This window comes from Cibotium barometz, chromosome 65 (assembly GCF_041138505.1).
Source record: "Cibotium barometz isolate CiBa-2024 chromosome 65, ASM4113850v1, whole genome shotgun sequence".
Lineage (NCBI taxonomy): Eukaryota > Viridiplantae > Streptophyta > Polypodiopsida > Cyatheales > Cibotiaceae > Cibotium > Cibotium barometz.
Window position 1 is genome coordinate 17,625,476 of NC_141110.1, and position 135,474 is coordinate 17,760,949.

The window sequence follows — 135,474 nt, forward strand, 5'->3', positions numbered from 1 at the left end:
CAAATTTATCAGCACAATTTTCCCAGAAATTACACTAAATTGAGAGTAACCAATTTGTACGGGATGGTTGGAGTATCAAACCAACTCCGATTTGAAATCTGAAGTTATAGGGATCTGTATCAAATACCTAATGGTTAATTTGAACCCTCAATTGCACCAAAGTACAGTGATTAGCACTGATTAATCACTGATTAGCAAATTAATGCTCTGGTTTGTGTGCAAAAAACAGAGTATGCGGGGAGCTCAGATCTAGTGCCTTCCACTTCAAATGAGCTCAAATGCTTTCAAAGGCATCAATAGCAATGAGTCTAGTAGAGGATTAAGCCAAGAAACACAAGATTTGACCAAATAATGAAAGCTTAATCTCTGTTTTACCAAAGTCACCTGCAGATTTGATGAAGAGCTTGGATCTCTCTGTAGACTTGATGAAATTGATTTCTATCTTCACCAGCTTGTAGAGCATGCTTGATTACCCCTTGGGCTAGGAGGAATTGAAGCAATTTGATTGGAGCAAGTAGCAATGTCCAATTCACTCAGAAAAATAGGCGCCAGCGATTTTCGTGATTTCTCCTTCGTTTCTACGCGGTTTGATGCACCGTCTTGCTGAGCATGAAGCTAAGAGTGTTAGCTAGCTTGTGTTAAAATCTCAAGACCTAATGTGATGTGTGCTAAGTGCTAGAGACCCTCCACTGGCTGGGGGTGAAGGGGAAGAGTGAAAGCTTACTAAAAAATTGATTTTTTGCTAATTATTTCACTAATCCTAATTAATTCACTAATGGGCTCACAAATCTGGTTGATTCTAGGCATGGCTCTGATACCATGTTGAAATTTGAGCAAAATGATGAGCTATGGTGGATCAAACACTAGAATCAACATAATTAACAAAGTGATTAGCAAATGATTAAGATGTAATTAGTGAATAATTAGCACATAGATTAATGTAGGCATGGATACTCAAAAACCAGCAAATTCTCATTAGGGCTATGCCTCAATTTATAGAGTTTACATCAAGCATCAAATCCCATTGATTTCTCCATGATTCACTCCCAGAATATCTCCACCTTTTGCCTGATTCTCTCCACCTCTTCTCTTTTCCCTGATTATCTCCCAGAATAACTCCACACTCCTAAATTCCCTCATGCTACCCATTATTCTCTCCCAGTAGATTCTCCTAACCTTTTCACAGGTTCTTTCACAATTACATCTCCTCTTTTACAGCCTCTATCCAAGAGCTTGTTCCCACACACACCCTATTCACTTGTATTTTCAACAGGACTATCAGAAGGAGAGAGAAGAAAAAGAAACAATAAGGACTTGCTGCCACTACAAGTGACACTACATAGGAAGTAAATTTTTTACATGATGGCTATGCACTCGTAGTAACATGCAATGATATGCCTACCTCTTATCTGTCCTTATCAGATGCGAACTGGTACTTTGATTCCGGTGCCACTAAGCACATTACTTCATATGTAAGCAATGTAAGCATTTTCTATCTTGAGAGATGCTCCATCAGGTGGAACAATTTTGTGTGCTAACAATGAATCCTATGCCATTAAAGACATTGGCAATGTGGAATTGACTTTATGATCTAGGGATCCTTATACTGTTGCTGACACCTTGTATGTAGCTAGAATCTACAAGAATCTCATTTTTGTCTCATCACTTGTTGCCAAAGCTGGCTTGAAGATTCGATTTTTTGATCATTGCTATTCCATTCATGACAAAATTGATTCAGATGTGCTTCTCTTGTCCGGTGCATTGCGCAATGGCCTATATAAGCTTGACACGTATGAAAGGAGTACTGATCCTCATGCAATACTGATCTAGATGTGCTTCTCTTGTTTGGTACATTGCTCAATGGCCTATATAGGCTTGATTATAGGCCTGACGTTTATGAAAGGAGTATTGATCCTCATGCAGCTACCTTGGATGTTTCCATGCCACAGATTCAACGTGACACTGAGCTTTGGCATGCTCGATTTGGTCACTTAAATTTCCCATCTCTTCTACGGTTACATCATCAAGCTATGGTTCATGAGCTGCCACTTATGTAGCTCCCCCACCACAAGAATGTATGCGAGGGATGTATATTGAGAAAAATGCATCATTAGTTCTTTCCAAAAGATGGCACTATCTGTACTACTCGCCCATTGTAGCAGCCAGTGCTGCGCGGTGATCTCTGTGGTCCTATATGGGCTCCCTCTTTTGGTGGATATCTCTATTTCATGACTTTTATTGATGAATTCACATGCTTATGTTGGGTGTATGATCTAAAAGTCAAGTCAGATGCCTTCTCAACTTTCCATCAGTTTCTTCCTTGTTGAAAATGCTTGCAAACAATCATAAGCTGTTGACATTGCATACTAACATGGGGGGGATATTTGTCAAATGAGTTTTCTACTTTCATGCTGTCCCATGGCATTTCTCGTCATAATGTACTACTCCTTATACAACAGAATGGTGTAGCTAAACATTAAAATCTGACACTCGTGAAATTGCCAGATGTATGCTCAAAAGGCAAGGATCTGCCCTCTAAATTTCGGCTTGAAGCGCTCATATGTGCTAATTATATACTGAACCGTTGTCCAATTAACGTTTTAAAATCTATGATAGCTTACTTTATGAAGCTTGGAATGGCAGAATTCCAAACACTACACTCATATGTGCATTTTTAGTTGTTTGGCCTATGTGCATGTACTAGCAGAGCAGAGACATAAGCTTGAAGCAAAAGCTTTGAAATGTATCTTTGTGGAGTATAGCAGTGAGATCAAAGGATATCGGATGTATGTTCCATCTAATCGAAAGCTGATTGTATCTAGAGATGTCGTCTTTGATGAATATGCATCTCAACCCATGCTCTCATGTTGGCTACATCCATCCAATATTTATGCTCCTAATGTATTTGATACAAATTTGCCTCTGTTTGGTATTGGTGCTGACTCCTCTCGTTTTCGTCTTGCCACATGCTACTACAGTCCATCAGCAGATTCAATAGTGTTGAGATATCGAGCTCATCTAGTGAGGCGGTGGACACTGATGACCCGCCTGGGGGATAGGCCCCACACACCACTGGCATGGTTGGTGAGATCATGGGTGATATGCAGCCAGTGGGATGACAGGCTATGTGACAGCCATTCTAGAGAGACTGGCATAGTTATAGCGCCAGCTCATTTAGTTGGGTTCACACTATAGAGAACCCTAGTATGTATTTGGTTTACCTTTTCATATGTGTGTACCCTTATCTTTGTATATGGTGTGTTGAGTGTTGAGTGAAGAAGAAGAAGATTTTCAGCCTCTCACCTTGTGTGTTCTCTATTAGGATTTTGTGAGTGTGTGTGTGCTTGCAAGAGCTCAAGCTCTCTTCTCCCTTGCATCTTTTCATGGTATCACAGCCTGGTTCATGCTAAGGGCTGAGCTGCAAGAGCAAGAGAAGCACAGGAAGTGGTACGAGGGTAAGAGCTTCAACTACTCTTCCCTATTTGTGTTGGCGAGCGACTACACCCTGTCGGGAGCTCTGAAGGAGGCACTGGCAAATGATCTCTGATTGAGGAGCTTTCCTCGCGGGAGTAAAGCTATAGGGCAATTATATTGTCCTATCGGATAAAATTTTTTAGGTCGAAAATGCATTTCAGGCGTGTCTCAACCTCCGTTTTTTAGAAAGCAAGCGATTTCGAGCACTGCGGGTTAGTCATCGATTCTCTGCATAACTCTGTTTTAAGAACTGTAGGAAGATAGATTGGCTGTGCAGACACTGTGTGTGCTGCAAGGAGTTCAATAGTTGCCATTGGGTGTATGTATGCACATTGAGGTTGTTGATACTTTTTTATCTTAGTATTATGGATATTTGATATAAATATTACACGGTAGGAGTTGTTTTGTTAGTGATAAAGTAGTTCAAGATAATTTTGGTAACTATATGTCATCTTAAAAACTCTTAGCAAATGAAACTATCACATCACATGAGTTCAAGAAAGGAATTGATGATTGACACTCTTAATTAGTTTTGAGAAGTAAATGGTGATAGTAACCTTTCTTTTCCTCTAAAGTGGGTCATCAATGTCCGCCGTAGCACTAGTTGAGCTCTCAACATCATTATGGGTATCTTTAGGGGTGACTTAGTACTAATGGATCCAGCTGATATTTTTTTCTGTCCCTTATATCCAATCATGCTTAACATCCATAGTTGGTGTCGAGTGTTACAACAATCAAACATCTTAGATAACAGTGTCTACAAACTTGACCTATTTATACCATATGATATACCCACCACACCAGCCGACTACGAGGTGGTTACACGTAGTTACCAGTCATGGGTGGAGCAGTTTGTGCAGGACAAACCAGAGTGCTATTTCTGGTAAATTTGTGTGTCTGGCAAGATGTCAAATGATGGCATAACCCAAATTATTGCTGAGAAGCTTGATAAGAACAACTTCCATGCTTAGAGGTTCAGGCTGAAAAATTTCCTGATGGGAAAGGGTTACTCCTAGGACTATATAGAAGGTGAGCATGAAGAGGCACCAGAGATAGTGGAGATCAATTCGACTGCTGCAGGTGTGAAAGAGTTCAAGGATTGGAACTAAGGAGCCAAAAAAGTTATATATTGGCTCTCTATCAATATACAGGACACCATGATTGGACACATACAGGATGCCAAGTCCCCCAAGGAGGCATGGGACACCTTGGTAAAATTCTATGAAACAAATACCAAGGCACGCAAGATACAGTTGAAGAATGAACTTCATACTATGGAGAAAAAGAGTATGTCTGAATGACTATACATTGAAGATAAAGGGTATTGTGGAATCCCTTACATCTATTTGTGTTTCAATAGATGATGATGACAAGGTGGAATACGTGGTCTCGAGCCACAATACAAGGCATTCAAGATGTCTATTCAGACTCGGGAAAACATTCTCAATTTTACAGATTTGGTCTCTATGTTGATAATAGAAGAGAAGAGCTTGGGTGAAGACGTTACAACAGTCTTCACAAAACAAAAATAGTTCTGAGGAACAGGCCTTCTACACAAGTTCAGGAAGAGGACGAGGTAGAGGAGGCCGTGGTGGACGTGGTGCAGTCAAGGAGGTGGCAGAACAGGTAATCAGAATTATTGCCAATAGTAGCAACAACAATAGTCCCAGAATTCACAACAACAACAACAACAACAACATGCAGGTGGAAGAGGCCAATTCAGAGGCAGGGGGAGTCAAAGAGGTTGTGGAAATTGGCAAAGGCAGTATAATGATACACGTGGATGCTTTTATTGTGGTAAGCCTGGACATGTGTAGGCAGATTGTTATAAGAAGCAGGCTGACATGCAAAATGGAAAATTGCAGCAAAACAACTATGCATCCTCGAGCAGAAACAATGAGGATAATAAAAGGTTGTTTGTTATGCAACATGTCGTTAATGCCATGTCTGAAAATGTAGAAGCAGCACATAAAGATGATGTATGGTACATTGATTCAAGTGCTTCGAACCACATAAGTCATGGGGAATGGTTCAAGGAGATGAAAAACCTTGAAAGACCAGGTTTTATGGAAACAGGGGATGACACTGCTCATCCAATTGCCTATGTTGGAGATGTGCCATTGTTTATGCAGGATGGCAAAGTGAAGTACCTTGCAGATGTACTTCATGTTCCGAACATAACAAAGAATCTGGTTTCAATTGGCCAGATGATTGAGCAGGGTTTGCAGGTTCGGTTTAACCCTGATGGTTGTTATGTTGAAGACTTTAAAGACAAGTGCAGGTTGGTTGCAAAAGGCAACAGAGTGGGCAGAATGTTTACGTTGAATGTAAACATGCCTAAAGTGAGTGCTGCAATTTTTGCAAATGGTTCAGGAATTGTTGTAGACAGAGACATTTGGCATAAAAGAATTAGACATGTGAATGTGCAGAGAATGAAGTCTATGCAGACTAAAGGAATTGTGACAGGGCTGCCAAAGTTTAAAGTTGAAGGTATGTAGAGAATATGTGAAGCATGCCAATTTGGAAAGCAAACAAAGCATGTATTTCCACATAACAGAACTGTGAGCAGAAATGCACTAGATGTTGTGCATTCAGATGTATGAGGTCCTACGAAGACCATGTCTATGGGAGGCTACAGGTATTATGTGACATTTATTGATGACCACACAAGGAACATGTGGGTATACTTCATGGAGGAGAAGAGTGAGGTGTTCACTCACTTTCAGAATTTCAGAGTTATGGTTGAAAAGCAAACAGGGAAATATGTAAAGTGCCTAAGGTCAGATGGAGGGGGAGAGTACTCCAATGAGTTCTCTAAATTTTTGAAGAAAAATGGTATTCGGAGACAGTTTACATGCAAATACACTCGGTAGCAAAAAGGAGTTGCTGAGCGAAAAAACAAGCACATTGCTGAGATTGCGCGAGCATTGATGGAAGAGAAGAATATGCCGCATAGCTATTGGGCTGAGACTGTTTCTACAGCAGTTTACATCATGAACAAAACTCCAACTGTAGCCATACATGATGTAACTCCTCCAGAGGAGAGGTTTACTGGCAGAAAACTTGATTTGTCTCATCTAAAAGTTTTTGTTTTTGGATGCATTGCATATGTGCATGTGCCAGATGAGCTGAGAACTAAGCTGGATCCAAAAGCTGAAAAATGTGTGTTTATTGGATATTCTCTTGAGAAAAAGGGATATATGTGTTATAACCCTACTACACGTGAGTTGAGGGTAAGCAGGGATGTTGTTTTTGATGAGCAGCTAGTATGCTACTGAAAAAGAAGTTGTTGGGGCTGATGTGAGTGTAAATGTGGTTGCACAGAATGCAAGTCAAAGCAATCACAATCTTTGAGTGGACCATGAGAGTCCTCATCTAGTGGTTCAGTTGTTGATAGACCATGGAGTGGCAGGCTGCATCATAATACCAGTCCTGCAAATGTGATTAGTACATCAAATAAAGGCAAAGAGAAAGTGGTTGAGCCCCTTAGTATGCCTGACATTTTTGCAGGGTATTCTCATGTTGATGGAGAGTCTAGTGGCTCAGAGATGAGCCTTGATGAGGAGCTTGGGATACCAGCTATGAGAACACCTGGTGTAAAGAAGGCTATGGAAGCTATGAATGCAAAGCTGCGAAGATCTAGGAGAGTGAAGGATCCTGTGTAGAGGTTTACCTCGTATGATGGTGGTTATGTCGCACATCACTATGCATACATGGCAAAGGTTGTGTAGGTTAAGGCACTCAGCACTATGCATTGTTTTACAACAATGAGTCTTCTTTATGCTTATCTACCTACACTGACAGGATGTTCTGACACAAGAGTGTCAACTAGTGGATATTTTTTCCTCCTTTGGTAGCTCATGCATCTCATAGCTCAGCAAAGAAGCAACCGACAGTAGCCACGTCCAGCTATGAAGCTGAATACAAGAGGGCAACATTCACATCTACTATGGAGTGTGTCTAGCTCCATCATTTTTTGGCTGATCTTGGTATCGGACAGCAATCTACTACCACCCTTTACACTGATAAACATAGCACATTAGTAGTTGCATGAAATCTAGTTTTCCATGCATGGACATAGCACATTGAGGTGCATTATCACTATGTCAGGGAACATCTCCATGCTAGAGAGATAGCTTGACCTATGTGCCAATACAAGCCAATGTGTCTTACCTAGACACATGCACGTGCCCATGTGCTATCATGTAAAGCAAGCCTCAATGGTCATAATAACAAATGATACCTCGCACATCCCTTGACAATTAAATTTCTCTTGTTGCTCCACCATTCTCTATCTCTTCTCCCTGGAGTTCCCCGAATCCTATGTCATGCATCATAAATACTCAAAGGGCTCCAAATAATCATATGAACCTTGGCCTCTCTTGAACATGATCAAGTCCAAGAGCAATCAAATAGTTCCCTCAATTTTCACATAGAGAGCGGTCTGATGATGATGATGAAATCCACATTCTCCATGAATATGGACGTATGCAAGCATCGAAGGAAGATGGAAAGTAAGAGTGAGTTACCATGAAGATTTACTATATTGTATATTCTGGTAATACACATCGATGCTTTGGGATGCCTTGCTATACTAGTGACAATTCAAGTGACATTCATCAACACTGTAAGTCGCTTGGACTATCTCAAACTGACGTTTAGCTATTTTTCTATACAATTAACATAGCTTGAAGAATGTCACATCACCCCCCCACACAACAAGAGAAGGGAAGCATAGCCACACAGGATAGCCATGTGAAAAGGAGAGAGAGAGAGAGAGAGAGAGAGAGAGAGAGAGAGAGAGAGAGTAGTGAGAGAGGACCTAGCAGAGCTGGCTCTGTGCAGGATGTGCAGTTCCAATGCACGGCTATGTGCATGGCTATAGCCTCGCCACCCAGCTATGTGCATGGCTATACACAAGTCTATAGCTATGCCCATAGCCCCATACTGTGAAAAAAAATCTAAAATTCCACATAGCATTCAAGAGAGCTCACAATATCCCCTGGGAGGTTTTTTTGTAATACAATATCACCAAAAAAAAAGCATAAAATGTAATACAATCAAACATGGACTTTATCAAGATTGGCAAATTAAGAAATTGATTAATGTATTAGGGTGATCTTGGCTCAATATCGGCCACATCTTCCATCAAATCCATGCATGCTAATTGGTCTATCTTAAGATCTATATGTCTTCAACATCCCTATCTTGAAAAATACTCTTTGAACAAAGAGCGACTTGTATGACATACCACCATTGCTTGCCACCCACCTCTTTGTAACTTCACTATTGAGAATACAAAATGTATTCACCTTCTTCAACATTGATGGTCCATTCTCCTTGCTCTTCCTTTACTTTATGGTACATGGGACTTCATGCACTCATCATCCTCATTACTTCACAATCATGGAATTATTATAGGATCTACTCAAGAGAGATACTCTGAAATGTAGACACATGCTTCTTGCACTAATCAGCCCTCTGCCATGCTTCCTTTTGGCCTAGCTCTTTGCCTAACAAAATCCTTCAAGGCCTTTATGAAACGCTCAAGGAAGAACATCCATCAAGCCTGCACAACACCACACACTGACACTTTATCTATCAAGTGTACCATTAGATATAGTTGACTAGTGAGGATAGTTCTTGGGAATTTTTCATCTATCAAGTGTACCATTAGATATAGTTGACTAGTGAGGATAGTTCTTGGGAATTTTTCATCAATCATGCATACTACCTCGACTACCAGCTAGTGGATGGATAGGTCTCGTTGGAACTTATGTACCTAAGATGAATTTGAGTTAATTTAATTAGCAAAACTAATCTTACAATAGCACAATAATAAAATATAGCCATGTTAGAATTTTACTTTTTTATACCTCACCACTTGCTCCCATTTTGTACATGGCCTCGCAAACTTTTTGATCTCCACACCCACTACTGCATATGGAAAGAATAAACTATGTAGCATAAAACATTGCAATCAATTTTAGGAATAACAATGCAAGACCATTATGAAGCTTATACAAGAAAAATTAAACATACTTGTAACATCTTTTGCCAATCATGTGATTTTAGACCATACAATTGAGTTACTCCTTTCTTCTTTGATTTTTTGAATGTCCCCTTTAAAGAATGCATGACATCCGAAGGGGTACAAAAGGAGGCAACTTGATCCTTCACTCTTTACTCCTCCTTCTTTGTGAAGATCCAAGGTGCTTTAGTTAAAATTTCATTCCCATTCTCTTGAACTATTGGCCAAGTCATGGGGAGGCATTCAATTAATCTCAAGTCCTCCCGAACCACTAAAGAATCTCTCTTGCCAATTATGTAGTCCCAAATATTTGATGCTACATTTTTAATGATGTGCATTGGATCTAGAAGATGATTGATTCTTAGCTTGAGGAGAAAGAAGGTTGAGTACCTTATCATTCCCGGTGGTGGTGTATGGAACGATCCTCTCCATAATACTTCCCAATCACCTACTCTTAGAGGATGGGGGGGGACTCCTTTTGTAGATTATGGAACAAACTCAAATGGAAAAAATTGATGAGGGTCTTCATACACAACCTTCTTGAGATGCTTCGGCCATGATGTAATAAGAGATGGTCCACAAACTAGACAAGCATTGTGACCGGATGTTGTGAGTCCTAATTATACACAATGCACAAATTTTTTTTTATAGATTGAGATAACTCATATTTGATAATTCAAATCATAGGAAGGTGATTGAGCGTAGAAAACATACTTGAGCACTCTCCATATCCTGAAAAGTCATACATTGTCCACATTAAAATTGCCTTCACGGTCAAGACACATCATTATGCACTTGGAAGCGATGCCATAGTGTCTCAAGCTCCTCAATCAAAGGTTTAAGGTACACATCCATATTCTTAATCTTATGCTTTTTGGGCACGCACGAGAAGAGCTAGCATCACAACATGACCCTTCTTTATTGACTTCGAAGGAGGGAGATTGTAGTTCACTACTACTAGTGGCCATGTGCTCCATGATGTTGATTTGAGACCAAATGGATTGAATCCATCCATACCTAATACAAGTTGTTAAGTGACATGGCTCTTCCTTGAATTCTTACCACTCCTCTTCTATGTGTTGCCATGCCAGTGAATCCACAAGGACCCTCATTTGTGCCATCGGGGTGGTGGGAGCGATTATGTGCATCCCATGTCATTAGTTTGGTAATAGACTTGCATCGAAACATGTGTTGAATGTGAGGTATGATAGGAAAATGCCTCAACACCTTTTGTGAGGAATCAGTGTAGTATCTTGTAAATCACTTCGGTAATGAGACTCACCACATTTTGGACATTGAGTTGTATCTTTGTGAGCACCCCTAAATAGCACGCAATCATTGACACATGCATGTATATGCTCGTAATCCATGCCAAGTGTCGTACTCTTCTAGCATACACCCTTATGTTTGGTATCTTGTTATTGTTAGGAGGAAGTATCTTTTTCATGAGCCTACATACACACAAGGGAACATGTATGAATTTTAAATATTATTTATAAAGGGTATAAAAATTTATGAAAAACTAATAACCATAAATGTTAGGGACTCATCAAAAGAGGCTTGTAACACTAGCATTGCTTCAACCATACACGGTTTGCAAATTTAATAACTCTAAGGTCACACAAAGGGTAGATTATACACACCCCTTGTATAGTGGAGTGCTTGTGTGGCTTGTCGCAAATCGATCTTCATCAAGTGTGGTTTTGGGCTCAAAGAAGTCATCAATCATCTCTTATGTTTGGTATCTTGTTATTGTTAGGAGGAAGTATCTTTTTCATGAGCCTACATACACACAAGGGAACATGTATGAATTTTAAATATTATTTATAAAGGGTATAAAAATTTATGAAAAACTAATAACCATAAATGTTAGGGACTCATCAAAAGAGGCTTGTAACACTAGCATTGCTTCAACCATACACGGTTTGCAAATTTAATAACTCTAAGGTCACACAAAGGGTAGATTATACACACCCCTCATATAGTGGAGTGCTTGTGTGGCTTGTCGCAAATTGATCTTCATCAAGTGTGGTTTTGGGCTCAAAGAAGTCATCAATCATCTCTTCCATGCCCAAATATTCATTGACTTCATGTGAGATTGATGGAGGTATTTCTTCCTCATGTCGAGCATATGAGCTCACCCAACTTCTAGCATGGAGGTCTCTAAAGCCTCTACATAATCGTTCGCTCGTCATCATAGAGTGACGAGGCATGGACTCTGTTATTCTACGATGTGTCTCCTTCTTGTTTTTGTCCTAAAAAACACAAACTACCTTATGAATACATAAATCATGTGTGTGAGAACATGCGATAGAATATATATACTCTAAAAAATATGTGTCATGCATTGTTAGTGTAATAACAGCATGACCTCCTCAAGGTCCCGTGGTACAAATTTGTGTTGGGCATGTATTCTCGTACATAGTGCAACAAGTTTCTTACTGGTTGGTATTTCTAGTTGCATCGATCTCCCCCAATTTCTTGACAATCTAACCTGGACATACCATGACGAGACGACATTGTATTTTTATCACGCACGGGTTCAATGCCCGTTGTTCACCCATCAATCAAATCTTTAGAATTTTTTTAAAAACATTGATTTATTTTCCATCAATGAAAATAATATTTATACAATAATATTCAATCAATTTCAATAACAATTAGTATTTGTGACAATCCTAACATATGAATGAGAACTCACAAATACTCAATTTGTTATCAACTTTTAAAAAGAAGAAGAGGGGGTTCGCAGGGTAGACAAATTAATTCCCGTGGACATTTATTCACTAGACAAATTAATTCTCGTGGACATTTATTTACCAGGTTGCCCACCCAAGCCTGAAGCTATTATTGATGCTATGAAACTTAGCAAGAAAATGGCTCGGGAAAACATCATAACTTGGATTGGTAGATCCAGTAGCAAACAGAGGGAGATTTGTTGGCTCGTTATTTGGTACGAATTGGCGAAATGAAAGAGTCCATCAGAATTATTCAACAAGCACTGAAACTGATTCCAGGAGGTCCATATGAGAATTTGGAAGGTCGATGCTTCAGTGAATCAGGTTGAAAGTGAAAGGCGCCAGCTCAACTGGCAGAATTCCTTTTAAAACCAATTAACTTGACCGAAGAATCCGGACATCGTATATCTTTGAATCGAACATAATCTTGCACATACTTTATTATGGTTTGCCACATAAACACACGATTACTCCCTTGCATCTCTCACATGGACATGGAATCTTTTGACATAACCATTCATGCCGACTTCTCATGGGTGGCATGTCATCCTTATAAGAAGAAGGCGACACAACGATGGTCATGATGAGAAAAACAGGTAGAGGGAGAGGAGACACACACACAAGAGCAAACCCTAATGTATTAATCAAATCCTAACCATAGAGGGAAGCCATGTCCCTTCTCACACAATGCATAAAGCCATAATCCATAAGCTACAACACACTACATGTGTTGTGTCCACACACAGCTAACCCTAGCTAATGTCCACACACTATGACCAGCTGGACGCGGTCATTTATGTCTCACACATGTTACTACTTAACATGCCACCAGCACATAGTGCAACTGGCACAAGCTGACATCGAGCTTGAATCTCAATAGCCCCTCTCAAGCTCATGATGTACTGCCATAGATGAAGATGTAGATGAGCTTGGGTTATCAAAGCTCTCATCACTCCCCCTCAAGCTCATCCCATGTACTCCCAGCATAGTACAAAAGTACTCAAACTTCTCCCTGTTAAGTGGCTTTGTAAAGATGTCGGCCACCACCTGCTCTTCAATCTTCACATACTGTAAATCCACTGTACCATCCACCAACACTTTCTTTCTGGCAAAATGATAGCGGACCTCTATATGTTTGGTCCACACATGAAAGACTGGATTCTTGGCCAACTGTATGCTGCTCATGTTGTCACAATGAATGACAACCTTGCCAAATGGGGCTGCACCCCTATATTCAGCCTTTGTAGTACTAGATAAAGCAACAGTAGGTTGCTTTTTACTGCTCCAACTCACCACTGCACTTCCAAATAAAAATGCATAACCACTAGTAGACCTCCTATCATATGAGCTACCTGCCCAATCTGCGTCTGTATAGCCGTGTACATCCAAGCCTTTACCATGCTCATAAAGAAGACCATAATGTGCAGTGGTCTTTACATAGTGCATAATGTGTCTCACTGCATCCAAATGAGGTTTTATGGGGCTTTGCATAAATTGTCTTACTAGCCCCACAGCATATCCGCTGATCGTGTGATAGTCATGTAAATAAGATTGCCAACCATCTTTCTATACATAGATGGATCATCCAACTCTTCACCAAAATCAGCCCGCAGCTTCACATTCTGCTCCAAAGGTGTACTCATTGGCTTACACCCTGTCATCCCATATTTTGCCAACAAATCTAATGCATATTGGCATTGCTCTAACCATGTCCCTGCATGGTCTTTGATCACTTCAATCCCAAGAAAATATCTCAATTCACCCAAGTCTTTCATATCAAACTGCCCACTCAATGCCTTCTTGACATGCATAACATCTGTAGCATGATCTCTTGTGATGACAATCAAGTCATCCACATAGATGACAAGCAAGACAATCCCATGATCTATTTTCTTCACATAGAGTGAAGAATCTGCTGAAGAAACCTGAAATCCAAGGGAGATAAGATATCAGCTTATCTTATCACTCCAAGCACGAGGTGCTTGTGTAGTAAGATGCCTCCCTACAGCTTTTGAGGTGTGTAGGTGTGTAAGAACCTCCCCTTCTTATCTTATAATTATTTCCCTCTCTGAAATAAAAGAAATATCCTGTTTTACCCTGTTTTGGCCTGGAGAGAGAAAAGGTCTAGAGAGAGGTAATTCAAAATTGAGATATTTTTGGATATAAAAATCCTCCTAGTGTCTAAAATGATTTCCCCTAAAACAAAATTTCAAAAAGAACTTTCCAATGTGCAATTGGAATTAATTAAAAATAGGTATAAAGAACCTTAGCCTAAGGGTCTAGATTTTCAAAAAAAATTAGATTATGGTCTAATTAAGGTTTTTATGGACCAATAAGATTAATCCAAATAATGCAGGGAGGAGATAAATTGAAGAATAAAAGAAAACCCCCCAAAAAATGAGTAAATGCTCACATAAGATGAAGAGTGAACTAAGGACCAAAGAAAAGAGTTAAAAAATTTTGAATTTTGACACCTGAGTGTGGGGATCTCCCCTCATGAAGTAGGTGCCTTTTTTCTCATCATTACCCCCAATTTTAAATCAATAAAGTGAGATATTTCATCTCTCCTCTCTTCTATTTCAAAACTAGATCCAAAAAGTAAGCTGAATTGACCCAAAATTGGTCAAAAATTGACCAAACTGATCTGGAAAATTCTAGAATCAGTTTGCTTGGTTAGAGGCTCACTTTTTCCTATAAATAGAAGCCTCCCTCTTTGTAAAATCTTAATGGTGTTTATGCACTCTTACTCTACTCCTCTCCTAAGCCATCTACAATGAATTTCTTAATAATTCAATTGTTTTTGGCCTAATCCTCTCCAAAGTGATTTGGTGGCCACTCTTGCTTCAAACAAGAGTAGAACCCTCAATCCCTCAAGCCGAAGGAGAGCTTACAAGCTCTATGTAAGTTAATTTTCTTACTTACTTAATTTTAAATCCATGGTTTTCTTGATTTTCATGTTTTACAGTTGATTGAATTAAATTCAAATGCTATGCCTTTGAGGAAAAGGCCACCCCTTCTCTTTTTTACATTCCAGCCTTTCTTAATCCTAGAAAGATTAACTAAAGGAATTATTTTTATTTCAAAAGTGTTATTCTCATTAAATTTGATTTTTATGCATAGAAAGATGCATAAAGGATTTATTTTTATTTCAAAAGTGTTATTCTCATTAAAATTGATTTTTATGCATAGAAAGATGCATAAAGGAATATTTTTATCTATTTTGGTTGATCTTGCTGATCTTCACAACGGAGATTCCATTTTGATTTTTTTAAGTGAATATATTGCCGGGTATTATGAGCTAGAACTATCGAAAAGGTCCCTTAGTGGACATGCGGTGAGCGTTTTGGTTACCAATGATGCCATAGGTACACTGATGAAGGAAAAATTAAAAATTAGGATTCAACCGGATATTTTGGAGGATTATGATTAGTGATGCTATAGTTTCATTAAATGATTGTTTTAAAGATAGCTGAATCTGTGAAAAAGGCGATTTCATATTGGGTGTGTAAGTGGTGTGACTAGTTTTAAGTTTGCATGAATATCTGGCTAGGGGGACTGGGAACTCTTTTCCCTGGTACTCGGGACAAAACCTAACCAAATTCTTTAATGGATCCCATCACTACAATGGTTGGGCGGTTGGCTAACCCACGGGACTGGATGGGGTTAGGCTGGACTGATGTATCCCTAAAAAGAGACTCAATTCTGTTATAGTACGATAGATGAAGTAAATCCCATATAAAAATTGTTCTATGGAAAAGAATCAACGACTGTGCCTCTTAATGAGGAAAAAAGCGTTGGTCTCTATGATCCATGTGCAAGTCTTTTCCTTGATCTGACTATGGGACTTACGGGTTCGGTCAGATCAGTTCAGTTAATTAAGGCTCTTGACTACGTTAGAGTAAATTTATCCTGGAGGAATTGCCCGTGCTTTCCGAGAGCGAGGGAAGTTTTTTCGGGATTGGATTTGGAAGAACCTAGGGATTAGTCTCTTGTCCGGATATTCATGGGCGAGGCCCCGGGTGAAGGACCCTGCCCCGCACAAGAAGTGCTACTTCCGTTGCTAGCACCCCAAGATTCGTTGCGCGGTGGGGACAGGGATCTTTCAGCTTGCTTCAAACCATATAATGCTTTCTTTAATCTGCATACATGAGTGGGGTACCTCGGCGGGTGAACATATCCTTCTGGCTATGCCATATAAACTTCCTCTTGTAAATCACCATTTAGAAATGCATTTTTCACATCCATTTGATGCATTTTCCAACCATTTGCTACAGCCATAGCAATGACTGCTCTCACTGTTCCCATCTTTGCAACTGGACTAAATGTTTCATCATAGTCCAAGCCTTGGGTTTGTGTATAACCCTTAGCTACCAACCGCACTTTATGGCGCTCAATGGAACCATCTGATTTGCATTTCACCTTATAAACCCATTTGCAACCAATGACATTTTTGCCTTCTGGTAAGGCAACCAAATCCCAAGTTTCATTATGGACCAATGCGTCTATCTCAACGTCCATTGCCTTCTCCCATACATGCTTCCCAATAGCTTTTGTATAGCATGTAGGTTCCACATGCTTCACCAAAGAGGTCATATATGCGTAATGCATAGCAAAGTCACAATATGTCAAACTGTCAACTGGATACCTGACCCTTTGGGATCTCCGCAATGCATGTGGATCACTCTGAACACCTGTCACTCTAGCATGTGGAGACACATATCTATCCTGCCTTGCACCTGGTGCATAAAACTAGTATGCCAAGTTCCTCATCCAAAATTTCTGAACTTGACGACTCATAACCTATAATGCCAATTCCTTCAACCTTCTTTTTCCCTTTATCCACCACAGCACTACTCCCAGTGCTCACACTTTCATGTCTCAAGCGTCCTGACCATGGATATACTACTCTCAGACTCTGCTGGTCCAGACATAAAAATAGAACTTGTTTGTGGCAAGTTCACATGCACATCAGCATCAACGGAATCAATGACACCCTCATCCTTTTCCTTGTACCAACTAGCAAGTTCATCAAACACCACATCTCGTGAGATACTTGCCTACTAGTATGTGGATTGTAATATTTATATGCCTTACGATCCTATGCATACCCAACAAATATGCACTTTTCTACCTTAGGATCCAACTTCTTCCTTCTCTCATCTAGCACATGCACATAAGATATGCTACCAAACACTTTGAGGTGTCCAATGTCTGGGCCTAAAACCTGTAAGACGCATCTTTGGCGTACTTCCATGTATAGCAGCTGTGGGTATCTTATTAAGTACATACACCACTGTGGCACACGCTTCTGCCCATTAATAGTGTGGCATGCTCTTTTCATTGAGCATTGCCCTAGCCACATCACCAATGACTCTATTTTTCCTCTTAGCAACACCATTTTGCTGAGGTGTGTACCTGCAAGTTAGCTGCCTTCTTATGCCATGCTTTCTCAAGAAATTCTCAAAAGCATGTGAGGTGTATTCACCACCTCCATCTGTCCTCAAACATTTTATCCAAGAGCCATATTGCTTCTCTGCAAAAGCTTTGAAGTCCATAAACTTTCCCAACACTTCACTTTTCTCTCTGAGAAAGTAAATCCAAGTCATTTTGCTGAAATCATCAATGAATGTCACATAATACAAGCTACCTTTAATGGATGGGTTTTGAGCAGGACCCCATACATCACTATGAACTATCTCAAGTGGCCTGCTACTCATGTTGCCTTCTTTAGGAAATGGCAACCTTGCTTGCTTTCCAAACTGGCAAGCATCACAGACATGCATATTCCCATCATACTTGAATCTAGGTAGTCCACCAACAATGCCTCTTGCTTGCATGTTCTTTAACCTTTGTATGTTCACATGTCCAATCCTTTTATGCCACATGTCAATGTCTTGTACCACATTTTGGCTTTTAGAGAACATGGCCGATTTCAACTCAGGAGTCCCAGCATCCAACTTAAATAACTTGCCTTCTTTCTTGCCTTTGGCAACAATGACTCTACATCCATTTTTTAAATCCTCAACGAAGCATCCATGCTCGTTGAAACAAACTTGTAAACCTTGTTCAACCATTTAAACTTTTTGTAATCAAAGGCACATACAAGACATCTACCATAGACTTTGTTTCACCATTGTGCATCACTTCCATCTGCCATAGACTTTGTTTCACCATTGTGCATCACTTCCATCTGCCATAGACTTTGTTTCACCATTGTGCATCACCAATGGTACACTTCTACTAACATGAGTGATAGCATGCTGGGAATCATCACCTGTCTCCACATAGCCTTTCACATCCATTGGCTTCATATGTTCAAACCATTCGTCACGACAAGTCATATGGTTTGATGCTCCAGAGTCCATATACCAAGTGTCATCACTATCACCATTTGTCATCATAGATCCCACAACATGTTTCATGGCAAACAAGTGATTTGCACTGCCATCATGTGCAAAATTTTCACCATTTGCATAATTTCCACCATGTTGTGCAAAATGTCGACCATGTTGTGCTCTACCCCCTCTCAAATCATTTTGTTTACAGTAGCAATCACGTGCCATATGACCAAATTTCCCACAGTAATGGCATTCCACATTTTGCACAGATGTTTGTTGGCCTTGCCAATGTCCTCTTCCACGAGAATTACCTTTGCCTCTCTGAGGTGTATATCCACGACCACCTCTAGCACCATATGTAGGCTGAAAATTCTGTTGTGGTGACCTATCCTGCCATCCACAACCATTACCACCGACGACCTCGTGATGCAAATCTCCCCCTGCCTCTAAATCCCCTTTATGAATAGAAAGCCTAATTCCTGCCATTATCATCATGGCTAGTAGATGCATCATGAAAAGAGTCACTAAGTTTGATTTCCTCAACAAGCAAGAGTGAAACCAACTCATCAAAATCTAGTAAACCTGTACTCCGAACAGAGATAGATGTATCAAAAGACTTGTACTCCTTGCTAAGATCACGCAAGGCAATGTCTACCAAATCATCATCAGGCATGGGCGCATTGATAGTTGCCAATGCATCTGCATACTTCTTTATCTCTTGTACATAATCATGAATACTCCTTCCTTTCCGTTTCACATCATGAATCTGTTGTCTCAACTGACACTTACGAGCACTAGTATCTGCATCAAACAGCTTTACCAACGTATCCCATGTATCCTTGGGATTCTCAGCATCATGTATATGTATGAGTATAGCATCTGAGATACATATAGACAAGTAATGCAAAACTTTGTATGCTCTCTCTGACCACTGTTTATGTGCTACAACTTGTTGTTGTGTAGGTTGTCGGGGTAAATCCACGGCTCTGGCTCCACACCTGTAACAAGGTTCCAAAAACCTTTTCCTTTCAAAAAGCTTTTAATCATGTACTTCCATGTATGGAAGTTCTTTCTATCCAACTTCTCACCCACAATCTGTACTGGGTTATCTAACATATTTGCTCAATACAAATGCACCTTTTGTACATGTTCAATTTTGTAAATGAGCCTTCCTCAGCTCAACCACACTCTAATAAGTGTTCCAGATACTCCAAAGTACTCAATGAACTTCACTGTTGATGTAGAAAATCACTATGATTGCATTCAAATTGAACTAGCATACACAGTCCAAAGTATCCTATTTTGGCACGCTTTCCAAGGATTCAAATTGCAATGTAGTGGTTCAATCAAGTGTGGATAACTTGCATTGACACCTAAACAAGCTCAATGTTGCATATTAACACCAACCAAGGTGCGTACATACCAAAAATATCAAATCCACTTCTCTGTTTTGAGAAAAACCAATAAAAACCAATAGTAAAAGTGCTCTAATTTCTTCAATTCTTAGTAATTAACCAATTAATGACAGCCTGTTTAATCAGCTCATAATTAGCTCCAAAATGCATAATTGCTCCAAAAACCCACATAGCAACCTTCTCATCTATGTGTATCACAAAATTGCTAAGGAAATTTTGATGCTAATCAATCACCAAGCTTGAATTTGTCCTCCACTTTGCAAGACTTCCAACAAACTGCTCTGTTTCTAGCCTTCAGGCTATGCCGCCTGTTGTAGGAGAGAATTGGCTAGTTTGTTGTGGCTATTGAAGGCATATGTAGGTTCCTAACACTCCTAGGCATGCACACAATCCACCAATGTGTTGATTTTTACAAAAGACCGGCTTCAATTGCATCAAAAATGGACCGCTCTTCTCTGTTTTTGCGAGGGCTTCAAAACATTAATTTTTCAATCACTCAAATGTATCAAACTTTCTCCAAATTCATTGTAGGGCTTGCACATGAGTTTTCAACACATTCCCATTTGCCAGATATATAATTCTTTGTCAGATTTGTAACCATTTTCCTCATACATTCACCACACTCAAGCTTCAATAGAGAGCTTGCAAAATAGAAATTTTTTCTTTGCTTTGGGCAACTCAAATCTGATGTTGTTTGTGTTTTTGCACCTGCAATCCGCTCAAAGATGTTTAGTAGTCCTTACCCGGTAGGCCAAGCTCTCAGATTTGATGAAAAAAATCGGTGTGCTCCAAGCTTCACAGCTCCATTGCTTCTTCTCCCTCTTCTCTCACTCACTCATCATCATAAACCCTAATAGAGAGCACCAGTCTCTGATACCATGATGAAAAATAGGTAGAGGGAGAGGAGACACACACACAAGAGCAAACCCTAATGTATTAATCAAACCCTAACCATAGAGGGAAGCCATGTCCCTTCTCACACAATGCATAAAGCCATAATCCATAAGCTACAACACACTACATGTGTTGTGTCCACACACAGCTAACCCTAGCTAATGTCCACACACTATGATCAGCTAGACGCGGTCATTTATGTCTCACACATGTTACTACATAACATGCCAGCACATAGTGCAACTGGCACAAGCTGACATCGAGCTTGAATCTCAACAGGTCTTCTATGCATTGTGGGTGCCTACAAACCAACATTTAGAATGCAAATGTGCATCAACAATCGATTCCTTAAGCAAAACATTACTCTCTGGAATCTACAAAAACAGGGGGCCTTTTTCCCCCAATACACAGCTATAAGCACGACTGTACTTGCGTGACATGGCTATACCCACACTTATAGCCATGCACTCTGAAAAAAAATTGGATATCCCCTTTTTGCCCCACGTAGTGTGTTGTGTTCACCATCAAGCATCTACTCATTGGAGCTCGAATCTTGGCGTGCCAAACCCCAGCCATGGCATGCCCTTGTACCTTGCCCTAATCTCCCTCTTGCCCTTGCTATCAAGTTCTTCTCAAGCCATTTTCCTCACAAGCCCTCCCCTCTTCTCCCTCATGTCCCTTCATAAGAAAACCTTGTTCTCCCTTCACACGCAAGAAAGTGTCTCTCCCAAAAGTATCACAAGCATTAAGGTAATCTCAAGCTCTTGTCTTTAAAAAAAAAAACTTAATTAATTAATAACATGTTTTGTATAGGGCTTACAAATCTCTTACCTCTTCTCCCTCTTCACCCTCTCCTCCCTCTTCTCCCTTCATAAACAAGCTCTCTTCTCCCTTCACAAGCAAGAAAACCATCTTTTCATAAGCGTCACAAGCAAGCTTAAGGTAATCTCAAGCAAAATAAAATGAATACATGTTTATTTAGGATTTGAGAAATACCTCGATGTGCTTGCTCTCTCTCTTTTCCTTATGTTTCCCTCTTCTCTTTCTCTTGTATGCATGCCTTAAATAGTTCACTTCAATTATTAAATAAAAGATTTACTAATCTTTTTATTTTGTGGTTCGGTTAAGGTAAGTGACCCACATCTATGCAAAGAGGCTCTTAAGCTTCACCAAAATCCCTCAACCACCCACAAGCTTCTAGAAAGCATAAGAGGTAAGCCCTTGACTTGAATCTTTGCTATTTTTGCAGCTTCGAGTGTGCCAAAATTATTCTTTACTTGCTTTTTTTCCCTATGCATAAGCTCTATGGATTAAGCCTATGCAGAGAGCTTATGCATGAGCTTAATGCACAAGTCTATAAGGTTCCTCCTCAGTCCCAAAAAGATGTATAAGTTCTCCTCTCAGTCCCCTGTAATCATCCCTTCTTTCAAAATGCAAGAAAACATTGTTTTCCTTTGTTTTTAGTCTAGAGAGAGAAAATATTCTAGAGAGAGGTAATATAGTTTTGAGATATTTTTGGATATAAAGTTATCCCTTTTATTTAAGATGAATTCCCTTGAAACAGAAGTTCAAAAAGAGTTTTCCAATGTGCATTAGAAATTAATTGATTATGTGTATTGGACATCGTAGCCTAGGGGTACATAATGCAATGAAGGAGCTGGAGTGTTAATGGGAGAAGAAGCAGCACTAGAAAAATTTCTTGAAGCCATGTCCTCTAACAAGAAACCTTCTCTGAAGAAAGAGGGTTGTAAAGAAACAACAAATAGCCTCCTCTCAAGCTGTGCACAGCAAGAGGAGAGAAAGAAGAAGGGAAGCGAGGGTGGGAAAAGAAAAATAGAGAAAGAAAATCTCTTAGGAACCCTGTCCTCAGTGCCTAGAAGAGAGCTTCAGACTCCAACAGTGAAAATGCAGCAATTCAACAATATAGGTGCAGGAAATGCAGCACAATGATGAAGCCTCTACTCTAATAAAAAAAATGCAACAGTTTCTTACCTGTAGATCAGTGTTTGGCTCTGACACCATGAAAGAAAGAGCATCACAGGTTGTAGGCCCAAAAGCACAAACTATAGAAGGTTAGAAACAGTTGATTATTGCCAAAAAAAAATGAGCACGAGGGAAGCCCATAGGTGTTTACAAGCATAAGAGACTGTTGCTATAGCCAATGACCTCCCAACAAATCTGCAAGAATGAGATGAAAAGTGAGGGGAAGGGTGAGAACCCTTATATATCGCTCATGAGAGGTAGTCGGATAGTTGTAAAACAGGCCGACAGCTGTCTAGTACCATAAAATTCTATAAAATGCCTTTAAAAATTGGTAGAAAATGCCTAAATAATATCTACTAAATATGCCAATGAAGGGTCTCATAAAATGACCAGTACAAGCATGAAAAAAGGTGATGTAGACCCTATGGAGATGATATATTCCAACAAACACTTGGTACTCCATTGATGAAACAAAGTAAACCATCTTCTTGGAGACCCGTGAAACATCCTTTGCATTGCTCTTACGACCAGATGAACCCTTACTTGAAAGTGAGATCATGGAGTCTGAACCCATCCTTCCAAAGTCAAAACAGTTGAAAGCTTCACACGTTGACGCTTTTGAATCAAAGACTCGAGAACCTGAACCATTCCAATGGATTCCTAGAATAGAAATTGGCTTTGAAATGAGCTTGGGGATCCAAACCATCCAATCTCAAATCTATCCTTGTAAGCAAAACAATCTCATGACATATGAGCTATGGCGTTGTATAGGTAAGCCACGCTTGCCCATGAATGGATTCCATGGACTGGTACTCAAGGCATGCCATGTCTAGGATCTTTTGAATGCATCGTTTATGTGGAGTCTAACCCCTTGAAAATGTAAGATTTGTGTGCTAAACTATATGCTCAAAGTAGAATTTTTCTTAGGAAGGGATTGGGCTACCTTGGTGCAAGCTATACCGAACTTCATTAGCCGGACATATGCCATGAAGATTTCCAACAAATAAGTGGTGATGCCATTCTATGACAAGAATGAAATAGCACTGGACACTCTGTAGTATGACCTTGTCCGAAAGCGGTAGTTAACCTCTACATCAGAAACCACTCTTGCTGAAGAACCACCCTCTCCATCAAAGATCCTTTTTTTGTGATAAACTCTCTAAAATGGTACCAATCCCAAATCTACGTATTCAAAGCCCTCAAACTACAAATCTCCATGAAGATGACCATTCCATTTATCCAAGGCTCAGAGTAAATGCCACATCTTTTGAAGGAAGAGCTACCCAAAATACAGCCACTAGGTCTCAAAAACCTCATCTACAAGTGTCAACACGGAACTAGCAAGATCTTAACCACTAAACCTCATCTATCAGCCACTCCTAGAAACAATTCTCAATCGCCAATGGTGGCACCAATGGTCAAAATCATGTCTAACAAAGAACCCAAGCATAGAATTTCTACTACCAGCAAAAATCAGATCGACATCACAAATAAAAGAAAAAGCTCACACTGAGGGATTCTCATCATCAATAGCCCCTCTATTTCCAACTCCACAATCCTTGACCATAACAACCAAGGTTATCACTATAAACTGACAAGGGAAAAGCTATCATCGTGACCTTATCAATGACAACCCCTCTTGCTAAAGTCCTAGAATCTACAATAGCAAACAAGATTGAATCCACAATCGGATCTACTCGAAATTCAAGACATAGCCTCTACATTGGCTGCCCCTTCTTTCTTGAAGACCCCAAAATCATCATCAATGCTACCACAACCCATAGCCTCTACATTGGCTGCCCCTTCTTTCTTGAAGACCCCAAAATCATCATCAATGCTACCACAACCCATAATTAAAGCCTCGCTAACTCATATCCAAATAGGTACAAATGCTTCAATTCCACCAACAGCAAAGGAAAGCTAGCTAATTCTCTACAACCAAGAAGACCATCAAGATATTTCCAAGGCATTAAAAGATGGGTGGAAAAGCGACTACAAGGATTCTATGAGGGTAGCAATCCTATTTGCCTACCTAATCAAATTAAGCTTCATTCACATAGAGAATTTCAAAGGCCTGACAAAAACAAGAAAATAAGGTAGCCTCAACAATGACATTCAAAGCAATTACAAAAGGAAATGCCAATACAGAAAAGATGGATTCCAAGAGTATTATTGTAAGCCCAAGGCTACGATGCTGGTGCAACCCAATTTTGGATCCCAAAAAGGCAAACCATGCTTCCAAAGAAGGAGTATGATCCGAGGAAGAAGTATGTACATAATGAAAAACCTATCAATCAAGGTACAATGCTTGATAACCCAAGAATTCATCAATAATGGATATCCACAAACCTACTTCAAGCTCAAGGATACTATGAAGGCAATTCCATCATATGGGTGCCTAAAGCTATAAAGATTAATCAAGTTTCAGCATCAACTTCAAGTCAAGGAGCTTACATAATTCTATGGTGTGGAGAGACCAAAGAAAAAATAGCCTAACCATGTCATGGAGAACTCCTACTCTAGAATAACTTGCCCATCACTTCATCCAATCAAGGCATGCGATTGGAGATATCTCCATAGATATCATCTAGATGAAACCACTCTTTGATCTAGTAACAACCGAGGATGCAGAAGCTCAGTGGGCAAACACACACACTACACTCCCAAAAAGGTGGTAGAAGAGACAAGAATCCACTACTGAAAGGAGTGCAAAATCACAATCGGGGAGACACAAGAACCATTGTGTGAAAAGGAAAAATGCCACAAGAACCTCCTACTACAAACAAGAGTAACAAGAATGCTCGATAGCCTTTGAAGCATTTGGGATGGCTACAATGAATGAGATCAACAAATGCTACCAAAAAGCAGTCAGCTTTAAGAAAGAGGTATAATTTGACCCTCAAATAGAATGGTTAAATACTTGTTGGAATAACAGCCTCGATGGAGTTTAATCGCCAGCAAGTACATTTCTAAAGGCTAAAAGTGCAACAATCAAGCAGTTCTCACGTTGTGATTCTTTCAAAATCACAGTCATGATTCTCCAAAATCACGGGGGCCGTGATTCTTCCATCTACAAACTCATGCCACTAGAAATTCAAAAAAAATGGTCATTTCAGGTGCATACATGCTCTACATGCTTAGAAAATGCTTAAAATATGGTAGCATCATGAAGTCATCTACCCATGATTCTCTAAAAATCACAATTGTGGATTGCCACATCAACAAAAGTCATGCCGTTCAAAGCTCAACTTATAGCCAAAGGGTGGTGTCAACGATGAAGCATTACTATCATGCAGTCTAAAGTACCACCAACATCACCAAAAGATCAACTTTTATCATCTCATGATTTTGCAATCATGCCACATAGGAATCACGCCATGATTTCAAATCACAATTATGCTCAATAGTCATGCCAACAAAGAATCACCCTCTCAATCATTTGCACATACCAAGATGTTGCACATGCTACGTACATCATTAGCACAAGAAAAACCATAAGGTTAAGCTGTTGTGTTTTTCAACATCATGATTTATGCCACATCATCAAAAATCATGTGGTGTGCCACATCATCAAAAATCACGGTGGCCAACATGTGTCTTAATGGATTTAAGTCATGCTAATTACTTTCAAACTACACTCCACATACATATTCTACAATCATTTATTGTTTCGCATTAATTCTCATGGTCGTGATTTTTTCAAGAATCACGCCTGTGATTCCTGAGAATCATGCCAACAAATCCTTATCCAAATGTTTAAGTGCATCATATTTTGGCATTCTCGCATCATGTCTAAACTACTAAAGTCATCTCCTTTCAGTATACATGAAATATTATCCCCATGATTATTCCAAAAATTATGCCCTTAATACTTATCTCTGCATGATCATGCTGACTAGGCTATCTCAATTTCCATCAAAAACAACTCTAACATGTGTTTCCCCTTATTCCTAATTTATATCAATCATCATTTGGTGTAAACAAAGGTTTTTTATCACCATGATTTTTCAATAATCACGGCTGTGATTCTTACTCCTTGTAAAATCACGGTGGCTAAAACTCACTCAACTATGCAACACATGGACACAAATGATTTTTAATCTCTTACACACCATTCTTCTACAATATCATTCTTCTCTTCTACAATTAAAAGAAGCAGCTGCCCAGTGAGTACACTTTTTACTCACCCACTGGTGGAAACCTCATCATCAACACCTTCTAGGTACATCTCTAGTAGATGTGGGGACCATGGTGGGTGTATGTCTGACCCATCACCTGGAATTCCTTAAAGTTTAACCTCACCAACAACAGCATCCAATGTTCTAGTCCAAATAGCCATTGGCCCTTTACAACAAATAGCTCCATAACCTCGTAAGTCAACTAAATCCTTTTTATCCTCTCAGCATGTTTCGATTGTAAAACGGCTCAAATAAGACTATCAGTACTACTCACCACTTTGGTACTTCATGGTATATCAGGTTGACCAATGGTCAAAAAGCACCTACATGTTCTTAATAGATAAAAAAGCACATGGGAAGTAAAGAAGGTCAAGTCAACACAAAATCCTCTCACAACCTACAAAAGGACACATTAACCAACAAGATGTGCACGTAAGGGCTTGCTTGTTAATTCTCCTCCAGACCTCTACCTGTCTTCTTCCATTGCAACAACCATAGAATCCCCACTAACCTCAATAAATACTGTAACCTTGCATGTGATTTGTCGAAAAAAAAGAAAAAGCAATCACACGCAATCGCCCCCACCCCAATTAGGATCCCATCTACTCTTCATTCCTCTAGAGGATCAAAGACATACAACATCTACTTATCGGCCCCATGCATACATTTACCCCTCATCGACAAAGTCTTCAAACCGATCACGAGGACGCAATTGACATCAAGAAGATGGGTTAACAAGGTTTGCCACACCTAACTATATGCCAAAGGATGAGTAGTCTAGAGAAAATGTTGTGGATAAACACACCAAACTCATGTACAAACAAGCCTCATAGCAATGGTGTCTGAATCTCAAACTTGGACAAGTGCCTATAAAGGTCCGACATATAATTAATGGTGTTTCCCGCTTCAAGAGCATGTGGTAATGAACTAGGATGTTCTCCCTAGTGTTGTAATCCATTAATTTATTATGACATGAAGCAATATACAAGAAATAGGCCAAATAGAATCTTTGGGCACCTAGCTAGTAGTTTAAGTGTGTGTGAACACTTATAGCCATGTATATAATGCAATTTCTCTCATAATGCTTGTGCAATTGAACTTTCCTTCTTGATATACCTCACTCTAATCTTCTCTCTAATGCATGCTAGGGAGTATGTGTGAGTGATTTGAGGTGAGAGGAGGGAGTAGTGTTTGTAGTGCAACACGACAGGGAGGGAGTAGTGCTCATAGTGCAACGTGACGGTGTGACAATGGTGGTGTTGAGCTTGGAGACCTCAAGGGTTATGAGCTCGACCATCGAAAAGATCCCCATGACATGTTGAGGTGAGTAGAGGTGAGTGGTTCCCTCTTTGGTATCTCTTAGCCTTAACAAGAAGCTACCAATTTGCTTTGTTGCTTTCATGGAGTGGAGGTAAAAATTGTATTTCTTAATGGCTTTCTTGATGGACAAGTTTACATTTCAGCAACAACCAATTAGTAATGTGCTTTAAAAAAAACATCTTGTATGTAAATTAATAAAAGCTTTGTATGGATTGAAGCAAGCACTAAGGCTTACATTGATAAATATCTACTCAACAACAGATTAATAAAAGCTTTGTATGGATTGAAGCAAGCACTAAGGCTTAAGGATTGATAAATATCTACTCAACAACGGATTCATCAAAAGTAAGTGTGATCTAAATTCTTATATAAGTGTGATCCAAATCCTATATTAATATGGCCACATTGTACAACTTCTTATAAATGTGGATGGATCATCTTATTATCACTAATAGTTGCAATATTCTCATATCCTTATGTCATCCAAACCCTTATATCTTATATAAATATGGTCACATTGTGCAACTTCTTATAAATGTGGATGGATAATCTTATTATTAGTAATAGTTACAATATTCTCATTGGAAAAGTAAAGCAAAATCTTTTAAAGGAGTTTAATATAAAAGACTTAGGTGTACTTCATTATTGTCTTTTGGAAATGAACAAGTAAATTAAGGAATTATTGGAAAGATTTAATGTTATGTATATTAAGCTAGTTTCGACTCTGAAATCAAAAGTTTTTATGCTTTTACACATGAATAAGTGTTGATCCATACAACTTATATGTAATGATTACTTGTCTTGACATAGCTTATGCTGCCATAAGTCAACATATGAAAGAATCACATTGGAGTTATGCAAAGTTTATACTCAAGTATCTCAAAAAATAGGTAACTTTGGCATTGAGTACACATCATCTTGTGATTTGATACTTTCAAGATTATGTGATACAGATTGGGCAAGCAATATTTCCAAAAAAATAGCATATATTGGCTATGAATATATTATTTCATAAAAATGTAAAAAGAAACAAAGAGTACCAAGTCTGTCCCTAAATTTTTATGAATATATTTCATAAAAATGTAAAAACCAAGTAACTCAACAAAGAGGACCAAGCCTCTCCCTAAATAGGCAAATGGAAGCAACCCTTCATCGCACAAAATGCTGAGCAAAAAAGATAGCGTGTTCTTTAACTAAAACCTCTTAAATATTAAATACCTTAAATATAGTATTCTTCTTTTTTTATGTTAGTTGACTCTCTTACAACAATCACTACACTTCTCTACAACTTGCATGTACCTTACACAATAACTATGGATTTTGAGCTAGCTACACATTCAACTTCTTAATAACTACGCTTTGGACTTCAACACTTTGAATGTTATATTATATATTATCATAACTGGGCGCATCCATCGATGCCAGTGTGCGAAAAAATCTTGGGTACAGTGTAATTGCACCTTCAAAATTTTAAAAATACCTTCAAAATTAAAATTTAAAGGTATAAATACTTGTAAATTTTGAGAGGTTATAGAACAAAAACCTTCAAATTTTAAAAAATTCTTAATTAATAATTTCTCAAATTTGTAGGTGAAGGTTTTGTAAGTTTTGGGAAAACAATTTTTTTTTGAGCCCTTCAACTTGGAATCTCATGCGCGGCGGTGGTGGCTTTGGTTGCTTGCCTACCTACCAACGGGTCAACCATACTCTCTTTTTTTTAACATTTTCTTTTTCTCTATATATTTGTTGAAGCTTTATAAATTATTCATATATATTCAAATGGAGCACTAAGAATGCAAAAGAAGGTTGAAGCCCTCTTCTCTCAACTTTCCTAATGTATACCATTCTTCAGCTAAGGTACTGCCAACTAAGTATCCTATGGATGTATACCATTCTTAAGCTAAGGTTATGCCTGCTAAGTCTCCATTTGCTGGATGTAAATCATTCTTCTCCCTAAACATAATCTCGAAAAAGAGGATACCTCAAGACCATTTGATCTATAAATATGTTTAGCTTGCATTTGAGGTTATATGAATCTCTAGTGTGATCAAATGCCTTTAAATAAGATACAAAATTGAGCCTTTGAGGTCCCATGTAGGGATTCATAAGACTCAAGGTGCTAGGCCCATATGCTTTCAAATGACATCCTAAAAGGTTGTTTAATTATACCAAATAAGGTGATAGGAGCTCAAATGAGATAATACAAAAGCATTTAGAATCTTATAAGCTCATAAGAGCTCTTGATACTTATGAATGTTGATAGAAGCTCTTAATGTCATATAAGATACTGTAAGAACTCTATGAACTCTTACAATATTAGAGGAGCTCATAATTTAAGTTCTTACTTAATATTTTCAAAAATCATAAGTTCTTTTAAGAGATCATAGGAGATATTGGGAAATCGTAAGTTCTTTTAAGATCTCATAAGAGATAACTCAAAAAATCTCCCATGACCTCATAAAACATTCCATTAGCTTATAAATCTTATATGATCAATTACTAAAAGCACACATGTGCTCATAAGGTTGCATACAAGCTCATAAGCTCATATAGCATCTCATATGAGCTCATATAAGGACATGACCTCTCAAAGTGATCCTATAAGCTCATAAGATCTCTCATAATGACCTTCTTTGTGTTCAAGTAAAGATTTTATATGCACATAGGGCATGATAGACTCTCAAGGTCTCATAAGATTATATCAAAGTTCATGAACTCTCAAATGAGGTCATAATGTCATGTAAGAGCTTATATAATTTCAAGCACGCTTGTTAAGAGCTCATATAATTTCAAGCAAGCTTGTTAGAGCCCGTAAAATTTCCTTAAAATCCCATAAGACTTCCTAAGAGCTTAGATGAGCTACTACATGATCAAAGGACCTAACAAAATTATATCAGAGCATGTAGGAGTTATGAACATCTGTAATGGGCTTCAAAAGAGTCCATAAAAGTTCTACAAGCTCATGTAATAAGTTCTTAAGATATTATAGAACCTCTTGGGAGCTTATAAGTTATATTAAGAGCTCAACTATTGTGACTATTGTGATCTCCAAAAATCTCCTAGATTTCATAAGGACCTCTATTATCATGAGGTCATAATACTCCCATTAATGTGTATCTTTCTTCTCTTAAAAGGAAGTGGCTCAATTTAAGCTATATGATATTGAATAAGCAAAAAATTATATAAAGAGTTTACATTTAAAGACATAGTATGCATGTGAAGGTATAGTGAGCATACATAGTTACAGCTAAAGTGTACTTTTTGCACACTTGAGATTATTAAGGTATTTATGGCACCATATGCTCATGATAGAAGCTACCTACATAGCTTTTAAATTAAATATATATGTAGAGTGATTTAAAGAGTTTTTATTTCATGCAAAAAAAATGTTTATTTAAGTTTATTCCAATAATAATGTTAAATTCTATGGAATCCCTTCCTATAAGGATTAGATAAAATTCTATATGAGGCTTGAGAGTTGGTTAGCAAATCTATAAGCACAAGTTTTAAAAACACATGCAAGTTCGTAAGGCATAAGAAAATCTATAAGCACAAGTATTAAAAACATATGTAAGTGTGTAAGGCATATAACCATTTGTAAGAGAAAGATTATTCATGTGATGAAGAGCTTTTATGACAAGGGATAATAGACATGTACCTCACTAACTGAGAGAGAAGCATCTTGTAACATAATGTAAATTCATCACTCTTGGTCTCCTCAATCTCAATGCTTTATGAGACACCTTTAAATTTTAAAGATTGGATATAACTCATGATGATAAACTTCATATCTATGTAATTTTTCAAGATAAGCCTAAGAACTTGTTAAAATATCCCTAGGTTTCATTGGACAAAATATAGCTCATATATTTTTAGAACAAATTGACAAAGTTTAAGGAGAGACTATATATTATTATGGATAGAGGAATTGTTAGTAAAGGGCAAGATATTATTATTTTTGGTAAGTCTCATGAGTAATTATCATGGGACTAATTCCCATGGGTAGTCAATTTGTAAGGCTCTCCCACCATTTTGGGATGGGTGAGCACTTTAATATTTTATTGATTGCATAGCCCATCAACCCAACCTGCATTCCCACGTAAGGCTCTCACCTTTTAACAGAGCCATTTTGGGATGGGAAATTCCCATGGGTAGTCAATTTGTAAGGCTCCCACCATTTACAGCCATTTTGGTATGGGGAATTCCCATGGGTAGTCAATTTGTTAGACTCTCACCTTTTAAGAGAGCCATTTTGGGATGGGCAATTCCCATGGGTAGTCAATTTGTAAGGCTCCCACCATTTACAACCATTTTGGGATGGGTGGGCACTTCAATATTTTATTGATTACATGGCCCACCAACCTAGCCTGCAAGACACTGATTGTTGATTTTATGTTTTTATGTTGGTTGTTGTTTGTTTTTTATGACAGGTACTTCATTGTTGCAAGACAAACTTTGTGCATTCACTTCAAGTATAGGAGGTGGCGACTTCTATGAGGGGAGTGGCTCAGCTTGGACCAAGACATGTGAGATGGCACACATTTAGCACTCTGATGTGGTTATTCTTTGGGAGGGTCATGACCCTTTTAGCGTTAATGTAGAGAGTCATTGGCTCTTTAGTTTTCTGAGGCAAGAAATCCAACTTATGTCCAATAATCCCCGTTGTAATTTCTATTTTAAGTTGGATGGTAGGAAGGTTGGGAGTCGAAGTGAACATTGCAAAACATGTAAGCAGTGTGTTGCTCCACACATCCTTGAGATTATGGAGTCAATGTAATTCTTATTCTTCCAAGTGAATATAAGTAGTTGTTTCTCTAAAAGTGTTGTAAATTTATTTTTTCTTCATTTTCATCGTGTTGTGGTTTTTTAAGTCTACTGTGTTTCAAACCCTTTAATATGTAAGAAAATAATGATAAGTATAAGTAAGTACAAACGTAAATATAAATATAAGTATATATTTAAGTATAAATAATAATATAATTAATTATGCTAGAAATATAATATGTTTTTATGATTTGTTTTATTTTAATAAAGTGTCATTAATTTTTAAGTCTATAGATATAAGTTTAAAAATAAATATAACTTTAAGTATATATTTAAGTGTAAATAATAATATAAGTAACTATGTAAATAATATAATATAATGTAACATGAAATAGAAGTATGATTTATTATTTATTATATTTTAATGGTGTCCTTTATTTACTAGAGTATAAATATAAGGTATAAAAATAAATATAAGTTTATAGATATTTGTAAAAGTAATATAATAAACACAAGTATAAATTTTTTTTAAAATATTATAAATTTAAGTGTAAGTATAAATATGAGTATAAGTTATAGATCAAACTCATTTATACTATCTATTCTCTAGCTCTCCCTTTGTGTACTAGCTCTCCCCACTACCCATCATGGCCACCTCCCCTGCTTTTACCCGTGGATTAGCAGCACTCGCTATGCTCACCTTGGGGACCAGATCTACCCTAGGTTTTGCAAGAGTTTAGACCTCAAGGATGTCATCTCCACCTTAGACCCAAACTCCACCTTGCTATCTGCATTTTGCGATGCAATGGACGACTTCACCTACTCTATCCCAAATTCCACCTTGAGTTGGATTCCTTTGGAGTTTCTCTTCAGCATGAAGAGTGGATCCAACCACAAGAAGGTGGTGAGAACAGAGCTCTAGCTCATGTTGGACAAGATTTTCGCATTACCGTTGTCCCAACCTCCTATTGAAGAGCACATCCCACTTGATCTCATTGAGCGGGATATTGCTTTTGCTATTTACATCTTAAACTTTGATGTTCAAGAGCCAGAGGATAATGACATCCAGGATCTCCCTCTAGTGGAATACATAGACACAGAGCCAGAGGAGACCACTCTAGACCCTATCGTTGAGGCCGCAGAGAGCTCTCGCATGGCGCTTGCATCCATCTAGCTTGATGAAACCCAAAGTCACGACCACTAGCTTCATTGAGTGCCATCACCATCGAAGGGGTGGAGTACCTCCTCATGCAGGATGTGTTAGAGCTCTTGGACTTGAGGGAGGAGGAACTATATAGTATACTTGTGCGAGATGCCAATGACGATTTCTTCGACTTTGATTACCAAGAAGCCCTACCACAGGTTGATGAGGTAGGGCGATATGATGAAAGTAGTGTAGATGATATCTTTGCTATCATTGCCATCCAGAAGCAGATTGAGGATGTAGCTCCTCAATATGAGATCACAGATGAAGAGTTCGAGCGCTTGTTGCAGAATGAACTCTTCAGACCTCGACCACAACATACAACACCTATGGTCCACCAGCCGGGGACGATGACCCATTCCAAGAGTAGATCTAGAGGCACCCTTGCAGAAGGAGCTTGGCGAAGTAAAAAAGGTATCTCCTTTTACTAGTTGCTCCCCAGATTTGATATTTAGGGCCTCTAGGGCATGTAGACCCCACATGTATGATCCCATGCCCATCAGAGGCTGTGAAGTGTACTGTCCGAAGCCTCGCGTGGAAAGCCGTGAATTTGTAAAAATCAAGGCTTCCCACGCAAGCCTTTGGACAGTGCACATCCCAGCCTCTGTTGTTGTAGCTGTAGGGCTTCCCACGCGAGCCTTTGGACAGTACACTTCCCAGCCTCTGATGGGCATGTGATCATACATGTGGGGTCTACATGCCCTAGAGGCCCTAAATATCAAATTTGTGGCCATTCTTAAAAAAATCATCCTCTCCCATGCATTGCATGATCGATGTTGACATCAATTTTATTTTGTAGGAAATTGTGTATCTTGATGAATTTGCATCGAGGCATAGTGGAAGATCTGGGAGCTCAGGAAGGGTTCAAGACTCTGCACTCAAGGAGTACATTGGCAAACTTGCCAATGATATAATAGTCTTCCACAAGACTTACTCTCCGGGATATGCGAAGAACTTTTTGACGATTAAAGCACTTACAAAGGATGCTGCATTCAAAATTATTCCGACTAAATCAAGTTTGGAAAAAGTTGTTCTACTTCGACGCTCAAAGTTACTTTACTTGTTCTCCACTCAAAGGTCAGGGCCTTTACATTTTGTGGTGGCCCGTCGCATTGTTGCGTGGGGGTACATGATCCCACCATCATCAAGGCAGAGCTTGAAGGGTTCCATGTTTTGATTCCAGCCACCATCAAGGCGGCTTCAAAATTTGGAGAGCCTAGTAGTAAGAAGCCTAGGATATAGCTATGATGATTATGTAACTTTGATGACTATGTTTTGATGACCATGTAATTTTTTATGCTATAAATGGAAATTTGGGTTGCAGAGTTTTTTGTTTGATACGTGTCTTGTAATGTATTTTATTAGTTGACTCGCAAATAAATTTAAATTACACACGTAACTCAAATAAAAATTGTATCCATTCGAAGACACATATAAATCAACAAATTATATAAACTCAAATTAAAAGAGACTTATTTTCAACACAAGATAAGAGAAAAAAAATTTAAAGATACACATCGAGCTTTACATAGCTTTTGAGAATTACAATCATGCGAGATATACAAAAATAAAACTAAAGATCTTGGCCCGAAGGATCTCTCCAGCGTCACATACTTCGCACCAACTGTCCTTTTCACTGATGGTGACCCTCTTCGCATGGATAGCTGAAAACACCGTGTCACCAAAAATGTCCACTACGTACGCCTCCACAGCCTCCTGGAGTGCCTCCAAAGCTTTGGCTGTCCACCGCGTAAGTAGTGGGCTTGATGCTGCGTGAACCCAAAACCTCCTATCATGATGGTCTTGCAGATCCTGCATGATCTCTCGCACCACACGTTGGAAGGAGAGCTTCGATATGAGCAGGTTCACCGTCTTTTGGTATTTCCTAATCTCATGGAGAGCCACAGTGCCAGGCCTCCACCTACGCTTTCGATGTTGCTATTGTGGTGGTTGAACGGGGGTACTCCACGTCCCACCTTGGGGGGCCAGACTCTCTTAGCAGCTTACTTGGTGCGAGCCGTGCTCTTGGAGGTGAGAGAGAGAAATGAAAGATGAGAAATGAGGTGAAATGAGGGTACTTCCATACTTATAGATTAAAATTTATATATCTTCTAAATTAGCTCAATACATAAATTTGATACTTTTTTAATTTTAAAAAATAGTTTTCCTTATCAGAATGAGCTCTAATTTTATGTGTACATATAAGTATTATGGAACACCTCCTAGATAAAATTAAGATGTTTAATTTTCAAATATCCACATTTTTGCGGTTTTACTTTGTATACCTTAGGTGTCTCATACAACAGAGCACAGTATATTACCTCAGGTACTTCAGAGGATAGATAATCCAAATTATGGCTTTAACAAGATGAGACAATTTTAAGGTAACAACTATGTACTTGAATAAGTAGTAATGATCTTGCATAATACAATCCCTCCATAAAATAAGAGCCTACCATAGTAGGTACATAGTCCCCCATACATCCTTAAGCATGTGGGTGGCTTTGTTCTTTACCTCCTTGCATTTTAAAATGCAGAACTCTTCCTCTTCCTTAGCAAAATTATTACTTTCAATGAGCAAATCACTTATCATATCTTCACTTCTCTTGTATATAGGCTTAACAATTGAGCTCTCACATTGACCAATGCACCATCAATATGTTGGAGGAGGAAATGTGTCCAATTGTAACATGAGACTTGGTACAACTTGTCCATGCCCCATGTATATATATGCATTACACTTTGTAGTAGCAAGTTGCTGTAGTAGCAAGATGATTTTCTTGCCCTTATCATGCTTACCAAAACCATACATGCTATGCATTATCAAGACTTGCACATCCCTATGTGATGGATTTGTCTGTCTATAACCTTAATCTTCATTTGATGTATCTTTCCTTTGATGGTGGATAGCTACTACTTGCTCCTTTGCTCAATGTTTCTTGCAAGATGTCCATCCCATTTCTCAAACACGACGTCATCTTCCTTTAGTTATTCATGTGTTAGGATGCTTTTTACCAATACCCTAGCACCATCATTCTCTCCCCTTAACGTGGCCTGATCCAAAAAAATCCATGTCATCTTGACATTTGTCAGGTGAGAGTACCATAAAGGGTTACCTTGAATTGTGAAGCTGCACCATCTAACCATACCCAATGCTTTGTGAAGTAAAATTCTAGATTATGCAACCACTTACAGTGAAGTAAAAAGTTATGTTGAACAAACACGGTGTCATGTGTTTTGTCATCTCAAATGATAAAATGTGTGTCCTTGATTATGGATTTATCCTTATGTGTTTCATTTTGACGATACATAATATGGATGAGAATAGTGCATTGAATAGTATGCTAATGCATACTTTGTATATCATTTTGCTTCTTAAATGAGTAGTTTTTTTTCAAAATCAACAAACACCAATACATCTTCAGAAAAGTTTATAAGATACTCCCGAAGCTGGTCTGATTACCACCCAAATCTAAAATTATGTAGGATAAATTTAGTTGAATTTAGTCCTTTATCAATTGCATAAAAGTGCTTACATGAAGCTTCTTGTAAGATAAGGTCATACATTTTCTTCTCTTTCCCTTATCATCTACACCATTGCCAATATCCTCAAATAGCTTTTTATAGGTACCTTTTTGGTCATTTCTACAAACTTTAATTTGCTTTTATACCACATTAAAGCTTGCTTGAGCACTTGAAAATTTGCTACAAGTCCTCCACAACCATGAAGTGAAGAAGAGATTTGAGATCTTGTATACCATTTAATACACTTAGGTAGTTATAGACATTTTGTTGTTGAAAGGACTATTGAAGGACTTAGATAAAGTAGTCCACAAGAGTGAGCATGAGGTGGAGTATTTTAGGGAGAATATCTGCATCCTTCAAATGAGGGAGGAAACAAGCGATACCTTTCAAGGCTTAAGAATGTATTAATTATTGTTTTCTCCTTTTAGGTGGGTAGTGTATGTGTGTGTTAAGGCTTTAATAAGGAAATTAGAGAGATAAGTATTATAGGTGGGTAGTATGTGTGTGTGTTAAGGCTTTAATAAAGGAAATGTGTGTATTGTTTTCTCCTTTTAGGTGGGTAGTGTATGTGTGTGTTAAGGCTTCAATAAAGGAAATTAGAGAGAGAAGTATTATTATAGATGGCATGATGAAATCATATGGATTAAGAATCCAATTAAGAAAAAGTTAGTGAGAATGCCAGCATTAGTAAAAGAAGAAAAATAAAGAGTAAAATAAATATAATATATATTATAAAATAAAGATATAAAATTTAAGAAGAGAGAGGTGGTGGTAGAGAGGAAGGACTAAAAAAAGAGAGCGAGGATGGAATGAAAAGATTAATATAGGTTAAAAGATTTCTTAACTAAGGTTTAAAAGGAAGCTTGTGGAGTAGAGTGAGGATGAGAGAGGGTGGGCTAAAAAAGTGATTGCTATGGAAAGATAGAGAAAGAGAAAGGAAATAAGTCATTCTTCAGGGGGAAAAAATGGATTAATGAGTCAAATAGTTAAAGCTCCTCCCTCACTTTTGATACTATTGTTCCTCTCACTTTTGATATGGGGGTTAGTAGCTCTTCCTCACTTTTAATACTATTGTTCCCCTCTAGTGCTTTTTGAAAATGAGAGCTGCTATTACACACAACGTGAGGCCTAAGTGCCACGAATTGTACTTTATCTAGAGGCTTTGTGGAACTCATCCATTATATGTTCTCCTTTACAAATTGGAATTACGCACTCGAGACTTTAATGTGGCCTTAGTTTAAGATAGTATATTACCATTACCTTTAGGATGTATCACATTTAACCTTCCAAATCTCTTGCCTCATTCAATACCTTGAGGATGCTTGACATTTAACCTTCCAAATCTCTTACCTCATTCAATGCCTTTAGAATGTTTGACATTTAACCTTCCAAATCTCTTACCTCATTCAATACCCTTGCAACCAGATGAGTTGGATTTCGTTCCTTTGTTGGCCAAGGGAACTTCTATGTAAACCTTGTTTGAACTTAAGGCTAAATAACTTTTCTCATTTCCTCCCTTTGGCTCTCATCTACCACTTTCATTGTTAGCATTACTTCTTAAAGTTTCACCCTTTCGACGAGTGTCTAATTGATTTGTCCTTTATGCACTATTCTAACTATAGGTTCAAGGTCACTATTATGGTTGCAAATCCCAAAGTAACATGCCCATCCTCTTGTAAGAACCTTCATCACTATTTTGCAATTCACAGAATATTGAAAACCCAATAAATTAGTTACTTCCAAAAGCTTAGAGAAAAGCATTGGTTGTTTGGAGATTCAAAAGCAATAGTTTACCCCATCTCTCCAACATTAAATATTGCCATGTATGAAATGAGAAGCATTTGAAAATGTGATCTTTGTGCATGGGCTATGCTAATCTTTTATGCATTCACTTTTGTTTAATACTTGAAATTAAATCCATGTCTAATGCTTACAACAACCATGCTTTTGCCTTGTGATGTTTGTGTGTATCTTATGGCATGGAAGTCTCCATGGGAGAGAAAAAGCAAGAAGAAGGATGTGTGCCTACACAGTGCACTCTTGCATTCAAAATTTAATGATTGTAACATTTCTAATGCACTTTATGGCAACAATCAAACGGATTGTGAGCTTTTTTCATTCTTTAGACAAATACTAACCTCTATGATATATTCGGGTAATGCGCCATGTTGATGCACTGACTAATGCAGATTAGTGCTTAAAAAACAACTCATAAATCATCCAGTTTTTATTTTCAAAATCTCTACTATATGCGAGTTTTATAACTAAAATATATGAAAAATCATTCCTTTAAATAAGGGCGACTTAATATCTCAGTCGGTTTTTGTTAATTTTTGGCTGGTACAAATACACTAGAATGCCATTTTTGTCGAGCACTAGTGTGGGTGCTAACTTTGTGTTCTTTTATAAACTTCTTTACTTGATTGCAAGGCCAAATTTATTACTATATGTAGTATCATTGATGAATATATTTTGTGGGTTTCTAGAAGCATTCAATTGCTTAAGTATCGAATTTATTACTATATGTATCATTGATGAATTTATTTTGTAGGTTTTAGAAGCATTCAATTGCTCAAGTATCGACCCTCTAACAATGTATGCCTCTGAGTGGGAACAGCCCCACATAAAATGAATAGCTCTTGCAAACGTGTTTGAAAATGATTGGGTGTTAGTAGCTCCAGGCTACATGACCATGATGACCTAAATAAACTATAGCAAGTGCGAATTCGGTAGTATGACACACGCACACACATTGCTTTCGGTAATTTTGCTATTGCCATGCAACAGAACAACGGGCTCATTGCAGAAGTAGACATAGACGGGCAGGCTTTCAGAGAGGAGACATGGGTTTTGCAGGGACTTTGCTTGACTCCTTTCTTCTGCCTTCCGCCAGTCCTGTCAGCATTTCCGAGCGGAACACGGCTACGCGTGTTTTCTTTCCTGCCCGGTTGAATCTCTGCACCAGCGCCACCATCAGAACTCTCTCCTCCGCCCACGGGGATTCCACCACCTCCTCCTCCTCCTCCTTCTCCTCAGAGTCGGGTTCATCATCTTCGTCTTTCGAGGAGGACCGGCTGCTGGAGGGGACGGCAGGAAACAAATCTTCTCGCAAGCACAAGCGGCCGCTTAAAGAGAAGCTGCCAAAGGGCTTGCGGCGATACGAGACCACGGCCATCTTGCGCCCCGCAATCACTGAGGACGAGAGGCTTGCCTGGACACAGCGCTACGAAGAGGTAAGCCATTCCCCTTCCCACAAGCAGACACACACTCCCCACCCCCACGAACCACACACACACACACACACACACACACTCACAAGATCAGTTGTCACTCAGAGACTCAAGGAAACTCGTTTTAGTGTAGTAGGCAGCTCTTTGAGCTTCATGTACAAGCAAGCACTTAAAAATATGCCCATTGTTCAGCGGCATGAGCGCTGGGTTATTCGCTTTCTTAACAAAGGAAGCCGTGTTAATATTTTGTTCTCTGTGCAAAGGAAAGTATACTGTATGTCCCGTCACCTCAAGAGAAGTGGGAAACTCAGTTTGATGGTTTATCTATGAAGATTTGTCTACTAGGATCGATGGTGGGTGCCCAGTTACTTGCTAATTGCCCAAGGTTATCATTACGATGGCTACGCCAAGATTTGTCTACTAGGATCGATGGTGGGTGCCCAGTTAATTGCCCAGGGTTATCATTACGATGGCTACGCCAAACTCTAGATCTCCAAGCCATCAAAGAGAACCAAGAAGCCGCCAAAGAAAGGTGAAAATCCAATACCTCAACAAGCCTCCAAGGAGAACCACCAATGGCCACAAAGACCAAGGATAAGTGTCAAATCCCCACCGGATCTCCTCCTGGAACACTCCTGGTACGAGACTCAAAACCTGCAAACAAACAAACAACAAGGGGGTGCAGGCCTGACTCACCTCCCAACCATGACAGCCGTGGGCAAGCCCACAGTCTTGGCTGTCCCCACCGAGCCACGAGCTGAGCTAACTAGGTTGACGTACCGACCAATCTCCTCCTCGCGACGTCCCTTACCGCCACGAAGCTACCCTTGCGGGCCTCGAGATTGCTGCCGGCCTCGGCTGCGTAAAGCAGGTGCACGTCTGCACTAGATCCAGGCTCCAAGACCATAGAGCTCTCACAAATCTCGCGAGACTCTATATCACTAATGACTAACCTTGGCCACTCTTTTATGGTCATCAGGCGTCCACACTTGGACGCCCACCGGTTCATACTTGGGTGCCCCCCGTTAGTCTATCCCTAACTCAGCTCGCCAATCAGCCTTCCTAGCTCCAAGCTTCCCCAAACCTCGAAGCTAGTCTTGTGTGCGTGTAGCACACGGTAGATACACACTGTGCACATGACATACTCCCCTTCCTCTAAGAGCTCACTCCTGAGCTCACTAAAAAGTCAGGGTAATCTCTCTGAAGAGTAGTCAATGTCTCCCATGTAGCGTCCTCCTCAACACGATCCTTCCATTTGATCTTGTATTCCGTGATAAGCGTATTACGCAATCTTCTTTCACGAAATCCAAGAATCTTTTCAGGTTCGTGCGGAACAAATGTCATGTCCTCGACATCTATAATTTCTTGAGGAGTAACTAACTGGTCTGTTCCACCCAGTACTTCCTTAAGTCTACTGACATGAAATACAGGATGAACTTTCACATGAGAAGGCAAATCCAATTCATATGCAACTGAACCAATCCTTCGTGTAATACGAAATGGTCCACAGTATCTAGGGGATAGTTTCGGAGATCGATCTGTCCGTAAAGTCTCGAAATCTTTCGAAACTCGCAAATACACCATCGTTCCTTCAGAGAACTCTCTGGGTGAATGATGTCTATTAGAATAAAATCTGTCTCGGTCTTGAGCACTTCTAATAGATTCCTTTGCAACTTGTAACATTTCTTGCATATCTTGCAAAAAATTACGTGCTGCATCATGCTGAAGTCTTGAGAATCCTACTGTAACAGTTGATCTAGGTTGAAAACCATACATAAGCATGAAAGGACTAAAACCTGTACTCGTATGCTTAGTACTGTTATATGCAAATTCTAACATTGCGTAGCTGTAATAGTCTTCCGGGTTGGTAAAAATCTAGCCATTTTTGTCAAGCGATCTATCACAACCCAAATAGAATCGTGGCCTTGATGTGTTCTGGGCAATCCGGTAATAAAATCCATGGAAATACTTTCCCATTTATTACCTGGGATTTGCAAAGGATGCAACAACCCAGCCTGACTAAAGCGTTCAGCTTTATTTGCCTGACAAATTTGACACTTGAGAACATAATCTTCTACATACCCTTTCATCTTTGGCCAATAAAAAGTGTGTTTCACTAACGATAGCGTCCTGTGTACCCCAGGGTGTCAAGCAGAAAGGGCGTTGTGACACTCTTTAAGAATCTTGGACCTAATGTTCGAGATTTGTGGTACACAAATTTTGTCATTACGGAATAGTAAACCATTCCGAATCATCCACTGGCCTCCTGCAGCCTGAATGGTAGACTGCTCAGTCATTGAGTCTTGGTCAATCAATGAGCTGCCGTCCTGGATCTTCTGCCAAAATGGACCAAAATAACTATCAGTCTTGCAAGGCCCTCTCAATGACTGAAATAAGTCGGTAGAAATCTCGGTGAACGACAAAGTATTCACCTCTCTAATTCGACTAAGCGTATCTGCAACACTATTCATGGACCCTTTCCGATAACGGATCTCAAAATCAAAATCTTGCATTAACTCTGCCCAACGAGCTTTCCTTCCTCTCAAATCATCCGCATCACACACATACTTGATTGACTGATGATCAGTTCAATACCACAAACTTGGAGTCATATAAATAATATCTCCAAACCTTGAGAGCATGAATCACAGCATAAAGCTCCTTCTCAAGGGTTGGCCAACGAGATTGAGTGTCGTCTAGCTTTTTACTTTCTAAAGCAACCGGTCTACCATCTTGAAATAGGGCAGCCCCGATGGCATAGTCACTGGCATCAGTTTCAAGAACATAAGGCCGACTAGGATCGGGTAATGCTAAGATAGGTGCTTCCTTGACTTTATCTTTCAAAAGTTTGAAGGCCATATCCAAATCGCTATTCCAAGTGATAGGCTGATTTGACTTACGTCCACGACCTTTCAATAAGTCGGTCATCGGTAGTGTGAGCTGAGAGTACTCCCGCACAGATTTCCGAAGAAAAACAACAAAACCGAGAAAAGAACGAAGTTGCTTAACTGTTCGCGGTATAGGCCAGTCCAGAACCTTGTGAACTCGGTCATAGTCAATGCTTAATCTATCTCTAGTGATCTTGTGTCCCAAGTAAATGATGTCTGTCTTAAAAAACTCATATTTACTAAACTTAGCATATAGTCGATTCTGTCTTAAAATAGATAAGACAATTGTGAGGTGTCTAACATGACCCTCAAGAGTACGACTATATATCAAAATATCATCTAGGGACACCACCACAAATTTCCCCAAATGTTCACGAAAAAAATCGTTTATCATTTGCTGGAAAGTGGCTGGAGCATTGGTTAACCCAAAAGGTAATACGAGAAACTCGTAATGGCCATACCTAGTCCGAAAGGCGGTTCTTTCGACATGCCTTTCATGAATACGCATCTGGTGATAGCCAGTATGTAAATCGATCTTCATGAAATATTTTGCTCCTGCTAACCTGTCAATCAGGTCATCTGATCTAGGGAGAGGATAACGGTTCTTAATTGTCAGCTTGTTCAATCTCTTGTAATCTATACACATTCTCCAGGTATTGTCCTTCTTTCTCCTAAGCAACACAGGTGCACCCCAAGGTGATTTACTTGGACGGATCTGGCCCATCCTCAAATAATCTTTGAGTTGTTTAGCCAACTCATCTTCCTCAGCTTGGCTCATCCTGTAAGGTGGAATACTGACAGGACGAGCAGCAGGGATCAAGTCAATACGATGATCTACGGCCCGTTCAGGTGGTAAACCCGATGGCAGTTCCTTAGGAAATACATCTTGAAACGAATCAAGTATCATCTGTAATTCTTTGCTTTCAAACACACTTAATTCATTTACATCCATGGAATGGATGAGAAAGGAAGAAAGTGGAATGATCATGGTCAAAGCTGTAAACCGGGCAACAACATCATAATCATCCTCTTTCTTGAGGAATTCCTTCTTGAAGACGTCTTCGAACTGTGCCCAAGTTGTTGGCTTAGGGTTGAGTTGCTTCCACCAAAGCAAAGCTTTGCCGGAGAGGAAACCTGCTGCGCTAACTGGATCTTTTTTCCATCATCATATGGATGAAACTGAAAATGGACCTGCCACTTATGTAGCCAAGTGTCCACGATCTCCTTGGTACGCTGCTTTTGCTCACCCCCGAACGGTTCCGGAGTAATGTTGGGGCCTAAAGCAGAGGCCTAGGTATCCATACCCGAAAGAGTAGAGAGGGTAGTGGTCAAGAGAGAGATGGAGTTCTGCAAGGCTTGCATCTGGGCGGCAATTTGTGCCTGACGTTTCGAAGAAGAAGCTTCGAGAGCAACTTTGAACTCTTGGAAATCTGATTTTGATACATAATCGTCAAAAAGATCGGCATCGATATCTTCCGTAGCCGGCAAGCCTTCGCGTTCGACAAGGGGCTCCAACTCCGATTCTTGGGTCGACATCGTGAAGAGGGCAAGTGGAGAGAAAATTCGATCTTTGCACAATAAAAGTGCAAGGGAACTTGAGAGCTTGAGAGCTTGAAAACTTGAGAGATGTGTGGCAAGAAGCCCACTTAAGGGGTTTATATAACTATCCCCAAAAGCTACTTGAGCTTTTGCTTTTGTGTTATATATATATATATATATATATATGGATGTATATATTTTGTTTTCTTAAAAAAAAAAACAAACACCTTTAAACCTTGGGGGCCTTTAAATCTTTAAACAAAAACTAAAAAAAACAAAAGCGCCGAATGCTTTTTGTTTTTTTTTCTCCCTCTCTCCTGGATTAGTGCCACCGGCTGCCAGCGTGAGCCTGTAGTTGCCCACCTTGCTGCTGTCGCCTCACGTACAGCTGGCGCCGCCTTCATGGAGGTTTGCGTGGCTATCTACGCCAGCTTGCCTGCGCAGGCCTGGCCACAAGGCGGCGTAGGCCTGGCGCCTGCCTGCGTAGGCGTGGGTGCCTGCGCAGGCCTGGCCTGGCCTGGCCTGGGCGCTTGCCGACCTGGCCTAGGCGCCTGCCTACGTAGGCTTGGCCGACTGCCTACGTAGGCCTAGCCTACTGCATGTGTGCGCCTCCAACAACCACACGACCAGCATGCGACCGCCCTTCAACAGCACACGACCAGCACGCGCTTGCGACCCTGCATAACCAATCCATCACTTCTCTCGCTCTCTCTCTCTTTCGAGTTCAACCAAAACAAACGAACATGCTTTTTTTTTGTTTTCTCTCACCTGAAACTGTTTATACAGTTCAAAACATAATCACTATCATCACGGGTTCCTATGATGAAAAAACAACATACTGAATCTGAAAAACAGCAGTATGCACAGAAAAACAGCAAGCTTTTTGAACACATACCTTTCTTCGACCTCATCTTCTCTACCTACCGACTTGCTCGTTCACGAGGCACGCTCTGATACCATTGTCAAATCCCCACCGGATCTCCTCATGGAACGCTCCTGGTACGAGACTCGAAACCTGCAAACAAACAAACAACAAAGGGGTGCAGGCCTGACTCACCTCCCCCATGACAGCCGTGGGCAAGCCCACAGTCTTGGCTGTCCCCACCGAGCCACGAGCTGAGCTAACTAGGTTGACGTACTGACCAATCTCCTCCTCGCGACGTCCCATACCGCCACGAAGCTACCCTTGCGGGCCTCGAGATTGCTGCCGGCCTCGGCTGCGTAAAGCAGGTGCACGTCTGCACTAGATCCAGGCTCCAAGACCATAGAGCTCTCACAAATCTCGCGAGACTCTATATCACTAATGACTAACCTTGGCCACCCTTTTATAGGCTCTTGGCCGGTCATCGGGCTTCCACACTTGGGCGCCCACCCGTTCATACTTGGATGCCCCCGCCCGTTAGTCTATCCCTAACTCAGCTCGCCAATCAGCCTGCCTAGCTCCAAGCTTCCCCAAACTTTGAAGCTAGTCTTGTGTGTGTGTAGCACACGGTAGATACACACTGTGCACATGACAATAAGGTAGGCTGAAGCTCAAGGGAGTCAATGGCGTTGGATGCCCCAGTGTTGTTCTTTGAGGGAAACACCGAACTCCTAAAGCCACCCTTGCAATATCATACGCAATGAGACACCAGTCAATCAAAAAGAAACCAAAGCAAGACGAGGAAGCCTTGCCAACAAAGAACCCTCGTCATGTACCGACAATGGTTGCCCAAGAATCTCTTAGAAGCTTAAGGCTTCTATGACAGCAACTTAATTTTTTGGGTTCTCAAGAATAAGGCCTCGAAGCCATCACCATCCACACAAGCCTTGCACCAAAAGGTAAGGGCACACAACAACCAAAGACTCCTAAAATTGGTGTCTATTTCTCAAATAACCCTTCAACTCCATCCCTTCAGTGGTGGGTGGCATCACAAGAACCTGCGTCCAAAAATGATTCAGAAACACAAGAACCCATCTTGCGAGAGGGAAACAACTTGTCTTCATCAACGTCTTCCTCAAGTCTGCGCACTACTTCAGATTTGAAGGCAGTAAATGCCTCCACAATCTCATCACTGTGGACTGCAACCTCTGGAATTCTCTAGTGGTAGTTAAAGTAAGGTACACATGAACCTGCACCATACTCTGTACATCGACACCCTTCTAGGAACATCTTTAGATGGGGGGGCATGGTGGGCGAAAGCCTACTCCATGGTACGATTCATCGTATGGATTCCTCGAAAGGTGGAGACCGAATAGGTTGTCCTTTTGATGGTGACTCCTCAATGTCACCACCGAGCCACACAACCCATACCTTGCCAACAATGGAGCCTCCTAGACGATCACATCTTCAAAAGAATAGGCACTGTTTCAATTTTACCAAGTGAGGAACAAGAGTACACACTCGAGTTCGGATGGTGGTGCTCGCGTTCCTATGGACCCCCTCTTCACCTCTTTCCCCTTATTCACTGTCTTAGTACACCTGCTAACTAGCTAACCAAATCTACAATTGTAATGCCTTGCCAATGATTGCTAAAATGCAAGTTGAGCAAGACAAACAACAAAAATTAAAAACAAATAAAAGAAGTTTTAACAAATGATTTAAAAAAACCCGCAAAAGCAATCACTTATCAAGGTTAGCAATCCCATCACCCTTAGGACTGGCTCGTGATTATTTGCTAACTACTTCCATCTACTAACTAGTCTTCTCGGTTTCTTTTGGAGGAACAATGACCATTGACGTTTCAGGTGAGTGCATCTACAACGACATTAACCAATAAGCTTCTTCACGAGTCACCACTCGTACATCTTTCCTTGGATCCGAGGGATGGGATTGAGAACATGACGAGGAGTATGTTAACCACATTGGTTGTCACATGCACCATGCATTGAGGTGCCATATGACACTTTGGTTCATCATTCAGTGTAACATTGTACATCAATAGTACCCTTCAAGGAACATTTATCATATGGCGTTACCCCATTGTGATCCCCAATTCGGGACATGTGAGGCACGAGCTACATAGTCGAGTCTCCTAGCCTTAGGTGTCAGGGTTAGTCCCTTAACCCACGTGGAGAACAAGCATTTAGGTCATCTGAGGTTAAGTCAATCCATTAGGTGTATACACTAAGTAGATAACATCTTACATTACATAGGCTTTAAGGCTCTAGGCCAGCCCTGGAGGGGGTAGCCTATGAACCGTGGGCATTGTGGGCACTGTAGGCCACATCTCATAAGTATACAAAGCCTCATTAGCCAGTCGTCCAGCTTGTGGCAACACATAATTGAGCCGGCCATTATTAAAAGTGGCTGACTCACACGTGTGAAAGGCACCATGTGACCGCCTCCCCACAGGAGGCCTATAGATCGGAAGACAATATACACATATTTAGAACACTTAATTTAATTGATATTAACAATGGAAACAACATCAGCAACATAAATACTGGAAATACTGAAAATACACATGACACCAGCACTGGGGCTGGAAAGGGCCACCCCCCTCCCGTAATACATTTTGTATTTCTTGGAGTATTTATATGTAAAAGTGTCACGGGCATGATAGGCCAGATTTCTCCACCTAGGGAGTGAAAACAACCAAACAAACTAGTTCAAGTCGATGAAGATGTGTTGGTTGAAGTAGCCCAAAATCACAGGCTCATTCCCACCTTCACTGGGTGGACACCTGCCTTTCACTGGTCTTCCGGGACCGTACACCAACAGGCAGGCCCGTACTAACGCAGGCTAAGGGGTACACTGCGGAGGGAACATGGCCTGGTTCTCCCCAATGAGCTTTGCTCCCAAATTCCCTGGTGAGTCTAACCTTCACTGGCTCTCAGAGGCTCTGAGAACGCGGTTAACAACACCACACAGGGAAAATACTAACCACACCAGGAAGAACTTCCTGAGCATGGTCAGCATATACATGCTTTGCTCCTGCACTGCACAACTTAAAGAATTCTCTGAATTTAAATTAACAAATTTCAGATTTATACAAATGAGAAAATATGAGGACACTTGGTACAATGAGTATAAAATTCGGGTACAATAGGTACAATTTGCAGCAGGTACAATCAGGCACATGAGGTCCACAACAGAGGCCTTGGTGTCTGATAAAGATAGGAGATGACTTCTAACACCCCCTCTCAGCTCTTGGCTGTGAAATCAACCCTAGGGAGCCGGAGTGCTACCTGAGCGTAGCGTGAGGTAGAGACTTCGTGAAGAGGTCCGCTGCATTGTCCTCCGTCGAACAATAAAGTAGCAAGATGTCACCAGCCAAGATCTTCTCAGGTACAAAGTGATACTGTATCTCTATGTGCTTGGTCCGGGCATGGAAGACCGGGTTCCGAGCAATAGCTATACAACTCTGGTTATCACACTGGATGACTGTGGGCTCCTTCTATGGAAACCCAATCTTGCCTAGCAGCCTCTGCAGCCACACAACCTCGCAAGCAGCACCACAAGCAGCCCGGTATTTTGCCTCTGTCGAAGATAGGGCAATAGTTGGCTGCCTCTTACTGCTCCAAGAAACTGCTCCTGAGCCGAGGGTAAAACTGTAACCTGAAGTAGCTCGTGTTTGGATCTCCTCCCCAATCTGAGTCACTCCAACCTTGGAGTCTGACTCCATCCCCTCCTGTGTAAAAGAGTCCTAGATCCTTCGTACTCTGCAGATACCGCAAGATCCGCAATCCTGCGTCCCAATGAGACTTCAATGGCGTCTGCAAAAAAGAGCTCGACAGCCCCACGGAGAAGCTCAAGTCCAATCTGGTGTTCAGCAACCAGATCAATGAACCAACCAACTTCCGATACTGCGAGGCATCAACTGGCTCACAAGGATCATTAACAGTTAACTTTGTATTTGGGTCCATCGGCGAAGTAATAGGCTTGCAGTTCTCCATCCCAAAGGCCTCAAGCAACTCATGAACATACCGTTGCTGAGAGACAAAAAACCCCCTCTGGGTCTGCCAGATCTCCAATCCCAAAAAGAAGTGGAGTAAAAGCCTAGGTCGGTCATCTCAAACTCCTTTGACAAGACGGCCTTCGTCACACCAATGTGCTCCACATGACCGTCGGTGAGAATGAGATCATCCACATAAAGGATGATAATCGTAACCATGCCGCGTTCGCGAAAGAGATACAGGTTGGGATCTGCAACCGATCTCTGAAAACCAGTCCGAACAAAGAAGGAATCAATCTTCTGATTCCAAGCTTTGGGAGCCTGCTTAAGACCATACAAGGCCTTACGTAACCTGTAAACCATCCCTTCTGATACTGGAACAACAAAGCCTGGAGGCTGCTCAACATACACCTCCTCCTGCAGGTCACCATTAAGGAACGCAGATTTTACATCCATTTGATACACGGGTCACCTCTAAGAAGAAGCAAGGGCAAGAACAGTCCGAATCGTGGTCATCCGTGTTGTCGGTGCAAAGGTATTCTCGTAGTCGATGCCTGGCCGCTGAGCATAACCTTTAGCCACGAGTCTAGCTTTGTGTTTGTCCACCGACCCATCTGACGCATATTTGGTCTTAAAGACCCATTCGACACCAATGACTGACCGTTTCGACGGCCTCGGTACCAACTCCCATGTGTTGTTCTTCTCGATGGCATCAAGTTCCACTTGCATGGCTTTCCTCCAAGTATCCTGTGAAAGGGCTTCCTTAACGGAAGTGGGCTCCTTGTCTCGCATAATACGAGACATCAAAGCATAGTTTACCTGAAGAAGCTCCGCTGAATTGCTTTTGTCGCGGACTCTGTGCGATCTTCGAGGGCTGTCCTCTCTGGTCCACTCGGAGGGTAGCTTCGTGACACCTGACTCGTGAAGGGTGTCCATCAACCACCTGGGTACTCGAACAGATCGTGGAGCCTAGAAGCCAAGTGCTGCCATATGCCTCTAGCCAGCGTCACATGCTTTACGTGATTGATTGCTTGCGGTGTGTAGTTGAGGAAGATAAATGAACGGACCCTGGCGTTGACACGATCCCACATCTGTGCCTGTGCCTCGCGGTCCTTCCTCGTTGACAGTAACTCCACTTCCTCTGCTTCCGGCCGTGGAACCCCGATAACGATGAAATCAGCAAGGTCATATGACTCCAGCACAGACTCCATCATAACCTTCCAGATGTCGTAATTGTTCCCGTCCAACTGACGGTCCACTGGGAATGTGGGGAGTGTTGGGATCTTCACATGCTTCTCAGCCATCTCTAACAAATCTGCCATCGCGGGGATGTAACTGAAAAAGGGTGGGTGTGTGGGAAAAAAACTTTAAACCTGCAAGTGGCTGTCGAGCAACTCAACCCACCTTCCTCTTGCTTCTTCTCTTCCCGAACAGTCCCTAACAATCCACCAATCAGCAACGCAACAATCCCCCTCTTGCTCAGAAAACTCCCAAGATCTTTCAAGAGCCTAGGGCTCTGATACCATGTCAAAATATGCAGCGAAGATGATAACCAAATCTGAGACCACAAGAGCAAGTAGAGTGCAGAAAATAGACAGCACAAGAGAAGGAGAGAGATAGGCGTGTAACTCTTCTCTATACACAAGATCCCGAAGATGAAAACAAGATACAATGGTGTGGGGGCCATGGGGCCATTTTATATGGCCCCATACATGCAGTCGGCCTGTTGAAAAGGCAGCCAACTCGGCCTACATGTCCACGACCAGCCTCATCCACCAGTCGGCCAGCATGCATGAGAGGTCGGGGACCAGAAGGGGCAGTCGGCCAGCATCCAGAACCTCCTGACCAGCAGTCGGCCAGTATCTGGATCAGCCAAGGTGCAGAAAACTGCCTCCCACACCTGGTAAAAATAGGGAAAAATGGGGAAAAAATACGGGGAGTGAGGAAAAATGAGAAAACACCTACAAAGGGCGGGCACACCCACAACAGAGGCCCTGGTGTCTGATAAGGACATGAGATGACTTCTAACAGCAGCAGCAGCACAGGGCAGCAGTGAAAACGTAGATGAAAAAGAGCACCGGGAGCAGAAAAGCGCAGCTATGTTCAAAAAACGCAGTGACTGTTTGGATCTCTAGAAAAACGCACAAGTGGGAAGGAGCAGAATCAGAGATGATGGCAGCCGGAATCCTAAGCGATTGATACCATGTTGGAGTATGCACAGGCGGAAGCATAGACAAAACAAGAGAGAGAAGAGGGAGCAAAGGAGAGAGAGCTTGTGGACGAGATCACCTTTTTATAATAGCTTGAAGCTTTACAATGGCAATAGCCAGCACAAGTAGTGTTGAACTGTGCTTGGAATGAACTACAAGTAGTGAATATGAGAAGATCCCTTTTATAGTGCATATGTGAACTAGCCGACTGCCTCTAGAAACAAGCCGACTGCCCATTCCCTAATATATTGCTCAATATATCTTCTCATACTTTGCCAAAAGAAATACATCTTCGAGACTTGAGTTTTTGCAAAAATACCATGATGAGCCATGTAAGGAGGAGCATGACATTCCTCCTACACTTTAGACGTGAAATCCTCACACACATAACTTGTCCTGCATTAAGAGAAATCCATCCTTGATAGCATAAGAAGTCACTATTTCACCATGTTGCAATTTGTCCCGCACGAGCTGAAAATCTTCATCAAAAGCATACATATCCCTCATAATAGTGAAATTTGTATGATAGATTATGGAGACAACATGTATCTGGGGTCTTCTTGACAAAGCATCAGCTGCCTTATTTTCTTTCCCAGGTGTGTGCATAGTCTAAAAATGAAATTGTGCAAAATAATTGGCCCATTTAAGATGCTTTTCAGAGATCTTAGGGTGAGATAGAAAGTACCTGAGGCTTTGATGGTTTGTTTTGATGATAAACTCACCACCCAAGAGGTAATCTTCAAAGCATGGATGACTGCCATTAACTCCTTTTCATAGGTGGGAGCATTCTTTTCCGAATTTTGTAATCTTTTGCTTTCATGAGCAACTAACTGCATGCCCTTCTTAGTTTAAGACTACACCAATACAATCTCCTGAAGTATCACATTCTACAATAAACAACTTTGATAAATTTGGAACAATCAATACCGGTGCTTTACTGGCATAAAACTTCAAAGCCTCAAAAGCTTCTTTCTCCATCTTGGCCCACCTAAACCCCACTATTTTCTTTGTTAGATCATGCAATGGTCCGACAACCATTGCAAACCACTTGATGATCCTTCTGTAGTAAGAGCATAGTCCCAAAAAGCTTCTAACTTCATGCACACTAGTCAACTCTGGCCATTCCATAATAGCCTTGATCTTGTCTGGATCCATCCGAATCCCATAGTGAATTTCTGACAAGAAGAGTTCACTCTTCTTGCCATTCGCATAAAGCTTGTGCTTTCTCAATTCTTGGAAAACAATATCCAAATGCTTTTTATGCTCTTCTTCATCATCTAGGATATCATCAAAGAAAGTACCTGTGAATTTTCAATGGGCTCTGAAGATTCTATCCACCATCCTATTAAATGTGAGACCAATGGGTAACACAAGAAATTCGTATAGCCCAAAGGTAGTCCTAAATGTTGTTTTGTGCACATGCTCTGCAACAATCCTTATTTGATGATAGCCACTCTTGCAGTCTATCCTATTGAACACTTTGGATCCATCCAACCGGTCTAGGATATCATCAATCCTAGGTATGGAGAACTTGTTCTTTATAGTAATCTTGTTGAGAGCTCTATAATCCACGCACATCTGCCAAGACCCATCCTTCTTCTGGACTAACAACATTGGAGAGAAAAAGGGTGAAAAACTAGGCCTTATCAAACTCTTTCCAATAACTCATTTTACCTGCTTCATAATCTCCTCTTGCTGGGCTAGGCTTACGCGGTAAGGTGGCCGGTTCGGAGGCGAACTCCCAGGAATGAGGTCGCAATCTGATGATCTTTTGGCCTCTCTGGTGGTAGTTCATCTCGTAAAGAATCTGCAAAACAATCTTCATACCTCTTTAAGAAATCAATCCTCTCTGTATTCAAACTAGACTCTTTAGGCGGAGAGTCTTTATTTTTAGAGTCTTTCACTTTTACAAAAAGCAAGTACAAGGAAACATGTGATTTCATTGCTTTGGAAACTTGTAAATGGGATATCATGGGAATAGAGTTTTCTTCAACTCCCACATCAAAAGATACATTCTTGTCTTTGAAAGTGAACCTAAACTTGCTTCGGTCCCAATCAATGGCTACATCAACTCTCCTATGCCAAGGCATACCAAGTACAGCATCACAATGGCTTAGATTTCCCATTATAAAATTCTCATGATCTACAAACTCCACTATCTCAATCCCTTCAAAGGCAACACCTGACGTTTTCGGAGTGCCAAACCTTTTCTTAGGCAGTTTGAGAGCTTTAATGTTCCGAGGATGGATATAATGGTGAGTAGCACGATGCACCAGTATCAAAGTGGATAAGAATAGGCTAATTGGTAACCTTGTCCCAAGCCATAAACAGCTTCCTTTTCTCTGAAGGAGTATCATCCAGTTGCACAAGTTCTTCAGAGAGAGCATTCACCTGAGGTGATTTTTGCGGTTGATTCTCCTTCTTTGGCTTAGTGGGGCACTGTCCTATCAGAATACGCAGCGGAGATGATGACCAGATCTGGGAACACGAGCAAAAACGCATGCAGAAAAAATACAGCACAAGAGAGAGAGAGATGTAGGCGTGTAACTCTGCTCTGATATACACAAGAAGATCCCGATATGATACACTAGTGGCAAGGGGGCTAGGGGCCTATATATATGCCCCCACATGAGCAGTCGGCCTGCTGAAAAAGGCTCCACGACTGCATCATCAGTCGGCCAGCACCATGCAGCCAGTCGGCCAGCACTGAGGGTCCACGACTGCATCAAGTACAGTCGGCCAGCTCCAGTACACACATCTGATGTAGTCAGCCAGCAAATGGATCCTCCTGCCAACTCAGGGCTGCCTCCCAAGCCACAGAAAAAATGAAAAAATAAGGGAAAAATGCGGAGAGTGGGGAAAAATGATAAAACACCTCATAAGGGTGGGCACACCCACAACAAAGGCCCTGGTGTATAAAACTGGACAAGAGATGACTTCTAACACCCCCTCTCAGCTCCTGGCCGTGAAACCAACCACAGGGAGCTGGGGTGCCGCCTGAGCAAATCCTGAGAAAGCGACTTCGTGAAGAGGTCCACCGTACTGTCCTCCGTCGAACAGAACTCTAGCAAGATGTCATCAGCAACGATCTGTTCACGAACAAAGTGCCTCTGGATGACCATGGGTTCCTCCAGTGGAAGCCCAAACCTGCAATGCAACCTCTGCAACCTCACCACCTCACAAGCAGCCCGGTACTCTGCCTCTGTCCGCGACAAGGCAAAAGATGACTGCCTCTTACTGCTCCGTAGGACTGCTCTTGGGCCTGAAGTAGATCTCCTCGTGTCCGGATCTCCTTCCCAAACCGAGTCACTCCAACCGTGGAGTCGGACTCCATCCAACAATCCCCCTCCTGTGTACAAGAGTCCATGATCCTTCGCATGTCGCAGAAACCATAGGAAACGCAATCCTGCCTCCCAAAGAGACATCTGCAACCATGATCATGCTCATCTGCCTCATCAGGAAGCTCTCGTCCAATCTGGTGTCCATCAACCAGATCAATGAACCATCCTGCTTCTTCTGAGTCAAAGAGGCATTACACTACTCACAAGGATCAACACCTGTTATACGGTGCAAAAACAAGTCCTGGAAACCTCTTGAAGACCACGCAAGGCCTTCTGAAACCCGTTAACCACCCCCTCTGAATCCGGAACCACAAAGCCTGGAGAAACCACCTCCTTCTGCAAGTAATCACCTGCCACCTGCCTGGCTTTCCGAAAGGTCCCCGTGGAAAGAACATCCTCATTTACTGGAGGTTCTTTGTCCCGAACACTACGAGACATCAGAGCATAAGTTACTTGTTCAGTTTCCTCTGACTCACGAACACAAGAACTACCAACATCAGTACTGGAAAGTTCCTGCCAACTGCTGCCATCTACTGGCAAGCTATCCACCATCTGGTCCCGGAAAGCCTGTACCTGCAGCGTATCCACACTTAAGTGGCCATAACCAGACTGCCACTCATCACAAACCTGAGGACCTGGGAGAGAGAGAGTGCTGAAAGCTTGTAAACTCCATTCTCCACTCCACCTTCCCAAACCACTTGGCCTGTTGCTTTGTCCCGGAGAGCAACAAAATGCTCATCAAACTCCACCCGTACGCCAGTCTTGCAAACCTGATGCACTGACAACAGATGAAAACCAAGTGTCGGAACATACAACACCTGGGAGGAATGCTTCCTCCCTCTGTGCCATCGGGAACTATCTCCATCCTGCCCTCACTGTGAACTGGGATAGTGGATGTATCCCCAGTAAGAATATGACCAGAAAGCTTGCAGAGATCCTGTAAACCGGAACGGGAAGGAGTCATGTGCCTGGAAGCACCACTATCGAGAATCCACTCCCGAGTATCCGTTGCGGAGAGTCCTCCAATCTCCTCCCTGCCTGAAGAAAATGAAACATCGGTGTCCACCACCTCCAGGTGTACAAAAGCCGGAGTCTTCATGATTGCTGCTGAGGAATCTTCACCCTTCTCGGTCTTCCGCTTGGGACACTGCCTCCAATAGTGGCCTTTCTCGCCACAATCATTACAGGTCCTCTCTGCCTTCAGTTTCTCGCGGTCAGCGTCGGACGACTTCTCAGAAGACTTCTCCGATGAAGCCTTCCCTTTGCCCGAGTTACGGCCTTTCGACCGTTGGCCAGTTAAGGCCTCCGAACCTCCACCCTGAGGAGGGTTCGTGAATCATTCCTCCTGGTCCAGGACCATGGGCACAAGCTCCTCCCACGTGATGGTGCTGAGCCTGCCACTGGTAATCAAAGACGAGTAAAATGCTGAGTACTGAGAGGGCAAGTGCGACAGCAACGTTATGGCCATGTCCTGTGACGATATCTCCTTCCCAGCTTGAAGAACTTCCTGCTGAAGAGCCTGCAGCTTGTTAATATGCTCCCGCATCGTCGACGACTTTGCAGGGCTCATAACCCGCATCTGTACTTCCAAGGAAATCCTCTTCATGGGCGATACCCTGTTGTAAAGTGAGGCCAAATGCTGCCATATACCTCTGGCCAGCGTCATATGCTTTACATGATTGATTACCTGTGGTGTGCAGTTGAGGAAAATAAACGAACGGACCCTGGCGTTGACACGATCCCACATCTGTGCTTGAGCATCCCGGTCCTTTCGGATCGACGGTAACTCCCCTTCCTCTACTTCCGGCCGTGGAACCCCAACAACGACAAAATCAGCGAAGTCGTAAGACTCCAGAACAGATTCCATCATAACCTTCCATATGCCGTAGTTGCTCCCGTCCAACTGACGGTCCACCGGGAACGTGGGGAGTGTCGGGATCTTCACATGCCTCTCGGCCATCTCTAACAGATCTGCCATGGCGGGGATGTACTCTGAATAGGGTCGGTGGGTGGGAACAAAGAAGAACTAAAACCTGCAAGTGGCTGTCCAGCAAATCAGCCTGCCGTACTCTTGCTTCTCCTCTTCCCGAACAGTCCAAAACAGTCCACCAATCAGCCACACAACAGCCCCCCTCTTGCTCACACAAATCCCAAGAACTATCTAGAGCCTAGGCTCTGATACCATGTCAGAATACGCAGCGGAGATGATGACCAGATCTGGGAACACGAGCAAAAACGCATGCAGAAAAAATACAGCACAAGAGAGAGAGATGTAGGCGTGTAACTCTGCTCTGGTATACACAAGAAGATCCCGATATGATACACTAGTGCAAGGGGGCTGGGGGCCTATATATATGCCCCCACATGAGCAGTCGGCCTGCTGAAAAAGGCTCCACGACTGCATCATCAATCGGCCAGCACCATGCAGCCAGTCGGCCAGCACTGAGGGTCCACGACTGCATCAAGTACAGTCGGCCAGCTCCAGTACACACATCTGATGTAGTCAGCCAGCAAATGGATCCTCCTGCCAACTCAGGGCTGCCTCCCAAGCCACAGAAAAAATGGGAAAAATAAGGGAAAAATGCGGAGAGTGGGGAAAAATGATAAAACACCTCATAAGGGCGGGCACACCCACAACAAAGGCCATGGTGTATAAAATTGGACAGGAGATGACTTCTAACATGTCCAGCCATATGTCATTTTTCTCCACAGTTGAAGCATTTTTCTTGTCAGCTTCCTTTTGGATGGTAGAGGTGGTTTACCACCATTCTTTGGCTTTTGCTCTTGTTGTTCTGACTTCTTTTGGTCAAACACCTTGGCCTTCTTTTTTTGGGACTCTTCTTTGTAAGACTTCCCAATTGTCCAAGGCATATGCAATCTTTTTGCTTCTATGGCTATATCCTGAGCTGCTTCTAAGGTGCCTGGTTTTCTCATCTTGACTGCCCGTCTAAGCCATGGATAAGCTTCCTCATCTCCATATTTGAGGGAATTTCATTGAGAGATGTGAATTTGAGACAGGCTGCAGCAAACTTGTTGATATAAGTTTCAATGTTCTACCCTTGGTTCTGCTTCAAAGGATGAAGGTAAAAAAGGTAAAAACTTCTTATTGAACATCTCCTTGAAGTCCTTTCATGTCTTTGGTTCTTTCTCTTCATGGACAATTTTGAGCCACCAATTCAAGGCAGCATCCTTTAAGTGCATTCTCGCTGTCCTGATCTTGGACTTTTTTGAATAATCTTCACCACCAAAAGCAACATTGAATTGCCTAATGAAAGAAACTACTTTTTGAGAACCACTCTTACCATAAAAAGCATAAAACTTGACGTTCTTTTCTCTAGGCTTGAACTCCCGCTTGGCAGCTACTTGTGAAGTTACTTCATGAACTGCTACTCCTTTTGCCCATAATAGCCTTAGGCGAATCAGCCACCATGGACATTTGTGGTTCTTTGGCTTTCTCCTTGTCCTTATGAGGATTTTGAGGACAAGATGAGGCGGCTTGGGTATGGTGGGTGTCACTGAAGCATCAACATACAGGTTGTTGATATGCAAAACGCAACGTGCGCCCCAAAAAGAAGTTTTGAAAAAAGTGGCGTGGCGTTGATGACATGGCGATGGTGATGTGGCATTTACACATGGCAAGAAAGCAACGCACGGTCACCTTAAAGATTAAAAGCTTTTTAAAAACTAAAAAGAGAATAACTTTATTATTAAAAAGATGCTTTTTGGACTACAAGTGAGTTTTAGAGCGCTTTTCTCAAGTGCTTTTGGGCAAGAACTATAAATTCAGCTACTCTTTCATTGTTGAGACATGTAAAAAGACAAGAGAGCTCTCTAGCTCTAAGAACTTGTACTCAAGACTCCTCCAAGGAGTTTTATCTAATATAACTTGGAGGGGCGCCGGGGGGGGGGGGGGGGGGGGGTTCGACCGAAGGCTATTTCGACCCCTAGTGTGGTGTCTTCTCTCTCTAATCTCTCTCTTTTGTTTATTTTCAGATTTTCTCAAGGTTTTACGCGTGAAATTGTTGTTTTCTTGAAGATAAGTTAAGTACCCGTGCCATAGCCCTCACGATGTTTTAGTGTCACCAAAGCATCAAAATATAGGTTGTTGATATGCAATTTTCAATGCGCACCCCAAAAAAAAAGTTTGTTAAAACACTATTCTCCAAGATCCCGACTTGATAAGAATTTTTGAGTAACTATCCAAGAAGCTCGAGCAAATGAAGAAAGGGGATGAGCAACCAACAAAGGAGGATGCAGCTGAAAATCAAGAGCCTTCATCAAAGAGATCTCCCTCAAAGAGATCACCTAGTCCTCCACCTTCTTGTGGAAGGAAGAGGAGCCATTCCAAATCAGCCCACTCTCATCATGGGAAAAGTCGACATGGTCAAAAAAGGTCCAAGAGCCCATCTTCTTCATCAAGCCGTTCATCTTTCTCATCTTCTTCTTCTTCTTCTTCTTCTTCTTCCCCTTCTAGGTCACCCTCTCCATGGCATGGAAAGAAAGGGAAGAAAGGTAAGAACAAATCTAAGGAATTCAAAGGAGGGGTTTACACCATATGATGGAGCTTATGGTTACACAGATAAAGCCCTCACTTTTATCTGCCAATTTGGTATTGCTTTTGGTTGTGAAGACTATTCGGAGTCATCCAAGATTCGCATGGCTAGTTTGCATCTTACGGAGACAACCAATGTCATTGTTTGGTACCTTCACTAGTCTTGACGAGTGTTTCACACACTGAGCGGAACCAAGGTGCGAACGGGGATTTTCCAAAGATGAAAGCTGAAGCATTTATTGGCAAAGTTTGGCCTGAAAGATGGCTACGTAGCATGAGCACCATGGGATTTTGATCAATAAAGTGACTTATAACGTTTATAAGTTGGTGTGTTCACACATCATTAAAGACGGGTTGGACATATTATTATTTTGGGGCATGGACAGGTGGACAAAAGGAGGCGCCTAGAGCAAACTTGGGCTACAAGCCTGGGAAAAGCATAAAGTGGATATTTTGAGCCAGCCTAGCTAGTTTTGGCAAAAAAAAGAAAAAGCACATCCGAAAATAGAGCAGGTCGACACTATTAAAGCTGAGTGGGGGTTTCTCTTTTGGATCATCGTGCGCATGTCTCTGTTGGCTGACCGCAGCTTTCTCTCTCTTTCCTCAACGCTAGCCGTACAGCAGACTTTCTCTTCTCTCTTCTTGCATTGGCTGTACTATGCTGATTGTAGGTAGCCGCCGAACACAGCAGCCACACGTGTGGTTGTCGTTATGGGCAGATTTGGGGCTGTTTTTGGGACTGTTCTGGAGTAATTTGGGACAGTTTTGAGAGCTCTTCCGAGACTGATTTGAGGCTCTGTTTTGGGGCTATTTTGGCGCGGAGTTTGAGGCTGTTTTTGGCTCCGTACTGGGCCGTTTCATGGACTGTTTATGAGCTGATTCATGGGACTGTTTTGAGATAGTTTTTCGGATGGCTTTTTGATGTTGTGTTTTATCTTGGCACTGGATAGATAACTGGGCAAGAGATTTGCTGATGCTTTGTTGGAAAATCCGGTATTGTATGCACCCGCACCTTGGTTTATCGTAAAAGCTTCTATTTGAATAAAGAAGTTCCTACAAGGGGCGGCTGTTCCGGTTCAGTGCGGTGTTATTATATTGTTTATGGTTGTTCCGTTGTGTCTTCATGCTCTGTCTGGTATTTGGAGTGTTGGTCTCTATTGTTTTGGGTTACCCGATTCCAGTGACAGTGGTATCATGCATTGTGGGATGCCCTCATGGTTGAGGAAACGTTTCCCAAAGAATGGAAAGACTTCAAGATTGGAAGCAGGTGAGACATTTGATCATTACAACAAGAAATTTTGGGATGCATATCTCAAGGCTACTCCTTTTAAAGAGATTTCTGAGAAGTCTAAGTTAAGAAAATGCTTTAGATGTGGCAAAGAGGGGCATATGTCAGCCCAATGTCCAGATCGTCCTAAGGGAGACCTCGAGAGCAAGTAAGCCAGTGGTTGGTGGGATTCCCAATGTATTGGGAAACACTTCAGAACCTGAGGCTCGAGAGTTTTGCCTCTCTTGGGGCAAAATGCGGGACAAGAATGCTCTCGTGTTGTTTGACATGGGCGTCATAGATAATTTCATTTCCATAGAGCTTGTGGAACAGTTGGGTATCAAACCTGAGGAGATGGGACCGGCCTTGCATGTGGAACAAGTGTTTCATGGTGATGCAGTGGCAGTAATGCCTATCATTGGTAAGTTGAGGATTCATGTCCAGGGTTATGTGGACTATTCATGTCGTAGTATCTAGTCCATACTATCCATAATGGAGTTGATAGTTATATAGTCTTGTGGGTTGACTACCATGAGTATATAACATGCACGTTCCTAAAAGGTGAATTTGGGCACGTTCCTGGATTCATCTAGGTATATAATTCAGCCGTATTAGCGGACGTGTAGATTTCACATTGTGAATTTTTCATCCAAGTTGTGGCCAGTTGATATTGTGCTTATTCTTTCTATCTTTGGCGGTGCATTTGCCCTATCAACTACTTATTTGCTGTACTAATTCTTTCTATTTGCTACTTCCCTTAGTGCTAGGCTTCATTATGGCTGAGTCTGCCCTCCTGCATCTCCGGAGGTTTGATAGAAACTCAGTATGAAGGCCTTTGTGTGAATATATCCTCTTATGTGTGTGTGTGTGTGTGTGGAAGTGCGTGTGAGAGCATATTTTGATACAGAGTTCTACACCCACTATTGGGCAATGATGACGTTAGTGGGGATGTCGTAGTATCTAGTCCATACTATGCATAATGGAGTTGATAGTTATATAGTCTTGTGGGTTGATTACCATGAGAATATAACGTGCACGTTCCTAAAAGTTGAGTTTGGGCATCTTCCCAAATTCATCTAGGTATATATATATGAGGATTTCTATATTTCACCTTTGGGATATCATCTTGGGGATGCCATGGTTCCATAGGAAGAGTGCTATTATCTTGGGGATGCCATGGTTCCATAGGAAGAGTGCTATTATCTAGATTCCCAAGAGGACTATTTCTTTTAATCATAAGAATAAGGATATCACTATTGTAGCAAGGAAGAAGGGAGATATGGTCACCATTTGGTCCCTGCATGAGTCTTGATCAGTGTTTTGGGGCAAGTCCACACACTGAACAGAACCAAGGTGAGAACAGGGGTTTTTCCACGGAAGAAAGCTGAAGCATTCACTGGCAAATATTGGCATGTAAAATGGTTAAACAACATGAGCATCATGGGATCTAATCATTAAAATGACTTATAAGGTTTATAAGTTAGTGTGTTCACACATTATTAAAACCTGGCTAGACATATTATTATTTTGGGCATGCACGAGTGGACAGAAGGAGACGCCTAGCTACAGCTTGGGGAGCAAGTTGGGGAAAAGCAAAAGCTGTAGAATCCTCCTCTGAAGAAGAAGGAAATGAAACAACCACTGGAACAAACGGATCATCAGTGATAGCTGAATTTGCCAGGTTCGAAATAGGAACATGCTCCAAGTAGTGGAAGATGCCTCCTCTGAAACATAAGAAGGAGAAGCAACTGCTAGGAGAGAAGCCGTCAAAGTAGGAAGCTCCAGAATATGTGAGGATATCTCAACAAAATCATCCACCTGCTCTGTAGAAGAACCACTATCCTCCTTTGAAAGAGGAGAGAGAAAATATGCAATAATAGCATCAACATGGAACAGCACAAGAGAAGGAAGATACTCATCCAAAGGGATTAGAGGAACTGATAAAGTCTTTGTCAGAAACTCTTGTAAATAATCCTCTTTTGCGGATAGGGCATCGACTTCTAAATCAGAAGTCTCATGTGTGACCACCATGATGGACTCATCTTGCTCTTGTGAAGATGAAAGAACAGGGGGATCATAGACAGCAAGAAAAGCCATCTTAGCATGAGACTTCGTACTCTCCTCTGTCGTTGGTGAAGTATCTGAGCCATCTGTCGTGGGTGAAGTATCTGAGCCATCGGAGGAGGACGACTCCTTTGCTTTAGCTTTGCAGGAAGCAACCTATCGGGCAAAACATTTGGCCTCTGAATGACCAAGTCGGCCACAAAACTCACAAGAATCCTTCATCATGGAACCCTTGACGCTGTTAGAATTGTCAGAATTGTTGTCATCTGAAGATGACTTTGTGGTGACTTTCTGCTTCTTGTTGTTAACATCACGTCCACCTTTGGTCTTGCTCTTGTCCTGGGTAACAAATGCAGATTCTCGCTTCCCTTTGCCTCTCATCAAGCACTTATCATGTAAGTAGCTCAAGACCTCCTCAAAAGAGGGGAGAGGTTCACGAAAATATATGGTATCTTTGAAAGCATCAAAGGAAGAAGGAAGTTTACCTAGTAACTTGTGGACGGGGTTATTGATAGCGCTCCCAAATTCTTCAAGTTGTCGTTTAAGCCAGAGAACTCCCCAATATTCTTCTTAGTGACATTGTCGGAATCATTGATCGTCAACTTCTCAAGGTTTGCTTCCAACTTGGCAATCTTTACGGAGGAAACACGACCATACCTCCTCTGAATCTCAAGCCATATCTGTTGTGCATTACTCCCAGAAGAGATGAACTTAGCATTAATGTTGGGAGTCATGCAATGTGAGATGATGAGGCGAGTACGAGCATCCAACTATCCTTAGAACGGTAGATCCACCAGAGAAGGTGTAGAGATAGAAGTCCATACACCAGTACTCTCCAAAAGAATGGTATCTTTGAAAGCATCAAAGGAAGAAGGAAGTTTACCTAGTAACTTGTGGACGGGGTTATTGATAGCGCTCCCAAATTCTTCAAGTTGTCGTTTAAGCGAGAGAACACCCAAATATTCTTCTTAGTGACATTGTCAGAATCATTGATCGTCAACTTCTCAAGGTTTGCTTCCAACTTGGCAATCTTTACGGAGGAAACATGACCATACCTCCTCTGAATCTCAAGCCATATCTATTGTTCATTACTTCCAGAAGAGATGAACTTAGCATTAATGTTGGGAGTCATGCAATGTGAGATGATGAGGCGAGTACGAGCATCCAACTATCCTTAGAACGGTAGATCCACCAGAGAAGGTGTAGAGATAGAAATCCATACACCAGTACTCTCCAAAAGAAAGTTGGTATAATAGGACCAGGTGTGATAATTGGTGGATGTCAGCTTCATAGAATCACTGACTTGGGGAGGAGCATAGGATGGTAGAGAAGAAGGTAGATACAGTGGAAGAGGAGAACCAAGAGAAGTGGTGGGGTGGGTAAATGGCAGTGGATACAAGAGAGAAGAAGAAGAAGTGGGTAAGGGCGCAGGAATTTGGGTAGAGGGAACAGGTATCTGTGTAGAGGACACCTATGTACTTTGAGTAGGGGAAGAGAAGAGAATCCTCGAGAGGGGAGAATGGTGATCTCTGGAAGCCATCACCTCTAAGAGAGAAAAAAAACACAGCTATGTAGGAAGAAAAATGAGGCAGTCCTGCAGCTCCACAGGAAAACTCAGGTTACTGATGAAGAAACGCAGCTAGTGAACAGCTCCTATATGCAGTAAACAGTCAACAGCAGCATGGGAAAAGAAACACAGGTCCCTGTAGATGTTTCCTGCTCTGATACCATGAAAGAATGGGTACTATGCTATGATACCCACAAAGAAATGCTGCAAGAACTGTACTACACTGTGTATGGACAGCAAGCATAAAGGAGAAAAGAAGATCACTGTTGAATATCACCAGAAAAGGTAGTACATCACGTGGAGCACCATGAGGGAGGTCTCGTAGATGCTGCTTATCACTGCAGAAGCTGAAAAGAGAGATGAAAATGAGGCTAAGCCTAGCCACCTTTACATAGGTGGGAGAGGAGCTGGTTGGCCAGTAGCAAATCAGAGGATTGGATGACAATGCATAAAAAATCTGAAATGATGCCCAAAAATAGGCAAAAAAAAAAAAGCAAAAAATATCTAGTGCCTAGATGCATATGGAGGGCTTCAAATGGAGCCAGATACAAGCATGAATGTGCATGGGAAAGTTCATCTGGGGATGAAATAATTTCCAACATGGCTAGTCCCATGACTTGTACAAAAGATTTAGTGTTGTTCAATCTCAAAGTTGCTTCTTTCGGATACAACTTGGACAACAACCCTCCAGTTCTAGAATACTTAATTCCCTCCAGTGGAATATAAACCTTGAGCATTCTCATTTGTTTCCGGTTCCTTGGATGTCAAAATACAAAGGATCCCCTCGGCTTCTAATCAATTGTCGTCAATTGAAAAGCTTCCTGATATGCTTGTAAAACCTGTGGATGCTCCGCAAAGAAGTTCTCATCCACCCACTTGGCATCCATAGCCGAATAATTCTTCAACTTGACAAGATACTTTCTAGTAACCTTGCCATGTGATCCCCTTCTTTCCTTATGAAAGACAATCTGCTTTGGTTGAAGAACTTTCTCTAGCTCTTCAACTTCTGGTGGATCTTGTTCACTGGTTCCAAAGGTTTGGGACCCGTATGAGCTCTTAGGAGACTCACATCAAAAGATCTATGAATCCTCCTATGATCGGGGAATGCTAGTCTGAAAGCCATATCGTTGCTCTTTTCCAATATTTGGAAAGGTCCATAGTACCAGTTGGATAACTTAGGATAAACCTTCTCTTTGCCCTTCTTCTTGCTGAGCCTTGCTTTCTCAAACTTCAACAATACCCAATCACCTTCCTTGTACTCCACCGCCCTTCTATGTTTATCCACAGTCTTTTTTTGCTTAGCCCTTGACCTCTCTATGGCTGTCCACACCTGCGCAAAAGCCGTATCCAAATCTCTCACATACTTATCTGCTGCAAAGATGTCATCCTTAGTCCTTAGAAGTAGTGGTAGTACAACTTTGCCATAAACAACCTCAAACGGTGCCTTTCCTATGGAATTATGCACTGTATTGTTGTAGGCAAACTCTACTAGTGGAAGATACTTCTCCCACTCTGTTTTTTGTTCTGCCACATAGCACTTTAACAAATCCAACACAGCTGAATTTGCTATCTGTTGGGGTAAAGGCATTATGCCCACCCTTATAGTGTGTACAAGCCCATAAGTTATAGTACATAGTACGCTTAGTACTTTTAATGTACTAAGTGCACTATGTGTACTAGTGCAATATACATGTGTGATAGGGGAGTCACACACTCACACTTGGTGAGTTGACTTATCCCCACAACTCTCTCTCTCTCTCTCTCTCTCCCTTCTTCTCTCTGTGTGTATGTCTCCCACATGAACTCTAACCTTAATTCTTCTTCTCCCATTCAACTGGTATCAGAGCCTTAAGCTTAACTCAGCAGTGGAGCAGTTGTACTGTTATGCTGAATTCTGATCTGAGCTGAATTCTGGTCGTGCTGAATTCTGATCTGAGGGTCGCCTTGTCTTTTTTGGTCGCCTTTCTCTGCCCAGCCAACAGGCGTGGGCTGCTCAGCTGCTGCCCAGCAGCTGGGTGTAGGCAGCCCAACCAGCCCCAGCCAGTAGCGTGGGCTGCCCAGCAGCCACGAGGACTGCCCAGCCACTCAGGCGCAGCCAATCAAGCACAGCAACGAGCACTTGCAACAATCAGCAACTCCCGGCGCCCGTCAACAGCAAATTCAACCAGAACAGCAGCAGCCACGCTGCCCAACCAGGCAGCGCAGAGGGCTGCTTAGCCATTCGTACCTGCTGGCGCATCTTTGCCTGGCGGTAAAGTAACGGATCAGGTTGCAGGAGAAAGGGTTGTCGGTAGGACTGACTGAAATCCCTCTTTTGCCCTGTCTCTCACTGTGGGGTTGGCGATGGACAAATGCAGCATTTTGCTGAAAAGCATGCCAAACTAGAAGGATTCAGGTCTTCTTTCCTCTTACAGCATCAGATTTCTGTAGCAGCACCTCATCAGAGCAAATTCGACGTCTCCCCTTTTCCTGCAAATCAGAAAATTACCTGAGGTACTTGTTTCAATTTTTTGGAATTTGCATGTCCAATTTGCAATTGAGCAGGTACAATCATCAATTGAGCAGGTATAGGTGCCAAATTGCTCAATTTTTGAGCAAAATTGGCAAAATTGGGTGCATTGGTCACAATCAAGATCAATTTGCAGGAAATTGGATGTCGAAATTTGGGGCTTTTGATGTAATTGTGCAATTAAGCATTCATACATGCTGTATGATGTGAGAAATCGCACATTCGGGCAAAATTGCAGCAAATTGCAGTGCAAATCAAGGGCTTTTGTGCCGATTGGATTGATTTGCATGCAGGCACTCGCATTTGATGCTTTGGGCAGTGTGTTGATGCCTGTCAAGCACTCAATGTGCATGTAAATCAAGGGGCTTTCATGTATTGGATGTATATGTGGCCAGGGGGAAGCACTGTGAAGACTCTGGATGCCTTCATGTGCGTCAATGTACCATGTATGATCAGCAATTGATCTTAAATCAAGGGGCTTTTCAAGATTTTATGCTTGTTAAGCTTGGCAAAGCAGGAGGCAAGACTTTTATGCCTTGAATCCTCAGAAATCAGCTTGCAGTCAAGGGGCTTTTGCCCAATTTCTGTTCGGGACTGTTGTATGCAGTGTTCGGGACTGTAAAAGTCTGATTTTCACTCTTTTGGACAGCCAGTACGAAAGTGCCCTTAATTGAGCTGGATTAATTAATGAATGTTCTAAAGTTTAAAACCATAACGATTGCAATATTAAGATTATTTTTTGAAAACACAATGTCTCTCTAAGGTGTTGATCACTCTCTCTTCGTATCATAAATTCGCAACTTAAAAAACACGTCATCTCTCTCTCATCAGTGTTATCACAAAATTATTTACAAAATTATTTAAAATGTATTATTTTTTCTTTCAAAATCATCAGAGACGGAAGCCTGGTCTCTATTTCTCTCTCTCTCTCTTGACATATTATAGTTGTCTAACCACATTGAGCAGTCCGTATTAAATGGATTATTGCAGGAACTGGATGCATGAAGGCACTGGAGCGAAGCAAGGTTACGTCTCAAGCAACGCTCCCGCTCTCGTGTCTCTCCCAGCCGTGTCAAGGCTGTAGCGTGCAAAAAAGAGTTGAGCTCGATGAGCCCCTGGGCACACTGGCCTGCTTTATCCAGGTCAGAGCTCTGTTGCTACTGTACCTGTTGGTACAGATTTGGTACAGCTTTGTACAAGTTTTGGCATGGCTGCACATTGATTTGAGTGAGCAAAAATCTCAATTTCAGCTGCTGTACTTGCTGGTACAGGTTTGGTACATCATTGGTGAGCACTTAGTACTGCTGTACAGTACTTTGGAAGGGCAACAGAGCACATTTAAGGTGCTGTCCTAAATCTGCAGCAACCAGATGTTGGTGATTTCATCACATATAGTGGGAGTAGAGTTGCATTTGTGCTTCCGCAGTGGGAGATAAAGCTTGGGAGAACAACTGTGAGCACTGTGTGTGCTTTTGGTGCAGTGTTTGCACATTTTGCAGGGAGTCAGGCATTGACAGGTTGCATATTGCTATGGCAACCACAGGTGAGAGCTCTTCATTGCTTCACATCAAGAAGCTTGAAGGCTCACATAACTATGATATTTGGCAAACCCAGTGCTATAATGTGTTGCTCCAGAAGAAGCAGCACAAGCCTATCAAAGAAAGGGGTGTAAAGCCCGCTTCTCTTACTGCTGAAGAGTGGGAAGATATGGATGAGATGGCAAGATCTACTATCATGTTATCTGTGTCAGACTCTTTACTTTTCAGCATTCGTGAAGAGAAGACAGCTTGGGGAATGTGGCAGAGATTGCAGGACTTGTATGCCCAGCAAAGTGCCTCAAGCAAAGTGTATTGGTTGAAGAAACTCATAGGTCTTCAGATGAAGGAAGGGGCGTCTATGGCAGCCCATCTAAATGAGTTTAATGGTATTATCAGCCAGGTTATTAATCAAAAGTTGGCAATGGACGATGAGTTCAAAGCCACTTTTCTCTTATGCACTTTGCCAGAGAGTTGGGACACATTCAGGACAGCCACTAGCAATTCGAATGCTATGCTGTCATATGCAGATGTTGAGGGTGCTCTTCTTCAAGAAGAGATGAACAGGAAAAACAAATCTGTTGGAAAGTCCAATGCAATGAATGCACGTGGGAGATCCCAGCAAAGGGGTAAAAGCCAAGAACGGGGAAGGAGCAAGTCTCGCTCCAAAAAGGACTTGGAATGCCATTATTGTGGCAAGAAGGGACACATTAAAAAGCAATGCTACAAATGGAAAAATAATCAAAAGGAAAAGGGAAAAGGCAAAGACAAAGACAAAGATGAAGCCAAAGATGTAAAGCCAAAGGGCAAAAGTGGAGTCAAGATTGAAGAAATCAATGTGTCACATGCAGGTGACAGTGAGGATGAGGTCCTATTCACGTCTTCACTTGATGCCCATTCACTTCTTACAGGAGATGGTCATGGTATGCACTCATGGATCATTGATTCAGGTGCCTCCTTTCATGTCACAGGTTGCAGAGACTTGTTTGTCAAGTATACTGCTGGCAATGAAGGAGTAGTTTATTTGGGTGATAACCATGCATGCAAGATTCTTGGCAGAGGTGATGTGAGGCTTGTGTTTTCAGATGGCTCACAGCTTATGCTCCATGATGTCAGGCATGTGCCTGAGATCAAGAAGAATCTGCTTTATACTGGACAGCTTGATGATGCTGATTATGTTACCACATTTGGTCGTGGAAAGTGGAAGATTAGTAAGGGCTCACTGGCTGTTGCCAGAGGCTCTAAGGTGGACACTCTTTACTTCATGCATGCAGGTGTTTGTCACTATGCTAATGTAAATGCAACCGAGCTGCCGGAAATCTCTATGTGGCATAGCCGGTTGGGACACTCAAGGGGCTCTTTGGGAGCGAGCCATGAAGTCAGAGATGGATTCTCTGCACAAAAATGGAACATGGAAGTTGGTGCATTTGCCTACAGGCAAGAAGGTTTTGCCATGCAAGTGGGTTTACAGGCTCAAAGTTGCACCAGATGCAAAGCCAAGATACAAAGCCAGGTTAGTGGCTAAGGGCTTCAAGCAGGAATATGGTGTGGACTTTGAGGAGATCTTCTCTCCAGTGGTCAAAATGACCACACTTAGAGCTGTGTTAGCTTTGGTTGCACATGATGATCTGGACTTGATTCAGATGGATGTGAAGACTGCTTTTCTTCACGGTGATCTCCATGAGGAGATATATATGCAGCAGCTAGAGGGTTATGCAGTGAATGGAAAGGAGAAGCTTGTATGCAAGCTGAAAAAGAGTCTTTATGGGCTCAAACAGGCACCAAGGGAATGGTATCATAAATTTGATACATTCATGAAATCCGAGAAATTCAGGAGAAGTGACATAGATCACTGCTTATACACCAAGAAAGCTTTGGATGGCAGTCTATTGATCCTCATCTTGTATGTTGATGATATGTTGATTGTCGGGAAATCTCGTAAAGAGATGGATGCCTTGAAGAAGAGGCTGCATCAAACCTTTGATATGAAGGATTTGGGTGATGCAAATCACATCTTGGATATGCGGATACTTCGGGACAGAAATCAGCATGTGTTGTATTTGTCTCAGAAGGAATACATTGGCAAAGTTTTGCAGAGGTTCAATATGGACGGGGGGAAGAAGACTAGTACTCCTTTGCCTCCATATGTGAAACTCAGTGCTATGGACAGCCCACAGTCAGATAGAGACAGGGCTGATATGGCCAAGATTCCGTATGCTTCAGCTTGTGGCAGTCTCATGTATGCCATGGTTGCTACTAGGCCGGACATTGCATTTGCAGTGGGAGTGGTTTCTAGATACATGGCATACATGAGATTGCCACAAGCTGAAGCATACGGACATTGCATTTGCAGTGGGAGTGGTTTCTAGATACATGGCCAACCCTGGCAAAAAGCATTGGGAAGCAGTGAAAGGTGTCATGAGATACCTGAACGGCACACAGGATATGTGCATTTGCTTTGGTAAACAGGATGCATTAGTGCATGGTTACGCAGATTTGGATTATGCCGGTCATCCAGATAACTGGAAGTCTACTACCAGTTATGTGTTTACATTCACAGGAGGTGCTGTGTCATGGATATCCAGGATGCAGAAGTGCACTGCCTTATCTACTACAGAGGCCGAGTATATTGCAGCCACAGAGACTTGCAAGGAGGCATTATGGCTATCTCGGTTAGTGGTTGATTTGGGCTATACAGGGGATATTCCATTGTTGCATTGTGACAGTCAGAGTGCCATCCAGTTGGCAAAGAACCCTGTTTTTCATGCAAAGACAAAGCATGTGGATGTCAAGTATCACTTCATCAGAGAGGTGATAGAGAACAAGCAAATTCAGCTTGTTAAGATTCATACGGATGACAACCCGGCTGATCTGTTGACAAAGAGTTTGCCTCCGGAGCGGTTTGCTCATTGCAGACACTTGATGGGCATTGAATGAGGCCAGTTTCAGCCTTGATATGGCCTTGTATATTATCATGTACATGCTGATTTTTTCTTTTCCTTCATTTAAGGGCACTTTGCCTTTAAGTGGAAGGTTGTTGGGGTAAAGGCATTATGCCCACCCTTATAGTGTGTACAAGCCCATAAGTTATAGTACATAGTACACTTAGTACTTTTAATGTACTAAGTGCACACTGTGTACTAGTGCAATATACATGTGTGATAGGGGAGTCACACACTCACACTTGGTGAGTTGACTTATCCCCACAACTCTCTCTCTCTCTCTCTCCCTTCTTCTCTCTGTGTGTATGTCTCCCACATGAACTCTAACCTTAATTCTTCTTCTCCCATTCACTATCTTACTCCGGCCATCCATTGGTGGATGATACAAGGAAGAAAAAACCAATTTCGTCCCCATATTATCAAACAATGCCCTCCAAAACAAACTGGTGGTCTAGGGATCTCAAGCACCAACGATAGACTTGGGCATTCCATGATGTTTGAATACATATGCCAAAAATATCCTTGCCATGTGGTCTATCTTGATGGCCTTCCTTACTGGAATGAAATGAACTTGCTTATTAAACTTGTCCACAATGATCCAAATACCATCATTCCCAAACTTTGACTTCGGCAAGTCAAAAATAAAGTCCATCGCTATATTTTCCCATGGCCTCTTGGACACGAGCAGAGGCATAAGCAATCTTGGAGTCTTTTGACTATTATACTTAACCTTTTGACAAGTCAAACATTCGTATACATACTTGTCAATATCCTTTCTCATGCTAGGCCAATAGAAGTATCATTCCAATGCCTGCGTAGTAGAAGAAATACCTCTATGCCTTGCATAAGGTGGTGCATGTGACTCTTCAATCACTTTTTGCCTCATATCCTTGGTTATGCATAACCGTGTATCCATCATCAAATATCCCTCTTTCAAGGAATAGTGATTAAGTGTCTGACCATCCTCTAGCTTTCACATAATCCCACCAAAGTCTTCATCATATACATAGTGATCTCTTATGGAATCCAACTCTCTATGATAGACAATAGTCACTGAATGTACATGTGGTCTCCTAGATAGAGCTTCTGTAACCACATTCTTCTTTCCAGGTGTATGGATAATCTGTAAATGAAACATGGACAAAAAGTTTGCCCACCTCATATAGTTTGGGTCAAAAAATATCTCGAACTTTGATAATCTGTCTTCACCATGAAATCAGCCCCAAGCAAATAATGCTTCCATGAAGTAAGAGCATGAATCACGGCTAGAAATTCTTTCTCATAAACTTGCAAGTGTTTCTCGGCATGTTGCAACCTTTGGCTCTCAAAGGCAACCACATGCCCTTCTTGTTGCAAAACTGTCCCTATACAATTCCCACTTGCATCACATTCCACCATAGAAGGTTTCACAGTTTTACTAGGTCTCGAATGATCAATACCAGTCCAGAAGTAAGCTTCTGCTTCAATAAGTTGAAGACATGTCTCTGACACTCACCCCATCTGAATACTACTTTCTTCTTGGTTAGATCATGCAATGGAGCCGCAATGGTGGCAAAGTTTCTAATGAACCTCCTGTAATACGAGCATAATCCCAAGAAACTGCGCACCTCATGTACGGATTTCAATTCTGGCCTTGCTGGATCCATCCGCACGCCTTCCTTAGATACTATATGTCCAAGGTAATGTATTTCTTCTAAGAAAAGCTCACTCTTCTTTCCATTGATGAACAACTTGTGCTCCTGCAACTCTTGAAATACCTTAGCTAAATCTTTTCTGTGTTCCTCTTTAGTCTTGGAAAACACAATGATGTTATCAAAGAAAGTGCTTGCATACTTCCAAAATGGTCTAAAGATCCAATCCATCATGTGGTTGAACGTAGCCGGAGCATTTGTGAGTCCAAAAGGTATCACCAAATACTCATACAATCCAAAAGTGGTACGGAAGGCAGTCTTGTGAATATCTTGTGGTTGGATCCGAATCTGATGATGGCCACTCTTCAGCTCTAGCCTCTACACTTGTCATTATAGCTTTTACTTGCCATTCTAGCCCATAAGAGCCCCAAATCCGACTAAAGAATGCCACGCCTTCCAGCCGATTGAATATATCATCAACCCTCGATATAGGAAACTGATTCTTGATTGTAATCTTGGTCAAGGCACTATAATCCACGCATATGCGGAATGAGCCATCCTTCTTCTACACTAGAAGCATTGGAGAACAAAAGGGTGAAGAACTATATATACCATCATAAGGCCAGCTGAATCTGAACTTACAAATTTTAAAAGAAAGAAGAGAATCACCAAAAACAAACAAAAAAAATATATTTAAAAAGGCTTAATAGAGACATCCGAGAGAAAAAAATAATAATAATAGTAATAATAACTTACAAAAAGAGACAAATATATAACTAAATCGCACACGCCCACGCCCACACCCACATACACACACAAATTCTTTATGGAACCACAACAAAAGAATTTCTAACAAACAAGCTAAACAAATTTTTAATGACTAATTAGCAAAACAAACTTTAAATGACTAATTCATTAAAACAAAACAAACTTTAAATGACTAATTCATTAAAACAAAACAAGTAAAGACAAGAATACAGTAAGTATAAACTTTACCTCAAAGATTGTCCAATCATGCAGTATAAGATCATCAACTTCATCATGCATAGCATGGACTAGGTGCTACGACATCTCTACTCGCGTCATCAACACCCCAGAGTAGGTGCAGGTTTACATATATAAAAAATTTGTGCTAACCAAGAGGACACAATTTTTATACAGAGACCAAAGGGTGAAGAACTAGGCCATATTAACCCCTTTGATAGCAAGTCCTATACTTGTGTCATAATCTCTTCTTGTTGTATTGCACTCACACGGTAAGGAGGTCGATTCGGGGGTGAACTCCCTGGAATCAACTCTATCACATGATCCTCTGGTCACTCATGAGGCAACTCTCCTCGAATAACATCCGTGAAGCAGTCCTTGTATCCCTCTAAAAATTGTAGTCTCTCCCTTTCAAGAGAGGTTAAATCTTTCACTGAGTCTTTACTCTTATCCTTTACAAAGATCACATACGCGAAGATGGAAGATTTTATTGCTTTGGAAATAGATACATGGGATAATACAATAGGGATGGTATTTGTAACCGATCGGGTACCCGGAACGATAGAAAAGACACTTCAAATACCAAATAGAATATGACACACTGCAGGAAGCCAAATAAAATATATAGACACTGCACTGAGCCGGAACGGCCGGCCCCCATAGGAACTTCTAACTTCAGTAGAAGCTTTTTACAAGAACTCAAGGTGCGGGTGCATATAGCACCGAATTTTCCACATAAACACTAAGCAACCTTCCACAAAGCATATACAAGATTCAGTCCAATCTCTCATGACAAAACAATACTGACAGCTGTCCAAAAACAGTCCCAAATCTGTCTCAAAACAGTTCCAGAATCAGCCCCAAACACTGCCCATTGCACGGTCAGGACTGTGAGAGAAAAGAACACAGGCAGCTGACACACGTGTGGGTACAGCTGCTGTGCTGCTGCTGTACAGCCAGTAGGCGATTTCCTAGGAAGCAACCAGCAGAGAATAAGAGAGAAAAACACCAGTCAGCTGTGCGCATCCCAAAGATCCTCTGTACGGCCACTTCTGAGAAAAAGTCAGCAGCCCTCTGTACGGCCAGAGAGAGAGAGAGAGAGAGAGAGAGAGAGAGAGAGAGAGAGAGAGAGAACAACTCAGCTGCAGCCCGCATATGCGCACAAGAGAAAGAGAGAGAACAATCAGCTGCAGTCCGCATATGCGCACAAGAGAAAGACAGAGAGAACAATCAGCTGCAGCCCTGAGTATGGCCAGCGAAGAGTTCAGAAGGAGAAAGAGAGAGTCGATCAGCTTCTTCCTCCTTTGCCCTCATGCGCATGCTCTCAAAAACAGCCCTCCTTGCTTTTTAATAGAATTGACTAGCTCCTTATTTGACTTGTGCTTTTCCTTTCTGCCAAAAGTGGCCGAGTTTGCTCAAAATACCCCAGCTTTTGCTTTTCCCTAGCGTGCTCCGCAAGTTGTAGCTAGGCACCTCCTCCTATCTACTCATGCATGCCCAAAATAATAATAATGTCCAGCCAGGTTTTAATGATGTGTGAACACACGTGACTTATAAACCTTATAAGTCATTTTAATGATTAGATCCCATGATGCTCATGCTGTTTAACCATTTTACAGGCCAATCTTTGCCAGTGAATGCTTCAGCTTTCTTCCGTGGAAAATCCCTTTGCTCTATTCAGTGTGCGGCCTTGCCCCATAGTTGTCACGGTACGAAAATACAATATTGTACGGGAATTTTTGGTACGATATGAAATTTTGGGATACCGTACGATGAAATATGGTTTTTTTTAAAACACTTACAAACTATGGAGCTTCAAGCTTGAATGTGAGGGAAAGTTGGGCGGGGGGGCGGGGGGGAGGAGTCCATGGTGCTTGAGGAACTAGAACATGGAGATGTGTCTCTCCGAGTTGGATCTCCCAATTGTCTCCAAAAAAGAGCCTGCATGGGTAATGCAATACCAAAGGTCTCCCAATGTAGTGTTTATGACTAAGGAGCCGTCGTTGCACAGATATGGGCAATGCATCTAGGGTGATAGATTTAGGGACTCCTCTGTATATTAAAATGGCGTTGTCCAAATCTTCTCCCTCGTACATAACTTGAGGATCTGACTGTCTAGCCTACCTATACCACGGATCTCCAAGTGATGTAGCAAGATTCTCTCATCCTACCAATCAAGTGTACACTACTAGTCTACCTTGCCAGATTTTTTAGGTCTCTCAGTAACCTCATATGGAATATTGAGTGGACACGAAAGTTGCGAAGTATTGCGGGCATTTGAGATCTTCATTGAGCAAGATTTTATTTTTTTTAAAAAGCATTTGGAATATTTTTCTCAAGGTGAGAGAGGGAAGGGGGGAAGAAAAAAAAAACTCATACCATACAATATCGTACGGAACCGTACTATATGAACCTTACAGTACGAATAGGTTTGTACCGATACGAGAAACACCATGGCTTGCCCCAAAACACTGATCGAGACAAGTGAAGAGATCAAATGGTGACATCCTCTCTATCTTATAAAACAATTGTCCGCAACAACTGTATAAGCTTGATACTATTGGAATACTCTTCAAGTAGAGCAGATACACTGTCAATCTGTAGTATTTCATAATCTGGGCATTAAAGGCGTAAATCCAGATACTCGATCGGAAGTCGGATAGGGGCACAAGATCCAACCATATTGAGAAACAAACTTTTGCCATATCCGGAGTCAACGACTTTGGTAATAACCAGACATGAGCACAAGAGCCAACTATGTCCTAAATATTCATAAATTCGTAAGTAGCTTTGAATACCTACAAAAAGAAAATAAGCACAATATATATAGCCACAAAACAACTTGCCATGCCATTGGACTACATAAGAGCACCACTCCTATGATCCATACGCATGCCCAAGCTTAACATGCTTCACATGTCCATCTCTTGACCGGTACTTGCGCTCGGCAATGCGCCCTGTACAAGAGTACAACTACTTCACTAGGGCAATGACCATTCCATGAAGCCAAACATGCTCGCCAAAGTTTCCCCTTCCACGAGACTTGACTCACTAGGGCAACGACCCTTCCATGAGTTCACATAACTCACTAGGGTCACCAACTGTCACCATTTGGTCCATCTCCATTTTTGGAGCCACTTCTATGGGATTGTCACTCCATAGAGCGGCCAGATTTGTGCCATGTTCACATGGGGCCAGGCCGGTGTCCCATGTGAATGGGCCAGTCTTTTGGTGTCACATGGATGGGAGCGAGATTCGTGCCACCCGTGTGTGACCACATTACTGCGTCACATGGACAGGAACCAGTTTTGTGCCACCCGTGTGACATGCTTCGTGCTGTATGGACGGGAGCTTGTTGGTGCTACCTGTGTATGGCCAGGATGGCGTCTTACCTATGGGATTGTCACTCCATAGGAAGACTAGGACATATTTTTATATTTTTGTCACGCCAGTTTTGTGCCTGACAGGAACTTTTTGTACAAGTTTCATGAAAGGGAGATTTCGTCCATTACATGTACACATGCATTTATGACTGCATGCATAAACTTGTTTTCGCATGATTTGTTTGCATGTGTTTGCGTGTTTTGCCGTGCCAGTACACTGGATGGGGACGCCCCCAGTGTACCGTGGGAGTAGTGCTTGCTGACACATTGGTGTGGCATGTGAACATGTGGTAAGTGTCATTTTGGCCCTTTTAAAATGTAAAATCCATAAGCTATGGCTAACTTTAATGTTTATAGACTAATGTGTTCACACACATTTAAAATTTGGACTGGACATTGCCCATAAGTATTAAATATATATTAAGGCTTTATAACCTTTAAATTAAAGGTTTTGCATGGAACATTTTTTTTCTCCCACGTGGGTGGTGGCCGACTATCTTCTCTCCACCTCTTGCTCTACCTCAGCTGTATCCGCCTACTTTGTACCCACCTCCAACCTTTGTACCCGCCTGCTTTGTACCCACCTCCAACCTTGTCCCCGACTGCTGTACCTTGTACCCGACTGCTATACAAGCTTGCAGGTACCGCCCGTGTGCTATACCTGCTGCTCTACCTGCACACGTGTGCTATACTTGCATGTAGGCTGCACTTGTACGTGTTGTACCAACTTGTACCTGCCGCACCAAATTTGTACCAGGTTATACTTGCCGTACTAGCATGTACCAGATTGTACCTTGTTGGACTTGATTGTACCTTGCTGTACTTAAACTGTACTAGGCTTGTACTGATTGTACCAGGATCTGTACTTGCTGTACCAGCCTGAACTTGTTGTACCAGGACCTGTACTTATTGTACTAGGTGGACTTGACTGCATGGTGATAGGAATGCATCTCCATTGACTCTTGCTACAAGCTATATCAGGTGCCTTGTATTTCTTATTTATGTAAAACTAAAATTTGCTAAATTAAGTTTAAAGATTTCTTAAGTTTTGTGCAGTGCAGGAACAAAGCATGTTTATGCTAACCATACTCAGGAAGCTTTCCTAGTTTGGTTAGTTTTTCCCTGAGTGGTAGTGCTAATCGCGTCCTCAGAATTTCTGAGAGCCAGTTAAGGTTAGAAACACTAGGAAATCCGGGAGCAAAGCTTATCTGGGAGAACCAGGCAATGTTCCCTCCGCGGCGTGCTTGTTGGTGCACGGTCCTGGAAGACCAGTGAAAGGCAGGTGTGCACCCAGTGAAGGTGGGAGTGTGCTTCTGACTTGGGACTTCTTCGACTGTCCAGACTGCATCGATAAGTACCCAATTATTTGAGTTGTATTCACTCCATGTGAGGAGAAATCTGGCATGTTAGCCCATGACACTTGTACATATAAATACTCCAAGAAATACAAATGTATTGAGGGGGGGGGGGGGGGGGGGGGCGGCCCTTTCCGGCCCCAGTGTTGGTGTCAAGTGTTATTGGTCATTTTCAGTTTTATGTTGCTAATAATGTCCATTGTTGGTAATAGTTAAGTGCTCTAAAAATGTGTATTTTGTCTTCCGATTTGTAGGCATGTGGTTACATTGGTATCAGAGCCCACCAATCATCTCTCTTTCTCAGGAGGAGACATGGTGTTTTGAGATTGGAAGCATACATTGACACTGGGCTCAATGGACAGCCAAGGCAATCCTTTGGAGGTGCCAGATTCAAGAGATCAATCAAGTGCTTCACGTGATTTTGATGCATTGCTTGGAAGGCACAAGCCTCTTCAGAGAGGTTATGATAGTGCATTCATGGGACAGCCATCCCGTGGAAAAGAGCCTATGCATGAGGATGAGCCCAATGCCTTGAGGGTTGAATTGGAGCACATGAAGAAGCGTTTGAAGAGCTGAAATTTTTGCATGAAGATCCCCATGCACAAAGTGTCATTGAAGCAAGGAAAGCTGATGCTATGGTGGATATGACCTTTGAGTCCATGGCTCGTGAAGTAGGCAAGAAGCCAAGGGAGTTGGCACTCTCTTATCTCATCCGCAAGGGTGATCTCAAGGAAGGAGAGGATGGAGAGTTAGTATTCAAGAATCCACCTCGTTTGAAACAAGGAGACCTAGCATCTCAATGGTTGAGGTCTTTTATACACAAGGAAGAGGTATCAGTCACTTCTCGCCATGCATCTACTCCTCATGGGACAGGAGGCAACAAGTATGCGCATGTTGGAGCTAGTGGGCGACATGATGGCCTTGTGCATGGAGAGAGTGGTCGGCATGCAAGCCGAAAGACTTTGTCCATTGAGTTGTCCCGTAGTGAGACATTGCATCATTTGGGGAGGTCACATGCATCGGGGCCACAGATTCATAATGCACATGCCACCGTGCCTCTTGAAACATCTTTGATTGCCCATGAAGCCCATGCAGAGAGGGCTGCCCCTTTGGATAACGGGAAGAGAAAAAGAGAAGAACATGTACCACATCTCAAGAAGCTCAAGGAGTTCAAGGCAGGGGACAAGTCCGTGAAATTTGATGCCTTTCATGGAGAGTATGATGCCTCTAAGGTGCTAGCTTTTGAGGCACAGTTTGACATTGCTTTTAGTGATAAGGACTTCACTAAGAAGTCCAAAATTCATCATGCAAGCATGTTCTTGAAGGGAACAGCTGCCCATTGGTGGATCACTGAAAAGTCCAAAATTCATCATGCAAGCATGTTCTTGAAGGGAACAGCTGCCCATTGGTGGATCACTGAAAAGACCACCAAAGATCCCATTTGCACTTGGAAAGAGTTTAAGGATAGATTTTATGCCCAATTTTTGCCTCCTAATTCGAAGCACACTTTCACCCAAAAGTGGGATAGACTTGAGCAAAAAGACAATGAAAGTGTGCAGCAGTATGTCAATAAGTTTTGGAAAGTGTTGCTTGAGGTAACTCCCTTTATGTAACTCTCCGAGGATGAAAGGAAGAGGAAGTTTCGCTCTAGATTGTAACCAGCTTATCGTTCGGGCATTGAATTGCACCCGAAACACACTCTTCAACAGCTCATAGCATCTGCTCTTGCTACGGAGCAATTGGTGCTTCAAATTAAGCAAGATCAGGGAGGTTCCAAGGGCAAAGAGAGGGCTGTCCCAAACTTGCAAAAAGGTGGAGAGCCACCTAAAAAGAGCGTTCAGGAAGCCCAAAAGAGTGGTAAAGCTGAAAGAACCCCATCCAAAGACATTGCACCAAAGAAGAATAAGTTTGGCTTGACCCCCGAGCAAAGGGAGCAATATGCCAAAGAGGGGAAATGCTTTGCTTGTGGTAGTAAAGAACACATGTTTAGGCAATGCCCTACCCGCAAGCAAAAGCATGAAGACAAGCCACCAAAGGCAAATGTGCTTGCCATACCCGATGTGCAGGGTACCACTGAGCATGATGGCAAAGAGAGAGTGGTATGCAAAGCTTGGGAACAAATCAAGGATCAACCCACCTTATTCATGTTTGATGATTGTGCAACAGATAACTTCATCTCTACACAGATGGTAGTCGCCTTGGGCATAGAGATTGGGGACATGGGACCTCAAACTGAAGCAGAGGCAGCTTTTGTTGGCAAAGCACGCCTCTTATTAGAAAGTTGCGCATTCATATACAAGGTTATTTGGATCATGAGCATTTCTTGATTGTCCCACTCAATGGATGTGATGTATTACTTGGCAAGCCTTGGCATCATCGGCTTGAGCCTCGCAAAGAATATAAAACCAACAGGATCACATTTATGCATAGAGACCGCATGCATGTTATTGATGCGGGCAAGGAAGGGGATTCCATCCCAGTTGTATCTCACATCCAAATTAATAAGGCAATGAAAAAGAGTCTTTCCACGTACTTGGTTTTTGTTCGTGACAAAATTGAACAAAGTAATGTGAATGTGGATGTATTGACTCAAGATAGGCTGAATTTTCCTAATGCATATAAAGATTGTTTTGCCGATGCATTGCCAGGAGAACTACCACCTAAGAGGCCTGAGGATCATCGCATAGATCTTGTGCCAGGCAGTTCCCCACCTAACAAACCCGCATATCGTGTGAGTGCTACACAACAAGAGGAGATTATGAAGCAGGTTAATGAGCTCTTAGAAAAGGGTTTGGTTCAGCCAAGCTCCTCATCCTTTTATTCTCCCATACTTCTTGTGCAAAAGAAGGATGGATCTTTCTGCATGTGCGTGGATTATCAAGCTCTAAACAAGCTCACCATCAAGAAAAGGTTTCCAATCCCATGCATATATGACATCTTGGATAAGCTTGATGTTTCGGCTTGTTTCAGCCGTATAGATTTGAAGAGTGGTTATCACCAGATTCGTGTGGTACCCCAGGATGTCCATAAGACTGCATTCATGACAGCTTTTGGATTGTATGAATTCTTGGTAATGCCTTTTGGCCTTACCAATGCCTCGGCTACATTCAACCACATCTCATGGGGACTTATCTGCCATGCGTGATCTTTATCATTTGGATGCTGATTTTTCCCAAATATGGACTGATTTGATGGATAGTCACTCGCATGCCTCGTATGTGATCAAAGAGGGTTATCTTATGAAGGATAACTGCGTCTGTGCGGTGAAGGATATACGTCCAAAGGTTATCGAGGAGTGTCACGCTTCACCTTATGTTGGTCATAGAGGTATTTTACCTACGACACACATGATCGAAAGATATTTCTTTTGGCCAAGCATGCGTAAAGACATTGAGGTTTCTTCAAATAGTTTGCTCATAAGCTTGATTTATAATCCACAATAATCAATATGGAAAGAGTGCTGAACACGGGCACATAAAACCAACTCCATACTTCGAGGATAAAATCTGTGAATCCATAAATCCTTAATCCAAGCTGTTTACTGCTCATGATCTTGACACGTGACTACTTCCATAAGCTCAATAGCAAAAGTGTTGGTCAGTGTGGTCCCCACTTCTGATCTTTTCTCTTCCTCATTGTTGGAAGAAAGCCTCTTGCTTCCGAGAAAGCCTAAGTTCTGATACCACTGTAACCGATCGGGGACCTGGAACAATAGAAAAGACACTTCAAATACCAAACAAAATATGAAACACAACAGGAGGCCACAAAAATATAGAGACACCGCACTAAGCCTGAACGGCCGACCCCCCGTAGGAACTTCTATATTCAGTAGAAGCTTTTTACAAGAACTCAACATGCGGGTGCATATAACACCGGATTTTCCACATAAACACTGAGCAACTTTCCACAGAGCATATACAGGATTCACTCCAATCTCTCAGGACAAAACAATACCAGCAGCTATCAAAAAAACAGTCCCGGAATCAGCCCCAAACACTGCCCGTTGCACGATCAGGACTGTGAGAGAAAAGAACATGGGCAACTGACACACGTGTGTACTGTTGCTGTATGGCTGCTGTACGGTTGCTGTACTGCTGCTATACGGCGAGTAGGCGACCTCTTAGGAAGCGACCAGCAGAGAATAAGAGAGAAAAACAGCAGCCGGCTGTGCGCATCCCAGAGATCCTCTGTACGGCCAGTTCTGAGAAAAAGTCAGCAGCCCTCTGTACAGCCAGCACTGGATGGAGAGAGAGAGAGAACAAATCAACTGCAGCCCGCCTATGCGCACAAGAGAAAGAGAGAGAACAATCAGCTGCAACCCTGAGTATGGCCAGCGTAGAGTTCAGAAGGGGAGAGAGAAAGTTGATCAGCTTCTTCCTCTTGTGCCCTCATGCACATGCTCTCAAAAAACAGCCCTCATGCACATGCTCTCAAAAAACAGCCCTCCTTGCTTTTTAAGAGAGTCGATCAGCTCCTTATTTGGCTTGTGCTTAGTGGCTGAGTTTGCCCAAATTACCCCTTCGGTCCCGATACTTGTTGCAGATGCAGAGGAGGTACCACATTTTTCGGAGCCATCTATGGTTCCATCTCCTGAGGGCTTCTCTTTCTAGATTTATCTTGGTGTTTCATCTTCGATATCTTCTCGATCTTCTTGTGGCTTCTTCCGGAGACCATCTCGGTATTCAAATGTACCATATCTTTGCGAGCTTTGTGTCTTTTATGAGGAGGTTGTTCCTTTAGACTCTTTGGAGGATTTTTTGTAGCGTGCCGGAGTTGGTCCACCCATTTGGCGATGAAGAGGAGGTGTTGGAAATTATTTCATCCCTAGACGGACTTTCCCATGCACATTCATGCTTGTATCTAGCTTCATTTGAAGCCTTACATATGCATATAGGCACTACATATTTTTTTGCTATTTTTTTGCCTATTTAGGCATCATTTCAAATTTTTTATGCATTGTCAGCCAGTCCTCTGATTTGCTACTGGCTGACCAGCTCCTCTCCCACCTGAATAAAGGTGGCTAGGCTCAGCCTCATTTTCATCTCTCTTTTCAACTTGTGCAGTGATAGGCAGCATCTATGGGACCTCACTCATGGTGCTCCACCTGTTGTACTACCTTTTTTGGTGATATTCAGCAGTGATCTTCTTTTCTCCTTTATGCTTACTGTCCATACACAGTGTTGTACAGTTCTTGTAGCATTTCTTTGTGGGTATCACAGCATAGTACCCATTCTTTCAAGCCATCCCATGGAGGCACTGTTTATCAATGAAGGAAATCAGAACTGAGTACATGGATATGAATACTGTTAGTCTACCATAGTCAAAGACATTGACATGGGTAGTTGGACCACAATAGAAACTCGTGTAAAAACCAAGAAACTGGTGTCAAAACCAAGGAATTGGTGTCAAAACCAAGGAAGTGTTTGTGCTCTCATTTGTTTATTTGATATATGCTCGTGAGCATATTTGTGTGTATGTGCCAAGGATTGGGGACGCTTGGTTAAACCCAAGAATGAGCATGTGTGCATGTATTTGTGTCTTTTGACATGTTGATCTTGATAGGAAAAGAATCATGCTGGGAAACTCCTCCCTAAGAGCGACTCTAGAGGTGCAAGGGATGGGAGTATTTGCCAGAGAGGTTAAACCCAAGGTCACTCTATGTGAAGGGTGAAAACCGTGAGGGCAAGATGCTTCCCAAAGCCGAGTACAAGAGAAGAGGGCATGAAGAACCATGTCTCAAGAGCCAGAGAGAGAAGAGCTGAGCCCACAAAAAAAGCAGAGAAAAGCAAGACCTAACAGTTGTCCTGAGAAGAGCTAAGCCCATAAAAAAAGTAGAGAAAAGCAAGACCTAAGAGTTGAGGACAACTGTTTAATAAGTTGGGGGGTGTCACTGAAGCATCAAAATGCAGGTTGCTGATATGCAAAATGCAACGCGCACTTAAAAAAAAGGTTTTTTTTTTTTTAAAACTGACATGGCACTAATGATGTGGCAATAGTGACGTGGCACTGACACATGGTAGGAAAGCTGCGTATGGTCACCTTACAAGCTTGGAATGATGCGACTAGCATTCGGAAAGCAAAAGATTAAAAGCTTTTTAAAAACTAAAAAGAGAAGAGCTTTTATTATTAAAAAGATGCTTTTTGGACTATAAGTGAGTTTTAAAGCGCTTTTCTCAAGTGCTTTTGGGCAAGAACTATAAATTCAGCTATTCTCTCATTGTTGAGACATGTAAAAGACAAGAGAGCTCTCTAGCTCTAAGAACTTGTACTCAAGACTCCTTCAAGGAGTTTTATCTAATATAACTCGTAGGGGGAGGGGGGGGTTGGCCCAAGGCTATTTCGACCCCTAGTGTGGTGTCTTCTCCCCCTACTCGCTCTCTTTTTTTTATTTTCAGATTTTCTCAAGATTTTACGCTTGAAATTGTTGTTTTCTTGAAGATAAGCTAAGTACCCATGTCACAGCCCTTACGAAGGCCTATTTTAGTGGGACTTTGAGGTTACAGCCTGACTACCTTCTCTGATGATGGTGGGTGAAGTAAATTTCATGGTCTTTGACTTTTCCGAAGTAGAGACTCCTTGAAGTAGGCTTTCGTTGCTACGACACCATCAATCGCAACCCCTTCACAATAAGAAAGTTTTTAAAGACTTTACCTCTTCTCTCTATCAAAGCTTGAATCTGTGGACGTGCTTTGAGCTCATGTACCTTTGAATCTTCTCATAGTCTAAAAAAGACACTGTCAAAGAACGTCGAGGATCTCCAAATTGTTGATGAATACTCCTCTCTGCTTCTCCTAACATGGCGAATGTAATCTGTGGGTTGGCCAAAAATTCTGTCACCTGGGGAAAGTTCTCACAAAAAGAAGACTTAGCTCTAATATGTAACTATTTGGCCCTATCAAATTTCCACGGATCTCCTCCTGATCGATCTTGGTACGAGACTCGAAACCTGCAAACAAACGAACAAACAAACAAGGGGGTGCAGGCCTGACTCACCTCCCAACCATGACAGCCGTGGGCAAGCCCACAGTCTTGGCTGTCCCCACCGAGCCACAAGCTGAGCTAACTAGGTTGACGTACCGACCAATCTCCTCCTCACAACGTCCCATACCGCCACGAAGCTGCCCTCGCGGGCCTCGAGATTGCTGTCGGCCTCTGCTGCGTAAAGCAGGTGCACGTCAGCACTAGATCCAGGCTCCAAGACCATAGAGCTCTCACAAACTCGCGAGACTCTCTGTACTTTCAAAAGCAATCGGTCTACCATCTTGAAATAAAGCAGCCCCGATAGCATAGTCACTAGCATCAGTTTCAAGAACATAAGGCCGACTAGGATCGGGTAATGCTAATATAGGTGCTTCCTTGACTTTATCTTTCAAAAGTTCGAAGGCCATATCCAAATCGTTATTCCAAGTGATAGGCTGATTTGACTTACGTCCACGACCTTTCAATAAGTCGGTCATCGGTAGTGTGAGCTGAGAGTACTCCCGTACAGATTTCCGAAGAAAAACAACAAAACCGAGCATTGAACGAAGTTGTTTCACTGTTCGCGGTATAGGCCAGTCCAGAACCTTCTGAACTCGGTCATAGTCAATGCTCAATCCATCTCTAGTGATCTTGTGTCCCAAGTAAATGATTTCTGTCATAAAGAACTCACATTTACTTAACTTAGCATATAGTCGATTCTGTCTTAAAATAAATAAGACAATCGTTTGGTGTCTGACATGATCCTCAAGAGTACGACTATATATCAAAATATCATCCAGGAACACCACCACAAATCCCAAATGTTCACGAAAAAGATCGTTCATTTGCTGGAAAGTGGCTGAGCATTGGTTAACCCAAAAGGTAATACGAGAAACTCATAATGGCCATACCTAGTGCGAAAGGCGGTTGTTTCGACATGCCTTTCATGAATACGTATCTGGTGATAGCCAGTACGTAAATCTATCTTCGTGAAATATTTCGCTCCTGCTAACCGGTCAATCAGGTCATCTGATCTAGGGAGAGGATAACGGTTGTTAATGGTCAGCTTGTTCAATCTTTTGTAATCTATACGCATTCTCCAAGTATTGTCCTTCTTTCTCCTAAGCAACACAGGTGCACCCCAAGGTGATTTACTTGGACGGATCTGGCCCATCCTCAAATAATCTTCGGGTTGTTTAGCCAACTCATCTTCCTCAGCTTGGCTCATCCTGTAAGGTGGAATACTGACAGGATGAGCACCAGGGATCAAGTCAATACGATGATCTACTGCCCATTCAGGTGGTAAACTCGATGGCAGTTCCTTAGGAAATACGTCTTGAAACGAATCAAGTATCTTCTGTAATTCTTTGCTTTCAAACACACTTAATTCATTGACATCCATGGAAGGTATGAGAAATGAAGAAAGTGGAATCAATACACAATGGAAAGTGGTATACAAAGAAGAATCCATTATATTTCCAAAATCAATTGTATTTACAAGAGGTCCCTGAGAGGGATGAATATAATCACCTAAAATACTATACTTGGTGTCCCTATGCTGAAAAGAAAAAATATTACTAGACCAATCTATCTGGACTTCAAGAGTCTTAAACCACTCAATCCCTAATAACAAGTCTACATTTTCTAGATGCATTACATTGCATTCCAGAGTGTCTTTGTAGTCCTGAATCTGGATTGGAAGCATCTCCACCTTTCGATCCCAAACTTGCCTTCTCGCAGTGAGGCGTACCTCATAGGTATGATCGCTGGGTGTCGTATCAAGACTCAATTTCTGCACAAGTTTGTAGTTAACAAAGTTGTGTGAGCTGCCAGGGTCTAGAAGAATGTGAACCTTATGGCCATTCACTTCTCCATAAACTCAGAGAAGATCATGCAAGCCAAATACTTTAGAATTGAACAAACAATCAGAACAAGTACTAGGGCGAGAAAGTACAGTAATTGACGTACCTGTCAAAGACAACTGGTTAGCTGCCTTTGGCTTGGGTCCTGCGTTCGTCTTGGTACCCTTTTTCTTTGGGCACTCGTTACGCATGTGTCCTTTTTCTTCGCAGATAAAACAACGTCCTTCCTTCTTGAGCTTTAAAGCCCGAAGGAGTCGTTTCTTCTTTGCTAGTGTCGAACTTGAATTCTTCAGGCTGGTTCGAAGACTTTCCTTCAGTCGTGTTAGCCAAAGGTGCGGAGAACTTCCTTTTATGCTTGTTCCCCTGCTCGGTAACGGGTTTCGACTTGGAAGAGACCATTGTATCATCATAGATACGAGCTGAATGAATGGCCTTATCCAATGTTTTACATTTGTTATTTTTAACCTGTAAACGGTATGAGTCTGGTAAACTAGCTACGAAAAACCCCAAAAGAGTAGTGAGATCCATCTTTGTAGCTTTCATCTGCAAGTCCCTAAACTTCTGGAGGTAGATCTCATAAGTGAGGTGCTGCGAGGTCATGGTCAAAGCTGAAAACCGGGCAACAACATCATAATCATCCTCTTTCTTGAGGAATTCTTTCTTGAAGACGTCTTCGAATTGTGCCCAAGTCGTTGGCTTAGGGTTGAGTTCCTTCCACCAAAGCAAAGCTTTGCCGGACAGGAAACCTGCTGCTAACTAGATCTTCTTTCCATCATCATATGGATGAAACTGAAAGTGAACTTGCCACTTATGTAGCCAAGTGTCCACGATCTCCTTGGTGCGCTACTTTTGCTCGCCCCCGAACGGTTCCGGAGTAATGTTGGGGCCTAAAGCTAATGCCAAGGTATCCATACCCGATAGAGTAGAGGGTAGTGGTCAAGAGAGCGATGGAGTTCTGCAAAGCTTGCATCTGGGCTGCGATTTGTGCCTGACGTTCCGTTGAAGAAGCTTCGAGAGCTACTTTGAACTCTTGGAAATCTGATTTTGACACAAAAAACTTCTTTAAAAAAATTTAAACTCAAAAAAAAAAAAAAAAAAACGAAAGCTCAAAAAAAAACGTGTGCTTTCCTTGTTTTTTTTTTCTTTCCTCCTGGATTAGCCCGCTGGCATGCTGCTGCCGTCACCTGCCTCTGCCGGTGCTTTTACGCCAACCTGCGCCAGCCTGCGTGGGCCTGGGCGCGTGCCTTGCCTGGCCTCGTGGACACTTGCTCGCCTTGCCTAGGCGCCTACGTGGGCCTGGCCTGGGCACCAACCCGCCTGGCCTAGGTGCCTACGTGGGCCTGGTTGCCTGGCCGTTTGGCTATGCAAGCCTTAGCGCTTGTAGCCGTCTGTAGCCCATCGCCTGTAGCCGTCGGTAGCCGTGGGCAAGCCCACAGTCTTGGCTGTCCCCACCGAGCCACGAGCTGAGCTAACTAGGTTGACGTACTGACCAATCTCCTCCTTGCGACGTCCCATACCGCCACGAAGCTGCCCCCGCGGGCCTTGAGATTGCTGCCGGCCTCGGCTGCGTAAAGCAAGTGCATGTCTGCACTAGATCCAGGCTCCAAGACCATAGAGCTCTCACAAACTCGCGAGACTCTCTATATCCCAATAACTAACCTTGGCCACCCTTTTATAGGCTCTTGGCCGGTCATCGGGCGTCCACACTTGGGCACCCGTCCGTCCATACTTGGGTGCCCGCCTGTTAGTATATCCCTAACTCAGCTCGTCAATCAGCCTGCCTAGCTCCAAGCTTCCACGAGCCTCGAAACTAGTCTTGCGTGCGTGTAGCACACGGTAGATACACACTGTGCACATGACAGGCCCTCCTAGCTCTATTTCACATAATGAAATCCATGCTTGAACACCAGACAGGTGGAAGAAGACATGGGGACAGGGTCCATAAGGATTGATTAAGAAAAAGCACCATTCTTGGTCAAAAAGCAAAAAGTCAAACATGGTTGACCACGAGCCAAGGGCACCATTGGAAAGAGGAGACTAAGCCGGACCAAAAAGCTAAAAGCCGCTTTCTCAAAAAGCAGCTCTAGGGCCAAAAAGCAAGGCCATGAAGTTGTAAAAGCACAAATCAAGAACTTTGGCTATTATTAATAATATTTAATAAAAAGACAAAAGCAAAGCAAAAGCATTACTTTTTGGCAAAAAGCAAGGCTTCCCAAGTATAAAAGAAGCATGAGCCTCTCTTGAGCATCAAGTTGAAGAAGAACCTCTTCATCGCGTTGCCATCGTCGTTCAAGCGTGGAGATTATCTTCTTCATCATCATCTATGAACCAAATCATGGAGTTTTTCATCGCTACTCGTTGATTTCAGAGAGTCTCCAGCAAGTGCAGTGCCACGTCACCCATCTTTCCGTGCAATTGTACAGATCTGTGCAGCTGTACGGACAAATTTCAGAAACCCTAAAAAATCCAAAAACCCTAAAACTGCTCAAAAAACCCTAAAACTACTTTTGGAGGTTTTCATCGCGCGAAAACCATTAAAACAGGTTTTATATCAGTTTTCTTGCTAGAAAGAGCTTCTCTAGGGTTTTCATCATCGACAAGGCTATAGAAATTGTGGAGATTATTCATGGGATGAGCGAGTGAATTTAGAGCTTGGACATGGAACTTGGGCATAGAGCTTGGACATGGAAGCTTGAACTTGAGCATAGGCATGAAGAACTTGGACATAGAGCTTGGGCATGAAGCTTGGACATGAACATGGAACACAGAGCTTAGACATGGAGCTTGGATTTTGGTGGACTTGGACTTGGATGTGGATTTGGACTTGGACTTGGATCTGAACTTGGATTTGGACTTGGACTTGGACTTGGATTTGGATTCATTGGACTTGGGATCCATTGGATTTGGATATTGGATTCGGTACTAGCCCGGTGAGAGATACTTGTGGGTCATCCCCGTGGTGTGCTCAACATCAGAGATCTTGTGCATCGACATCGACTTGGATATCCTGCATTGGCATATTTGTTTGTTTTGTATTCATTGATTGTATTGATCCTGGCCAGTGTGCCTGTGGATTGTTCCTGAATAAATTCCTGAAAGAGGGCAAGGCCTGTTTCCCGCTCAATGTGGTGTGCTGTGCAAGATTCCCATTCCCTTCTCTCTCTCCCCTCTCTCTCTTTATATTTTGATCTCTTGGACACGTGGGTTGAGTCTGTCACTGCACGCCCCGCTGGGCTTACATAATACCATGTAACAAAATTGATGAACTACTTCTAACAAACCCACTTAATCAGCAATCACAAATAAAGAAAGTAGGATTCACAGAAAAGAGAAATGAGACTTCTATGAGAGGGGAATAGGCCCCTCCCCCTTTGTAGGAATTTATTGAATCAAACCATGGACACAAAGTGCCTCAATCCTTACAATAGATGAGAAGTGCTCTCTAAATGAAGAGGGTTCTTCTTGTGAGAGATACACTATTTTGGGCTTTTTGTGTCCAAAGATGAAGTGCGGATGGATCCTGCAAAGATTGATGCAATTCGGAATTGGTATGAATTGAGGTTGGTGCATGAGATCGGTAGTTTTCTTGGATTATGCTCTTACTACCGCAGGTTCATTCAGTGCTTTTCATGGATTGCTTCTGCTTTGCATGACTTGACAAAGAAGAAGGCTATATTTAAATGGAATGATATAGAGAGAGATGCATTCCACAAATTGAAAGATGCAACTACACATGGTCCAGTGTCGATCATTTCGGATTTGCAAAAGCCATTCAATGTGGAATGTGATGCATCTGGAAATTGCATAGGAGCTGTCCTTAATCAAGAGTGACATGCTGTGGCTTATGAGAGCCGTAGATTACATGATGCAAAGCTCTCCCTTGGCATTTATGAGAAAGAGCTCTTGGTTGTAATTCATGCACTAACCATATGGAAACATTACCTTCTTGGGACTAATTTCATTGTGAAGACAGATCACTAGAGTTTGAGGTATTTTCTTACCCAAACTAAATTGTCAGAGAAGCATATGAGGATGGCCAATTTCCTCTTTATGTTTCATTTTCAGATCTTGCACACCCCAAGAAAGAAGAATGTAGAGGAAGATGCATTATCACAAAAGCCGTATGTAGTAGCTATTTGGTGGAGACTTGTCTACCATGCGTGATTTATATCATATGGATGTTGATTTTGCCAATATTTGGGTTGATTTGGTGGCTAGTCATGCACATGCCTCAAATGTGATTAAAGAGGGTTATCTTATGAAAGATAATTATCTATGTGTAGTGTCTAACATGAGGCAAAAGGTTTTGAATGAGTGCCACGCTCCTCCATATGCTGGTCATAGGCATAATGCCTACTACTCACATAATTGAGCGTTATTTCTTTTGGCCAGGTATGCGGAAGGACATAAAATGGCAGACCGACGGAAACGCCGTTTCCGTACATTTTTTTTTTCCAGGTTAAACCGGGGGAGGGGGGAGTCGCGTGCGTTTTTTTCATTTCGCTCTCCTTTCCTGCGCTTCTACGAACCATGCGCCTATCACCACAAGGGCCCAAGACTCAAGGCCAAGGCCCTAAGGCTCAAGCCTTTGCCCCCACAAGGCCCCAAGGCCTGTACTCTGCAGCAGCAGCCTGCTCTCCAGTCTCACAGGTGGCTGCCGGGCAGCCCATTCTTCAAGGCTTCAAGGCTCAAGCCCAAGCCTCCAAGGGCAAGTGTTCTCGAGGGCAAGTACTTGCTTTCAAGTCTCACTATGCCTACAGATCCCTATTGGCAGTATGCAACAAAAGGGGATGGATATGTCGGAGGTGGGGGTTCCCACAAGTGGAAATGTAATTTTTGTGGATATGAAAAAACAGGTTCAGTGACCCGGGTAAAAGACCATTTGGGGCATGTCCCGGGCAAAGATGTCGCTTTATGTCAAAATGTGCCGCCCGATGTATTGGCATCACTTGAGGGTTGGAGAAAGCAACGCCTTGGTTTGGATGTTGGTGAGCAACATATGGCAGCACATGCAACAGGTGAAGCATCCTCGAGCCAAGTGGCCTCTTCAAAGAGGACTAGAGTTGAGAGCTAGACAGATGTTGACAGTGCACATGTATCTTCGAGTGTGGGTGAGGGCCCTAGTGCAAAGAGGACGCCTTTACCTAGTGTGGAAGTGCCTGCAAAGGGTTCATTGCAAAGAGCAAGCATTACAGCAGGCTTGCAAAAGCAAGCCATGAAGGAGGCAACAAGGGAGGTCACGCGCTTGTTTATACGGTCTGCTATCTCTTTCAATGTGGCTCGCACCATACAATGGAAGAAGACCATGCGGGCCGTTAGCCGCATTGGCTGTGAGTGGGAGGGTCCCTCGGCTGAGACAATCCGCACACGAGAATTAAAGAAGGAGAAACTCAACGTAGAAGGCCAGCTTGAGTTTTTGAAAGAAACATGGAAGAAATATGGCTGCACTATCTTATGTGATGGATGGTCAGATGTACGCAAGAGGAATGTGTATAATGTGCTTATCTCCTCTTGCAAAGGCACCATGTTTTACAAGGCCATTGATGCATCGGCTACGGGTCTCACCGTTACAGGTCTCTTTATTTGGACACACATCAAGAAGGTGATTGAGGAGATTGGCCCACAAAATGTTGTGCAGGTTATTACGGACAATGGAAGCAATTGTGTCTCCATGGGGAGTATGTTGGAGGATGCATTCCCAACAATTGTGTGGACCCCTTGTGCCTCCCATAGTCTTGATTTATTGATTGAGGATTTGGGGAGAATTTTTGGGGTCAGCGAAATCTTTGCCACCGCGAGGAGCATTGTCAAATTTGTGACACAAAGACCAAAGGTTTTGAGCATGTACAGGGCTAATAGTACCTTGGAGCTTCTCAAGCCATCCACTACGAGGTTTGCATACATGTTCGTAGTGCTTGAGCGGCTTCTTCGTGTGCGGCCAAATCTGATTCGCACTGTTAGTTGTGATGCATGGATCCAGTCGGGTAAGAGTATGACCCCAAAGTTTGTGGGTTTTAGACGCAAGATCCTCAATGAAGCATGGTGGGAAGAGGCAAAGGCATTAGTGAAGACCTTAAATCTCATCTACACGGTCTTGCGCATTACGGACATGGAGGGGAGTACACTAGGCCTCATTTATGAGTACATGGATAGGATCGGGAAGGCACTAGACAACAATGCCTACCTATCTGTAGAGAGGTACGTACTTCTTCGCTCATGATTCATGGCTCATGAGCCTTTGCCAAATTGCCTTTTTGTCTTGGCTCTTTTCTAAGTTCTAACTTTAAAGTCTTTCTTTGGTTTTGTTTGTTACTTGTAGAATCGCGGAGATCAAGCAGATTTGGCAAAACCGTTGGGTTTGGTTTCATAGACCAATCCATGCCGTGGTTCATGTGTTGCATCCTCTATGGCGTAGCGAGGATCAGCTTGAGTGTGAGGAGCTAAATGATGACTTCCAAACCTATGTGGAGAAATGGTGTGGTGGCAATTTGGAGATGTTGCGATGCTTAGAGGATGATCTCCTTGCTTTCCGCAACAACACTGGCTACTTCACAAGACCTACTGCAAAACTTCGAGAAACGCAGCTTCAGCCGGTCTCATGGTGGGAGAAATATGGACATGGTGTGCCTGCGTTGGTGAGTAAGAAGCCCCTCCGCTTAAGCTTTAACGGCGACACCTTATTTGTATAATGTACTAATCCTAAATCTGCTCTTTGAACAGAGACGTCTTGCCATTCGAGTCCTCTCACAAGATTGCAGCTCTGGATCTTGTGAGAGGAATTGGAGCACATGGGCGCTCTACCATATGAAGAGGAGGAACAAGTTGACTACAGCCCAACTTGAGCGTCCTGTTTTCTTCAATTGTAACTTGAAGCTTCTTGAGCGGGCAGCTATGGGTCCTGAGCCAATGCAAGTGAATGTCGACAAGATTGACATTGAGAAGGTGCGGGATATTCCCACAATTCTACAAGAGGACCGAGATCTTTACACTTTGCTTTACGAGGAGGCCACAACACCAGTTCACGACACACGTGGTGGTCGTCGTAGGAGAGGGAGGCCGGCTGCAGCTAGTACTAGTGCTGCTAGAGAGGAGGCTACTGGAGAGAACTCATCTTCTTGCAGTGAGGACACACGCGAGAGCCATGAGGACTCTCAGGAGGATTCAGACTCCTCGGGTGCTTCAGATGAGGCTCAATAGTGATCACTGATTCACTAATGTTCCATGTTTTTTGTTTAGTTTTTCTTATCCTTAGGGATTATGGACAGCCGGCATGTCGGTTATTTTGTAGTTTTTAAACCTCTGACTCCCAAGTTTGATGATCATTGCTGATATGTATGATGTATTATGATCACAATTTGCAGCTCGCTATGTATGCTTCGGCCTTCAGCCTTTAGTTTTTTATGGTTCACATGAATTTGCCGCGACATCATACATGTCCATTATCTACATTCTGTTAAGTGTTATGATTCTAATGTCCACTTGAGTCTTTGATGTGTCTTGTTTGAGGTCTCTATGCATGTTTTTTGCATCTTTGACATAAGTTTATTTAATAGGATGTCTCTATGCATGTTTTTTACATGTCTAAAATAAATTCAAAAGAAACTCCGTTTCTTGCCGTTTCCGACCTCGCGGAAACTCGGAAACACCGTTTCCAACCCGGTCCGAACCGACCGTTTCTGCCGGTCCAGGTTACTATGAGTCCATTGTAGGGGATAGAGATCCCAGGACTACAAGTCTGTTTTGGCAGGCCTTATTTGATAATATGGGCACCAAATTGGACTTCTTATCAGCTTATTACTCTTAAACGGATGGGCAAAGTGAGGCTGCAAATTCAATCGTGTTGGATCTCTTGAAATGTTATGTGGCGGATCAAAAGTCTTCTTGGGAGAAGTACTTACCGCTTGTGGAATTTGCATATAACAACACAGTGCATGCATCTATAGGAAAGGCCCCATTTGGGATTGTTTATGGTAAGGTGGTTTTGGCACCCATCCTTCGCACAAAGGATGAGATATTTACAGCTGATGAGTATGTAAGAGACTTGGATATTACCTTTGCTCAAGTGCGGACAGCCATTGTAAGGTCACAAGACAAATATAAAAAGACTCTTGATAAGCATAGAAGGCAATTTGGTGTCAAATAGAATGATTGGGTATTGCTGAAATTTAAGAAAGCAAGACTTAGTAAGAGGCTTGGCAAAGAGGGTGCATATCCTAAACTTAACTAGGTACTATGGGCCTTTTCGAGTGATCGAGAAGATCAATGAAGTGGCTTTCAGTTTGGCATTGCCTAGTCATTGGCATATACACAATGCTTTTCATGTAAGTCTTCTTCGCAAGTATGTAGGGCCGGAGCCCAGTGAGCCGGTCATTGAAGATCCACCAGAAGTGGATGGATGAGCTTGAGGAGATTTTGCAGCCAAAACAGATTGTGTATCACAAGGCAAGCTTGTTGCAGGCAAAGTTGTCAAGTGTTATCTTGTGAAGTTCAAGTACTATCTTTCCATTGATGCTAAATGGTTAGATGAAGAGTTATTTAGAGATTGCTTGCACTTGCTTCAGACGTATTTGGATGCTTTTTAGTTACGGACAACTGTTTAGATCACCATTTGGCCACCCAACTAGTCCACCTGTGCTTTCTCATTATGTATGTACATTGGACTAGCGTCCATGGTAGTTGCATATGACAGGGATTGATGCCACTGATGTGATACTACAGACTTGGCTTTCTGTTGGGACTTGTGACTATATGCACATACTCGGAAATGCCTGGAGGATTGGGTTTGGTATCTCGTGTACTTGCCTGGAACACGTCTATTTTGTTAGTGTCTCATGAATGAGGATTGTCTGTACCAATGTTGCATTGCACAGCATCTTTATGTGCTTGTCTGTAACAGGGTTGTTTTCATACGGCGTACGACGGCTTATCGTATGGAATACTATACAGTACGATACCGTACGTACTTGTATGGATTTTTTCAGATTTTTTTTCTCGAAAATTTCTTTTTTCAAAAAAAAATTAAATTTTTGGGAGATAATGGTCTTTTTTTTGCTTATCTATGGCTGTTTGAACTTCCTCTGTACTATGATGCTTCCCTCCTTTCTAAAATACTACATATCTAGACTTGGAAATACCTAAGTTTATAAGTATTTTTTTAACACACCGTATTTTATCGTACAATAAGATTTTTTTTTAATATCGTACCATATTTTCTCGTACGGTATCGTATCATACGAACTGTATGGTATCGTACTTAACAACTATGACCTGTAAATTGAATTTGCATGCTGTTTTCATGCTTGCTTGACCAATGTGTAGTTTCAGAAAAGGGGACGCTCGCGTGTGAACCGTGTGTGAAACTATCTGCCGACATGGTTATGTGGCATCTGACAGGTGGTAAGTATGGTAAGTACTGGTCAAAACCTATCCTTAGGAACTAGCATTAATTTATAAGTGAGTGTGTATACACTTTATTAAGCTTTGAGCAACCAAAACTCACTTATAAATTATAACCAGCCCTGTGTTCGAACACACTGATGTCCCGAGGTGGACAAAGCTCAATGCTCACCGCCCAGACCTTATCCCCTTTGCTCAAAGAGAGCAACCAGCCATGTGTCCATCCTAGCTTGAACCCCATCTCACTTTTCCTCTCTGCCTGACACCCAGGGTGGACATCTCATCATCTCTCTCTTCCCTCTCTCTCTAGAACTAGGTGCTTTCTTTCATGAGATGTTATGGCTGTATTTTTTGCATTTTCTCCTTTCCAACACCATATCCAAGCTTGCGAGTGTGTTTTCCAAGCTTCCAAGAGTGTTTCAAAGTGGCATTTACTCTCCTACACTCTCCCAATGACTGAAATTCAACAAAACATATTTGCTGTAATTTTTGGTCTTTTGGTTGGAAACCCTAATTTCAGCCTTCCTTTCTCAAGTATTTGGCAAACTTGTTCATAGGCCACAAAACGAGTCAGAATACAAGGCACTCGCACGGTTCACAAGTAAGAGATGGTTCAAGGGTGGCGCAGCCAGAGGGTGGAGGCGGTTGGTTATGGTGGTTGCACAAGGCAAAGGTGGCTGGCCGCTGTTGATGAAGAAGGTAGAGTTAGATGGTCAAAAAGGGGAGGTGGTGACGATGACGTTTCTTGTCAAGATCTTCTTCAAAAACCTCCACGAGTACTTCTATAAGCCTCCAAGGGTTCTTCTATGATCCACAAAGAGGGTGCATGGTCCTTTAAATACTTGAGGGGATGCCTGCTTTTTACCATGCTTTTGCTTTACTCCCTAGCTTTTGTTTTATTCCTGCGCTTTTGCTTTGCCTCCTTCCTTTTGCTTTAAAAATAGTCAAAGTTCTTGATTTATGCTTTTACAACTTCCAGGCCTTGCTCTTTGGCCTTGGGGCTGCTTTTTGAAAAAGTGGCTTATAGCTTTTTGACTCGATTCGACGTGCTCTTTCCAACGGTGCCCTCAGCTTTTTGGTCAATAAAGTTTGACTTTTGCTTTTTCTTGCTTTTTGACCCAGACGAGCGCTTTTTCCAATTCCAACTTTAGGAACCTTGTTTCCATGTGTCCATCATGCTGTCCATGTGTCCGGACATGAGTTCATCATGTGAAAAGAGCATGGAGGACCAAATAGTTACATTCCCTCTCTCTTATATCACAGTTGTCCTCAACTGTGGCATAGATATGGTACTAGCCCCATGTGGTGCTCTTGTGCATCTGGTCTTTTCTTATATATGTGGTGCGTTCTGCTCCTCTGGCAACACCTTTATGCTTTTCTTTGACCAATGCCCTTGTTCTTGATGGTACATGTTCTTCATAGCCTGTAGCAGGGGTTGGATAATAAATGCACTCACCTTTTGCAAAAACTAGACACAAGCTAGTTATATTGGCTAGGTAGTCTGGAACCGAGTGGACTATCACATGCCATAAATTCAAGCATTGCCCACGCATCAAAGAAATTCAAACATACATCAATATGCAATGCACAAATAATGATCCTCCTATTCATGGATTGTCTTGTCCGGTTTCATCGAAACCGTGCTGACCCATCTGGTCACTAGGACCGCCCAAACTTTTCCTCAAGGCAATCTGGTCACTGGGACCGCTCAAGAGTTCATTAATAGTCACCTGGGCCATCTGGTGCGTTGACCGCTCGACTATGAAATCCAATACAGTCATATGGACCATTTGGTCGCATTGACCGCGGGACTGTGAAGTCCAATTCAGTCATCTGGGCCATTTGGTCGCAATGACCGCCCTGACCGCTTGACTGCGAAGTTCAATATATCTGGCATCATTGACTTTCATATACAAATCTCGTTCTGGCATCGTTGCCTGTCCATATACAAATCTTGCTCCTTGGGCTTTGTGGCATCATTGCCCCCCAAACCAGAGCATGTCCAAATAACCATTATAAGCAAAATAATGATCAATTCCAATTCAATATATATACAATGAAGATGGCTTAGAGATACAATCCCTCCCTCCTAAATCAAAAAGTCACAAAAATAAGTTCCATTATAATTCTAGAGATCCTCATCTAAAATTGTCATAAGCATCAAAATTTTTTATTTTTTATTTTTTGCTCTCGCCGCCCCCCCTGCTCGAGCATGCTGCCCGCCTTCGCCATCGCTCGCCTGCCTGCCTTCGCCCCCCGCCTGCCTGCCTTCGCCCGCGCCCTCGCCCTCGCCCTCTCCCTTCGCTCGCTCCCGCTGCCCACTCCAGCTCCCTTCGCCCCTTCCCCTCGCCTCCCCCCCCCCCCTTTTTTTCTCTCCTCTGTCATCCACCCCTCCCCCCCTCGCTTTCGGTCTTTCCCTCCCCGCTCCGCACTTTCCCCCGTTTTCGTGCAGCTTGGTTCTTGCAGGACCCTCTGTCTCCGCTTCACCCTTGACTCAGCTTCAGACTCTGATGGAGGCCCCTCCCGCCTCACCTCAGAGGGACTCTTCCGCAGCCCCCTTGCCCGCCCCTGAGGATACCCCCATCAGGCTTTCTCTTTTGCCAGAAGAGGAAGCGAGCCTCGCCGCAGAGGTGGAACGCCTCTAGGTACATTCCACCATCTGCCGTATAGTTGGCACCCGCCCCAGCAGAGGGGAGATCCGGGATCTTCTCCAGGCCCGCCTTCTTGCAGATGTGCGCAAGATCCTGGACGTTCAGTTACTGGGCCGCAGACACAACCAGATTGAGTTCGAGATAGCCCAGAGCGTGGCCGAGGTCCTAGCCATGAGTCCCCTTGACATCAGGGGCGCTCGGGCCTTCTTCAAACATTGGCAGCATGGTTTTGACCCAGCAGCGGCCGAGCAGGGAGAGCGCCTATTCCATGTCACAGTTTGCTTTCCTGGACTTCGCGGCGAGTACCTTCCGCTCCTTTCCAGGATAGGATCATTGGTGGGCTCGGTGCTTGAGACTGGGACTGGCCCCACAGCAGCTTCAGTGGTGGCTAGAGCAGCTGACCTTCCTTCGGTCAGAGTTTTGGTTCTTGACTTCTCCTCCCTTCCAAAGGTCATTCAGTTACCTAGGATAGGGGGGGGGGATGGATCGATCAGAGAGTGGAGTTTTCGGGGCTCCCAAACCAGTGTTTTATATGAAGGCAGGTCGGCCACTTGGCTAAGGCCTGCCCTCGCAGGAGACCCCGACCTTCACCGCAGCAGCAGCAGCAGGCAGCCTCCGGGACACTTGCTCAGCCCACAGAGACCTCTGATTGGCAGCCTGGACAGGGGCGCCGTAGAAGGAGACATCCACAGCAGCATGCCCAGAGACCGACGCAGCAGCAGACACAGCCTCAGCATCATTGGGTTCCAGTGAGGAACAGCTTTGCTTCCCTCCAGGAGGAGACCCCAGCGCAGACTGAGGATCAGGAGATGCCAGCGCCCCCCCCCCCCCTTCACCTCCACCTCCACCCCCCCCTCCCCCGTCCCCCCCTCCCGCCTCGCTTCCACCCTCGCCTCCTCCCATTCCCGCTCCCGCATTTTCAGCGTCTCCTTCCCCACCCCCTTCTCCCCCCCCCCTCTTCCCCCTTCACTCGTCTCAGCTCCCCGGGAGGCACTGGCAGTGCCCTGGCGCTCACCTGCAGTCCGGCGGGCACTGAGCACCAACCTTGCTCGTGTACCGCAGAGGAGACCTACCATGCCGATTCGTGCTTCACGGATATCCTCTATCCGCAATCGGCCGAGTAGTCTCGACGCTAGACAGCGCTCGGAGGCTTTTGACTACTCCTTTACACGCCTATTTGGAGCGGAGGGCCCCCACGAGCCAGCACCTATCAGAGTTCATGCGGTGATACTTCCGGCCCAAGGGGAGGAGGCACTTGATTCAGCGGTGGCCTCCTCCTTCCCTCTTTGCGGCACTCGTGACTGGGAGTGGACTCTGGATCTTGCTCTTAGTATTTTGCAGACAGAGGCAGTTGAGTTTTCTCACCATGTGAGCGACTTGGAGATTACAGACATGGTAGGCCGACTCTGGGAGTTGGCACATTTCTTTGATACCGGGACTGCGGATGCCTCCGGGAATCGACACTTGGTGGTTCGCATAGTGGCAGACCTAGCGCGAGACCCTGGCTATGTATGCATACATGAGGATTCTTTCTCCGAGCGGGAGGCAGTCGCTATGGGACACAGCCACTGGCGCGTGGTCCGAGACTCTTGTAGCACACCAGGTGGGCAGATTCGTAGTCGCTCGGATGGGGATTACTCTCCATCCAAGCCGCTTGCGAAGGCCCGCCGTATGGCTGAGACAGCCTCCACCTCAGCACATGAGGATCATCTCATGGAATGTACAGGGCCTTGGCGGTGCACACTATGTGCGTTATCGTGGTTGCTTGAGGCAGGAGCTTCAGAGATGCCTGGTTGGGGGCAGTATTGATATTCTGATGATGCAGGAGCACCATTTGAGTGAGAGCAGGATTCGGAGATATGGTTCGGTGATGCCTGGTAGATGGGACACTTTTTGGTGTGCAGGTTTCAGCCCCTTGGGTGGGCAGGGAGGAGTATGTATGGTCATTGCGGATGCATGGCGGTAGGCCATTGTGAATCGCAGGGTCATTGTGCCTGGTAGAGCGCAGTATGTTATTCTGAGGATGCACGATGAGCACATTGGTGTGCTCAATGTCTATGCGCCCAATCATGCTAGTGCCAGAGCAGAGTTTTGGACCCTTGTTACAAATGCATTGCCCGAGGCCACACATTGGTGTGTTGGGGGAGACTTCAATATGCTTGAGGACCCGACTGATAGGGTGGGAGGCAGTCATGTTACAGTGCATGGCACGGAGCTTGCAGCTTGCGAGCGATTTTGTATGACACTGCGGATCACTGATGCATGGCAGCATGAGGCTATGCCAGCTGGGCTATAATGGTATCCATAGGTGCCAGGGGATCCATGAGTAGGAGCCCATCCTCTACTCTGCCAGTGTATATGTCTGCCATGTCATGTGTGAAGTAGATGGTAGTGTGTGGCGTCAGTATGTGGGGGGCTGGTGATACTAGTGATCCGGCTAGTGAAAATGCCAAGTATGTATGATCTGCCCCAATAGGACGAGGTGGGATGGAGAATGAGGTGACAAGCTGTGATGCCTCCAAAGACCCCATAATGTAGTCTACCACCGTGCCTCCGGTCCGTGTATGACCCATGTGGGAAGCATGTCAGCCCTCTCGACCCCGGCCACTGTAGCATCCCGTTATAAATAACGAGACGATGCCTGGTTCCCAACTCTAGTAAGTGGTCCCCATAATGTCCTCTGTCTGGTCCAGTGTCCTTTGATGCCCGAGTAGCCCCTATCTCCTCTGGATCCACAGGGTGGAGGATCTCCATGTCATCATAGTCATACACCTCACACTGTCTGCTCTGTGTGTGGGCATTGAAGTCACCCGTAAGAAATACCTCCCCTAGTGTAGAATAATGCATAATCTCCTCTGACAGACAAGTGTATGGCGAGGCTCCTGTCTCCTCCTCCTGTGGCATGTCCTCTGTAATGACATAGGAGGATCCTGATGGAGGAAAGTAACATAGGGCTATGTATATAACCGTGTCTTGTGAGAGCTGTAAGGTGATCCACATGTATCTGGCCTCTGGATCCTGTGCTACCACTCTCAGTCTCCTCTGTAGCTCCCGTCTGAATAGAACTGCTACTCCCCCCGACCCTCTCGAGGTACCCTGGCGTGTGGTCCTCCTGCATGCTGACTCCCACTGGAATCCCTCTCCTCGAGATAGCCCTCTCTCTGTGCTCTGATGTGTCTCTGTCAGAAGTATGATGTCTCTCCTCACCATAACATGCTCCAGTCGTCCAAGCTACACCCATAGTGAACCATTACAGTTCCATACTGCCATGTGTATCTCTGTCAGTGGGGCCTGGTCTGTCCCATAGGCCCCAAACTGCTAATCCATGGGCCAGCCATCAATGATAACCCGACCATCTCGATAGAAGGCCTTCTTGCCTTCTCTCCTCGTGTGTAAGACTCGTGGCATGCAAGCTCTCCTATGCTCTAGCTGCATCCTCGTGAGATCATCATCCAAGAAAATAGGAGCTCCCTCTAAGCCTCGTGAAGATGGTGCGTGTCTCCACATCCTGAAACTGTATGATGAGAGCTCTCTACTTTGTCATGTCTTTCCCGGCCCTCCAACTTTGAGGAAGGGAGAGGGTTCCTCATGTGAGTATCCAAGTCGTGTGCATAGTGTCCGTCCATCCCCCTCGGGGGTAGAGTCGGCTACCTCGGGAATCCCCGTGACTCTCACGTTGAGTCTACGAGCATGTCGCATCCGCTCCTCCTCAATGGTGGTGTTGACGATTTGGAGCCCTTCTTTTTGGGCATCCTCTTTCACTTCCTTTTTGATGTTCCTCTTAACCACTTCTACCCAACCCTCCCTTGTTGCCTCCATTTTACCTTCTAGGCTCTTGGTGATTGCCTTGGTGAGTTCCTCTTTGATGGCCTCTTTGTCAACTTCCACAATCTCCCCCTCCTCCCATGGTGGTTGGTCCCGTAGAGAGATCACCTCCGCTTTGAGGATGTCGATTTCCTCCTTCATAGTGTCCCGTTCCTTCTTCCATCCCTCTTTCTCCTCTTTCCATGCTTCTTTCTCCTTCTTCCCTCCTTCCTTCTCTTTCTCCCTCTCCTTCTCCCAAGTCTCCTTCTCCCTTTTCCAAGCTTCCTTCTCTTTTTGTAAAGCTTCGATCTCCTTCTCGACTTTGGAAAGTCAGTTGATGATGTTGTTGATGGCGGAGTCCGCCGTCTTCTTGTTTTCTCTAATGGAGATGTTCAGCTTATCCTCCATTTTGACTATCTCCTCTTTGCTTGCACCCTTGGCCATGTCAATGTACCTCGGAGAGATAGAACCCTAACACTTATGTTGCTGCCTTGGAGGCTTGAGCAAGGGTGGTTGAGGAAAGGGTAGCGAACATAGCCTAGATTGGGCTGGGGCTTCACATGGCGGTAGTAGTAGCACAGGCGGCGACCAAAACGAAGCGACAGGGAGGGGATGTGCAAGCAACTGGGAGAGAGAGCGTAGGCGACGGGGAGAGAAAGAGAGAGAGGCGACGGGGAGAGAGAGAGAGAGAGAGAGAGAGAGGGGAGAGAGAAGGGAATAGGGATCTTGCACAATACACCACATTGAGCGGGAAACAGGCCCTTTCAGGAATTTATTCAGGAGCAATCCACGGGCACGTTGGCTAGGATCAATACAATCAATGATTACAAAACAAACAGATATGCCGATGTAGGATATCCAAGTCGATGTCGATGTCAAGGTACGAGATCTCTGATGCCAAGCACACCACGGGAATGACCCACAAGTATCTCTGACCGGGCTAGTACCAAATCTAATATCCAAATCCAAATCCAAATCCAAGTCCAAGTCCAGATCCAAGTCCAAGTCCAAGTCCAGATCCAAGTCCGAATCCAAGTCCAAATCCAAGTGTGGATCCAAATCCAAGAATCACTCGCTCATCCCATGAGTAATCTCCACAACTCCTACTGCCTTGTCGATGAAGAAAACCACGGAAAAGCTGTTTCTGGCAAGAAAAACTGATATAAAACCTATTTTAATGGTTTTCGAGCGATAAAAACCTCCAAAAAGCAGTTTTTAGGGTTTCTAAAATTCTGTCCGTACAGTCCCGTATGGCTGTAGGATCCGTATAGTCGTAAAGATAGATGATAACGTGGCTCTACAGCCGATGAAGGGATTTGAAATCAGCGGGGTAGCGATGAAAAATTCCATGATTTGGTTCGTGATCAAGTAAATGATGATGGAGAAGATGATCTCCACGCTTCAATGAAGATAGAAACGCGATGAAGAGGTTCTTCTTCCACTTGGTGCTCAAGAGAGCCTCATGCTTCTTTTATACTTGGGGAAGCCTTGTTTTTCGCCAAAAAGTGATGCTTTTGCTTTGCTTTTGCCTTTTACTTTGCTTTTGGTCTTTTTAATACTCAACTTTAGTCAAAAATTCTTGTTTTGCTTTTCTAGCTTTAGGGCCTTGCTTTTTGGCCCTGTTGTTTGTTGCGAGTCATTAAATATTTTTGAATCGTCACAAAATTTTTGGATACGTGAGCTCTTAATTTGTCATAGAATTATTGTAGCTGCTTTTTAAAAAGCGGCTTTTAGCTTTTTGGTCCGGCTTAGTCTCCTCTTTCCAATGGTGCCCTTGGCTTGCGGTCAACCCTGTTTGACTTTTTGCTTTTTTCCACTTTTTGACCAAGAATGGTGCTTTTTCTTAATCAAACCTTATGGACCCTGTCCCCATGTCTTCTTCCACTTGTCTGGTGTCTAGGCATGAGTTTCATCATGTGAAATAGAGCGAGGAGGGCCAAATAGTTACATTCACTCTCTCTTACATCACAGTTGTCCTCAATTGTGGACTGCAAGTGTTCCAAGCATGTCCATATCTTCCAAGTACATCCATATGTCCCTGGTATATCCATATGTTCCTGGTACATCCATATGTTTCAAGGTACATCAATTACATTCATATGTTTCAAGGTACATCAAGTACATGCATATGTTTCAAGGTACTAGCCCCATCTCGTGAGCTTGTGCATCTGGTCTTTCCCATATCTGTGGTGTCATCTGCTCATTTGGCAACATCTCAATGCCTTTTCCTTGACCAATAGCTTTGTTCTTGATGGAACTTCGTCATGGCCCGTCACAAGTGTTAGATCAAATAAATGCATACTCACCTTTTGCAAAAACTAGACACAAGCTAGTCAACAAACAAGTATGAACCTGTTTTAATGGTTTTCGAGTGATAAAAACCTCCATAAAGCAGTTTTTGGAGCAGTTTTAGGGTTTCTAAAAATTTCAGGGTTTCTGAAATTTTCTGTCCGTACAGTCTGTAAAGTCATGTATGGCTGCACGGATCCGTACAGTCGTACGGATAGATGATGACGTGGCTCAAGACAACTTCGATAGCTGATTTGGAATTCCTGAGACGGAGGTCATATGCTAATAGAAGTTAGGGAGTAAACCCCTAATGATGACTGATGATCTCTATGGAGAAGTGGTTGGTAGTCTCTTTAAAGGTCTATATACTTGGGGCAGGACTAGACCGTGCTGGTTTGCAGTCATAGTCAGTGCCACCAAACTCTGTGGTGTTGAACCGGTCCATAAAGAACTGCTAACAACTACTTTGTAATTACTTATCTCCCATGTCCATCTGGGCTCATCTTGAACCCCGTTAACTGTGGACAAGTTGTCCAAGAGTAAACTCTACCTACTTCATGTATGAACTTTTGTAGGATAACTATCCACTCTAGCATGTAGCCTATTTGGCAGTGCCAAATCTTGTTCAAGCGGTCTCTACACTATCTGGCCTCCTAGGCCACCATCACGTGTAAATATGGGATGCCGGGTGCCCGGGCTGCTCAACCATGGCTGCCGGGTGGGGTTTTCACACATCACTATTAATGCGATTAAGCACTCAAATAAAGGCACTGAGATCATCCACTCTGAATGGGAGGATTAATTAGGGTTAGAGTTCATGTGTGGGAGACATACACAGAGAAGCAAGAGAGAGAGAGAGAGAGAGTTGTGGGGATAAGTCAACTCAATAGCATTGAGTGTGTGACTCCCCTATCACACATGTATATTGCACTAGTACACATAGTGCACTTAGTACATTAAAAGTACTAAGTGTACTATGTACTATAACTTATGGGCTTGTACACACTATAAGGGTGGGCATAGTGCCTTTACCCCAACACACTCAGCCCACAAGCATAATTTGAGAACTTGACACCACATTGGGACCGGAATGGAACCCAACCCCCCCCCCCCCCCTCTGGAATTTGTCATATTACCAAGGAGAATTTATTTGATACAAGCTTTGGGTGCTTCATGAATCTAGCAATAGATTATCCAGAGTACATTGTAAAACACCCAAAAGATGCCCACATATCCATGATTCCTATGAACCCAAGAAATCCATAAAGCATAGAAGCCTGTCTTCAATCTCCACAATTCTCACATGGTGTAGAGGTATGGGTGGCGGCCAAGAGATGGGCAACCAAAAAGATCTTTAAAACTCCTCCAAATATCGAGGAACGACTACTACAAACATAAGGCTCAGCAGATATCCATGGACCAGCAACAAGTACAATAGATACAATAGGTAGATCTGGTACAACAGGCACACATGGTACATCTGGTACAATCAGTATGTACACATGGTACATCTGATACAATCAATAGGTACACATGGTACAATATATCAAGTGCAGTCCGTTTAGCCACTTCAGCTGTATGACAGCAAGCAGTAGGAACATGTACGGCAATAGCGATATGGATAGGTGCTGCAGGTACAGTGCTGCAGGTACAGTCATAAGGAGAACAGGTACATTAGGAGTATGGACTGTGTACAAGTATGACATATTCTATCCAGAAGTCTCCATGATACGCTCAGTCCAAAAAGTACTGAGTGAAGAGTAAAGTCAGGCCTGACTAGGATGCTGTGCACCCAAGTCCTATCTTAGACTAGCATTCTAGAACCAGGCCATATCCTTGTTCCACCCAAGTTGCGCAGTGGTCAACTGGTCCAAGGGTCCTCTTGTATCACACGCATGTGATCTCTCTGAGAGTCTGTTCAATGGGCTCATCTAACATGGTCCAAGAATCGTAACTCTTGACCACAGGATTTGGGAGTCGTACCAATCGATCCTGAGGATCTAGCAATCCTACCACATGATCTTATACTTGACATAGATCCAGAAATCGTAGCAACTTGATCTAGCAAAGTACAAATGAGCACCGGGAATAGTACCACTTGAGTCTAGCACCAAACGTAGACTCCGAGAATAGTACCACTTGAGCCTGGTGCCAAAACAAGTCCAAACTCTCTCACTTGCACATGAAGTTGCCACAATGGCTAAGGACACCTTGGTGGAGCGGTGGGCTCAAGTTTCAAATCCTCGGTCATGTCATAAGAAACCATAACCTTAAAATATGGAGTAGACAATGCTCCATAGATAAGTTCAAATAATCCATGAAGGTGTTCCATATTCCATATAACCAATATAATAAAAAAGTAACACATCCTTCCAAGGGACCCATAAGAAACCATAAAGCCATAAGACCATGGATGCCATATATGTTCCGTGAGTAACCGTGAATGAAGAGTACTCTAATATGCTCTGTCCATAATCCTTTGACAATCTATATTTTCCCTTAAACAAATTCAAGGAAAACAATTCATTTTTCTCCTTGCAACGATACACATGGGTGAGTTCTGAAAACTCTTTAAAGAAATAAAACAACAAACTCAACAATCTTGAGAAAAAATTTAGCTTTTTATGCTTGTCAGAGTCGAATTTTCCTTGTCCTTCAGTATGAAGAGGAGGTCCTCTTGTAGAAGCCAATTATTCTGAGGTCCAAAGTTTGATTTCTCCCATGGCTAGTCCTCTCTCACAAGCAAGTAACCATATGATTCTCTAATTGGATTTGTGCATATCTTGCGCAAGCGGTTGACTTGCGAAATTTTTTCCGCAAATCATCTGTTGAAATCTCCCACAATCTGCTAAATGCATGGCTAGTGGACTAGTAGGCCTTTGGCTTAACCACATAATAGCCTTGTGAATTCCCCGATCACGTAAATAAAGGCATGTAGGTCATCCACTTAAAACACACACAATTCAGGAACTTGGCTCCACATTGGGACCGGAATGGGCTGCGCCCCCCCCCCCCCCCCCCCCCCCCCCGCCTTTTCCTTCTTTTGGTATTAATGTCATACATTACCGAGGAGAATTTATTTGATACAAGCTTTGGGGGTGCTTCATGAGACTAGCACCAGATTATCCAGATTACATGAGACAGCACCCCAAAAGACATGTCCACATGCATGGATTCCTATGAACCCAATAAATCCATAAAGCATAGAAGCATGTCTTCAATCTCCACAATTCTCACATAGTGTTGTAGAGGTACGGGCAGCGGCCAAGAGATGGGCAACCAAAAATATCTTCAAAACTCCACTAGAAATCAAGGTACAACCAATACAAACATATGCTTCAGCAAATACCCATGGAACAACAAGTACACATGGTACATCTGGTATAATCAGCAGCTACACATGGTACAGTAGGTATATCAAGTGCAGCCGGTTCAGCCATCAGCAAGCAGTACGAACAGGTATGGCAGTGATAGTACGGACATGTGCTGCAGGTACAATCGTACGGACAATAGGTACAGTCAGGGTACGGATGCCACATCATCAAGTATGGACTGTGTACTGCAGCAGGGCAGAGAAACAGAGATGGCGTTGTTATGTACCTGAGGCTAACCCTAGGGTTAGGTTGACTAATCCTAGAGTTAGGTTGGCTTATGTATGTGGGTTAGGGGGCCCGAAAGACTAGTAAGCAGGCTAATCTATGGGTTAGGGGGCCCAAAAGACTAGTAAGCAGGCTAATCTATGGGTTAGGGGGCCCAAAAAACTAGTAAACAGGCTAATTATAAGGGTTAAGCTATCCCATAAGTATAGCTTTTATTGGCTATTGGCAAAAGCTATATATAAGTGTGGGTTATTGTTCTATCGAGTTATTGTGCACATAGTCATGAGAGCTAACCCACTCTGAATAGTCCATCGTGATGTAGACGGTCCCTTGATGGCCCCGTTAGGGCAGGTTGTGGTGGCATGGGACGTTGAGGTTGGTTTGGTGTGGTCTGTATGGACGGAGCCTTACCCCTATGCAACAGGGTTAATCCCGACATTCTCACCGCTCGGATCTATGATTGGGTGGTGAGCTAGCCTGCCCAACCCTAATTGGGAACTAACCATGTACTTGTCTTGTGTTTAGGAGATTTTGGGAGGATTCTATCACAAGAATCTTCGATTTTGTCATGTGAATCCCTGACAGTCGGTATGAGAGGAGAATTTTTGTAAGCTTTCCAATTTTCCTTTCTAGGGTTTCACAAAAAACATGCATGTTTCCTGAATTTCAATTGCTAGGGTTTGATGCATACTCAATTTTGAAGGGTTTCTATTGAAAAAAGTGATTTTTCTTCTTCAGAAAACAGGACTTTTTTCAGGACTTTTTTCGCAATTCTTGGTGTTCGTAGGCAAGACATGACCTGTACAGGGCTGCACAACCCTGTCCGTAGTACCGACGTCCATACCATGTCCATATAGCTGTAGGAACATCTGTACCACTGGTCGTACACGTGGCTTTACATATATAATTATATATATATATATATATAATTTTGTGGGGACCCAAAAGGCCACCCTCAGCTCTATTTGGCACGGGCTGAGGCAAGCGGGATCCACGGTGGAGAGCTAATGAAGGTGGTGATCCGTTGGATCAAATTGGGAGCCATTGCGTAATCTCAGGCGAAGCTGGGCTCTGGCATAATCTCAGGCGAAGCTGGGCTCTGGCATAATCTCAGGCGAAGCTGGGCTCTGGCGATTATGATTTGCGTCGGCTGACATTACTACATCGAAAGTTACACACATTATCTGCCGCCCAACTGGTGCGCCCAAGATTACTCAGCTGTATTCGCAAGCCTGACGCCGACTGCTCCTCCACCCTTCGCAAGCCGACGCAAAGCTGCTGCACCCTTCGCTCTTCATTAGCTTTCGACTGTTGATCCCGCTCAAAGTCGACTGTTGATCCCCCTCGACTGCTACTCCTATATATATATATATATATATATATATATATATATATATATATATATATATATATGTATGTATGTATATGCAAGATTAAGGGACTTTTTCTGTTTGCAAATTATTTAGGGCTTTGGTTCTTTATTTGCACTAAGTGGAATATTTACAATGCAGGCTATTATTGCCGGAGGTGCACTGAGTGTGGAGTTTTCAAATTGTGGTATCATGCCCCTTACCTATAACATACAAAAAAAGGACATGGGAGGATTTGCTAAGACATATTTGGATGGTGTTTATATGCAAATTTCCTATGTAACAAAACCCCAAAGTCAGCTTGACTTGCAAAAGAAGTTTAATGCAGACGATGACATAATTCGTAGCATCACGCTTTTGATGGTGCAGCCCAGAAGTTTCAGCGGATACTAAGCTGCAAATAAATAATCGGGTAGAGTTTTCATGGATAGTCTGATCAGTAGCTTTACATGAACTTTATTCATGCAGGTCTAAAATTCACTCAAAGGAGAGTGTTTTTTCTTTTGAAGTGCTTCCAATGAAAAATGCAAAAGTTGTGAGGGTGTGTCTTCAGTGCTGAGGGAAACATGTATTCTGTTTTATTTTTTGTTCCACCAGGGCCATTAGATTCATCATGTTCACGAGTCTAGGTCGGTGCTAGAAGTAACGCCCAGTTTTATATATATATATATATATATATATATATATATATATAAGAATATATATATATATATATATATATATTCTTTTCTCTTGTTGTGAACTTCAACAAACGAGAGCTGCTGCTGTAGGAAGTTCACACATGACCACGAAGAAGAAGAAGAAGAAGAAGAAGAAGATGATGATTTCATCACGTTACGCGCTTCAAAACTAGCTAGTTTCGTTCGTGTTCACATATTTGAATAAAAATAACACTCTTTTCTGCTTCATACTATTATTTATTATATATTGTAATACTCTGTTTTAACATCAATTCGCATTTCAGGATGGGACCTTGATATATGGATACCAGCCAGTTGGTCGTCTTGACCTAGCTAGCAGCTGCTTCCCTTTCTCATTTGGGTACACAACAATCCTCTCAAACCCTAGCGAGTCGCTTTAGAAACCTCGAACGTGTGCCCATGTGAAATAGGTGTTGAGGTAGTAAATCTTTGTGTATATATGTTTTTGGTATCAATATATATATATATATGCCAAATATGTATATCTTTGAATTGACCTTATCAGCATATGAAAAGCATAGCATTGAATTTTGATCATATCCTATGCGATTAACATGCATCATCAATTAATACTCCGAGGGATACCAACTGGCTAGGTTGGGTGTGAAACCTTGATTTCTAGCTAGCTGAGTGAGTGGAAATACCAATTGGCTATGACTGGCCTAGCTGGGTCAAGGAACCAAGCTATAATCTATGACTAGTCTAGTTTATATTAACAAAATGAATTTACCAACCTGTTCTCCTTAGTCTTCCTATGCACTCGTCAACAAACTTAGTGCACTAACCAAGGAAGCATATTTTCGTATTAACAACAACAATCGCTCCTTAGGCTCTAACTATTTAGCCTGTGATAAAATCCAACAAACCAATGAAATGGAAACAAAACTAAGTAGCAAATAATATACATTCACCTTTTGACGCATGCATTTCTATGTCCCTTTAATTTCAAGCGTGTGAAAAGCTAGATTGTTGTAGGATATTCTAGCAAGCCAGGCCCAATCTTGCATATACACACATGAGCTAGCAAGGCATGGTCTTGAATGATTATTAATTAGCTTGGATAAGACCTTAGATATGAACAGATGGTTCCTGCTATTGCTTGGAGGGAGCTGCAAATAGGGACTAGAGAGCCAAGGACAGAGACATAAGGAGAAGATGGGATGGAGGTACAGATGGTTCCTGCTCTATTGCTTTAGAATGATTAAGGTAAACAAGATCAGAGGATGCACTTGAAATGTTAAAGATTTGAAGGACCAAAAAAGTAACTTTTTGGGGAATGGTGAAAGATTGGAATGTGTCCATAATGGCTATCCAGGAACATAATCTAATGGATACTAAAGGGGGGAGGAGAGAATGTTTAAGAGATTGGCTAGTATTGTATGGGGGGGGAGGAGAGAATGTTTAAGAGATTGGCTAGTATTGTATGGGGGGTAAAATTAGGCTATAGTAGGCTTCTTTCTATCATTAAGAAAGACTTAAAGCCTACTATTATTACCAACCATCCAATGGTAGGATTGTAGTTGTGGAGATTCAGTTAGATGAAGAGAAGTTATGGTTAATCAACATATATGGGGCTCATAACCACAAAATCAGGGGGGAAATATGGGAGTGGATTAGTAAGTTGGACATCCAATACCCTTGTATTGTGATGGGGGATTTCAATGTGGTTGAGAAGCAACTAGACAAATATGGGTTTAGCACATTCATGATGGGACAAGAGACAAAGAAATGGGATAACCTTAGGTAAACTAGGATTGACTGATGGATGGAAAATTGGGGCCTTGGGGCTCTGACCTGGGACACGCCTACTTCAGTCTTCAATATATGGGGTCATCCTCTACAATAGATAGAGTCCTTTTCAGTCATCAGGTTGCATGGATGCCTAACACAATTTCTCTCAAAGTGGAAACCTTCTCTATGATAACTGACCATATGCCTCTAATATGGGATTGGCAGATAGCTAAATGGGGGGAGGATGAACTTAGAAACTTTCCAGTGAGAAAGCTGAGGGTGAACAACAACTTACTATAGGACGATCTGTTCATACTTCTCACAAAAGAGGGCTAAAGGGCAAGGAAGAGATTGGGGGGTCTTAGAGAAAATTTGCAAATGAGATGCAGGGCATTATTAGAAGGGTAGGTAAAGTGAGAGCTCATCGAAAAAGACAAGAAAGGCAATATTGGGAGAATTTGCTAGATGTCGTACAAAAGAAGATGCAATTGAATGGTCTGTCCAGGGTAGAGATGGACCAATATGTAGAATGTCAGACTCACATTAGGAGAAATATGGACTCTCCATTTTGCCTCTTAAGGGGTTGCTCTCACTTCTCTCTCTCTAGAAAAAGATTATAAAATAATGTTATAATATTAGCTCTTGTAGAATCAAGGAGATCTCTTTATATTATTTTTAAAAGAGATTCACCTATTATTTTATTGTAGAACCACCTGTCCTCAAAATTCTCAAATCTGAAATAATAATATTCTATTTGATCTAAAAATGTGAAGCATCTAAGATATGACACTCTTAAATGTCCACTTGACTTTTCAGCTTCTAAATCCTTCCAAATAGATTGCATTTACGTATTTCAAAATAAGAGAAGTTAAAAAACGGAATAACTTGATGTAGGCATCACATTTTCGAATTTCTTTTTACCATGCCTACCTCTATGCTCTAAGAGTGTGATTGTTAATTTTCGTCATTTTTCATTAAGTATACATGGGCCTATGAAATTTTTCTTCATTTAGAGACTTTTCTATATTTTTTTGAATAAGAAAAGTAGGGTTTTCAGTTTAGGGCAATTTTAGTTTACTTTGATGATTAACCATCTTATTGTTCTAAATGTGATTAAGTCGTGTGTGAAATAGAAGATAATAGTTGAATTTAATTATGTAATTTCTATGCTATTTGGATTGTTTATTATTGAATTTTTTAGTGCAACAAGTGTGTGAAATATAATTGTTGAGTAATAGTATTGATTTAGTTTTGGAAACAAGAGAGTAAAAGAATCAAAGAACAAGAGAGCAATGGAGGTATGTTCATCTTGTTATCTGTTATGTTGTTTTGTTATGGTTTAATATTGTCTAAGTTATTTTGTTTTCTTTTCTATTTTAACCATCTTATTGTTCTAAATGTGATTTAGTCATGTGTAAAATAAAAGATAATAGTTGAGTTTAAGGATGTTATTTTTGTGTTATTTAGATTATTTATTAATGATTTTCTGAGTAAAACAAGTGTGTGAATAATAATTAATAGCTCTGATTTAGTTTTAGGATATATTGAAGTCTATATGTTATGTTTAATAATGTTATTTCTCATTTATGATGTTATTTCTGTGTTATTTGAGTGAAAGAAGTATGTTATTTTGATTACAAGTTATGATTTAGTTCTATATTATATTGAAGTTATATCTGGTTAAAGTTGTGTTCAATAATGTTATTTTTGGTTAAATTTTTGAGTTGTACAAATGTATAAAAGCTACTTTTTTGTTAATAATTGTATTTTGTCCAAAGCAATTTTTTTGTTAATAGCTGTATTTTGTCCAAATGCTAATTTTAGGATGCAGGCCGGAACAAGAGGAGAGACATTCACTTCCAATTAGAGGTCAAGTACGCATCGCTAGACAAGAGAACGGCAACAAGTAAAAAGCAACCAAAGATAATGCAACAAGAAAGAAATGCAGGGAAAAAAACATGTCGATCTTTGGGTTGAGGGGTGTATTTTTTTATTTATCCACCCGATCCAATTACCCAAATACCTCCACAATTTAGTTTGCTTACATCTTTCATTAAGTATGTGTGAAGGTAATGTAGGGTTATTGGGATACACTACGAGACTAGCAATGCTTCTTCATAGTGTTTACACATCTGTTCAGCGCACCGTGATGGGCATGGATGCAAGGATTAAGGAGCTCACAAAATCACTAAGTGAAAAGGAGAGAGAGAATCAAAATCTACAAGATGCAATGCATGTTATGAAAAATGTGGTGCATGTTGTCGAGGTAGACAATGCAAAATTGCATTGCAAAATGCAGGGATTGGAGAAGGACAACGAAAAGATAGCAGCAATGCTTTCAAAGACTGTGTTGTTGGACCCTCAATGAAAACCAAACAAGCACGTGAGCGTATGAGGTTGCTCAAACCACTTCATGAGTTGACCAGAGGGAGTGGGCAATATAATCAGCGGGTCTATACACAATGTGCAAACATGAAGAATATGTTTTCCAACCCAAGTGAAGAGGTTGATGATGCAATTGCAAAGGTCTTAAGCAAAGGTATGGTGAAGTATGCATTGGAAAATCCCAAATTCAAAACCATTGGTGATGATGTTACAAGAGTACGCTTGAGGGAGGTACGCAATACCTTCACAGCTATACAGATGCTCAAGGCATATCTGACAAGGTAGAGATTAGCTCCGAATCCTATGTTATGATTTAATAAGTAATTGGATATAGGGTTTAAGGTTGTTCTTAACAAGAGACGGGTGGTGCCCATCCTTAAACCGTTCCATGTAAAGCAGGCACGAAAAGGTCTTAATGCAAAATTCTTAGACACAATTGGTAAGCCAATGCATTTGAAACATACATAGATGCTTAAGTCTGGATAAAAGGAAGTGCCCCTTCAAATTGCATGTAGATAATAACTTTGTATTGAATGTATGCAAGCTACAAGCAACAATGGTAAAGTTCTACAACATGTCTATCGAAGAGTGCAGAGGTAAGCTTCAATTTGTTTTGAAGCTTGATGATGAGAGTGAAGTCGTTAAGGGTCAAAAGCTCGAACGTGTTAGCTTGACACTAATGAATAGAGTGTTAGATCCCAGCATCAATTCAAAACATCCAAAAATATTTCAGTGTGCAATCGGAGAATGAAATATGGTCGCTTGTTGCATTTGAGGTACCAAAGGAGGACCATGAAGTACTTAAGATTTTTTTTAACTTAACAGAGATACCCGATATTATACGACTGTAAAACAATGGTGAAGTTTTGCATGTCGATGGATTTGGTGAATACAAAAGGTAGAATGGCATCTTGCTTGGTGATTTGAAAACATTGAAATGTATGTTTGGTGTTTCAAATTCAGCCATCAGCTGAGTTCCCTTGCTTATATTGCATACAATCTAGAAAGAAAGGCAACGATAGAAAGAAACAATGGATTGCAAGGACAGGACAACGTGGTGCTCCAACACGTGACCAGTGTGTTCAAAGGAATGGAATGTTGGTGCCATTAGATCCTAAGTGGGATCCTATTTTAGAAATACCCTTAACAAGAGTCCACTCTTGCACTTTGCATTGCATAGTAAGGATAATAGAGAAGTTGGTGTTTGAGTATGTGTGTTTTGCCTACAAGATACAGCCTACTTTAGATGTTGATGCAACATGCAAGAAGGTAGAACAAGTCTTATCTGATATTGGATTGCACCGGGGCCAAGTAGAAATAAAAAAGGACGAGAAAAAGTCAAGAAAGAGTGGAAATTTGCCATGCAAACTGTGTTTTGGGGGAGCGAAGGCTAGAAAATTCTTATCTCCACCACGAGATGAAGATGGTAAGTTGCTTGTAAAACAACTAGAGAAGTACGAAGCATGGAAAAAACTACACATGGTTGTCTCTGATCGGAGCAATGGGGGACAGACGCGGATAGCAAAGGTAAATGTGTGGATTGCACTTGATAAATTGGCACCACTTTTACAAAAGATGACATTCAATTCTGATGATGCCAATGCATTTAAGGAGGCGGTTGTAAACTTTCATAACTCAATGACAGAGGCATGGACTTCAAATTGCATTACACACTATATGGTCAGAGTGATCTCCATTTCATTTTTACCAATTAAATTGTGAATGTAATATTTTTGAGTTTAATTGTGGATCCTGTGTTTTTGAATGCAGCACATACTTGAGGCTCATGGTCCATACTTTGCTAAACAAGGAAGTTTGGCGATATAGTCCACACAAGGCATGGAGCGATCTCATTGGCAAGCTCAATGTAAATTCCAAAAAGCAACGGCACATGGAGGTGGAATCAATGATTCCAATCCTATGAGGCAGTTACTCGAATGGTGGTATAGAAGAATAGAGATAAGATATAAGGACAAATTAATAAAGCCCAAATCCAATGATACATAAGCTGTTCGCAGGGCAATGTATGAAGTGAGGAAAGCAAGATATAAAAATAGCATGGCTAAAGAACATCATGCAGAATGGTTGACAATCCAAGAGAGTCAGTAGCAAATGGAAATATCGATAAAATTATAATTATGAAATAACATTTTATGTTTATGAGAGTATTGGAGCAATCCAATGTTCTAAAAAAATAGGTGTTTGACAAGCCATTAGTGAGAATGCTGGGAAACAAGTTCACACTCAAAGTAAAAATGAAACCTATCTACTATAATGCCATGGTTATCATAAAACTTCAAAAGTTCTAATCTACATTAATCATAACGCGGTGCTCTCTTAGAGTGATGGTCACTTTCGGCTATGCCACAACATGAACAAATGGCATAAATGAGAGATCTTGGATAGCCCAAAAGTTGACATCGCTTCACACAATGGAAACTAGTTCCATGTAGACCTAAAGGGAAATATGTATATCCCAACATAAGACTCCTCCATCATCTGATCATTTAGTATGCCAACATGGGCATAATGACCCCATAGAGTCCTCGAGATTTAAGAGCTCGCACGAATCATGACTCAACCTCCAAATGTAATAAACATATACATTTTGAAGGGAGATTTAGAGTCAATCAAGGTGATATGTGCCAGTACAAGGATGGCCAAGCCAATCATGACTCAACCTCCAAATGTAATAGACAAATTCTTTATGACAAGAGTGAGAGCCAATCAAGGCAATATAGACTAGTATAAGGATGCCTAAGGTAACCTCTTTAATGTCACCAACATACAAAGAGACACATAGGAAAATTATAAGGTTTTAGATACACTTCTTCTAGTCAGCAACACGTGTTATCATCCTACCAGTGATCAAATGACGTATGTGCGGATGAGGACGATAACACTTACATCCCAAGAGTTGCCGAGGAAGTGAGAAAGATAGAAAGGTCTAGGGTGAGGGGTGTGAGGGCAAAAGAGACTAAAGGACCGAATATATGAGAGATCGGAGCAAATCACACAGCATGCAATGGGGATGTATATATAAATGATGAAATCCAGTATAGAAGCTCTATGTGAGACTCCGAAGGAGTAGAGAGGGCTATTGTCCCAAAAAACATAAATAAAAGTGCCGTAGTAAGCCTAATGTAAGGGCCGATATATGCCTGATGTAAGGCTGATGTAAGTGCTGAAGTACTCCTTATGTAGAAACACTGAAGTCAGCATGATGGTGTGCTGAAGACAAACACAGAAGAGTAATTGATTGGTGAAAACGTTGAGATCAATCCTGAAGTAGGTGATGACAAAAATGCAAAATAGTCCCCTGATGTAGGCAATGGAGAAACGTAGTAGACAGCTGAGGAGGTGGTAGGTTGCACCAATCATAGGTGACCTGCACCAATCGTAGGCAACCTGCACCACGAGTAGAGAAGGTAGCTCACACCTGTCTCGTAGGCAGCTTGATGGTGACTCCTCAAAAGTTGGCGACCAGTAAAGGAGGTGCTCTCTTAAGTGAACTGAATGAAGATGTGCTTCCTATATATAGGAAGGGAGGATACTGGTCGGCCAGCAGAGGCTGTCGGCCAGCAAATAAAGAGGTAAAGTAAAAATAACCAATATAACCCTTTTTGGGTTGGGTAAAATAGCCTTTTGGGTATATTTCACACCCCCTCTCAGACCAAAAAGGGATCATGAGAGAAGATGAGGGGAAAAAAACTTTGGTTGTCAAAGATGATAAAAGCAATTTCAAAGGGGACACGCATCTCCGTAGTAAGAAACTAACGAAAATACATAGCCTCAGTGGTGGCGTCACAGAGGGCTCGGTATTCGGCTTCAGAGGAAGAATCTACAATGGTATCTTGCTTTTTTCTAGACCAAGAGAAAGGGGCAGATCCGAGGGAGTACAAATAACCACCATGAGAATGTTGGGAATCGAAATGCCAGCCCAGTCGTCGGAGTCCGTGTAACTGCACCGCAGGGTGATCCCATGACTGTAGTAGTGAAGTCCATACAAATAGGTACCTTCTAGATAGCGAACAACCCTCATTGTTGAACTCCAATGTGGCCCCTTAGGAGCAGTGAAATATTGACTTAAAATAGACGTGCAATAGGATATATCAGGACGAGAATTTGTGAGCCAGATAAGTTTCCCAACCACTTGGCAGTAGTAGGCTTGCTCTTCATGTGGAGGCGAGTCCACTTCCTTTGATAGTTTGACGATGGGATCCAATGAAGTAGCCACAGGGATAGCACCATCAGGAAAGTAGAAAGTAATGTTGGAGACAGTACTTCTATTGAGATACAAAAATACCATCAGGATGTTAGACCACCTCCATGCCAAGGAAATATGAGAGAAGACCGAGATCAATCATCTCAAAAGTTCGTTTGAGTTGTGCCATGATATCAGCCATTTTGGCTTAATGTGACCTAGAAATAATGAGGTCATACATACAGCACTAGGTAGCAAACCATCCCCTCATCAATGTGAATATAGATATTGGGGTCGCAGTGAGATGGTTGAAAACCTTGGCTGCAAAAAAATTTGTCAATGCAATGATACCATGCTCGAGGGGCTTGCTTAAGCCCATACAGAGCTTTATGCAAGCAAAAGACTTTGTCCTCAAACTCGAGGAGTGAGAAGCCTAGAGATTGGTTAACATAGACCTCCTCTTCGAGAATGCCATTTAAAAGGCACTCTTAGCATCCATCTGATAGACTGGCCATTTGTTTGTGAGCAGCCAGATTGAGTAAAAGACGGATTGTCATCATTCGAGCAGTGGGTGCAAAGGTCTCATCGAAATCAATGCCTTCTTTTTGGCGAAAGCCTTGCACAACAAGCTAGGCTTTATATTTGTCCAAGGTACCATCAGCTTTGGTGTGGAAGATCCATTTGGTTCCAATGACCTTATGACAAGGGCGATCCTTGGGACCACGTGCCATTACAGTCAATGCTTTCGAGTTCAAGTTCCGTAGCCTGTTTCCAGGATGGAAGTTTGATAGCATCTTTCCATGATGTTGGCTCATCATGTGCCACATAGTCTGTGGAAAAGATAGAGGTGAATGAGGCACATGGAGTGAGTCTGGTGGACCAAACGAGGACCATCCAAAGGGGTATCATGGGGAAGCATGCCAGAATCATGCATGGTTTGTTGATACCAACGAGGTAAAGGGTCCTTGGGTGGCTGTCGGGAGGAGGAAGCATCCTCAAGAGGTGAGGTAAAGGGTCCTTGGGTGGCTGTCGGGAGGAGGAAGCGTCCTCAATAGGCGAAGTTGTAGGTGACTGATGGGGTTCATGTGGCATAGTCTGAGATTCTTGTTCAGTTTGGTATGGGGAGTGGAAGGCGAAGTAAATCTCGTTCATCGAAGACGTCTCAACGAACAAAGACTTTGTTTGATCTTGGATCAAAAACTTTGTAAGCTTTTGATTCAGAAGAGTAGCCCACAAAAATGAGAAACTCACTCCTTGGCTCAAGCTTGCCCCTTGTGTCATTTCAAGTGTGAGTGTATGCACGACACCCAAAGACATTGAAATGGGAAACGGTTGGCTTTTCGCCAAAAAATGCCTCAAACGGAGTCCTGTAGGGAACAGCAACCATGGGGCAACGGTTCAGAAGGTACACCACACACAGTGTTGACCGATTCTGACCAAAGGCGTTCAGGCAGCTCAGCTACAAAAAGCATGGAGTGTGCCATATTCATCACAGTTCTGTCCTTGCACTCGACCACTCCATTTTGTGAGGGAGAGTTGGTGGAGGTGAGTTAATTGAGACGCCCATTTGATTAGTGACTAACTAGGAAACCTAGTGGGTTAAGAAGATAATTTTCTTTCTACTTCACAAGGGACCAAAAACTCGAAGCCAAAGTCAAGATTCCCTCCGTGTTAGACCTAATAAGGGAGGAACACTTAGCTTCTACATGGATGATGAAAACACCATAAGTAGGTGAGAGCCTTTGGAAAGCACCATATCAATAATCCCAATTGAACCAATAGAGAGCCAATTAAATTAGGATGGGGAATCATGAGAGTTAAGAGCCAATTTATAGTTAAGACAGGGAATTGTGATGAGAAATAAGAGCCATAACTATAGGCCCTCCAATGCACCGATGTATGGATACCCGATGACACATTTGGGCTTTGTAACCCTTGAACAACCAAGAGAAGCATCCTTTGGGGTGCCAACCTATGGATATGTGGGATCATCCTATACTTAGGTACCTCCCAAAGTGAAACCTGGGCACATGGCCGCAATAGCTCTTGAGCCAGTTTTACAAACCAATGAATGCCACGTTCAAAACTCATATAACCCAAGAAATAAGAAGAAACATTGATCCCGCCCCGGCATTAATCAAACCTACTAGGGGATTAAGGAAGGAAGTGGAGTATGGCCATCCTAGGATAAAACCATACTCCTAGGAAGGAAGCGGACTATGGTTATCCTAGGGATGTGGTGTGCTCTTTATATAAGCAACCACACAACCCATGAATTCCCTATCCTCAACTGCTACCACACCTAGCGGAATGGTGAGAATGGCATGAGTGCCAACATTACCAACACCCCCATAACCATATGCTTTGCCACCACACTGCAACTCCCATAGTGGTGCAAAACTAGCTTACTCAAGTGGGAATCCAATCACCATTAGTAATCCTTATAGGGACATGGAGATTCCACCTCCAGTGTTACCTTCTTAACGAGCCCCGACACCAGGAACCACTCCTACAATGCTACAAAAGAATGCTACTCAAGACTAAGCCGATTATTGATGAACCTCTTAACATACATGACTTCTATGTCAAATACCTAGACTCAGCGGTTGGAAGCCCACCAAGGGGTGAACACCACATGGCCCAACCTGGACATTTGATGCTAGATACAAACCAACCACCTTAATGCAAATAACATTAGGAGCTTACCAAGAGATACCAATACACCTAGGTGAGCTCCCTTAGCATGTTTAGATTCCAAGGTCCTCTCACAGGGTTGATAGAGTGGCCAATTGAGAGCCCAATGAGAGCTAACCTAGAAGCAAGAATTGTTAACCCACCACCAACTATATCAACAATGATGTATGAAAGTGTCGCATTGATGATTTGATGAGTGAATTCCCTCTTAAGCCACCAACAACAAATCTAAATCCCTCGATAAGTACATTATCACCTACCACCATGGGGTTGGGGATACTCACTGTGTCTTTTCACGTCTTCTAGGGATGACAAAAGGGAAGTCCCTTTGAAGATTCTGACAAGGGGACAAGCGAAACAATTTTAAGATCGGGTAGCTCTATCGACAACTTCTTCTACATCAGAAACCCATAACAGTAAAAAAGAGAAAAGAAAAAGTAGGGACCTAATAAAGGAAGGCACATGCATTGCCAAATGAACCTACAACAAAACCACTCAAACCAAGAACTTTCCAAGGTTCTAAGGTGGTAAACAAGACCAAAGAAATTACCTCAAAATAAGACTAGGGAGTGGGAAACCCCAATGAACCAATCCTCATGTACTGGGGTCATCACAAATTCAAACTACAATGTCGTTGTGGAGAGAGGACTCTGATGCAACAACTTGTATAAGCTATCAGCTTTTAAAAGCTGAGTTAATCGGGACAAGAAAGCTATAGCATGAGAGATTTGGGTGCCTGAGCTTTGTATTCTTAAAAGAGATGTAAAAGTCTAGGATTGTGGCCAATCCGCCAACATTTTCAGAGATGTCAAATGTGTGTGAAGCTTGTATGATAGGCAAGCAGCATCGGCATGCATTTTCACAAGAAAGAAAGAATCATGTAAAGGATCTTCTAGAACATTTATATGTAGATATTTGCGATAAAATGCCTATATTGGTTGGTTCTTTATACTTCTTATTACTGATCAATGAATTTAGTAGGATGATGTGGGTGTTTTTTATACGTGATAAGGTTGAAGCTTTTGGAAAATAATATATAGCATAGCTTGGGAGAGAATAAGATAGGAAAGAGGCTTAAGAAGTTTTGAATAGATTGAGGAGGAGAATTCACATCCAGTGAATTGAATGCCTATTATAAGGAGCATGGTATCAAAAAAGCTTTGACAATTGCTCATACAAAATGGTGTTACAAGGTGCAAGAATTGCAAAGTTGTGGAGATTACGTAGAGTATGCTCGAAGGCAAAGGATCAGAGAATTCTTTTTGGGCCGAGGTACTTAACACTATTGTACATATCCTTAATAGGAGTTACATATAGACAATGAAGGCTCAAGAATCTTATTTAAGTAAGAAACCCTTAGTTGCATATTTCAGGACATTTGGCTATGTTTGTGCATATTCTATCCAGAACCAAGTGGGATTCCAAGAGCAAAAAGTGTACCTTCTTGGAATACAATATGGAGTCAAAGGGTTACTGACTTTATGACCTTGAAGGAAAAGAAGATAATTGTAAAGTCGTGATGTGGTGTTTGAGAAACAGCCTCATTGAGTGGAGAAGAAGAATTAAGACATTTGTATGTGTGTCTGTTCTATCTAGAACCACTATCTAGAACCAAGTGGGATTCCATAAGAAAAAAGTGAATCTTCTTAGGGTAGTTTCTCGTAGGGGATTTGTAGAGAATAATAATTATCAACCTTTAAACTATTTTAAAAGAATCAACATTAACAATATGGAGTCAAAGGGTTATCGACTAAATGATCCAAAGTTAAATAAGATAATGTGGTGTTTGAGAAACAAACTCATCAAGTGGAAGAGAAGACTCCACACAATCACCAAGGATAGTACCAACTCCCTAAGAGGTGGATTCATTTGATGATGATGAAGAGAAGCTTGTAGCACCACAGAAAGGGCCATATCCTAAATGGGTGAAGCAACTTTTGGATGGGAAAGCTCTGACGACAATCACAGAAGAGCCAACAATAGTTCGTAGATCTAAGAAAATAGAGGAGAAAAAGAGGACCTTTGCTCACATTTTTAATATGACCTTGATGGGCTGAGATAACAGAAGTAAAAGAACCAACCAACTTAGAGGAAGCATTAGAAGATCCAAACTGGAGAGGGGGCCATGGAGTCGGAGTATAACTCAATTTTGAGAAACCACACTTGGGATCTTATGGATCATCCTACAAAATTTCAGGTTATTAGCACCAAGTGGGTTTGGAAGTCCAAGTATAAATCTGATGGTACTTTGGCAAGGCTCATATGCAAAGGTTTTTGCATGGGTCAAAGGGTTTGACTTTTAGAAGACACTCACCCCCACATCTAGATTGACCACTATTCATAGCCACTACTATTAGGCATTTTACGAGCTGAAATCGATCTTTCTAAAAGCCCTCAGATATAAACTTGTATATTTGTACATGATCATTGTCCTATATGTGGATAGTCTCATTATAATGAGGAACTATAAAGAGAAGATCTAGCTAAACATAGGAGATGTTGAGTTTAGAGTTTGATATGACAGACCTTGGGCTTATGCATTTTTGTTTTATGGATTAAGGTCTGGAAATGAATCTTCATTTTCAGCAAAAGTATGCAAGAGAAATGTTAAAGGCATTTGGCATGGCTGCTTAGTGTGAGTCGATGGTTACACCCATGGAGGTTACATAGCTTTCTGTGAAAGATGCTTCTTCACACTTGTGGATATGAAGTACAGGAAGTTAGCGGGGAGTCTAATCTTTCTATGCAGTTCCTATACTCTTTCTCCACACTTATGAATATGGAGTACAAGAAGTTGGTGGGGGAGTTTGATCTTTCTATGCAGTACATGGCGTGCCATCTTATTTGCTTAGCAAGTTCTCAAATCAGCCCTAAGAAACCATTGAAAAGCACAGATGCAAGTGTTGAAGTATATCAGAGGTACCATTGGTGGGTATGGCATCACTTATAAATCAAGCAATTCCTTAACGTGATTTTGTGGCTCGGATTAAACTAGAGATTATGATAGTAGGATATCTATTTCTAGTTACTGTTTTCTTATTGAGTCTGGAATTACATCCTAGATCAACAAGAAGCAACCTACAATGGCACTTTCTTCTATAGAGAGGTTGAGCTTCATGTGAAGCGATCTGGTTGAGAAAGATCTTAGGTGACATGGGTGTTAGAAAGATCTTAGGAGACATGCGTGTTGCTCAAGACAGAGTGACAGTGTGATTGTGTGACAATCAATCAGAGATACATGGTGATCTCCAAGAGCCCCATGTTTCATGCTCACACGAAGCACATTGAGATACAATATCATTATATACATGAGATTATCATGGATGGAGAGGTGGGGCTTGTCTACTACTCCACAACAGAGAATTGTGCATACATCACAAAGGCTATAGGGAGAGATTTGCTGGAGTATTATCTTCATCGAACTCGAGGTTGAACCGAAGAGGTAGTTCAATTCTCCACCCTCATGTAGTTTTTGTAGTTAATGGATGTGCTCTATTTTGTAAGGCCCCCTATATGAGGAGTAATGGTGCGCACTCGTGACAGGTAGTTCCCAATTTAGACATTGGATGGCAGCTAAGTATGGCCAATTGGTTAGGAGATGGCTTATGTAGACTTGGCACTAGTGAAGGATGCATGCTTGTGCAGGCTAAGTGACCACATTAGTGAGAGATGGACAGAAAACCAAGGACACGCAGTGCTTGGGTTGTTTGGACGAGGCTTATTTGAGGGTCTAAACGGTCTTAGATGGCTGTGGGAGCTACGCAAAGTCTCTAGGGCCTCGTAGGATGATATGGTCAATTGGTCATTTTGGACCAAGTTGTGGGTTAACTGACGTGGTCGACCTACGTCCATGTTGACCTTGGGTCTACTTTAGAGACCTTAGTTTATCAAATGACTGTGGGAGCTACACAAAGTCTCCAGGGGCCTTGTTGTAGAGTCTAATGTGGTCCTAGAGCAGTCAATTTTGGGCATTTTAGACTAAGTTGTGGGTTGACTAACGTGGTCGACCTACGTCCATGCCAACCATGGGTACTATCAAGCACTCTTGTAAGCATGGCATCCTCTCTCCAGAGTTTGTCTAGATTGCCATCAAAGCTCCTTACACGGAACGGAGCACATGAGTACGTGGACACCATCAGCTTGTAACCAAGGTTACAAGCAGTAATATTATTTACTCTCCTTCTTTTTACAATTTAATGCTTTGTATTATTGTGTTGATCCTACTTCCGTAATTGTGCCACAATTGTGTATTCTTACACCATCTTGTTTTGCCTCCCCATTAAAGGGTGGAACATATCTAATGAGCATGATCAAAGAGAAGGAGATGTCTAGGGTGACTAACAAAGTACCTTCATAAAGGACCCACATGCCCAAGTTTTTCACCATGCACCCATTCTTGTAGTGAGGAAAAAGAATGGCAAGTGCAACTATAAAACATCATTATCTCATGTCATGGATGAATGATTTTTTTAAAATGATGAGGATGGATTAATTAACATTTATCAGATGGATCTTAAAAGTGGGGATACCATTATATTTGCATTGGGGATTATGATATTCAATAAATTTGGTAATGTTGTTTAGATTGACCAATGCTTCCACTATCTTTGTGATGTTAATAAGTGAGTAATGCATTAAGATTATTTCTTAGCATTTATAATGAAATTCATTGATGATATCCTTATTTATAATAAAACTTTAGCTTAAAATAAAATTCACTTGCTTATAATTTTTTATGTTTTGAGAGAACAAATTTTATTTGCCAATAAAGATAAAATGCTTTTATGCCAAGACAAGTTAGAATATCTTTTGTATATCATATATGTAGCTAGAGTAAAAATGGATCCAAAGGAAGTAGTAGTAATTTTAGCATAGTGAGTTCCACAAAAATCACTAAACTCATACATTTCTTAAAATTTTTCATCATGAGTTCATAATTATGTACTTGTCAATTAATAAGTGGAGTGACATTAAAAATTATGGATCCACAACTACCTTTTCTAGTTAAAATTAATGCAAGTAGCATTGCTATAGAAGATGTGTTAAGCTAAGGAGGGCAATGAAATGCCTTTGAGAACAAAAAAAATAGTGTTACTTAAAAATGACATGCTCATAAACTTGAATATGTGTTAAAAACTTGAGCATGTGTTAAAAACTTGAGCATGCTCATAAACTTGAGCATGTGTTAAAAACTTGAGCTATACGTGATTGTGCATGTGTTAAAGACATGGAGGCACAATTTGTATGGAGCTAAATTCAAAGTGTATTGGAATAATAATATTTTGAGATACTTCTATAGCCAACCAAATCTTAAAGGACTTCAAGCTTAAAGTATACCCAAATAATGCAAGAATTTCATTTGGAAATTCTCTATAGATACGGAAAAAAGAAATTATTATCCACGAATGCATTATCTGGGACAGTGTATTAGATGAGCATATGCATTTTAGAAAACAAAATCTCACAATGGATTTGTGGTGCTTAGAGAAGATATAAGTATGTCCAAGCTATGTAGTCAAAGGCTAGCCTAGATAATGATAACTGTGAAAGATCATACTACTAGATTAGAATACCTATGAGAGAGTGAATTTGTAGGTACAAAATGAAAGAAGCACACATACAAGTCAACCACACTAACCTACAACTATCTCTTGATTAGATAAAAGTACCACTTACATAAAATAAAGAGCCTAGATGTGTTACCTATAGGTGTATAGCCCTAACTAGTGCCAAGATGAAAAGATATCATGACATGTGGCATCTAATCCAACGGTTATGTTATAAATTGCAAACCATAGTCTATATGTGATGCTTATTGCTATGGTAAAAGTCACTAAACTACTATTTATTTCTAATACACATTTCTAGGAACATTTCTATCAACAATCCCCCTTATAATGGAAATGTAGATGTACATAGTCACATTAGATCACAAACTATATCAAGCTCAAAGCTTTCCAAAAAGCTTCAAACTAATCTCTCTAGAAAGCCCCTTTGTGAAGATGTCTACCATGTTTTCTTGAGTTGGCCAATAGATGAGGTTGATATTTCTTCGATGAAATATCTCTCTTACGTATTTATAATGAACCTTAATGTGCTTTGTCTATTTAAGAAAAAATATATTTTTTGCAACTGCGAGACTAGCACTTTGACTATTTGTGAACAAAGGAGTTGTACCACTATGTACATTCTCCATGTCTGTTCCAATAACCTCTTCAGCCAATATATATTGTATCATGGCTATGAAGTCTACTCATACTCAACTATTTTTTGCAACCGCGAGACTAGCACTTTGACTATTTGTGAACAAAGGAGTTGTACCACTATGTGCATTCTCCATATGTCTGTTCCAATAACCTCTTCAGCCAATATATATTGTATCATGGCTATGAAGTCTGCTCAACTATACATGAGGATGTCGCCACAGTGGGTTGTTTCTTGCTAAGCCAAGAAATCGATGAGTTGCCAACAAAAAAACAATTTCCACTTGTGGATTGCCATGTATCATAATCACCAGTCCAATCTAAATCATTGTAGCCATACAAGTGAATGAGGATGTTGCCACAGTGAGTTGTTTCTTGATAAGCTAAGAAATCTAGCACAACCCCAAGATAATCTCATGACACTCCAACACATAGCATAAACCATATGTAAGGTCCTTTGGAAAGAAGGACTAGGACTAGGCAGAGTGTATACTTTACTTTTATAAGTAGTGTCATGAATGTGGAAGAGCCATGCACTTATATGAGCAATCAAAAAACATTTTATATTGGAGAAATGCCTCTATTTTGAAAAACCAAATGTGGGATCTTGTGGATTTGCCACTTGGCAAGAATGTTACCAGTTTTAAGTGGGTTTAGCATAAATCTAATGGCTTAGTAACCAAATGCAAGGCTATATTTGTTGCCAAAGGATACTCCCAGGAGAAGGGAATCGACTATGACAAAACTTTTACTGGTAGCAATAAACATAGCCCATCATGGATAGACTATGCATCAGTTGGATAGAAAGTCTGCATTTCTAAATAGTGAACTTCAAGAATAAGTTTATGTGTAGCAACCACCTAGATATGGGTTGCAAGAAGACAGGAAAAGCAAGCGTGCCTACTATTAAAAAAGGCTCTTTATGGTTTGGAACTAGCCCCTAGATCTTGGTATCAAAAGAAACATTATGTATCTAAGTAGCCAAGCACGGAATAATGCACATAAAATTTTAGTAGTGCAAGCTTGAGCAGCCAAGGTAGAGAATGCATTTGATATCTTTGTTATCAATCTTTGTCATCGTCTCTACATGCACAAGTGCATATGCCATGCAACTAAAGACACGGATATGCCATGCAACTAAAGATGTGCATATAATCAAACTTTGGCTTCCTGTTATACCAAGCTTCAAACGTAGTGATGCTCTTCAAGGCTTTTGTAATGCATTTGTTCCTTACATGTGCTGAAGTCAAAAATTTCCTCCTGCCTCAACCCAAACTTTTGTGGTAACCCTTTGCCTTTGAGCACACATATGGCCATCTCCATCAGAGTTATGTTCTTTCTTCTTGCCACACCATTTTTACTAACATGCGTATAGCATTGTATAGTGATGCCTAATCCCTTTAGTCTTCAAAACTTGTGTGGTAACCCTTGGACTTTGAACATACATATGACCATCTCCATCAAAGTTATATTCATCCTTTTTGCCACACCATTTTGTTAAGGTGTGTATGGCATCATATAGTGATGCTTTAGCCTACAAGAAAGCTTTGAAAGTATTGGTGGTGGTGAACATGTATTCGCCCCCAGTCTTTGTAATGGGATGTGACATTGCACCATGTTTCATTCTCATCCAAGTAAACATCAAGTAGTCATTAAACATCAAGTAGTCATTAATAAATGTGACAAAATATAGATAACTCCAAGTAAACATCAAGTAGTCATTAATAAATGTTTCATTCTCATCCATTCTCATCCAAGTAAACATCAAGTAGTCATTAATAAATGTGACAAAATATAGGTAACTCCAAGTAAACATCAAGTAGTCACCTCATTAATAAATGTGACAAAATATAGGTAACTCCCCAAAGATGGAGTCTACATGATGGGACCATATACATCACTATGTATGAGTTGTAAGCCCTACACGAACTAGTGCATTTTACCTAATATGCCACCCACACACACATGATCAACTGGTGGCTCCAAGGGACACATACTTTTAATGATATTATGCTTTTGTAAAAGCATTGAATTGCCAAAGTATACATGTCCAAATTTGGCATGGTTGTAGTTCTCAAAGTTGCAGCACATGCATGAGTATTGCTTCTCATATGTGTCGAGCATATATAAGTCATTATGTAGTGTTACATATGCTACAATAATGTGATATGCATTAGCAAAATCTTTGACTAAGCATTTCTCATCTTGAAATTCCACCACCATTCCTGCTTTTCTATTATAGGCACATAAATCAAGTTCTTCTTGATTCCTAAATGTGACAAAATATAGGCAACTCCCCAAAGATGGAGTCTACATGATGGGACCATATACATCACTATGTACAAGTTGTAAGACCTACACGAACAAGTGTATTTTGCCTAATATGCCACCCTCATATACATGATCAACTGGTGGCTCCAAGGGAGGAATACTTTCAATGATATTATGGTTTTGTAAAAGCATTGAATCGCCAAAGTATACATGTCCAAATTTGGCATGCCACAATTTGGAGCCGAGTGCATGGATGTAGTGCTCAAAGTTGCAGCACATGCATGAGTATTGCTTCTCATATGTGTCGAGCATATATAAGTCATTATGTAGTGTTACATATGCTTCTCATATGTGTCGAGTATATATAAGTCATTATGTAGTGTTACATATGCTACAATAATGTGATATGCATTAGCAAAATCTTTGACTAAGCATTTCTCATCTCATAATTCCACCACCATTCCTGCTTTTCTATTTTACACACATAAATCAAGTTCTTCTTGATTCCTAATTGTGACAAAATATAGGCAACTCCCCAAAGATGAAGTCTACATGATGGGACCATATACATCACTATGTACAAGTTGTAAGCCCTACACGAACAAGTGCATTTTACCTAATATGCCACCCTTTTATACATGATCAACAGGTGGCTCCGAGAGAGGAATACTTTCAATGATATTATGCTTTTGTAAAAACATTGAATTGCCAAAGTATACATGTCAATTTGGCATGTCATAATTTAGAGCCAAGTGCTCAAATTTGGCATGCCATAATTTAGAGCCAAGTGCATGGTTGTAGTGCTCAAATTTGCAACACATGCATGAGTATTGCTTCTCATATGTGTCGAGCATATATAAGTCATTATGTAGTGTTACATATGCTACAATAATGTGATATGCATTAGCAAAATCTTTGACTAAGCATTTCTCATCTCGGAATTCCACCACCATTCTTGCTTTTTTATTGCAGGCACATAAATCAAGCTCTTCTTGATTCCTAAACATAGGCAACTCCCCAAAGATGGAGTCTACATGATGGGACCATATACATCACTATGTATGAGTTGTAAGCCCTACATGAACAAGTGCATTTTGCCTATATATGCCACCCTTATATACATGATCAACTGGTGGCTCCAAGAGAGGAATACTTTCAATGATATTATTCTTTTATAAAATCATTGAATTGCCAAAGTATACATGTCCAAATTTGCAGTGCCATAATTTGGAGCCGAGTCCATGGATGTAGTGCTCAAAGTTGCAGCACATGCATGAGTATTGTTTCTCATATGTGTCGAGCATATATAAGTCATTATGTAGTGTTACATATGCTACAATAATGTGATATGCATTAGCAAAATCTTTGATTAACCATTTCTCATCTCGAAATTCCACCACCATTCCTGCTTTTCTATTGTAGGCACATAAATCAAGTTCTTCTTGATTCCTAAATGAAACACAATATAGGCAACTCCCCAAAGATGGAGCCTACATGATGGGACCATATACATCTCACTATGTACAAGTTGTAAGACCTACACGAATAAGTGCATTTTGCCTAATATGCCACCCTCATATACATGATCAACTGGTGGCTCCAAGAGAGGAATAATTTCAATGATATTATGCTTGAATTGCCAAAGTATACATGTCCAAATTTGGCATGCACAATTTGGAGCCGAGTGCATGGTTGTAGTGCTCAAAGTTGCAGCACATGCATGAGTATTGCTTCTCATATGTGTCGAGCATATATAAGTCATTATGTAGTGTTACATATGCTACAATAATGTGATATGCATTAGCAAAATCTTTGCCTAAGCATTTCTCATCTCAGAATTCCACCACCATTCCTGCTTTTCTATTGTAGGCACATAGATCAAGTTCTTCTTGATTCATATAACATAAAGCACATCTTTAATGTATCTTTCCTAGCCATTAGGCATAACCAAGGGCACACAAGCTGCACCCTTGGTTTGGTAAGATGAATGATCACACTTCAACCACCTACAATGGGTTCAAAGAAGCTGAATCCATCTCTCCTAGATGTTATGTGCCTGGTGGTACATTTGTCACTGTACCAAATCAAGTGTGTGTAAAAGCACCAAGAGACATGTCCTAGCTAGAAACAAAAATGACACTTGGAGAGTCATCCATCCCCTCTGCAAAATCAAGAATGTCTAATCCTCCATATCCTTTGTCATGATAAGATTGGCATGCTTCTATGGCTTGGATTCAGGGCATATAACACCACATTACTTGAGTTTTTCTTCTTCTCATTTGTAAACCTTCTCTTGTATTCTAGTTAATGTAATGAACTAATGGTTTTCCTTCTTCTTTTTATTATAACTGATGTGGTTGACAACAACGAACAAACTTGATGAAGAATCTTAGGTTGGATGGTGTTAGATTTAACAAAGATGTCATTGATGAGATGGAATGCAGATAATTGTCACTTTAAGAGAACTATGCATTGGTGACGTTATAAGTGGTGTGCTCACTGGAAAGTTATATTCTAAGCATGATTAAGATGGCGATGTGTCCTCCTCATGCATACACATCAATAGACCCTCTCTAGTGAGCTTGGTTCACCCTAAGAACTCAAACTTCCTTTGGCTTCTTGCCTTATATCAACTTTCACAATGTCTACTTGCAAATGTATGCATACTCTCAAGCCAGTGCTGACTCTCCTTCAAACATCTTGAGATGGCCATGTGTTATCCTCATGTGTACATATCAATAGACCCTCTCTAGCGAGCTTGGGTCACCCTACAAACTCTGACTTCCTTACTCTCATACTGGTGCTGACTCTCCTTCAAACATCTTGTTCTCAAGGAAATTGTAAATGTACGCATGCTCATGCCGTCATGGTGTCGACTCTCCTTTAAACACCTTGTTCGCTCAAAGAGGTCATTCAATTGAAATTCTATTTATTTTTTTTAAAATTTGGACTATGCAATGGGAGTAATACACATAGAATATATGCACATGTCTAACATGCACATCAATCCAAACATCCAAAATTCACAATCCACCATTCCAAAGCATGTTCTTGCCAACCTCGCCCCAACCTATAACTTTATTGAAACTTAGGTTTAAATTGCATAGTGTGTGTGGTGATCGAAGGTTGAGAGTTCAAAGGTTTTTTGGTGATAAACTAAAAGTGAAAGATAAAAGAGCAGATTATGAATGATGTAAGAAATGATACAATGTATGTAATGTGAGCCACATGGAGTGAGTGAGACATTCATTGAGGTGATTAGAGATTCTAGAGAGTGTTTTAGTGCTAGATTAGTGAATCTAGATGCCCTCATTGAAGCTATAAATTGATGTACATGGACTTTACTTTGATTTTGCATTTAATTAGACTTTCTTTAAAAACCATTGTGCTCTTTTAATTGCAATTAAGTGTGCTATTATGTTCCCTAATTAATCATGAACTTTATTCTTTGCTTTGATCCACCGTAGCTCCTTAGATTTGATCTTGGTACCAGAGCCTAGGTTAAGTGTTGCTAGGGCAAGCTAGACCATGTTAGATTTAGGATTTGTGCATCGCGAATCTAGTATTTGAAGACGTTTCGATTGCAACCTCATGCCCCCCTATACTCTCCTAGCCT

At 41.9% G+C, this 135,474-nt stretch overlaps 1 protein-coding gene across 2 annotated transcripts; it reads left to right on the forward strand.

Moving 5' to 3' along the window:
* Positions 1 to 40,594: 40,594 nt before the first annotated feature.
* Positions 40,595 to 112,786, forward strand: LOC147602987 (uncharacterized). Of its 2 annotated transcripts, none has more exons than XM_086797254.1 (2): positions 40,595 to 41,097; positions 112,634 to 112,786. In XM_086797254.1, the coding sequence occupies exons 1-2, from the start codon at positions 40,708 to 40,710 to the stop codon at positions 112,748 to 112,750; spliced, it is 507 nt and encodes a 168-aa protein (XP_086653380.1). In that variant the 5' UTR covers positions 40,595 to 40,707; the 3' UTR covers positions 112,751 to 112,786. The 2 variants fall into 2 exon arrangements, with proteins under 2 accessions (XP_086653380.1, XP_086653379.1); XM_086797253.1 differs by lacking the exon at positions 112,634 to 112,786 and adding an exon at positions 111,811 to 112,221.
* Positions 112,787 to 135,474: the final 22,688 nt, after the last annotated feature.

What these genes read in the sequence shown, in the direction of transcription:
- LOC147602987 (XM_086797253.1), top strand. Translation starts at nt 40,708, where the DNA reads ATGGGTTTTGCAGGGACTTTGCTTGACTCCTTTCTTCTGCCTTCCGCC. An exon ending in GGACACAGCGCTACGAAGAG is followed by an intron (nt 41,098 to 111,810) that starts GTAAGCCATTCC and finishes TTTACAATGCAG; the next exon opens with GCTATTATTGCCGGAGGTGC.